The 121896-nt window shown below is 42.9% G+C and overlaps 1 protein-coding gene across 1 annotated transcript; it reads right to left on the bottom strand.

Moving 5' to 3' along the window:
• Nucleotides 1–6486: 6486 nt before the first annotated feature.
• On the bottom strand, nucleotides 6487–65904 carry LOC126474195 (mucin-2-like). Its single transcript, XM_050101658.1, has 3 exons — nucleotides 65711–65904; nucleotides 53029–53124; nucleotides 6487–8882 (listed from the first exon to the last, which is right to left on the bottom strand). The coding sequence occupies exons 1-3, from the start codon at nucleotides 65783–65785 to the stop codon at nucleotides 7407–7409; spliced, it is 1647 nt and encodes a 548-aa protein (XP_049957615.1). The 5' UTR covers nucleotides 65786–65904; the 3' UTR covers nucleotides 6487–7406.
• Between the last annotated feature and the right edge of the window lie 55992 nt (nucleotides 65905–121896).

The following is a 121896-nucleotide window of genomic DNA, read 5'->3' as shown; positions in this document are numbered from 1 at the left end:
ACCGTAGCAGCTGATGGCTCACACCATTCCTTGAGTGCTAACAACAAGCTCTTTCTTTTTCTGTGCAATTCACTTGCCTACCTATATCTCTTAAATTCTTATTGATGGATTGCTATGCTCTGATTTCAACTACTGCTGCAGTAGGTAAAGAATATATCTGTTCTTGAACTCAGTGGCGACAAAACTATCCAAGTTGCTCTCTTTTTGCCCCTTAATTATTACCTTTCCACATCCCACTTTTGTCTTACCCCCACAACTGTTTTGCAGCCAATCTCTGCCTGAAGGAATCAAATTCTCACTTATTAGACTGCAATCTTTGTCTTTTAAACATACTACACATATCGGTGGAAGGACCTAACTGGGAATTCTTTCTTCTGTCTTCACAGCAGGTGCCCCAGTGAAACAATAGTGTACAATCCTGACTGATTTTATGTGGCCTGCCACAAATTCCTCTCCTGTGCCAACCTCTTCATCTCAGTGGCACATGCAACCTACGTCCTCAATTATTTCCTGAATGTTTTTCAATCTCTGTCTTTCTCTACAGTTTTTGCCCTCCACAGCTCCCTCTAGTACCATGAAAGTGATTCCCTCGTGTCTTAATACATGTCCTGCCATCCTGTCTTTTCTCCTTATCCATATTTACCACATATTCCTTTCCTCCCCAATTCTGCGGAGAACCTCCTCATTCGTTATCTTATAAGTCCAACTTATTTTCAACATTCGTCTGTAGCGCCACATCTCAAATCCTTCAGTTCTCTTCTGTTCCGCTTTTCCCACAGTCCATGTTTCACTGCCGTACAATGCTGTACTCCAGATATACTTTCTCAGAAATTTCATCCACAAATTTAGCCCTATGTTTGATACTATTAGACTTCTCTTGGCTGGAAATGCCCTTTTTGCCATTGCTGGTCTGCATTTGATGTCCTCCTTGCTGCATCTGTCATTGGTTATTTTATTGCCTAGGTAGCAGAATTCCTTAATTTCATCCACTTCATGACCACCAATCCTGATGTTAAGTTTCTCACTGTTCGCATCTCTGTTACTTCTCATTACTTTCGTCTTTCTTCGATTTACTCTCAGTCCATATTTTGTATTCATTAAATTCTTCATTCCATTTACTAGGTCATGTAATTCTTCTTCACTTTCACTTAGGATAGCAATGTCATCAGCGAACTGTATTATTGATATCCTTTCACCTTGAATTTTAATTCGATTCTTGAAACTTTCTTTTATTTCCATCATTGCTTCTTCGATGTACAGATTGAATGTTAGGGGCAAAAGACTACATCTCTGCCTTACACCCTTTTTAATCCGAGCACTTCGTTCTTGGTGATCCACTCTTATTGTTCCCTCTTGGCTCTTGTACATATTGTATATTGCCTGTCTCTCCCTATAGCTTGCTCCTATTTTTCTCAGAATTTCAAACATCTTGCACAATTTTACATTGTTGAATGCTTTTTACAGGTCAACAACCCCTATAAACGTCTTGATTTTTCCTTAGTCTTGCTTCCATTAACAACTCCAATGCCATAATTGCCTACCTTGTGCCTTCACCTTTTCTAAAGCCAGACTGATTGTCATCTGGCACATCCTCAATTTTCTTTTCCATTCTACTGTATATTATTCTTGTCAGCAACTTTGATGCATGGGCTGTTAAGCTGATTGTGCAATAATTCTCACACTTGTCAGATCTTCCAGTCTTCGGAATTGCATGGATGATATTTTTCTGAAAGTCAGATGGTCTGTCGCCAGACTAACATACTACATGTGAATAGTCATTTTGTTGTCATTCCCCCCAATGATTCGAGAAATTTTGATGGACTGTTATCTATTGCTTTTGCTTTTTTGGCTGTAAGTCCTCCAAAGCTCTCTTAAATTCTAGTTCTAATACTGGATCCCCTATCTCTTCTAAATCGACTCCTGTTTCTTCTTCTATCACATCAGCCAAATCTTCCCCCTCATATAGGCCTTTAATGTACTCTTTCTACCTATCTGCTCTCTTCTCTGCATTTAACAGTGGAGTTCCCCTTGCACTCTTAATGTTACAACCCTTTTTTTTAATTTCACCGAAGGTTGTTTTGACTTTCCTGTATGCTGCGTCGGTCCTTCTGACGGTAATTACTTTTTCTACTTCTTCACATTTTTCATGCAGACATTTCTTCTTAGCTTCTCTGCACTTTCTATTTGTTGCATTCCTCAGCAACTTGTATTTCTGAATTCCTGAGTTTCCTGGAACATTTTTGTGCTTTCTCCTTTCATCAATCAACTGAAGTATTTCTTCTGTTACCCATTGGTTTCTTCATAGTTACCTTCCTTGTATCTAGGTTTTCCTTTCCAACTTGTGTGATGGCTCTGTTTAGAGTCATCCATTCCTCTTCAACTGTGCTGCCTACTGAGCTATTCCTTATTGCTGTATCTGTAGCCTCAGAAAACTTCAAGTATATCTCATCATTCCTCAGTACTTCTGTATCCCACTTCTTTTGGTTCTTCCTGACTAATCTCTTAAACTTCAGCATACTCTTCATCACTACTATATTGTCATCTGAGTCTATATCTGCTCCTGCATATGCCTTACAATCCAGTATCTAATTTTGAAATCTCTGTCTGACCATGATGTAATCTATCTGAAATCTTCCCAAATCACTTGGCCTTTTCCAAGTGTACCTCCTCCTCTTATGATTCTTGAACAGAGTATTCACTATTACTAACTGAAATTTATTACATAACTCAGTTAGTCTTTCTCCTCTCTCATTCCTTGTGCCAAGCCCATATTCTTCTGTAACCTTTTCTTCTAATCCTTCCCCTGCAACTGCATTCCAGTCCCCCATGACTATTGGATTTTCATCTACCTTTGTATATTGTATTACCCTTTCAATATCCTCATATACTTTCTCTATCTCTTCATCTTCAGCTTGTGACTTTGGCATGTATACCTGAACTCTCGTTGTCGGTGTTGGTTTGCTTTCGTTTCTGATAAGAACAACCCTATCACTGAACTGTTCACAGTAACACACTCTCTGCTCTACTTTTTTTATTCGTAATGAATCCTACTCCTGTTATATCATTTTCTGCTGCTGTTGATATTACCCTCACTCATCTGACCAGAAATCCTCACCTTCATTCCATTCCATTTCACTTCATTGGTGACTACTAATATCTAGATTGAAGCTTTGCATTTCCCTTTTCAGATTTTCTAGTTTCCCTACCTTGTTCAGGCTTCTGACACTCCATGCCCTGACTTGTAGAACATTATCCTTTTGTTAATTATTCAATCTTTTTCTCTCGGTCACCTCCCCCTTGGCAGTCCCCTACCGGAGATCCAAAAGGGGGACTTTCCCAAATCTTTTGCCAATGCAGAACCATCATGACACTTATTTCAGTTACGGGCCACATGTCCTGTGGATACACATTATGTATCTTTAATTCAATAGTTTCCATTGCTTTCTGCGTCCTCATGCCGTTGATCATTGTTGATTCTTCCGCCTTTAGGGGCCGTTTCCTACCCCTAGGACAAGAGAGTGCCCTGATCCTCTTTCTGCTCCTCCGCACTCTTTGAAAACGCCGTTGGCAGAATGAGGGTGACTTCTTATGCCGGAAGTCTTCAGTCACCAATGCTGATTATTAATCAAAATTTAAGCAGTGGTGGGTTTTGAACCCGGGATCGAAGACATTTTTTTGATTACTAATCAAAGACGCTACCTCGAAACCACAGTAGTATATAATCCCTACATACCAGTCCTATATTATTAACTAATCTACAACATGCAGATTATCATCCATAGTCTTATTATTACAGATAACTACACAGATATATGTCTTCCTTCATAGTAATGACCTTTAAAGTTATGTTTTTACTCACAACATTTTGCAAACTTGAATGAAAATATAAATTAATTCCAGTAGACAAACACCAGACTCTCCATTACTTTTCAATAGAAATACACACAAATCAAAACCTGAGCATGTGATTTATCTTATTCTGAACTCACATGAATAATTCAACTGGAAAAGGTCAGTTATATGAAATGGAACAGGCACCTGCACGCTTGTTTAGCGTGCAGTGTAACTGAAATGAAATATTAATGCAAAATTAAAAACTTAACTTATGGCAGTACAATATTACAGTGTATCATATTTTGGGAGAATGTACAGCTACCAAAGATTGGTTTGAAGCTGCTCTACATGCTAATCTATTCCACACAATCATATCCATCTCTGTGAAACTGCTGCAACATGCATCTACTTATTTATTTAATTCCTGTGGTCTGCCACCGCACTGCATGTTACGGATATGGGACAAAATTTGTTAACATATGTTAAAGGTAGATTATGGTATTATAATACATTGCAACAGATTGACTAAGTTAGCTTCACTGAACAGTCCATGTTTTGCACTTAAACACAGCCAGCAAGATTAGTTTTCTAGGTATTCTTTTACAGAGTAAAAACAGTGACACAGCAAACAGAATTTCACAACTTTATTAAATGAGTGTTGTCTTCAGTAGACTCTGTACATGTGGGAACCTTGTTGTACAGCTGGAGGCATATATGAAATGCTCCCTTTTGATATAGTTGAGCGTTTGCATGTAACACATACAGATTTGAGTTTATTCTAGTGTTGCGTTTGTGTATTTCACTATCTTTCTTGAGTCTGGATTCAGTTGGCACAATGTGGTTTTTTTTAAAAAAATTACAGTCTCAAGAATGTATAGACAGGACAGTGTTAGGATGTCCAGCTTCCTGAAGATGGGTCTGCAAGAGTCTCTAGGTTTGCTTTCATGAATATCACAACATATTTCATGTGGGCCTATGTGTGCGATTAGTGTGCAGTTTTATTATTTTCTATCATAGGATTTCAGCACACTCAGTGCATAGCAGTCAGTACTTATCCTGGCATTTACCTTTTCAATATGTTTATTTTGTTTCAGGTTATCTTGTACTGACAGATCCAGAATTTGAGTACAGTTTAGTAACTATTGGTTGGTTGTTTACTGTTAACAGGTGGTTGAGAGAGTTTGCACTTTATGTGGTGTAAAAGTTCATTGAATTTTTTTTTGTGTTGATGGTTAATCTATTGCTTGTAACCCAGTTGCTGAGTTGTTCTGTAGCCAACTTCGCAGCTTTCTGAACTGCCTCTGTGTTCTCCTCTTTGAATAGTGCTGTTGTGTCATGTTATGGTTTTGTGTGCATCTACATTCAGACTCAGGTTATAAAATAAATAAAATAAAATAAAATAAAATAAAATATTATGTATTATTGTATGATAGTGATTGGTTGTACTTAATATTTGCGCGACGTTTAATTATTCGGTATCAGACGCTTGACAATGGCTTTTTCGTAAATGTAATGTTATTCGTAGTTGACCGTGAAATAAGACTCAAATAATCGGACTTCGTAATTAAATCGTTACCAAAGACTGCTGCGGTAGGTGCGGACTCAAATCTAAATCTCAATATTAGAATAATTTGCCAGCCATGTCAATACGTCGTACAGAGGTGACTGTCTACTAAACATAAAAAATTACACAGTTAGTTAAATCAGATATATTCAATGAATAAGCCTACAGTTCATAATCCTACTTACTTTTATAAATATAAATTCTTTTCAGAATCGAGTGCCTAGTATGGTTGCAACTCGCAGTAATTTTCTATAACATGAAATATGGCGGTGTGCCAGACAATAAAACTAAAAAAACGTGCTTCTCGCACCACTTGAACCAGAGCTCTCTTTTCTTAATCAAACATACGAGTAACGTAATTCTGCTTTTGTTTTATCAGCGACACAGCGCTGCAGTTGTGTGCCATAGGCTTTATTTATTTGTCACTGATTATTTATTTAATTAATATCTCGCGTTTCCGAGGAAACTCACGCACGGCATGCAAATGTGCCTTTATAAGGTCATTAATATACAGGAGTAGAGGTCTCAAAACTGAGCCCTATGGTATGCCTTATTTAAGTTTTACTGCTTTGTAGAGTTTCAATTACTGAACTGAGTCATTTGTTAGTGTACATCATGCTGACTTTCTGTATGTGATTGCTTAGAAATGATGCAATCCATTCATTTGCAAGTCCTCTGATACCATAATCTTCTCTTGTTTTCAGCAATATTTTGTGATCTGCTGCATCAAAAGCTTTTGACAGATATAGAAATAGGCCTGTAGTGGGTCGTTTTGCATTTAACAGATCCTGTGTCGTATTAATGCTGTCATATACTGCTGTTTCTGTAGATTTATTGTTTCTAAACCACATCCTGTGTCATATTAATGCAGTCATATAGTGCTGTTTCTGTAGATTTATTGTTTCTAAACCTAAGTTGGGATAAACTCAGTAAAACTATTTTATCTATGAAGCCCATCAGTCTTTTGGGCATAATTTTTTCAAATTTTTACGGATGCAGGATGGACACATTCATAAGCTATTTTTCATATATATCTTTATTAACAGTAACAAAAAATTACAATATTTTATTTACATTTTAAATGGAGAACTACAATTTTTATTAAGCCATTATTAAAGTGAATGACAAAACACAACCATCTTGAATGCATTTCTTTTTGGATTTTCTGATGTCTAGACCTTTGTATGTTGTGTGCCATTCAAATCACAGCAATGTTTTTGTGTAAACTAAACAAGTTACATCATAGATTTAACACAGTGTTGTAAAGCATTTATACGGTTTTTAAGATACACAAACTGTAACATACAAAACAGACACAAAAGGTTGAGTGTGAGTGTCAAATCTTATGTTAGAGGCACTTTTCAGCCATAAAATACCCAAACTATACAGGAAAGAAAAATTAGCTTACAATATTTTAAGTAAACATTAGGACTCTGACTGTTATTACATACAGAAAAAACATAGTAAAGAGGCTAATCTGGGGTATGTTGTGCAAAATTTCTCAAAAGAATGAGTGCAGAACTAGTACTAATAATAATAAACAAACAGACATCAGTAACATTTAACTATTAATAACATAACAGTTGCTGCAGAACTTGCAACTTATTTTCAGAATTTTTTTCTCATCAACATACAGTTTTACCAGCAAAACTGGAGTCCTCACAAAGAACAATTGCCTAACTTCCTTACTATGTCGTATGTGAGGTAGTTTTTCTTTGCAGAGCTTCTCACTTGTTCTTCAGTCTTTTGTGCAGTTTACATCACAGTTTTTCCATAAAATTTTTTAAATCATCCTCGACTTAGATGGCTTGGTGTATAAACTTCAATGTCTTGAGCCACAAAGAATGTGCACATATGAACTCTTGCTTAAAATACAAGGTATTACTGCCTTTTTATGGGTAGTTTAAAAAAAATATGACATCTAATTTTCTTCACTTTTTTTCTGTTCAACAGGCCCCTGCTTCAAAATAGGACTTAAGTGTTGTTTTGTTTTTTTCCACAACAGTCTTTACCATGGTCTCCACATGTCCTTACTACTGCTACTGCTAGAAGCATTTTCTGTCATAGAGGCAGATGTTCCATCTAAATGGCTTTCTTGTGATGTTGGTGCCTGCTGAGAACTTGAACTTATTTGGTCTGTATCATTGGGAAGCTCAATTCGGAATGAAAGGTGTGGCATTTTACTTGGTGGTGGCAATGTGAGTAAAGAGGATACAGTGTTTTCACTTGGCTCTGTTGTTGGAAATGATCTCTTGCTACCTACAAGTGGCGTCTGTGACAGTGAGCTTGGAGGGAACTGCAAATACTCATCTCTTCTCAAGGAAAAATCCAGGGGATCCTTTGCACCGTAATGAAGAGGAGCTGCTTTGACTGCTGGAGATGTGGCAGACACAGAAGTGCCCTTGTCTTCTAAATTAGTAATCACAGAGAGAGGTTGATCTGTTGGTACTGAAGGAGCAATATCAGGTTTTGAAGAAGGAAATGTTACTGTGGAGATGACAGGTACTGTCTTGAACTCAACTTTGAGTTCTGCAACAGCCGAGACACCAACTGGAGTGTTTTGGTGATGTAGGGAAGATGAAGTGGAAACAGAGTGTGAGCCTGACCCATTATCACACGTGGATGAGGTCACATGCGGCTGTTGGTGTGGTTTATCTTCACCTGCCACAGACGGAGCACCCTCTGTTCCACCAAGAGGAAATAATCTAAATGCAGGAACTTTGAGCCAGGTCTCCTGTGCCCTATGGTCAGCACCTCTGACCATGGAGGCCAATGGAGGAGGTGATGGTGGTGGTGGATATGGTTCAGTAATGAGTGAATCGTCATCTGAGATGGTGGATGTAGGCGACGGTAGAGGTGAGGGGGGTGCTCGAACTGCCTGCCGTGGGTTGACAGCAGTGAATGCACTAGGATGTGACCTGTCCATTGCAGAAGAAGGAGTAGAAGACACAGCAGTGGTAACAGTTGTGGAGTTAGTGACATCTGTAGTGGTGCTGGTTGTGGTAGTGGTGGCAGCTGTAGAGGCAGAAGTAGAAGAGGCTGCAGAGTGCTGTACCTGTTGTGGTACCCCCACTGCTCCTGCAGCTGCAGTGATGGGCAGCAGACCGTGGGGCAACACGAGTGCCAGCTCGCCCGTTGGGAGTCGATGTGGCACAAGGGCTAGCCCCGCGGCAGCAGTTGTGGCTGGTGTGACCCCCACGCCCACCAGGCCGGGATTATTGTTAGGGTCGAGCTGCTGCAAGCTTGCTATACACTGTGTCAGGTGGCCAGAAAGGCGCTGGCGAACTGCAGGTTCGACACTGGATAGTCTTCCCAGATACCTGCCCACTTCACCTGCACATTCACTGAATCCGGTACGGAATTTGCTAAGCACTCCTGGATCCGTAGCCACTGCTACTGCCAGCTGCTGCCTCTGTACACTCTGTAAATGACGTACAGTCATTTCCAAGATGTCTGCCTTCTCCAGTTTCGAGTGTCGCGCAGGCTACAAACAAAAAATAAAAACAAAATTAGGCAGAGAGCCAAAAAACATACTTCACTGGTACTGCTTATTTTTGTCTATAAAAACATACTGTTAATAGTTCCTTAATTCAGCACAAGGTATCTTGAACATGGTGAATTAAAATTGCATGAACAAAATTTTGGAACCTGTTCAGGGATATTTTATGAGTATTTTGCTATAAGGTCTCTATGGTCTCCAGTGGCTCATGACAGAGTAATTGTATTTCATTTGATTTCCTACCTCCAGGTAGCTTTGTATCTGTATTCCACTGAAAATATGCACAGCAGTGTAAATATTGAAAGTCTGTGCCATATGTCTTGTTTGAAAACAAACTTGTTCCATTCACTCACAGCACTTGCTACTGACAACAACCCTCAAGCTTGCATTCTACAGCTGGGTTCTGTATTGGGCATGTTTTTTACAACATTGTTATTGGTACATTAACAGTGATACACAGGGTTACAGACAGGTTTACTAATGAACAGTTGGTGTGGCCAACATGCACTCTTGTATGGATTTATTGAATGCAATGGAAGATCAGCACAACACTACTATGCTGAGCTATCCCTGCAATGTGGCTATCACATCACAGTACTTGTGTATCTGTTTGTGGTTTGCTGCATACTCTGTTTGTACTGTAAATTTTGGTGATTGCATATTACTGTTTTTTTTTTTTCCATTGCTGTGAAGGTATTTTCATACACACAGAGGTATTGGAGTAACATATACAATAAATCATAATTAAATTATTACTATGAAACAAGCTGTGGGTCCCTGGTACCAAAAACAACCTCCAAAATATATTGTTATTATGAGTTTCATTTCATCTTGTACAGAGTGGTGTGAAGACCATTCCAAGAATTCTTCACAATTTCATACCATTATAGCAAATTTTTGTTGATCTGCTATCAATGTGTTTCAACTGAGTTAGTTGGAAGAAGCATTAAAATAACAGAACACTGGAGGGAAAAAAACTAGTTCTCTTGTCATAGAATTTAAAATTATTTTGGCCAAAGAACAGCAAGAAGGCAAGTGCAAAAGATGGGATGAAGAGAAGACACTGTTGAACTTGTAATTAATTACATAAATAACACAGATTCTTATCCAAGCATGAGGTATACCTAGTCAGGAAAACATTCCAAAGCAAGAACATTTTTTCTGTGTTGTCTAAATGATAAGGTTTTTCTCCACCTGACTGTTTTCTATTTCCTTCTGGATACACTTTCGACTTTGTAGTCATTCTCAATGATTCATTATCATCCTTTGGTTATTAGTTAAGTTTCATGTCATGATACATATTTGTTATCTGACCATACAGGGATCACCACATTAATGTCAACTGGATGATGTGTTAAAATTATTCATGGTCCTTGTGTAACACTTTTTTCACAACCTACATGATACTTTCATCTCATAGGTGCTAATAAACCATATACATTACAGTAACATTAAGATCAATAATGAATATTGTGTTTTTGTCATGTAACACAACATGAAATGCAACCAATTTCAAACTGACAATAAGGAATTACTTGACAATGGGTACAAAGTGAAAATGGTGATGGGGTACCCAGAATGAAATATGAAAAGGTCAGGTGGTGAAAGTATTGCCATTTAAACAATTTTTACACGACTGTGACACTACAAAAATTTCTCTGCTCGGTTCCATCACTATTACTAGTTGTTGCATTGAAGATGAATAAAGAGATTTCCCACAGAGTCTGTTCCTTTTGGTCCATGTATTGGGCACTAGCCATGAATGCAAATACACTCTAAGAAAGAAAAAAAAAGATGCACCACAAATGAATTATACAAATGGGGCAGAAATCATTAGATGTGATGAACATGTACAAACAAACAATTGATAACACTTTCCAGAAAATTGGATGATTCATTCAAGAGAAAAAGGCTCACAGGTTGAGCACATTTGTAATATGTTGGTCCACCTTTGGCCCTTATGTAAGCAGTTATTCATCTCGCCATTGATTGTTGGAGTTGTTGGATCTCCTCCTAATAGATATTGTGCTAATTTCTGTCCAACTGGCATGTAAGATCAAAATCCTAAACGGTTTGAGGGTCTAGCTCATAATGCTTCAAAGATTTTCAGTTGTGGAGAGAGATCGTTACCTTGCTAGCCAAGGTAGGGTTTGGCAAGCACAAAGGCAAGTTGTAGAAACTCTCGCCATGTGTGGACGGTCGTTATCCTGTTGAAATGTAAGCCTAAGATGGCTTGCCATGAAGGACAACAAATATCGTCAACATACTGCTGTGCTGTAAGGATGCCACGAATTACAACAAAAGGTGTCGTGCTACAAAATGGCATGGCAGGCACCCCATGCTGTCACTCGTGTTTATCTGGCCATAATGTGAGCGACAATCAGACTGGTATCCCACTGCTGTCCAGAGTGTCTCCAGACACGTCTTCGGCCTGTAATCTCATTGACTAGAGTAGAATTGTCTTCAGTGATGAGCCCCGCTTCGAACTGAGCCCATATGACAAGTGAACACATGTCTGCAGATCCCCCAGTGGTGGGATAACAACCTGACTGTTGCCTGCCATACAGCCCAACAACCAGGTCTGGGGTGCCATTTCATTTCATAGCAGGATCCCTTTGGTTGTCATCCGTGGCATCCTTACGACACATCAGTACGTCGACGATATTCTATTGCCCCGTTTTGTTGCCCTTCATGCAAAGCCATTAGATTCTATTGCTTTCTTTGTGCTTGCCAAATCCTACCTTGGCCTTGGGAACGTTTGGAGCAATATTTAATGCGGCAATAGGACAAAATTTGGCCCGATATCCCTCAGGAGGGTAAAACTCTTCAGCCCATGCCAAGCTGAATAAATGCTTGGGTGAGTGTCAGAGGTGGACCAGCACGTTACTGACTTATTCAATTTGTGAAGCTCTTCCCCTCGAATCAATCATAATTTTTTTCTAAAATTTTGATCATTTGTCTGTACATGTACATCACATCCAGCAATTTCCATCCTTTTCGGATGATTCTATCGTAGTGCATCTTTTTTTTTTTCTTTTTGTCTTAAGATAGTATTACGTCCGATTACTGAAACGTTCTGTGCCGGAAAAAGGGAAGATTACTCGAGGTTGGAGGAGCGCATCAGACCTTCTGAAAGACAAATGAAAGGAATATATAGAAAAACGTTCTTGTTTCACATAGTTGGAAATATTAAAATAGACTTCCCAATGCCCGCTGCTGCCGCCTTTGACTCCTTATAAACACGTAAGGCAAGCCTGTTGTTAGTATTATGGAAGTGCTGCGACGAGAGTAAATAAATAGAGACTTCCCTTTCAAATGCTCGTTACGTCAGTTCCAATAAAACAACATCCCCCTGTGCTTGGACGCATTCACGCCTCAAATAAAAATGCTTTTCTCTTTGTGGCCCCAGCAAGCAAGCACGCACTCCTCGTCGTGGCAGCTGTCCCAGCCGCCCTTTGGAGGGCTCAGTTCTCGGTGCTAACGATCACCGCGCATGAAGGGTTCCGGTTTTTAATAAGCGGCGGGGAAATGAAGGGAGCGGTTGTGCGGCTGAGGGCGCGGTCGGTCGGCCAGGTCTGCTGGCCACTCAGTTGGCCAGGCCGAGGTCGAGTTGGCCTTCCCAATCTCCCGAGTTCTCACACATGCACTGCCGGATTGTGCTTCCTAACGACACAAATTTATCGTTGATACTGTGAGGAAGTTTAAAATCAAGTTATTGTTCTTTCAATCCTGTAATCTTAGTGGTAATAACATTCTAATTATCATACAGATACCAGTCTGTAGTCCAGATAAAGTGTAAATTGAAATGGCTACGCCGCAGTACCATAGCGCACCGCTAAAGGGGTCAAAACCGGGGACAAAGAGATACATCGGCCACTACAACGAACTTATGACATCACACTTGTCGGCTTGTCCGCCACACTATGTTAACGTTTGACTCCGTGCAAGGCCCACGGGAAATCAATGTTTAATTGAAAAGGTACCCATTAATGGTCTTAATTTTGTCGTTTGCTATCGAGAACTTGCACGCATTTGAACACGCAGTCAAGAATATTACACACTTGTCAAACCGTTGCTCGGTCCCCGCCGGAGACGGCTGCTGGCACTCGTGAAACCAGCAGTGTTATGTACTGTGACATAGGCACCACGGCGTGTCTTTTTTTTTTTGGGGGGGGGGGGGGGGAGGGCGGGGGGGGGGGGGGAGCGCGACTTTGCTTTGGCTGCTCTAGCGATTCACCTAAAAGCAGCCTGTGTTCAGAATGGCTCCGACAACAGTCGACAGGTGCAATCACGAGAGGCCACCCGATAACGCTGACAGCTCGGTCACGGAACGTCCTAACTCCTTCGTCAGTGTTTGTTGGACCTGAGGAGGTTAGCTTAGCTTAAAACCTATTCCAGCAACGAGGTTAGAATCTATTTTAATATCCTTGGGCGGGATGGATGCCTCATAAACATACTGTAAGATATGCCATGCTCCTGACTTTAATAAATTAATTTTTTAGGTTATAATATTCGCCTAAAATTTCTGATATGCTTTAACCTACCTGTGGTTTCCAATAAAGCTGTGATTTCATTCCATAGATTCCGAGCTATATCACGATTAACATTGCCACCTGGCCCGATTTTGTAATATTTGTGACTTCTTTTCTATAGTTGTCCAATATCTCTATATTAATTAAGACGGGACAGCCTCAAGTTCTTGAGTTTTTGGTTTATTTCTACAGTTTCAGTTTTTTTTATCTGATCGTTTATCATCTTATTCTTGTCAGTCAGGGCTAGTATGGGAGCTAACGGGAATTACTGAGAGTTGCACTAAAGTGCTACCATTCGTTTGATGTGCCCCCACTTCTGGCTTGCCAAGGGTGGGAGCCCTAATCTTGTGTAAAATCATAATCTCTTGAACTAAACTTATGTTTCAATTGGCATCCGAAGACTGTATGTTTGTGCTGAGATCGGTTGCATTGTGAGCGAGCACGTAGTGGAGTACTGATTTGAAAAGTTCGACCGATGTCGGTCGACGGTGGAATCCACCATGTTGTGGGTGGGGTGCCACTGTGACTGTAGCCTTAGGTAAGGTGAATCGACGACTTGGATATTTTGTTGGAAGCGTTCTGGGAAAGTGCGGTGCATATGTAAAGGAAGTAACATACGAGAAGCCAGTGCGACCAATCATGGAATGCTGTTGCAGTGACTCGGAGCTCTTGTCAAGTAGGCTTGACAGTGGACGCCGAACGAATTTAGAGACGTGCTGTTGCTAAGACTGCAAAAGGTCCCATGTGTAACAGAAATGCATTGACATCTTAAATGAGAATCCTTGGGAGAAAGATGACTTAATTTTCTTGAAACCTTGGGGTTAAATTTAGAGAACGTTTATTCGAAGAAGACTGTGCGAGCATTATACTGCCACCAACGAGTATCTCGCATAGGAATCGTTAAGAAGAAGAAGATGAGAGAGGTTGGGCGTGGTCAGCATACAGACATTTTTTACCACGCTCAATAGACGTATGGAATAGGAAAGATTATTGATAATATTGATAGGATGTATCCTCCACCATGCACTGCATTGACCTGCAGAGCGTTTTATGCAAATGCGCATCACAATGTAGAGCGCAGGTACAGGGTGGAGCAAATAAAAGTGGCCCGGACGAGTGGATGTAAATGTAGGCATATAACCACACATTAACGGAGGAGGAAAAGACCTACAGCTATCTCCAACAGGATGGAGCAACTGCCCATACAGCCGACCGAACCTTGGAGCACATTTACACTATCTTCCCACCTCACAGAATTGTTAGCAGAGGTCAGTCTGGTCACAGTCCTATCTGGCCACCCTGATCACCAGGTGTGTCAGTGTGCGATTACTTTGTACGTGAGCCCTCAAGTCTAAGACGTATCGCAACGACCCTCATAGTCTTCAAGAACTGCAGCAGAATATTTCGGATGAGATTGCACCAATTCCAACAGTCTAGCTTCGACTCGCCTACAGCAACTTGCTGACCATTGCCCAAAAGTGTCAAGAGATGAATGGTGGTTACTTTCAACATCTGTTATAGTTAGGTTAGTACCGTATTTCCTTTCCCCTGCTGTTTCTTTGTACCCTGGAACTCTGTTCTCCGGGCCACTTTTATTTGCCGCACCCTTTATAACGGCACCTGGCTGAATATTTCATTGCAGGAGGAGTGTATGTTGTAAACGGTGATTACTCCGAATACTAGCTGACATTATAATATCCCCAACACTATCTGACATTGTAATGTACCGCAAGCAATGTGAAACAGTCACTTCCTCACTTTCCGGTGCCACTTACGAATGGTATGATCTCGAATCTCTAATTTTACCTTCACGGTCTTCAACCTAGATATACCATGAAGGGTCGCTCTCGAAGTTTTAAAAGTAAACTACACCGTTATGCACAACGTTTCTCCTGTAGCTTCTGCCACAGGAGTTTGGTGAGCACCCCCGTGACACTTACGGGCTCACTGAACCTAAGCGTGTTTAAGACGAATACTCCAAGTATCGGCTGAACGCGGATTCTGTGAGCTAACTCCTTAATAGGTGATCACCCTTCGTGATCCATCCAACGAATCTGTGACTGGCATCTGCCTTTCCAGCGACAGTTTTACTTTAACTCTTTACAAACAAAATTACGGGAATTTTAAAAAAAAAAAAATTTTTTTGTAGCTCTACTCCAGAAAATATTAATTTAATTAATTTGGAAAAAAAAGATTGATTGGAATACATGCAAGCTTGGAAACATCATATTAAATCGGTAATAAATCCTTATTTGACACACTATTTAACAATAATGCATGTATATCATTTCTTCATCAGCTTCTGACAAAGTGACGTTGTACTCTGCGTCAAGTTTACAAGTGACTACTAGTGTAACATTCTACATACACTTTCTTCCTGTAGATCCGTTTGGAGTACAGTAAAAGCAATCACAGAGTACAAAGGCTAACATACACACGTTACTTCATATATATGTTTGTCTCTAAATATATCCACACCATTATCATACGCTTAAAAGAAGAAGAAGAAAAAAAAAAAGCACCGCGAAGGAATTATCCGAATGGGACGGAAATCGGTAGATATTATGTAGATGTACAGACAAACAAATGATGACAAATTGGATGATTTGTTCAAGGGAAAGAGTTTCACAGATTGAGCAAGTCAATGACGCGTTAGTACACCTCTGGCCCTTATGCAAACATTTATCCAGTTTGGCAGTGATCGATACAGTTGCTGGATGTCCTGAGGGATATCGTGCCAAATTCAATCCAACTGGCGCATTGGATCGTCAAAATCACGAGCTGGCTGAGGGTCCTGCCAGACGTTCTCAATGGGGAGAGATCCAGCAATCTTGCTGGTCAAGGGAGGGTTTGGCAACCACGAAGACAAGCACTAGAAACCCTCGCCGTGTGCGGGCGGGCATTATTATGCTGAAATGTAAGCCCAGGATGGCCTGGCATGAAGGGCAATAAAACGGGGCGTAAAATATCGCGACGTGCCGTTGTGCTGTAAGGGTGCTGCGGATGATAACCATATCGGTCTAGCTATGTTTAAATGTGTGTGAAATCTTATGTGACTTAACTGCTAAGGTCATCAGTCCCTAAGCTTACACACTAATTAACCTAAATTATCCAAAGGACAAACACACATACCCATGCCCGAGGGAGAACTCGAACCTCCGCCAGGACCAGCCGCACAGTTCATGACTGCAGCGCCTCAGACCGCTCGGCTAATCCCGCGCGGCGGTCTAGCTATGAAAAGAAATGACCCCCTCCCCCATTCGCAGATCATCACTCCTGGTTGTCGAGCCGTTATGGCGGATGACAGTAAGGTCGGTATCCCACCGGTGTCTGCGGCTTCTCCAGACACGTCCACGTCTTCGGCTTGGAATCTCATTGAGTGGAGTAGCGTCATCTTCAGTAATTTGAGTCCCACTTCGAATTGATCCCCAATGACCAGGGAAGAAGTGTCTTGGAGACGCCCTGGACAGCGATGGGATACCAACCTGACTTCGCCCCCTATATGGCCCGACAACTATGAGTAATGGTCTAGGGTGCCATTTCATTTCATATCAGGACCTCTTTCATTATCATTTGTGGCACCCTTACAGCACAGCGGCACATCGACGCGACGATGATGTACGGCCCCCTTTGTTGCCCTTTACGTCAAACCAACCAGGGCTTACATTTCAGCAAGACAATGCCCGTCCACACACAGCGAGAGGTTCTACTACTAGTCTTTGTGCTTGTCAAGCCCTATCTTGGCCAGCAAGTTCGCCAGATCTCTCCCAAATTGAGAACGTGTGGAGCATTAAGCGCAGGGCCCTCTAAGCAGGTGGGGATTTTGACGATCTAACGCTCAAATTGGGCAGAATTTGGCACAATATCCTTCAGGAAGACATCCAACAACTCAGTCTGTTCCGGCGTAACGATTGACGACGGCACGAAATGAAGAACGCAAGAGCAAAGAAGGGTCTGAGACGTCAGCCAACATCCCGCTGACGAGGGCTGCACCACGACAGGAGCGCCGTCTAGCAGAAGAGAATAAAAGCGCCGCTCCTGCCAGCCTCGGCCGCACAGTATGCGTACAGTACTAGGAGAGCCCTACGACAGTAATGACGTGTGATCCATATCAATTGCTTCCATGGACCCTATATACAGCAAAGGACTTTGATTATTTGCATGTCGCCCATCGCTTGCGACACCATTGTAAATTCAAAGTTACGCTTTGTCTGTCTTCTTCATTGTAACAAAAACTGTTAATCTGATTTGCTTGAAGTGTTGAATAGCTATCGGAGAACACAGCATCCTTTAGGAACCCTATACGAAACGAGTGGACAGGACCCCACAGAGTCAAAGCCAAGCTCTGTAACTGTATGCATAAGGGCCAAGGTGGACCAACGCGTTACTGACTTGCTCAGTTTGTGAAGCTCTTGCTCTTGAATAAATCATTAAATTTTTCTGATATTATCATCATTTGTTCATATTCTACCTTAGTCAAATTTAGTTCATAATCTTTTCATAGATTTTACAAAAGCATGCGATTCAGTATTGATATCAAAATTGTACAGAATTTTTTTGGAACTTGGAATACTAAAGAAGTATGTTATAGAAGCGAGTTTGAAAAACACAAACGGTAGAGTACGCGTGGGGAAACTGGAGTCAGAAGAATTTGTAATAAAGAACGGACTTAAGCAGGGAGATGCCCTGTCTCCGCTGCTTTTTAATGTAGTCCTAGAATATATTGTACGAATGGCAGCAGATAATTCAGAGGGTGTGGAGTTAAATGGAAATATTAAGATATTAGGGTATGCAGATGATCCAAACATCATTAGCGATAGGAAAGAATCTGTTAACAGCAAATGCGAATGCGTTAATCAAGGCTAGTGAAGCTGTAGGTCTAAGGATAAGTGAAGACAAAACTAAATACCTGGTTACTACTAGAATGCCAACAGCAGTAGATCAGGAAATGTTAAAGAGTTGGAGACATGCAGTTTGAAAAAGTGAAGAAGAGATTATGGGTGGGAAATGCGTGCTACTTCCCACTGAATAGATTACTTTCATCACGGATATTGTCTAGGAATTTAAAGATTAGAATATACAAAACTATTATTCTACCAGTTATGCTGTATGGGTGTGAGACTTGGTCTCTCACTGTGCAAAATGAAAAGCCGTTTCGAGTATTTGAAAACAAAATTTTGAGGAAAATTTTCGGAGAGTGGCGAAAACAGCATAACGAAGAGGTTCACGAACTCTGTTCAAGCCCTGACATAATAAGTATCATTAAATCACGTAGGCTGCGATGAGCGGGTCACGTAGCTCGAATGGATGAGGGCAGGGCAGCGCGCAGAGTACTGGTAGGGCACTTAGAGGGAAAACGTCCTGTGGGGAGACCGAGGCGTAGATGGGAGGACAATGTGAAGGCTGATTTGAGGAGCCTAGGTATTGAAGGTGATTGGAAGGAAATAGCCCAAGACAGGGACGGATGGCGAAAATACGTTGCTACGGTAATAGACTCGAGTCCGGAATGACCAGTGAGAGTGTGTGTGTGTGTGTGTGTGTGTGTGTGTGTGTGTGTGTGTGTGTGTTCGCTTGTGCATATAAATCACATCTACTGATTTCCGACCCATATGGATTATTCCTAGTAAACAATACCCAACTTTCTAATTATTATATTTGTCAGGTATGACTCAGGTCATGCCGCTACAGTACACATATAACTGTTTGCGCTTGCTAAGACTAGTGAGGCACCGTGGCATCCAGTCTGTGCATAGCTACAGATGCGACGAACACCAAAACATAACACTTACAGTAACAGTCCAGATATTCATGTATATTTCGTAATCATTATAGAAAGGCGGTGGTTCCATATAGAAACTATAGGCTGGAAAAGGTTGAATCGCTCCTTTCGCACAATAGTGTGACACGGCAGTGAGTAACTGGAGTCTTATTCCAATTTTTGTGTGTCGCCTTAGTCCCCCTTATTGTCGTTCAAACACGGACCAGACGGCGCTGAGGCATCGCGTAACTGTAGCGGTATTGCTACGCACTCTGTCTCTCGTCAATGCAGACGAGTGTCGGGGGTCGTGTACTGTGTCCCCCCTACTACCTGACCGTCTCCCAGCGCTTCGTCGCTCGACTGTCTGCAGCAGGGCGGGCGAGCGTAATTCAAACGGTGAGGAATTCCCTCGGCGGCGCCTATTGTACGTGCACCGTTCGTGATTAGGACCCTCGAGCCGTGAGCGGAAGCGAGGGGGCTACGCGGGGTGGTTCCGCATCTGCCGCAGGAACTGGCTGGTCATCACAGTGGCCATGAGGGGGGAGTCCCTAAACCACAGGGGCGCAGCCGCTGCTAGGCGTATAGGCATGCTGCCCCTCCGTTACGCGATGCACCTTGCGCGGTGTACAGGCAGCAGCTGACAGCGGCAGCTTTCGCTGAATTCCCATGGAGCACAGGCGTCTCGTCCGGCCCGTGGGAACAAACCGACCCTCCAGCAGTCAGCTGTTGCGAGAGCCCAGGGTGTACTGTCGCGCCCCACTGCTATCATGAGGGAACAGTTGTTGCACCCGAAGTGCCATATGAAGCGGCGGCGAAGGTTCTGCTCTGCTGCAAACCTCGTCACGGTCCGCTGCGCTCGAGACACCTCTGCAGCAAACTACTAGCCAGTAAACGGACATTCAAACGGTTCAATTCGTGTACGAGCTTCCATATGCCAAGCTCATAAAACGGTTTTTTTCTTCAACAGTCTTCTGAATGGTTTGATGCGACCTGCCACCAATTCCTCTCCTGTGCCACTCTTTTCATCTCAGAGTAGCACTTGCAACCTATGCCCTCAGTCATTTGCTGGGTGTATTCTATTCTGTCTTCCTCTACAGTTTTTACCTTCTACAGCTCTCTGTAATACTATGGAAGTTATTCCGTGATGTCTTAACAGATGTCCTACCACAGTGTTCATTCTTCTTGTCATTGTTTTCCTTGTATTCCTTTCCTCGTCGATTCTGAGGAGAACCTTCTCATTTCTTACCTTATCAGTCCATCTAATTTACAACGTTCTTCTGTAGGACCACATTTCAAACGCTTCGATTCTCTTCTATTCCGGTTTTCCCACAGTCCATGTTTCTCTACCATACAATGCTGTGCTGCAAACAAACAGACGTAGAAATATCTTCCTCAAATTAAGGTCAATGTGTGATACTAGTACACTTCTCTTGGCTAGGAACGCGCTCTTTGCCCATGGTAGTCTGCTTTTTACGCCCTCCATCATGGGTAATTTGGATTCCACGTTGCCACAATTGCTTCATGTACTTTGTGAGCACGAATCCTAATATGAATTTTCTCGCTGTTCTCATTTCTTCTGCTTTTCATTACCTTTGGCTTTTTGCAGTTTACTCTCAATCCATATTTTGTACTCATTAGACTGTTCATTCCACCCAACAGATCTTGTAGGTCTTCGTATTCATTGAGGATAGCGATGTCATCACCGAATCTTAGGACTGAAGTACTTTCATCTTCAATTTAAATCCCAATCTTGAACATTTTTTTTTTTTTAATTTCCGTCATTGCTTCTTCGAAGTATAGATTGAACAGTAGGCGAGAAAGATTACGTCCTTGCCTTACACCCTTTTTAATCCGAGAACTTCGTTGCTTCCAACCTTACTGTTCCCTCTTGGTTCTTGTACATATTGTATGTTACCCGTCTCCCTCCAGACGTATTTTTCTCAGAATTTCGAACATCGTGCTCTATTTTACACTATTGAACGCTTTTTCCAGGTCGACAAATCCTATGAAAATCTTGATTTTTCTCCAGTCTTGCTTCCATTATCAACCGCAACGTCAGAACTCTCTCTTTCTCTCTCTACTGTCTTTACCTTTCCTAAAACGTAACAATACAGAAACTATCGGTTGCTGTAAACTCATACAGGGATTGCACACTGCTATGGAAATAAAAATAACTCACCAGCTCTTCCCATAGTCATTTATTTCACGCAAATAAACAAAATCATCCTAGGCCACAGTTTTCCCTGTGTTCCGCGGGAGGTGAGTAAGCGCTCCGCAAAAGACTGTAATATGGCGTTTTTTTCCAACATTTTGACGATTCTAACTATTTTATTTTATTATGATTTCCGTGTTATTAGTTATGTTTTAAAATTGGAGTAATCAATGAATAAAACAAGTTTTTCTCATATTTTATTAACCTTCAAAATAAACAAGGTGTTCCATCAAAGTGTCAAGGATTCTCTTGGTGTTCCGTCCAAAAAAATTTGGAAACTCCTGCTCTAGACAGAGACATTTTGAACGTGACTATCTGATTTTAACAAAACCAGAAGACAAGTAACGAAAATCGCGGTTCTGAGATGAATTACAGAGCCCAAACTGGATATGGGGTTGGAAAAGAATTTCTGAAATTACCTGAGATAACTTAGAAACATAAACGTCAAATCGAAAGAAAGGGCGTGCAGGAGCCTCCATGCGCTGTACGAGGTGCATTCAAGTTCTAAGGCCTCCGATTTTTTTTCTAATTAACTACTCACCCGAAATCGATGAAACTGGCGTTACTTCTCGACGTAATCGCCCTGCAGACGTACACATTTTTCACAACACTGACGCCATGATTCCATGGCAGCGGCATAGGCTTCTTTAGGAGTCTGTTTTGACCACTGGAAAATCGCTGAGGCAATAGCAGCACGGCTGGTGAATGTGCGGCCACGGAGAGTGTCTTTCATTGTTGCAAAAAGCCAAAAGTCACTAGGAGCCAGGTCAGGTGAGTAGGGAGCATGGGGAATCACTTCAAAGTTGTTATCACGAAGAAACTGTTGAGTAATGTTAGCTCGATGTGCGGGTGCGTTGGCTTGGTGAAACAGCACATGCGCAGCCCTTCCCGGGCGTTTTTGTTGCAGTGCAGGAAGGAATTTGTTCTTCAAAACATTTTTGTAGGATGCACCTTTTACCGTAGTGCCCTTTGGAACGCTATGGGTAAGGATTACGCCCTCGCTGTCCCACAACATGGACACCATCATTTTTTCAGCACTGGCGGTTACCTGAAATTTTTTTGGTGGCGGTGAATCTGTGTGCTTCCATTAAGCTGACTGGCGCTTTGTTTCTGGATTGAAAAATGGCATCCACGTCTCATTCATTGTCACAACCGACGAAAAGAAAGTTCCATTCAAGCTGTCGTTGTGCGTCAACATTGCTTGGCAACATGCCACACGGGCAGCCATGTGGTCGTCCATCAGCATTCGTGGCACCCACCTGGATGAGACTTTTCACATTTCCAGGTCGTCATGCAGGATTGTGTGCACAGAACCCACAGAAATGCCAACTCTGGAGGCGATCTGTTCAACAGTCATTCGGCGATCCCCCAAAACAATTCTCTCCACTTTCTCGGTCATGTCGTCAGACCGGCTTGTGCGAGCCCGAGGTTGTTTCGGTTTGTTGTCACACGATGTTCTGCCTTCATTAAACTGTCGCACCCACGAACGCACTTTCGACACATCCATAACTCCATCACCACATGTCTCCTTCAACTGTCGATAAATTTCAATTGGTTTCACACCACGCAAATTCAGAAAACGAATGATTGCACGCTGTTCAAGTAAGGAAAACGTCGCCATTTTAAGTATTTAAAACAGTTCTCATTCTCGCCGCTGGCGGTAAAATTCCATCTGCTGTGCGGTGCTGCCATCTCTGGGACGTATTGACAATGAACGCGGCCTCATTTTAAAACAATGCGCATGTTTCTATCTCTTTCCAGTCCGGAGGAAAAAAAAATCGGAGGCCTTAGAACTTGAATGCACCTCGTAGCAAGAAGCTAGACGTAGCGAATGTAGTATATTCTGAATCACCAGAATTGACTAGATTTAGAATAAAAAATCCTAGTTAGTTTAAAAGTTACTGAGCAGTCCAAGAAAGTTCAGAGGGAGAAAAATACTCCAGTGGCGTGGGCACGTCATGAGATCAGATTTGTGTTGCTCCAGGTAAAGAAGAAGAGCGAAGATGATATTGATCGACTGGTCGAGGCGGGCGAAGAGATAATAGAAAAACTGATTGAGTGAGTCACATTGCCTATTCTATCCTCATCAAACTGTCGCTGATGACCTCTTAAGACTTCCTTAACAAACAAACACTGCAACAACGTCTTGTATTGTATGTCGATATTACCTACAATACAACTATGACATCAGAAGAAACATCCGAAAGTATCAGCCACCTTGTTCGTACAATTCGACGAAGCTTCGGAAATAGCGGGTGGGAAGTAATGGTTATATTCAATAATGCCAAAATTGCGTTATGTGCGTAAATGTTGGAAACTGGAAACCAACTTGCACAAACAACTGGAAGCGCAAATAACTTTTAAAAGACGTTATCGTCTGACAACAAACCGAAACAACCTCGGGCTCGCACAAGCCGGTCTGACGACATGATCGAGAAAGTGGAGAGAATTGTTTTGGGGGATCGCCGAATGACTGTTGAACAGATCGCCTCCAGAGTTGGCATTTCTGTGGGTTCTGTGCACACAATCCTGCATGACGACCTGGAAATGTGAAAAGTCTCATCCAGGTGGGTGCCACGAATGCTGATGGACGACCACATGGCTGCCCGTGTGGCATGTTGCCAAGCAATGTTGACGCACAACGACAGCATGAATGGGACTTTCTTTTCGTCGGTTGTGACAATGAATGAGACGTGGATGCCATCTTTGACAGTTAAAATTACTTGGATTTCAACCTCTACGATTGCAATTTCAGTCTTTGATCAATCTCCAGTGGAACAACTTCGTGCTTCTTTGTACATATCAAAATTCAGACATATTAGACGGTGTGTTACATGCTATCGGAACACGCCTGCGAGAAAGAGGCGCGAAGATATCAGTCAAGAATATAAGGTAGTTACTTAACCTGAATGAGAAAACAACAAGCCTGAGGAACAGATGGAAGAAACACTGTGGAGTCTGAATTCCAAGACATTGCTGAGCTAAGAAAACACGGGAAAATAAAGGCTGGACGACTCAAGAAAGGACATTTGAAGTTAAGATTACAAAGTAGTACAAAAGAGTCATGGTTTGATCCTTGATGTCAATGATTTACAGCCATGTGCAATCCGATGTTCAGCAAAGTTTGCATGACACGGGAATTGACCAACTTACAACGGCTTTCGCCTCTCGCACACCACCCACTTGGAACTGGAATTTGTATAGCATCCCTCATGCGGTTGGACCTCTAACGCTGTGGCTACATATTTGTGACATGGTGATGAGAAAAGTAAATCTGCCAAAAACTTGAAAATATCAGTGTATTAATTAATCGTTATCCTAGTGTAAATAACGTAAAGAAACGAGAACTTCTCCAAAGGTATAGAAGCGCAGCCTTCTTCAGCTACCGTTTACACGCCTCATAACGACAACAGGTCAATTAGGAAATCATTCAGTCAGTCCCATGTACAGTGGTTGGGCAAATGTACTGCTTTATAAGGACTTTCTGACAGAGCAGCATGTACAATGGATGGGCACAAATGCGGCTTTATGAGGATTTTTTGACAGCCGACTGAGATGAGAGCATTACAGAAACTAAAATAGTTATCACGACGTTCACGCAGTTTACCCAACAATGGGATGGATGACGATGAAACTATTATTACCCGACGAAGGGTTGGACGACTACCTCGTTCATGAACACTGATACAGTTTAACAAGGCTCTCTGATTTCCTAAAGCCACCACTATATCTGAAGTCTAGACCAGCAGTGTTGTTGGGTGTTGGCTTCACTTGTAATCTTGAGAGGCATTAATTATGCAAATAGTACTCGAGCAGAAAAGAGGTTCGAATCTACAGTACCATCTCAGCTAATTCTAGGTGACCCGCATGTCCGGACAAAGGCAGAAGAAAGCGTCTTGGTGCTCATTCACAACGAACGAAAGTCGAACCAGAACAACGTTCGTTTGCGCTCCATTGCTTTTTTCTGCATTGACCTCAAGCGTTCCTTCTTCAGCGGTTGCGGCCCTCACCTCCCTTTAGATGTGTATTCCAAACTGCCCGTCGTTTTCCGGGAGTGATTATTCATGACTTAGTACACTTCGATAAATTAAGTGATCATTTACCTTATGTCAGATTTGGCAATCTGTGGGAAAACATCGGCTATTTTGGGTGTTTGACTATCGTGACTAAATAAGACACTAATATGAAAACAGCTGTTGTATGTGCTAAGCGGTCATAACGTTACGAAATATCTCGTATGATGTCTTTCAGAATATGAAACCCTCCCAAACGAGCTCGTGTGGCGCAATGGTTAAGACATCCAACTCCCATTCAGAAGCGAGGGTTCTAATACCAATTCGGCATTCTAGATTTAGGTTTTCAGCGATTAATCGAAACCATTTGAGGCGAGTACATTTTCGGCTGCTCCAAAAATTACAATTCTGGCTCAGCGCTTCTCCAGTTGAGCCATACCTTCCACTGTAATAACACTGACGTCGGCGATGTGTTAAACCCTAAACATTCATTCGATTCCACTGCGTAACAGATAACTTTTGTGGTGGTTTGGTGCTTGTCTACGAGATGTTATTGTTTTGTTTCACTGGCAAATACAAAAATTATGCAACATGAATAAGTTAAACTATAACGATGGTTGTAACATAAATTAAACTCGCAATTTATGTTAAATTCACGATCCACAGGCTATAACTACTATAAATGTTCACTTTGCAGCCCTTCTGAACGAAGATTAATGTCAGTGAGATACGGTGCGCCAAAAATTTTGAGAGATACGTTTCTGTACATTATCTCGTCATCGGTGGGACGCTCAACCCTAATCTTCCTTCCTTTCACACAACCTCCATCAAATCTGCCCTATACGGGATGATTCAGCTGCCCCTACCAACTTTTTTGTGCAACCCGCAATGTTATATTTGGCCTTCAAAACCCACGCACGATTTTTTCATTTTCTCTCGCTCGCTACGTGCTGACTTTTAGTACTACAGAAAAAAATGAACAGGACCTTTTTGTAGGAAACTTAATGTAGTTGAATTTTGTACAGGGATACGTTTGCATTACAGGATGCAATTATCGAGTTATTCAATAAAAAAAGAACAAAAGTGACCTTCAAACACGCCCCCACTCCCACACTCAGCCCTCACTGGCTAGAATTTCTAGTATGTATGTTGTCCATGGTACACTCTCCTACCACTATCCAAAATTAGCGACTGCACGAATTGTTTTCCACTTTCGACCTGCCTGGCCTTACTACATTACCGGCTTGGTCGAGCACATACAAACTGTAAAACGGACGTTTGTCTAAGTTTCATCTAATATTTTTGCGAGTTTTGACGGCATAAAATAAACAATTACATTATTGTATTCGTCAGCCCTTCTGACTACGAAACTACTGTGCTTGCAAGGGTTAAGTTTGGATCGAATTGTCAATGTAATTAGTTTTAGCGTAACGTTTAGAAAACTCATTTTACTTTCATTACTGTAATGGGTTCGTTATATTGATAATGTTAACGAAACAGTCCACTATTTTGGTGGCGTAATAGGTCAGTCAATAGACCAAAAAAGTCGAATATCGGGAATAATTAGTGCAGTTGAAAATTTTTGTAAAATGTTAGGAGTAAGTGCCACAAACGACATACTAGAAACTCTGACTGCTGAGGGGCGAGTGTGGAGGTGGAGATGCATTTCAAAGTCACTTATATACGTTATTCTTGATTAACTCGAAAACAGTGGCCTCCAGAGAAAACGTATCCCAGTATAAAGTTTAACTACATTACATTTCCTACAAAAAAGTTCTGTTCATTCTTTCAGTAGGGCTAAAATAAATCATGTGGCGAATAAGAGAATATGACAATCTCGTGCGTGTTTTTTGGAGGCTAGATGTAACATTGTGGGTTGCATAAAACAACGGCGGTAGAGGCAGCTGAATCAGCCCTTATACCGTGCGCCAGCCATCTGCCATATCCACACAACCGTCCGAGTCTCCCATTATCTGTGTGTTATCCCTCCATTTTTCGTTGGTTTCTGTGAAGCCACATGGACACGAAAACCAGGTTCTATCGCCTCTCAACCAATCGCCCTCCTATGGTCTAGGTACCAGAGATAATTTGCAATAGTCGTTTTATTGGTAGCATACTAGGGAACGAAATCACTCCATAAAGAAGGTAAAAAAAAGCCTCTTGCGACCCCTTCTAGAATGTTGCTCGAGTGGGTGGAACCTATACAGACTTGACAATGGATACTGAACCATACAAAGGTCAGCACGAATGGTCGGAAGTTTGTTTGATCCATGGGAGAGTGACGCGGACATTGTGAAAGAACGGGCAAACGCTTGAAGACAGACGCAAACTATTCCCTGGAAGCCTACTTAATAAGTTTCAAGAAATAACTTGAAGTTATTAATCTATCATTACACTACAACTCCTTACGTATTGCTGCCTGCGGGGATCGCGAAGGCAGCATTAATTACAGCACGCACAGAGGCGTTTACGCTACCATTCTTACAAAGCTCCGTACGTGAATGAAATGGGAAAGGTCTTAACGTCTGGTACCTTCTGCCATGCGTTTCCCTATGGTTTCCAGATCATGTATGTAGATGAAGAGGTCGGAACATTGCGTCTGACGATCGACTCGCTTAGTAATTCTGCAATTTGTCTCTGAGCTTTTCACTTCACAAAACACTTAGCGGTCGACGTCGATGTATTATCTGACGACGGATAGTGCATTGTTTAAATGTGGTTACCGACATGGAGTATTACCACTGCTGAATGAACCAAATACACTACCGGATGAAAAATGCAATATTCTCAAGGACGAGGTCATTTTGGCTATAAGTGATGTGCCAGGTAGTTCATCGTTTTAGGAGTATATGAAAAATTCAGACCAAATGAAACGCATATGTCACAGTAAAGGATGCCAAACAATCGCATCAATATAGTGTAACCTCTCCCTCTGTCTGCAGAACAAGCGTGTATTCTCGCACGCGAACGACCATAAAGATGAAGAATGGCATCCTGCGAAGATTGTTCCAAGCGTCTTGCGCCTTCTGTGGCGTTTCAGCAGTGGTCCTTGCAGGCTTGGAGGACGAGTAAATCCCCGCTTCATCATGTCCCGCAAGTGTCACAATGGCGAGAGATGTAGTGATCTTGCTGGCCAGGGCAGTTAGTTGTAGACCAAGGAGTGCACGTTGCGTTGCAGCGGCTGGGTGCGAACGTGCATTGTCGTGCTGTGAAAGCATATTTCTTGTCGAAGTAATGGCAGTTGCATGGAAGATAACAACATGTGCAAGGTAGCGAGAACTGGTTACTTTACTCTGCAGAAACATCAGATCTGACCGCAATTTGTAACTGATGCCTCTCTATTTGTGTCGTGAACGAACGCATTCCGGAATGGGCAGCTCACCAGATCTACACTGTATACGTGTATGGCCATCACTCGCGCACACACAGAACCTGCTCTCATATCACTGATGGCAATATAGCGCCATTCCACTCTCCAGTCGACTCTTCCACGACACCAGAGTAGCCAAGCTTGACGCTTTCATGGTGACAGTGGCACACGTGGTCCTAATCCTGCTCCAAGCAGGCGGTTCCCGATGTCCACGGTGACACAGCAGGCGGAACATACGCCCGGATTTCTTCCCTGGGTGAAGTTCGTTCGGCCACCGCTGCTCTCACAATGCGTCGACCTTGACGTGCGTCTAAATTACGCAGACGTCCAGAACCTGGTCTACAACTGTGGGAATGATTCTGCTAACACTGCTGATAGCTGCGACATACCACCGAAACACTGTATCCAACATGTGCCGCATCCGTCGATACGTCCACCCTGCTTCCCGCAGACCCACAGTGCAACCCCGTTCGAATGGCTGAAGTCGTTTTACAGGAGTTCGTATTCTTCTTCGGTGGGGCGTCGTTGTACCCAGGAATGAATGTTGCTAACACTGTTCTCCTCTAAACTCCGCACACTTACTGCCTGCAAAGACAAAACAGAGGCAAAACATACATGCTTCCTGAGCGCCGTCTGACCGCCGATGACCATCACAATTAAGTCGTTAACACTAGACCACCTCACCTCGATACGCACATAATCATTCATTGGTGCCACCGATGCCAAGTCCTTGAAGGTGTTGCGTTTTTTTTCGGACTAAGTATATTCACAGAATCTTTTACGCCGTGCACCACAGCTTCAATACACTATGTGATGAAAAGTATCCGGACACCTAGCTGAAAATGAGTTAAAAGTTCGTGGCACCCTCCATCGGTAATGCTGGAGTTCAATATGGTGTTGGCCCACCCTTAGCCTTGATCACAGCTTCCACTTTCGCAGGCATACATTCAATCAGGTGCTGGAAGGTTTCTTGGGTAATGGCAGACCATTCTTCACGGAGTGCTCCACTGAGGAGAGGTATCGACATAGGTCGGTCAGGCCTGGCACGAAGTCGACGTTCCAAAACATCGTAAACTTGTTCTGTGAGATTCAGATCAGGACTCTGTGCACGCCAGTCCATTACAGGGATGTTATTGTCGTCTAATCACTCCGCCACAGGCCGTGCGTTATGAACAGGTGCTCGATCGTGTCGAAAGATGCAGTCGCCATCCCCGAATTGCTCTTCAGCAGCGGGAAGCAAGAAGGTGCTTAAAACATTAATGTAGGCCTGTGCTGTGATAGTGCCACGCAAAACAACATGAGGTGCAAGCCCCCTCCATGAAAAACACGACCACACCATAACACCACCGCCTCCGTATTTTACTGTTGGCACTACACACGCTGGCAGATGACGTTCACCGGGCATTCGCCATTCCCACACCCTGCCACCTGATCTACACATTGTGTGTGATTTGTCACTCCACACAATGTTCCTCCACTGTTCAGTTGTCAAATGTTTACGTTCCTTGCACCAAGCGAGGCGTCGTTTGGCATTTACAGGCGTGATGTGTATCTTATGAGCAGCCTCTCGACCATGAAATCCTTGTTTTCTCACCTCCCGCCTAATTGTCATAGTACTTGCAGTGGATCCTGATGCAGTTTGGAATTCCATCGTGATGGTCTGGATAGATGTCTGCCTATTACACATTACGACCGTCTTCAACTGTCGGCGGTCTCTGTCAGTCAACAGACGATGTCGGCCTGTACGCTTTTGTGCTGTACGTGTCCCTTCACGTTTCCACTTCACTATTACATCGGAAACGGTGTACCTAGGGTTGTTTACGTGTGTGGAAATCTCGCGTACAGACGTATGACACAAGTGACACCCAATCACCTGACCACGTTCGAAGTCCGTGAATTCCGCGGAGCGCTCCATTCTGCTCTCTCACTAAGTCTAATGACTACTGAGATAGCTGATAAGAGTACCTGGCAGTAGGTGGCAGCACAATGCACCTAATATGAAAAACGTATGTTTTTGGGGGTGTCCGGATACTTTTGATCACACAGTGTAAATGACCTTTCTTTTTAAGTTTTCAAGTGCTGTTTATCACAGGTTTATAATTTTTTTAAAAATGGTGCTTATCTATTTAGTGTTGTGGAGGTAAGTATGCTTCGAGTATGGCAAAGCATCCAGCGCAGAACACAAACAGATATAGAACATATATTTAAAACTATGAACAGTTGGTATGCACCATTTAAAACTTCTAATGTATGTCAGATGATGACATCCTGTCGAAGCTAGTTGCAGGACAATAAATATTTTGCAGGTTTATGGTGGTTACGCATAAAATAATGTATAGTGATAGTGTCTAGGGGAAAAAAAACTGTGAGGAAGGAATTTGAAATTTAGTGACAAATTTTTCGAGATTTTAGCAGATACGAGGAATAGTACCGTTTTGTCGACTCCTCGGAACTAGTGTTGTATTACAAAAACTCTCTTGCCCAAGACGGATAAATACTGCTGAACAACCAGTTAAGGTAGGAATGGAGAAGCATATTAGTGCAAAAACTTGAAAAGGTACTGTATTTTTTATTTCTACACTCTATAAGTTACAATGTTTACCCTTAAGCTCGTGGGAGTCACACTGCCCACGGTGCTCGACAAATTTCCCATGAGGCACGCTGATCGTGCAGATCCACTAGTTTGTACTGAAGCTACATCATCTCAACGGGACCATGCTGTGCGAAGCGGATTCCTTATAAAGGGGGATTCGTTCCCTCCGCTTTTGAGACCTTTTGTGGGATCACTGGGAACAGGTTTTGTTCGTGGCAACTCACAAAACAGACCATCGCTTTTGTGCTTGCAGTCAACAGCTCCCTAGCTGGAAAATGTAGCGGTAGCAGTCAGAACCACGCCCTCGCAAAGGCTGACCTGTGACAGGCGGTTCCATGTCAGGAGTTTTTGTGCTGAGATTGTAGGTAAACTTAATAGCTCTGTATCGCTTATTCCTCGGATATTCTCGTCCTTGCAGGCAAATTAATTTTAAGAGCAAGAGAGCATTTGCATAAAGGCAGCACGCACGCTAGATTAATGAGACTTGTCTCCCGAGTTACAAACCGGATATGTACACTCGCCGCCAATACCGCTACTAGGAAATTTGCTCCTGAACTGAGAAAAGGTGACAGCATTAAAAAAAAAATAAAAACCAGGGACATCTTTCTAGGCAAACAGAAAAGAAATTGGAGTCGTGCGGTTCTTTTTACCCCGTCTGTAAATTCTGCGGGTTCTTCTACCTCTTGGGCGACAACCAGCGCTGTAATTCAAAGACAATGGTGGTAAATATAGCAACTGTTTATTGACGGTTGCGTTGCCTTCTTCGTTACACCTGATCTAACTTTCATCGAAACTGAAATTTTTAATCTTACTGCGAAATTCAACATGATCAGGACGAATACAGCGAGTGTAGTCAGCAACGGTTAACGTATTGCACTCTTCAGAAGTATCGGTTGTCGTACCACATTTCATACGGTTCCGTACCGCAAAAGATGAAAACGGAACACTTACACGATCATTTTGTTGTCCGTCTTGTCTGTCCGTCTGTTAAGACCCTTTTTTTCCCTCAGGAACGAGCAGGGTTTTCACGTTGAAATTTAAGTCAAATACTAAATTCTACGATCCTTCTGCTGCGCAAAAAAAATTAATCTCCCAAGTCAATGAAATCAAAAGATACGGCCATTTATATTACATATTTTGATATTCGGAAACTCACTCATCAAAAGGTACAGTGTAGTTCCCGTTGACCTTGATCATGAAATTTGCCAAGAGATAATCCGAAAATTGTAAATTTGTAATTGTATCACAAAAAATATTTTTGTGTCATTTGTTATCCGACTCTGTCTGTTTGTCCGTCTGTTGACGTCCCTTTACCTCAAGAACAGTAGAGATATCACGTCGAAATTTATGTCAAGTACTAAGGTCCCTGGTGTCTCTGCGGTGCAAAAAAATTTAAGTTTCTAAGCCAATGCAGTCAAAAGATATGCACTTATGTCGATGTTCGCAAAACGTATAGCTGAACTAGCAACGCACGTAATTAAGTTTGTACAGAATACTTGGAACTCGCATTTGTGCTGTTTTTTTTATGTAAATGCTACACGTACTGACATTAGCGGATTAACTATTCTAAATATTTAGAAACAAGAGGGAAACTATTTCTGGCACTGCAATTTGACAATAACATCGCACATCGCCGTTTTGTCAGTACTCATTCAGCATTCAATATGTAAAGCCATGTCCCGTCTAAGTAAACCGCTAGCCTACTATTCTCTTACGCTTCTCATCTCCTATACTTAAGTTATGGAATAGTAACACTGTGAACGAGGCTGTAAATTGTCCTTTCCAAACCTAACAAACACTGCTGCATCCGATGACTTTCTATCGATTAGTTATAATGGGACCGGGAGAGATGGCGCAATAGGCGTTGCACTGGTATTGGAGAGCAGTTCGAAATCCCCGTCCGCCTTTTCCGGCCTTCCCCCCCCCCCCTTGCATTATCCCAAAACAGCCTTTCCCCCCCCCCCCCCACCCTCGCATTATCCTAAAACAAATTCAGGCCAGTGGCAGAATAATCCTGCTTTAAACAAGGCCACGGCAATTCCTCTATTATCCTTTATCCATCAACGTCTCACGACTATAATGCTGGCAGCCGTTAATTTCCAACCTTCTTTCTTTTATCCATTATGTTACACTCATCAGGAAGCTGAGACCACGAAGACTAATAATTCTTACCGAAGCTTCACAGCTCTGTAGAACAGACGGAACTCTTCTTTAACTAACTGGGTTGCATTACCTCTGCGCTCGATCTGAAACGTTTATCGAAGTGTTATTTTGTTACTCAGCTGATAACTGCAGACGATAAATTCCAAATGTTTCAGATTCGGTCACCGGTAGAGGCTAGTATTTTTTCTGGCACTTGATGTTCTCTTTTCTTCGGGCAATACTTCGTGCGTGAAAAAAAAGTCGAATGCCAGATCTACATTTACGTGTAGACAGCACAAACCACTGTACTGTGAGGGGTAGAGGGTACTTCGTACTAATATTATCGGTTTTCCGCCCTGTTCCATTCCATACAGAGCGAGGGAGAAGGTGACTGCCTCTATGTCTCAGTACACCCATGTCTATGTTATCCTCACTATCTCTATGTAATATATATGACAGATGCAGCAATATTGTCTTCTTCGTTAACTTGTTGCCTTTCTTACAAGAATTTCCATGTAATTCCCGATCACCTCCGTCTCTAATGACCTCGTTGTCGACGGGACGTTAAACACTAACCACCACCACCCGATCACCTCTGTTACGCTTTCACATCGGCTTAGGACTGCCGTGTGTCCGGTTTTTTACGATCGTGTCCGGCCAATACATATAATTCCGGCTCATCCGGATTTTGTTAGGCTTTTTAGTGATGAAGAAGAGAACGCGCAAATAAGGCCCGTTCCTAGTTAATAATGTCAGCGCGAGGAAAAGAAGGCTATAAAGAGGAATAAGAAGATGTATCATAAAGAATACGCAAAAATACCAAACAGTGCTATTCTACAAAAAGACAACGTTGTATGACAGTAAATTTTTGATCAGTGACAAAATGCCGTGAAATTCGTGGAACAAGAAAAAGAGAAGACTACCCTGCGATAGAAAGAGTTTGTCTCGTGAAAACTGGACCTCGTATTTCAAATCATATCATTATAAGAAATTTGTTCGGAATCACTGAAATTTACATAATGGAACTTTGAAATTCCCGGACTTAATGTTAACGTCGAAATGGCGTTCTTCTTCATAACCGCCCAGTCGATGAGGGGACGGAGTCAACCGCAAATCATCACAATCACAAATATGATGTTGTTTTTGAGTAATTTAAAATTGTTCAGTCAAGAGCTCCACGAAACGAATTCCACAAAACGTTGTTGATAATGTGCGTTCGAATGAGAGATACTAATACATAACTGTATTGTTGTTATTTCCTTCTAAATCTAATACGAATGACTAAAATTACTGAATATCTTTTCGTCTTCTGTCTGAAAAGAATAGATAAGTTATTGCGTATTCTGTTTGATGAAGAACTTTTAGTTTATTTTGACATACGATTGTCACAGAAAGAGGACCGAGCAATTAAGAAGACGGAGTAGTTAGTTACTATCATAACTGACAAATTATGAAGATGTTTACTGTTTTTTATTTTTTTAGCTGAAGTACTTTTGAGGTTGATCTCGGAAGAAACTAACTGATTATTATTAAATGACTGAAAGTGCCCAGATTTGTAGTCCAGCTTATAGGGTAAAATGTCCGGCTAAATAAGACGCCAACTTTCCTGTTTTTGGACTTGGCAACCATACAAGCCTATATGGCTTACACCGACCTATTGCGAAACTCCGATCTGGTCTGACGTTTGCTGTCGTGCCCTTTTCGGTCGCACTAACATCTGGCATGTGAATTCCTTAACAGACGCACTAAAATTTGCCAGAATCTTTCGTCTTTCCTATTACTGATTTTGCATTTCCCTCTCACCTCAGTTAGCTTCTTAGTGGTACCACTAGGTGTTCAACCATTATGACGGGCTCCAGAAGTTTATTACCAACCTTGTAATAGAATACTATCGATTTTATTTTCTTCCTTCTTTATCATGGATATTGTATTGCGTTTATCCAAATTTTAAAGAGAGTTGCCATTCATGAAACGAAGCGTAAATATTGTCCACGTCTTTTTGAATTTTCTCGCTTCAGACTCTATACGACATTACAATGTAGGTCTGTTTTCCTCATTCACTGCACATGTGAACCACTTCGCAGCTAAGAGAGCGAACTTATAAAATACATCCACGGGTTCAAATAAGCATTTATGCTGATGACACCTTCGATCTATATGTTTTTGGATGATCAGAAGTGTGAAGCTTAACTGTGATCGCGAAAATGAAAGTCGGAAATTGCATCGAAACCATGATTCGGACAATTGTAAGGCCGTTCGCACACGGTGCGACTGAAAACGAACGCAACGGGCACGCGATCTAAATCGGCAACTTGTTGCCGACTAGTTGGCTACGCAGTTCCGCACATAGTGCAACTCTTAAACGAGAATCAGCAGTTGCCGTGTGCGACCGTTGAGGTGAGGGATTATCGACTGTCGCACCCGAGCACCTTTTGGTTACACTCGGCATGACGAGCACAGCTTTGAGCTCAGAGCAAGATTTGGTGTCTAATATTATCATTATTATTGTTATTACACACGAACAAAAAAACGAAGAAAATTCTGGATTTGTTCGTGCATCCAAAGAAATAGAAATTGCAGCCCGTACGTAGCAGCCAATGAGCTGTGGCAGACAGATTAGAAATTGATAGCCTTTTATATAGGACGACTAAACAGCGCTAAGTGATATGGCATAGTTGATTTCTTCTCCCACAACACATCGTTAGTTTTAAAGAACGACAACGGCTGCTAGTCACAAAAATTATTTACAATTTTTTGTAAATTTGCTTGCATTGACGTACCAGTAATTTTTTAAACAATAGATGTACACTACACAACATATGCATATGAAATTCTTTTTGCTCTTCACACCCCGTTCTTTCTGTCAAATTTGTCCAGTAGTAACTTGTATATAGTTGTATAAAATGGGATATTTTTCGACTTCCCGTGCAAAGCTAATATTCTGCATTCGTTTAATTTGAAGATGACAGAGCAGGTTGCGAAGTCCTTGAAGTTGTATAAAAAGGGATATTTTTCAACTTCCTGTGCAAAGACAATGTTCCCAACCTGCTCTTTCATCTTCAAATGAAACCAACGCACAGCTCCGTTTGAGGACACGACTGGTGAGTCACTTTGTAGTCTAGCTGTCTGTGGAGTCCTATTTAACTACAAACGAAGTTATTCGCCGCCAACCCTTCCCATCTAACGCAGACAAAGAGTTGTTTTTGAATCGTTCCATGTGTGGAGGGCCCAGTGCCAGGATTTGGATTTACTGGTCGTGGGCGCGTTTTCTTAATCCAGGAAGCCAGGTCGGGACCTCTGAGCCGGTGTAACAGGGTCTACTGTATTATGAGTCAGCCCAAACTGCATGCACGCAGGTGCGTACTCGCAAGAGGTTCGCGCGCTTACTGCGTGCACCTGTAACTGCGGCAAGGGCGGCAAATGTCACGTCACCCCCAGTGCCCGCATTTCCGACGGAAGACGTATCATGCACCTGTTGCTTCCCCTCAAGACGATCGTCGATTCAGCGTGCTATGCTCTGTCCTTGCTACCAGGTAACAAGGTACGAGAGAGGCGCGATGACTGACAGCACTTGCCCACTTCTAAGTGGTAGAACACGATGCAACGTCAGTAGCCGTCGAATTAATAAATAGATAACGATTTCCTTGTGAATCAGAACTATTTTTCCCATCTAGTACCAATAGATGTAGGGGAACATGACTTTGGGCGTCTGCGAAACTCCATTGATCTATAACTGAGGACTCGGCACGTCACCACATTCTACTTTTAAGTTTCACAAATTAAGTAGACAACAATTCATCTTTACATTCTAGCTTATCTACATAAAAAGAGCTGAAATGTCCAAAGGGGTTCGAAAATAAAGTGGAAACACTCACTCACCCTGACTTCCTGGATGCTTTTCATTGGACTTCGAGAGCTTCAATAACGTGCATGCACTCTATGAGCGTTTAACAACGCCTGACACCTTCATAGCATTCCCCGTACAAGTCTGTGGAGGTCACCCAGTGATATCCTTTCCCATTCCCTTGTGAGTTCTTACAGAGTCTGTGGTGGAACAGAATGACCAAGAAGCAGAATCTGTGTTGGAACAGAATGACCAAGAACATGTCTGTCAAGCTGGTTACTTTATTTCAATGTCCAGGCCTCCATAGTGACGCCCGCCACATGGGCCCTGGCAACATTGTGCATGAAAAGGAATTCACCACAAAATCTGTTCCCTGTACTACCTGGCAGTAAGGCGGCCATGGACAACGAGAAGATCAATATGGCTGTCAACACTGATGCCTCCCCGACCATCGCAGAACGTTAGCCGAATCTGCCCATTTGCAGGATAACATTTGACAGGTACCATTCACAACGGCGTCTCCACACACTAACACCGTTATCACCTTATGTCAGAGGAAATATGGCCTTGTCTATCGATAACACGTTTCTCCAGTGACGAAGTTGCCAGTTGACGTCGGAACGGCAGACTTGAAGGAGAGCTGCGAGATCTTGCCGTATCAAGTGGGTTACTCGAACAGGACTGCTGGGTCTTAAGGCCCTTTCTCGTAAACTGTTCCTTACAGTCTGATCGGACTCGGCGGTTCCAGTGGCCCTTCTGTGATCGCATTGCAGTGCTCTGGCGCTAACCGTACGACGCCGCAGCGTAGAAATGGCCAGATATCGGTCTTCACGTTGTGTTGTAATGCGACGGCGACGCCTTGTGTACTGACATGTTTCCAGGTAGCGTGCCCACAACATACAGATGAAGGAGAAGTATTGGTATCTGCGGTAATACGACGTAAAGTCCATCTTTCTGGGGTCAAACAGACTGCCATTGCAGCTTGCACTGCATTAAGATGTCACATTGCATATGCTTGATTGAATACAACGTCTACAAATGACAGTTACCGTCTGTGTACCTCATTAGAGAACACAGGACTCCGGTACTCACTTCTTTCTGAGGGGTCATCTTATACTGTACTGCGTAACACGCTGACAGATGGCGAATGAGTTTAGTTGTTACAACACTGAAAGCCAGTGAGCTATTCAATAAGACCACAGGTGCCGCCTGTATCAAAACAGATTTATCATAGCGGACGTTGATACACGTGTTCCCCTCGTTCTTTTTAGCAGTGTGTATAAAACAATGAAGTTGAACGTAAATTATTAATTTAAATGGTACAAAATGTTAACACTGTAAAGTTTATATATAATTACTTTCAGCGGGAGGGATGGGCCAGATGTTTTATTAGCAGATTTTCAATATTTGGCTTTAATTTAGTTACGTTTAACCTTAAATCACTTGGATTTGTGATTTCCAATCTCCAGTCTCTCTCTCACCTATTTTTAACTTTTACTTTGCAATCTAAACGGCAAAACTCATGTTCTTTTAGTAGTAGAACAGAGGAAACAAAATGTTTGGAGAATCTCACAAAAATTGGGACTGCATTGTCTTAACACCTGACGTTCCTAATGAATGAATGAATGATTCATGATTGGCGAGAGGTCTTCCTCGCCTTGTGGACTCTGTATGAAATTGATACATACTTATGTATGAAATTGACACATAGTTAAGTAGATAAAGTACGTATCCGTGACAGATTAAGTACTCTGTGAAGATATTAAGGATGTCTTTCATTGTCCCTCTTCTGCGGAAAATGCAATCAATATTTTCACTGAAAATGTGTTTCCCTCTTTGCGTAGTTAAGTAACGAATGCTGCTTGCGCCAATCATGTGTTATACACATTCAACAGGGACCCTACGTGGAAAACTTATACTTCGTCGCAGCTTTACCAAACAAGACTATGCTTATGACATTAAACAAACAGGTTTATCGCAAATTGTTACAAAGAGGAAGAGATCGTATTACATCAGTATCCTTTTTGACGACAACGGGACATCAACTATAAACAAGCTAGCATTCAGAGCGTCTGCAAATATGCACATGCTGCCTATTAATAACACTATTCCTTTTCTAATCGAGATTATTAACAAAGGGTGATCAAACATTTGATACTACATCATATTACCAAAAGTCTTCCGACACCCACTGCTGGTCACTAGAATAATATGTAGTGTGTGACTTGCACGTCCATTTGTCATTTTTACGATATATAATATTCAGGGAACACTGTCAGAGTTTTGAAGGCAAAAGTAGTTTCCATTCATTCTGAATCGCGGTGAACTCTTACTACGGTGTTTTTGGGAGAATGGCTTTGACATTTAACCAGCGCTATGGCCCAGCTGAAAGATGCTGGATGGTGTCATATTTAAGCTGCTAGAAGATTTTCATGCGGGTGCAAAAGCAAAATGTTCGATTCCTAATTCCTGCCGCAACTTGACGAGCATGTTATTGCCTGCAATTATTGTCGTAAGGAGTTACGTTCACTTTTATCGTCTACCTAAACTGGAGGCACTACCCCTAACCAGGAAAACCAACTCAGACCATCACACCACCTCAACAGAACTTTTCAGAATTCGTAACGGCACACGTATGTGAATACCATTCGCCCAGTCCACGTTCAAGTACGGTGACTCAGCACTGCATCAAACGTTCCATCGTTCCACAGACCAATGTTGACATTGTTTACATCGCTTTATGTGATTCCTTTCATGTGTTCAGCAAAGAATGCTTTGGGTTTCGGCAGTATCTGTCTAGTATATTACATAAGCGTATCAGAGTGTTGTTGGGAATAGTACTTTCCTGACGCTTCCATGTAGGCCTAACTAATCTCCCTGACGGATTGTTCGATTTTGTGCACTACAACAATCATTTTCTGTTCGAAGTAACTTGGTTGTGTGTGTTGACTTATTCTGCCAGAATACACGTGTATACTGTTGTATCGTGCATGCGCTTATTTGTCTCCCGATGTAGCTGGGCCCACGTGAAATACGGCCCCCGCGAAGAACTTGTGACGTCACACTAGTCGTCCACCATACTTCGCGAACGCTAGACTCCGTGCGGGACCCACGGAAAATCAGTATGTTAATAAAAAGGTACCCTCTAAAAGTTTTAACTTCTCGTGTGCTATTGACAGCTTGCATGCGTTTAAATGCGCAGTCAAGAATTACTCGTCTGAAAGTTACTCGTTCGCTGCCTGAGACGGTTGTTGGGACTTGTTAAGATATGAAGTGCCGTTGCGTACGTGCCGCGGCCTGTCTTTCCGAAGGTATCGGTCTTTCTCGTGGGCCTCGCGATTTATAGCGTGATGTCACGCACGGTGAATGCAGTACGGTATCCGTAGCCTGACTCACTCTGGGCCCTCTCCACGGCAGGTAGTTACGTGCCGGAATGGTATTTCCGTCGGCCGGTACCCAAACGCTACAGCGGGCGCGATGTGACTTGGTGACGAAGACACTGGTCTCGCATTCAGGCGGTCTGGGATTCAAATCACCGTCCGTCCAGCGAGACTTAATCTTCGCAGTTAAAGACAAATGTGGGGATTGATACTGTTGGACAGGACTCGGTCGATTTCCCTCTCCATTCTTGTCAAATCCAAGCTTGTCTTCTCTCTCTAAGGACCTCGCCGGCGACTGAATGTTAAACCCTAATCAAATTCGATACTTCGTCCGTACACAGAAACGACAGACTCACGAAAATGATTCACTGAATCGAATTAAGGATGAGATACGCAGTTGGGTGAATCGTGTTCGAAATGGACGCATTAATTTATTTAGTGGACGTACGATACTACCAGTAACTTGTCAGAAGCTTCTTTTTTGAATACTGAAAATAAAGTAACATGCCTTTTCCGACTTATAACACTTTTAATAAGTTTTATAACTTCTTATGTTAAATCGACAATATTTTCGTCATTGTATTTGTTTGTAGTTGGTTACATGACGATATGGGATTCTGCTTTAGCCCTGTTTACTGTCCACCCCTTTTCCTAGCTCGCTCGGTTTTTGGTGGTTTTTCTCTACGTTGGTGATAGCGTTAAGACTTCATACGTCAATATGAGAGTCAGGGAAACAAAACCACAGGGAAACAGTACCACACAAAACTGAAGTAGTTTCAAGAAAACTTACAGTTTTTTTCACAAGCAGTAGCTGCCCAAAAAATGATTTTTGGGTTAGTTCCTAGCCCCAAAGAGATTTTCCGTTTCCCCTTTACGTTTGGGGTAACGTTTAGTGCAGATGTCATGACGTGTGTCCATAAAACAATGCCACCTTTTCTGAACGCTGATGACTGACTCAACGTGGTACGTGCTAAAAACATCTCCAATCGACAACACGACGCAACGCTTGGCTGCAGTCTCAGCGGTGGGAATCCGATGCTGCATGCTGCAGCGGGACTGGTAGTATTGCCATGACACCTCGTGAACAAACTGTAAAACAATGAATCACTATCAAACATGATAAAGTTGGTCACGACAGCTGATGAGATTCCTTTTTGTGGACAGAAGCACACGTTTTTGAATAAACCATAAATTTAAAAGAATGGTGTTTTAAAACCAATACTAAAAATGTATTCAAACTCCTTGAGGACCATGTCCAACCCTACATGCAGAAGTAACAAAATGAAAGATTGCTGCCTGGATGAAATGAGATATACAAGAGATCGTCTTTCCACACGTCAAACTGCCAAAATTCTGTCAACCATTCCTTCAAAAGTGTTGCCTAATTTGCCAACCGAACTTTTACCGGGTGTCACTGGAAAAATGACGAGAGTAAGTGCCCCGTCCGGCCATCCAGCTTTAGGTTTTCAGAGACTTTCCTAAATCGCTCCAGGAAAATGCAGGGACTGCTCCTTTCAAAAGGGCAAGGCCGATTTTCTTCTCCATCCTTTCGTGATCAGAGCTCGTGCTGTGTCTCTAATGGCAGCGCTGTCGACGGGACGTTCCACTCTAATCTTCCTTGCTTCATTTTTTTCGAGTAAGCTCGGCGTTAGAGGGGTGGTTCAAATGGTTCTGATCACTATGGGACTTAACATTTGAGGTCATCAGCACCCTAGAACTTAGAATTATTTAAACCTAACTAACCTAAGGACATCACACACATCCATTCCCATTCGAACCTGCAACCGTAGCAGTCATGCGGTTCCGAACTGAAGCGCCTAGAACCGCTCGGCCACCGCGGCCGGCTAGAGGGGTGAATGCTGACTTAATTCATATCACCTGTCCTCTGAATAATTCACCGAATAAGCCCGTACAAATTAATAACGTCTACATATTCAACGATTATAAGACGACTCGCGTCACAGCACTGAAGAAACTTTTTATTTTAAACTAGATGTACCTGGCCACACTTTGCTGTGGCTCTGTTTGCTTAAATGGAAATGAAAGGAAAGAGAAATCACATGTTTCTAATATGGATGGGAATTAGATATACGTCCTTATTTCCTTCTCTCTCCTGTCTCTGTCCACCTCCAAATGCCTCTGTCTCTGTCCATGTTCTCCTACACCCCCCTCTCTGTCGATCAACTCCTCTCCCTTCCTCTGTAGATCTCCTCCTGTCCCCTATCTCAGTTCCTCTCCTCATTCCCGTTTTCTGTGTACATTTCCTCCCATCCCTCTATTCATCTCCTCTTCCACCCCTCTCTCTGACCTTGAGTCTTGTTTATTGTTATTACAAATTCATATTCTATAGTAATGTTCTAATCATAAACGAATTACCCATAAATACAACTTTCCTGTTTGCTAACAACGTTTCTCCACTGTGTATTTTATATACCACTTGAGTAATCGAGTGCAACATTGTGTCAAAATTTCAAAGCAATCAACGAGGAACTTTCGGAGATTTGAGATTTTTGAAGAAACGAACATCGACGTTTATAGATGTTCCCAATCGCAAACTTCCGAAAGAATTGTACTGATAGCTTTCAAATTTTGACACAACACTGCACTGGAATACGCTTGTTTTACGTACCTCTATTTTTTAAATATATGTAATATATTTGTTGTTGTTGTTGTTGTTGTTGTTGTGGTCTTCAGTCCTGAGACTGGTTTGATGTAGCTCTCCATGCTACTCTATCCTGTGCAAGCTTCTTCATCTCCCAGTACCTACTGCAACCTACATCCTTCTGAATCTGCTTAGTGTATTCATCTCTTGGTCTCCCCCTACGATTTTTACCCTCCACACTGCCCTCCAATACTAAATTGGTGATCCCTTGATGCCTCAGAACATGTCCTACCAACCGATCCATTCTTCTGGTCAAGTTGTGCCACAAACTTCTCTTCTCCCCAATTCTATTCAACACTTCCTTATTAGTTATGTGATCTACCCATCTAATCTTCAGCATTCTTCTGTAGCACCACATTTCAAAAGCTTCTATTCTCTTCTTGTCCAAACTATTTACCGTCCATGTTTCACATCCATACATGGCTACACTCCATACAAATACTTTCAGAAATGACTTCCTGACACTTAAATCTATACTCGATGTTAACAAATTTCTCTTCTTCAGAAACGCTTTCCTTGCCATTGCCAGTCTACATTTTATATCCTCTCTACTTCGACCATCATCAGTTATTTTGCTCCCCAAATAGCAAAACTCCTTTACTACTTTAAGTGTCTCATTTCCTAATCTAATACCCTCAACATCACCCGACTTAATTCGACTACATTCCATTATCCTCGTTTTGCTTTTGTCGATGTTCATCTTATATCCTCCCTTCAAGACACCATCCATTCCGTTCAACTGCTCTTGCAAGTCCTTTGCTGTCTCTGACAGAATTACAATGTCATCGGCAAACCTCAAAGTTTTTATTTCTTCTCCATGGATTTTAATACCTACTCCGAACTTTTCTTTTGTTTCCTTTACGGCTTGCTCAATATACACATTGAATAACATCGGGGAGAGGCTACAACCCTGTCTCACTCCCTTCCCAACCACTGTCAAAAGCTTTCTCTAAGTCTACAAATGCTAGAAACGTAGGTTTGCCTTTCCTTAATCTAGCTTCTAAGATAAGTCGTAGGGTCAGTATTGCCTCACGTGTTCCAGTATTTCTACGGAATCCAAACTGATCTTCCCCGAGGTCGGCTTCTACTAGTTTTTCCATTCGTCTGTAAAGAATTCGTGTTAGTATTTTGCTGCTGTGGCTTATTAAACTGATTGTTCGGTAATTTTCACATCTGTCAACACCTGCTTTCTTTGGGATTGGAATTATTATATTCTTCTTGAAGTCTGAGGGTATTTCGCCTATTTCATACATCTTGCTCACCAGATGGTAGAGTTTTGTCAGGACTGGCTCTCCCAAGGCCGTCAGTAGTTCCAATGGAATGTTGTCTACTCCGGGGGCCTTGTTTCGACTCAGGTCTTTCAGTGCTCTGTCAAACTCTTCACGCAGTATCGTATCTCCCATTTCATCTTCATCTACATCCTGTTCCATTTCCATAATATTATCCTCAAATACATCGCTCTTGTATAGACCCTCTATGTACTCCTTCCATCTTTCTGCTTTCCCTTCTTTGCTTAGAACTGGGTTTCCATCTGAGCCCTTGATGTTCATACAAGTGGTTCTCTTATCTCCAAAGGTTTCTTTAATTTTCCTGTAGGCAGTATCTATCTTACCCCTAGTGAGATAAGCCTCTACATCCTTACATTTGTCCTCTAGCCATCCCTGCTTAGCCATTTTGCACTTCCTGTCGATCTCATTTTTGAGACGTTTGTATTCCTTTTTGCCTGCTTCATTTACTGCATTTTTATATTTTCTCCTTTCATCAATTAAATTCAATATTTCTTCTGTTACCCAAGGATTTCTACTAGCCCTCGTCTTTTTACCTACTTGATCCTCTGCTGCCTTCACTACTTCATCCCTCAAAGCTACCGATTCTTCTTCCACTGTATTTCTTTCCCCCATTCCTGTCAATTGTTCCCTTATGCTCTCCCTGAAACTCTGTACAACCTCTGGTTCTTTCAGTTTATTCAGGTCCCATCTCCTTAAATTCCCACCTTTTTGCAGTTTCTTGAGTTTTAATCTACAGTTCATAACCAATAGATTGTGGTCAGAGTCCACATCTGCCCCTGGAAATGTCTTACAATTTAAAACCTGGTTCCTAAATCTCTGTCTTACCATTATATAATCTATCTGATACCTTTTAGTATTTTTTGCAGATGTATTATAGAGAAACGTTACAACAAAAAATTCGAAAAGTTTTATCTCTACTTGAAAACACACCTGTATGAGAATGCGACGTTGTGTCAAAAGTTCAAAGCAATCGGTAAAGAACTTTCGGAGATACAGGATTTTGAGCAAACGAAATTTACATTTTTATTTATATAGATACAGATGTTTGTTACGCGGGTCTCTGTGCTGCAGCTTACATAGAATGCGCGTAAATACAGCCGTGTTTCAATACGTGGCTCCTAGACGAAAAGCTACCAGTTCAGTCTTCTTAGGTTGGCATCCTCACCGCAGACATGGGTTAATTTTAATACGCTTGCACGCACTGGAGGAGCAAGTAATAAGAGAGGGCCGAGAGCCGGTATCAGGGAATGGGTGTGGGTCTGGAGCGAACAGAGTAGCTGCCAGTGGTGGGGAGGTCCAGGGCAGCGTGGGAACGGCGCAACAGATGTCGTGGCGCAGCACAGGCGGCGTGTGTGTGCATGGGAACTTCCTCCAGGCCGGGGCACCTTACTGGAAGAGGGTGGTGGGGGGGGGGGGGGGCGAGGAGGCACCGTCGCTGCGGAAGTGGAAGTAGCTTCCGCGCTGCAGATGCTGCGCCGGGAACCCACCAAAGGGTTCACATTGTGCTCGCCGGACAAAGAGCGACACCCAACCTGACCCCTACTCCGTAAGAGTGACTAAAAATCGAAGTGTATCTGGCACCCGGCTGAAATCAGGTAGCGCTCACGTGACGTCCCTCGCCCGCTACTCTAGAGACGCCATATTGGGTTCATCATATTTCGATTGCTCCCGTATCATAACTTGCGTGTTATGACTGTACGCCGTTTCAAGGCAAAGCCGCAATGGAGATTTGTCTCTATAGGTGCTATTTGTTATAATTAAATGCCACTGAATATCACTTCGTTTGTAAATGTCCTAAGAAACTTGACTGTGAATAAATATTAAGTTCTATGCTGTCGCTGTGGTTAGAGACGTGACGTTGGGAAGTCGAAAGTAGTAGCTTCTCAGCTAAGTACATAATAATATTCTACTTTTCATCTTAGCGTTTGTAACACATTCTGGGAGTTTCTTATTCACGTCACAGAAGTATGTTCTGCAATATTCGATGTTATTTGCGGTGATGGAAAAAATAAATTGAGTAATGAAATTTCGGGAATACAGTTGTCTAGATAACGCGTTTAAGTGATTAACATTGCAAGATCACTGGTATGCGCGAGATAAGCAACTGCAAATGTGAAATGCTGGTACGTTAAAAACGGTGTAACCGCCAGAATGTTGAATGCAAGCATGTAAACGTGCATGCACTGTGTTGTACAGGTGCTGGATGTCAGTTTGTGGGATGGAGTTCCACGCTTGTTGCACTTGGTCAGTCAATACAAGTATGGTTAATGCTGCTTGTGGATGATTCTGGAGTTGTCCGATGATGTCCCATATGTGCTCGACTGGAAACAGATCTGGTGATCGAGTAAGTCAAAGCACCATGCCGACACTGTGTAGAGCATGTTCGGCCTCAAAAGCGGTACGGGGGAGGGGGGGGGGGGGGTAACCTGTTGGATAACATCCTCGGGAATGCTGTTCATGAGTGCCAGCACAACAGTTAAAATCACTAGACTGACGTACAAATTTGCAGTCAGCATGCATGGGGTGACCACCAGAGGCCTCGTGCTGTCTTACGAAATCACACCCCAGACCATGACTCCAGGTGTAGACTTTTTAATGTAGAACACAAGGAAGTGTCACTATTCATAGTAAATTCACTTTCTATACCGTTGTACTCTAACTGCATCAGTTTTGACAAATTCAAGCACTCTTCAAATAGCTGCAATTGTCACGTATCCTCTCTCTAGCTTTATCACCCTTGTCCATCATGGATTACAGACAGTATCATTCTCTGTATATAGGCATTAAAAGCTGAAGGAATGAGCTATCACGAAGCCTAGCTCTAACGCTTTCAAAGCGAGAGTGACGACTTGTCCGACAGTTGGAGCGCCGAGCTGATCAATCGAGAAATAAAATAAGAAAATTGTGATTATCTGAGGATGACTTGGGCTAGTAGAAACCAGTAATGTTGTTGCGGTCCTCTGCCTGAAGACTGATTTGTTGCAATTATCCACACTTGTGCAAGTTGCTCTACCTCTGCCCAAGTCCTACAACCTATGGGTATAGCTGCCATCAGCTGCAAGGTTGGTTTCAACACTAATGCTGTGCTTTACTAGGCGATGTCCTATTGACGGAGGTATGCCGTTGTGATCCTCCTACCCTCAAACTGATCTACCCAGCAAGTTATAGCGGGACTATTAACCACCGTGCAACTCAGTATTTTTCATATAAACAAACATTGCCAAAGGCACAAAATGTGACAGATAAAAATGGGAAGAGTGACGAGGAATTGAGCTACAGGACTTTACCACTGAGGTACCAACTCCTGTTAGAACGTGCTTACCGTATTTAAGTCTTGATTCCTCCCTGTATAATTTTTACTCTTCACTGTTCCCTGAATTACCAAATTTATTATTATTTGAAGCCTCTGAGTGTGTCCTATTAATTCATCCCGTATTTCAGTCACTTCTCCTCACTTCGATTTAGTACTTCTAGTTAAACGATACGACATTTGGAGACTATTTATAAGTATAAAATAAAATTAATATCCCATAGACCTTGTGTGATTCACCTTCAGAGAACTATATCAGCATCTATATGTAATAAAATAGAACACCTGCAGCCGTTATTTCGATGTTATTTATTATACAGCTACGGGTTTCGGTGATTCAGTACACCATCTTCACTCCTTAACTGACGCTCAAGATGGTGTATTGAATCACCAAAACATCGATAGGACGGCTGCAGGTGTTCCATTTTATTACATTAAGTTAACGGCCGAAGTTCTTCAAACATTCAATCAGAAGGATGGAAATACAGTATCTACTTCTATATGCGATAAGCAACCTTCCTACGTCAGGTGGAGGGTATACTTTGGCTATTGGCTACCACTATCACCCCCCCACCCCTCCCTCCTCCCTCACCTATTCCTTGGCTTCCGTATCAAAACGAGCTTCTCTGCTTCTTCCTCTCATGAACAATTTGCGAGATATCGTATGTGTGAGGCAGGGATATGGGGAGTGATTTGTAGCCTGCCTCTTCCTGGAATGTACGCTGCTGGAATTTTACAATAATGACACAATAGTGCCACTCTTATAGAATCTCCCAATGGAGTTTCTTTTTAAACGAAGTCACTTTAAACGAACTCCTGACAAAACTCGCCGCTTGTCTTTGAATTTATGCCCCTTCCATTAATACCACCTGTAAAGGTCCCAACTTGATAAGAAATTCTCGATAAATGGTCGAACGAGGATTCTGGAAGGTACTGATTTTGTAGACGAATTAGTTGATTTCCTTGCGATTGTTGCGAAGTGAATAATGAACTACACACATCAAAAAACGTTTTGCATCATCCCGGTTCCCAGAACTTCTGAAGATAGGCGTTGACTGTGGATATAGTATCACAGACAAAGTCCCTTTGACTGTTCAGAGATGTCACTAAACCCGCCCAAAGACGTAAAAAACAATGCATGAGCAGCGCCTATTAGACAGAGAGGATCCGACAGCCGATCAGTTCCGGTCATTCCACCAGGAAGGATGTACACACCTCGCGTTGTCTGTAGTTCAACCATGCCCAGACGGTTAATACTGCGGTTCCATCGCATCCGTATTGTTACTTTGTGCTATGAAGGCTCTCAACAAGGGAAGTGTCCAGTCATCTCGGAGTGAAGCAAAGCGATGTTGTTCGGACATGGAGGAGATACAGAGAGACAGGAACCGTCGTTGATATGCCTCACTCAGGCCGCCCAAGGGCTACTACTGCAGTGGATGACCGCTACCTACGGATTATGGCTCGGAGGAATCCTGACAGCAATGCCATCATGTTGAATAATGTTCTTCGTGCAGCCACAGGACGTCGTGTTACGACTCAAACTGTGCGCAATAAGCTGCATGATGCGCAACTTCACTTCCGAAGTCGATGGCGAGGTCCAACTTTGCAACCACGACACCATGCAGCGCGGTGCAGATAGGCCCAACAACATGACGAATGGAACGCTCAGGATTGGCACTACGTTCTCTTCACCGATGAGTGTCGCATATGGCTTGAATCAGACAATCGTCGGAGACGTGTTTAGAGGCAACCTGGTCAGGCTGACCGCCTTAGACACACTGTCCAGCTAGTGCAACAAGGTGGAGGTTTCCTGATGTTTTAGGGTGACATTATGTGTGGCTGAGGTACGCCGCTGGTTGTAATGGAAGGCGCCGAATTGGCTGTGCGATATGTGAATGCCGTCCTCCGGCCGATTGTGCAACCATATCGGCAGCATACTGGCGAGGCATTCGTCTTCATGGAGGACAATTCGCCCCCCCTCCCCCCTTCACATCATGTGAATGTCTTCCTTCAGGATAACGACATCGCTCGACTAGAGTGGTCAGCATGTCCTCCAGACATGAGCCCTATCGAACATGCCTGGGATAGATTGGAAAGGGCTGTTTATGGACGACGTGACCCACCAACCACTCTAAGGAATCTACGCCGAATAGCCGACAATCTGGACCAACAGTGCCTTAATGAACTTGTGGATAGTATGCCACGACGAATACAGGCATGCATCAATGCAAGAGGACGTGCTACTGGGTATTAGAGGTACCGGTGTGTACAGCAACCTGCACCACAACTTCAGAAAGTCTCGCTGTATAGTTGTACAACATGCAATGTGTGGTTTTCACGAGCAAGAAAAAGGGCGGAAGTGATGTTTATGTTGATCTTTATTCCAATATTCTGTACAGGTTCCGGGACTCTCGGAATCGAGGTGATGCAAAACTATTTTTGATGTGTGTAATTTATAATATATTTCGGGAACTACCTACGACTCGGAGAAGGCATTTTCATGGGATATTTACGCATATGTGATGTATATGTCTCAATTCTACTGTCATAGATGCTAGGTTCAAAGTATGTGTAGGGTGAGTGGACTATGTGACGAAGCTGCCATTGCTGTTCGTTTCACAAGCTGTAACCCCCACCACAGTGTGTCATGGTTTAATGCTAGTATCTCAAATAAATGAGTAAAAATTTATTGGAATTTTTTTGAGTCATCAGTCTTCTGGCTGATTTGATGCGACCCACCACGAATTCCTCCCCTGCCTCAAGCTCTTCATCTCAGAGTAGTACTTGCAACCTACATCCTCTATTATTTTCTGGATGTATTCCACAAGATGAAATTATTTTAACATCTGATGATTTTGTTCCGTTAAAAAAGGCATCTTGACTTCTATCTGCTAGGAAGTCCTGACTCTAGTCACCAATCTGATCGGATATTAGGGAACCTCGTATTTCACTCACTAAGTCACAGTGTGGACCTGTTTCTCCACTCATGTTCAGAAAAAAAACCGGAATACGTTGAACGACTAGAGATAGGCCTTTATATCCACGCGATATGTACATCAGTACGTTCTGCAGTAATGTTGTCGCTGTAAACCGAAGGTAATAGATCCGTGTGACTTGGGCAGGATGCCTCGCAAACGTATATGCGAACCATAGCATCAAATCACTGAGTTTTTCATTCGTATGAGAAAATGTGATGCATCTATCCGGGAAATTGCAGCTCGTATAGGACGAAGTGTTTCGGCAGTGCAATGGGTGTGTGCAGAATAGTTCACAGAAGGCCGTATAAGATGATGAGATGGGTCAGGTCACACAACCTACGACACCCCCCCCCCCTTTCCCCGAGAAGTTCGACACCTCATCCGAATGACACTGCTCGACAATTTGCGTCCTCCTCGCCTCTGGCGCAACGGTGGAACGCATCGTACACTATCAAGGGTGACAGTTCGTCGCCGTATGGGTTATGTATGTGTCGTCCACTTCTCTGTCTACCTTTGACGAACGTGCAGAAGCATGCTAGGCGGCAATGGTGCATAACGACGACACTGGACAGGAATGACATCAGGTAGTGTTTTCGGATGACACCAGGTTCTGTTTAAAATGATGGCCACATTTTGGTTCGCTGCAGACAGGGGGAGCGACATCACAGTGACTGCATTCGCACTCGATGTACAGCGCCAACTCAAGGCCTTATGGTGTGGGGTGCTGTTGGGTGCAACCACAAATCACAGTTGGTGTGTGTCCAGGACACTTTAATCAGTGTGACCTACGTAATGATCCTGCGACCTGTAGCCATACCATTTCTGTTGCTGCATGAACACATGCCTTCACGGTGTCTAGCCCGCCAGTTCACCATATCTGCCGCCAATCGAAAATGTATGGGATGTGGTGAAACGACGTGTGTAGCACTATGACCTAATGCCAACCACCACAGATGAATTTTGGAACCAGGTGAAAGCAGCATGGATGGATAAACCACACGACGCCATTCGCAGCTTATGCGCGTCCATGCATGGAACAAGTTATCATGGCCCATGGCGTATCCTCTGCCTACTAGGCAACAGGACCTATGCTGAAGCGAGGTGTACATTTTCTGTGAATATGGAAATCCTACCTCTAGTCGTTCGAAGTAATGTTTTTTTTTCTTTTTTTTTCCCCGGAACATGTGTGTACCTTCTGAGAAGTCAATCTCAGCACCTTTACCAACTGCCTTCTGGAACTCCTGTCTTAGTCGATCGTCTCAATATCAATACACTGCGACCACCGTTAAGTGTACATCTCTAGTATCTTACAAACTGTTTGACAAATCGATAAAGCTTACATCATTGATAGCCTACTAGGAGATGTAAGTATTTTGCAGCACCGTTTGTAAATCAAACGACTTACTTTTTGAACAGTATTCCATAGTTCTTGAAATGAATAGTATAATTACATGAGGCTTTTTACTGTCTGCAGTTAAAACAACACGTGGTTAATTTGAACATGTCCTTCCACTGACCTATGAATTTCGTCACCTAAGTCATTTATGGGGCACCAATAGTTCGAAGTGTACTTATAGCCAAGGTAATATTTGGTATTTTTAGATATCCAGAGCTACACCAAAAAACAACAAAAATACTTTGACAGACGACCGAGAGCTATTGTTAGCGATCCCGCGATGTTTATGGAGCAGTGGGTTCTATTTGGTAATTTTCTTTGAATGCAAACTCTCAAATCGTGAACGTAGTACGGCAAATGATTCAGATAATAGGCTGTACCATCATCAATGGATTTCGATTAATCTCGAAATGTCCTTGGAAACTCTGATGATTAAATTTTCTACGCCAAATTTGCAGACAGATGATAAGGTAGTGGTACTTCCAACGAGTCTGCATTTATATTCACAGCACTATAAACGTCGAATTCTTACGCAATAACAAATTAGTTCTAAAAACTGTAGATAATTTTTTAAATAGTCACCACCAGGCTAACTTTGGTCTGCACAGTAGCGACGTGTGACATAACTGATATATAATTTATGAGTACTCACGTCTTTCTTCATGGCGTCGAGGATGAGAGTCTTCAGTTCGTTGAGGCAGTGGTTTATCCGCGCTCTCCGACGTTTCTCCATGATTGGCTTATTGCTCTGAAACAAAACAAGAGGATGCATTCGTTTATGATTAAACTATTCGAGACTGAAGTGCGCCCTCCCCCTTAGTGTAAGGGATACAAAAAAAGACACGTTTCCGGAACCAGATATTTGCGAACATTTACGCCCTCTTCTATGTTACCGATAACCTTTTAGAATTTTTAAGTACCAGATACTTGTTGTTGTTGTTGTGATCTTCAGTCCTGGGACTGGTTTGATGCAGCTCTCCATGCTACTCCATCCTGTGCAAGCTTCTTCATCTCCCAGTACTTACTGCAACCTACATCCTTCTGAATCTTCTTAATGTATTCATCTCTTGGTCTCCCTCTACGATTTTTACCATCCACACTGCCCTCCAATAATAAATTGGTGATCCCTTGATGCCTCAGAACATGTCCTACCAACCGATCCCTTCTTCTGGTCAAGTTGTGCCACAAACTTCTCTTCTCCCCAATTCTATTCAACACTTCCTCATTAGTTATGTGATCTACCCATCTAATCTTCAGCATTCTTCTGTAGCACCACATTTCAAAAGCTTCTATTCTCTTCTTGTCCAAACTATTTATCGTCCATGTTTCACTTCCATACATGGCTACACTCCATACAAATACTTTCAGAAATGACTTCCTGACACTTAAATCTATACTCGATGTTAACAAATTTCTCTTCGTCAGAAACGCTTTCCTTGCCATTGCCAGTCGACATTTTATATCGTCTCTACTTTGACCATCATCAGTTATTTTGCTCCCCAAATAGCAAAACTCCTTTACTACTTTAAGTGTCTCATTTCCTAATCTAATTCCCTCAGCATCACCCGACTTAATTCGACTACATTCCATTATCCTTGTTTTGCTTTATTTGATGTCCATCTTATATCTTGTAGTAGTCCAAAAAATAAATTCAAAGGCTTGATGATTTTAACGTTATCATGACGATAGTAACGTGGGATCTAATATGGCAATCTACTTCAGCAATTGGATACATATGTGTAGGAATTCTCAAAATATCAAGGCATTGTTTCTAGTGCTGTTGATTTGTGAACTGTTTGAAAGGAGTGAAATGGATAAGATCCCTGAGACCAGCAAAATAAAGCTTACCCTATCAATATAAGAAGGATTATTTTAAAATGATGCAGTCACCTAGAAGGAAAATTTTAAAATTTCGAAGAACCAATTAACTGAACGGACTAGGAATTTTTGCATGTGTTTCAAGGTTTTCAATTGATACAATCTAAAAAGCAAGAAAGACAGAAGAAATAAAGCTGCAAAGTAATTAGATCCTATGTGAAATGACATCAGCACTGACAACATTACTATTACATCTGGTAGCGAGATCGTCCACCTTGCAACAAAGTGTCAAATTGGAAAATACCATGATTGCTAAGGAAGACATCTGCCATGAAGACATACAAGTGTTCAACAATATTATCTACGTAAAGTAAGCATTATTGGTGCTTTCTGTAGCAAATATGTATTGTATAGACTGTATTCTGTGATGTTATCGGAAAATCGATAAATCAGACTAGGTACTTACTTTCCAGTGTATCTTTTTCCTGCGCCCACTGAAAGTCCTAACACGTAACGCATGGAATCGTTAGCTCGATAACGGCATTTGTTCTGGTAATCTGGAGCGAGGCCCGATTTGCAGCAATTTACAGTGAACGATGTGTACTGAACCACTTGTGTATTCTGCGGACTGCACTCTGCTGTCAGTTGGATTATCGGCTGCCAGCTATCCTATTTTAGGGATTGCCAAAAAAGAAAAAAGACGGTTTTCGATATCCTTGTACGTATGATAAAATAAACATCTTAGTTTTGAGTCTTATTTACACTGCACCTCATCATTATATATGATACAATAATAATCATGTGTCCCGGAGATCAGGCTTTAAAAATACTCTTCTCTTCAGAATATATACTGTTATGATACCACTTGCGGCAATGTGTCCTCCGTGATCAAAGTTACAAAATACTTTGGCTCTTCGAAGTATGCAGGGGCGATTACAAAAGACGACTATAATATTTCTCAGCTTAATGTCTACTTCTTAATGTCTTAATGCCTCAGGTTAATGTCTACTTCTTAATGTCTTAATGCCTCAGCTTAATGTCTACTTCTGTTCTGCGCTTATTGCTTGTGACAGTGTGCAATCCTTTTACTGTAAACTTAAAGAAAACTTAATTTTTGTAATAGAATAAATTAAACGTAACTGCAAACCTGAAGATTTCCAGCGAGCTATAGCCATCACTGCTTACCATCTGTGAATCTTCAAACTGGAGTAAGGGTGCTTTTACAAAAGCGGGAACTGGATATCGTCTGAGGAGAAACACGCATATTTAAACAAATACACTGTCTGATCGGAAGTATCTGGATACCTATTAGTGTACATTAATGTGGGGTGTGTTCACCCTTCGGCTTTACAGTCTGAATTCTCCTGAGGGGACTTTCAGTGAGGTGTTCGAATGTCTGTGGAAGAATGAGAGCCAGTGCTTCCTCAAGAGCTGAAACCAGAGAAGGCAGTGATGTTGGACGTTGGGATTTGGAGCGAAGTCGAGGTTCTAACTCATTCCAAATGTGATCTGAAAGATGTTCCATTGGGTTCAAGTCCATACTATGGACAGGCCACTCCATCTCAGGAATGTTTTTGTCCACAAACTATTGTTCCACAGATACTGCTATAAGGCAGAGTGCACTGTGAAGCTGGCACAAACAGTTGCAGACTCTCAACTGTTCCGCTACTGTATGTACGCAGTGCACAATGCTGTAAAAATTGTTCATGTCCCGTAGCATCTAGCATTTTCTTATGCGCAATAAGAGAACCGCACTGTAACCATTAGAAACAACCCATACTGTAACACCACCTCCGCTATACTTCACTGCCGAGACGGCATGTCACGGCAGGTAAGGTTCTCCAGGCGTTCGTCAAACCATTCAATTGGATTGCCACAGAGTATAGCGCGATTCATCACTCATCCACCGCCCAATGGCGTCGCTCTTAAGCTACCGTAAGTGTCGCTCAGCATTCACTACAGAAATGTGTGACTTTTGAGAAGCTGCTCGACCATCGTACCCCAATCTTTAGAACGCCCAGCGCACAGGCATCGTGTTGGCTGGACTGGTGGAAGCACTTTGGAACTCAAAACTGATTTCTTCCCGCGGATTTCTTGCGATTTTTTACAACCACCCTCCACAATGCTCGACGATCCCTGTTCGTCAATACATGAAGCTCCCTGGTCTTGATTTAGCTGCACGTCTTCATTCGCATCCTCTTGGAAGTCACGTCACCAACAGTCGACGTGGGCAGTTTTAGAATGGTTGGATTGCCCCTGATGGGATTTGTTACTCAGGCGACATCCAGCGACTAGTCCATGTTCGGTGACATCCACTGGACAGGTCCGTGTTCGATGTCCTCCTGGCCGACCTATTGTGCTGGTAACTACTTCCCTACTGACAACGCACCGTTACCCGCCTCCTTTTATACTGGGATCCACCTCTCGTGACATCTAGTGCTCAATTCCGCATTACGTAGAGGTGTCCCACAACTTTTGATCTGATAGTGTATTCTTAACAATGTGTTTGTTAATGAGCCGCAATTCGATTCCGAATGCCGTTTAGTTTATAGGGCTGCATCGAGATGGAATGATCACGATCATTTAGAGTGCACTACACCAGAAGCGCTTAGGACTTCACAATCTAAACGGCATGTCGTGAAAGCGTCTGAATGTTATGAACTGAAAACCCAGATGTGTATTTTCTGTATTAGTTGCTTAATCTGCTCGCCTAGTTATCGTTACGTATAGCAATTAGAGGTATTGCTAATTTCACTATTGTTGTGAGCCTAGTTTGATTTTTGCTTTTCAACTGCGCTTGTGGAGCGCTCGTTACATTATTATCTATTTAAGACGAAGCAATGACTGATAGTTACGTGAGGATTCTACTCTTTTATACTGTTGTTTTGTGATTATTGCACTGGATTTAGACACTTGTTACGCAAAGTCGATTCTACAATCTATTCACATTCGTTTAGTGTTCTTTTATTGAGGTTGTGCTTGATTATACATAAAATTACAATTTTTGTCTATGAGTAACTGAAATTTCGTGTATAATCCGACTTGAGCACACTAATTTGAATCTGATCTAATGACCGGTACAAGTAGACAGCTTGTGAGTTACAGTACAAAAACAATGCTGTTACACTGTAATATGCACTGCTATAATGTACTTTTAGAAAATTTTGCTATGTGGAGAGGTGCATCTGAAGATTGGGCTGGCAGTCCCAAAATCGATTACGCAATAACAAATTTAAAAATCACCATCAGCAATCAGCGGCTTAAGTACAATTACAAATCCAAAATTATTGTTTATATACGATGTAACTATGCAGTTCAGCTATGAGATTCATTCGTAAGCTGCACATGGACTTTGCTCGCATATTAAGCAGAAAACATATTGCAATTAAATTCTCAATTCTCATATTTCACACGAGCAGTTCCATGTTCACATTTTCATTTCTGCAATAAGTGTACCAGACTGCTATTCACTACATGCCTGCACATAAGCAGGTGCATGCTTCTTTTTCCTTTCCACCCGCTGTCTTAAAACATAGTTTCTCAAATGCCAGCAGCAAATAAAACTCGGCCGGGTTGAGTGGAGGTATCGAAGAGGCTTCGGTGAAATCCCTTGCGGACTAATCGTAACCTACTGAATGTATTACACAAACGCTGTCACATTTCTGTGGGAAGGTTGGCCGAGTACACAGGCCGAGGTACTATCCTATTGGTACTACTCACTGCTGATTCAAAATATCGAAACTACTGCAGTAACGTTTTATGACGCATGAGTGAATGTTAATGTCGAATCGTTTGGAAGCTCTTTTTGAGAGACTGTGTATCCAAAACGAAACTTGCTGGCAGTATAGTTTTACTCCTTTTAATATCTGATTTAATTCTCGATTTTTGATACCGGTCTTATCCTTTAACCTCACTCCCGTTGCTACCCCTCTCCCCTGTCCGTCCAAACACACACAGTTACAATGATGAATTATGTGACGGCAGGTATGAGTTGCTATCGGAACTGACATGTTATGTAAGCTGGTTAAAGCAGATATATATTTTCAAAGAACCACTCTGGGGTTACTTTACTTTTTAGGTGTATTCTTGCGGTCTTCGACGAGCGTCTTCGATTACAATCACCAGGTTTTTCTTTGATTGTATTCGCTTGACGAGAGTAGGTTCAGAGAGAACTGAATAATTTTTTTGTGTACTTGAACGAAACTTCGTATAGGCTAGCAGCTTCGATCACATAAATAAATTATCTTCTGGTTCATAAAAAGATCATACAAATGTATTTAACATAGGTAATAATATGACGTCAATAATATCGTCTGTGCTGTTCTTAATAATCATACCTACCGACAGATGCTTTATGATTTAATATTAGCGGATACGATTACGAAAGACAACTCAAATTACATTTTATTACTGAGGTCATAGTATTACCTACGATAAGTACATTGACTTACCAGAATCTCTGCAGACGTCGTATCCACCATGTTCATCATGGTCCTTATACATAGTGCTTTCACTGCTGGTGACATCAGAACAGATCAGAGATAAAAGTAAGGTGGAACTCTCAGTGTGCACTGGTTTAATTCCACTGTGTTACTTCTTTCGTGTCAGCAAATGAGGCAGTTGAAAAACACAAGACCTTCAGTAGAGAAAAACCGACTTTTGTTTTGTTATCATCATTTCCCGTTTTTTCGACGTTATTCCGTGTTTATGAACCTATTGTACTTTTAGCAACCTCATGATAAATTTCTTACTTCACAAGGGAAGTTTTTGATTTAGTCGTACGGCTCTCGACCTGTTGCAGTGCGTTCTATCGGACACCACTTAGCGCGTTGCGTGTCAAGTACCTTTCAAGTGCAACTGTCTAGTGTAAAAAGCTGTCGTGAGTGAGTGTGTAGTATAATGTTTGTATTTTTGTTGATAATGACGGGACGCGTTGTAATATAGCTTGCTGCGAGGGCCACCTGTATATGACGCAGTAGAGATGTCATTACTATGGTTGTGGAATTTGTGATAACTGTTAAAACAAGGGCAGCTAAGAAAATGGCCAAGTAATTTTTTTTTTTTGCAATGCGCGGTAAACAAATTTCACCTAAAGAGTTTCGTTGATGATTTCTTTGTGATTTTTCATAACGACCTGTCTCAAAAAACAATGATTCGAATCGCTTCGTTCAAATTCTTGCTAATAAATCACCTTGTAAAGACCTTGTTTACAGCTGGTTTTCTGAACTATGTTGTGATTCGTGCTTCCGTCATGGATGAAATTCGTGAGTATCTGCCTCAATCGGTTGTTTTCCCAAAAATATGATCTACGCTACAAGACTGCCTCTCTGTCACAGTGAGACGGAGGCATCCTTATTAGGCATATCGAAGACTGCGGTACATTCCAGTCTGCACGGACATTTAACTATCAATACGATGTTTTCTTCATAGATTCCGCACACAATTTGACAGTCTCACGTCAAAAAATTCGACCGAGGATGTGGAACCCGCATATAGGGTTACCAGGTCCAAAAATAGAAAAGCTCAACTCGACGCTATATTTAGCCAGATATTTTGCCTTAAAGCAGGATTATCTACTTTAAATAGAAATAAAGTTAACCGAATATTTCCAATCGTTTATCAAAAATCAGTAACCGTCAGTTTTTTTTGCGGGATTAACCTTAAATGTGCTCAAACTAAAAAAAATCGGTAAAATGTCATATAATTTGGCAATTATGATGGCAACTAAGTGCTCGGTCTTCTCAAATTGCTCAGTGTTCTTCGTAAGATAATCGTATGTGAAAATAACTAAGTTCTTCAGTAAACAAAACAATTATCTAATCTTATCGGACAAAAAACTTTGGTCATTTCAATTAGACTTATAAAGAAATAACAGTAATATGTTGGGCGGGTTGGCATCGGCAGAGACGCACAGTCTGCTTTGCCTCGCTCGCACTGCGAATAGTGTGGTTTCAGCATTGTGTGTTGGACTTGTCCAGTCTACGAAGAAAAACGTGGGGTATAGACATAAGAATAGCATTGGTTGCTACATCTGTATATCCTTGTGGTATATTTTATTTCTCCATATACTTATTCCTCGAAATTACGTCATGAGCTTAGAAAAGGCCTTAATTATGTGTCAACGCTAAAAAACCTAACAAGCGCCGAACACGCTGGACGTTTTTATATTTGGTCGGACACGACCGTAAAACGCCAAACCAGGTACCGTTAAAGCAGGATTTCTGGCAACCCTACCCGTATACAGCATCGTAACAGAAGAAACTTGGATATATTCGATCCAGCCGGAACAAAATAGCTGTCTACTGTCTGGGTGTACCAAGAGGAATCGAAACTGACAAAAGGGGTTCGTATGCGAGACTATCGCGACTATTGCCCTAGGGCAGGAACAGTCCCTTTCTTAACGACTGGCCATTTTTGTGCCTCTGTTCGCAGTAAAATTTTCTAACCGCCCACCGGCTCCACAATAACGGTGATTTGTGAAGCCGGGAAGTTGTTGTTGTTGTTGTGGTCTTCAGTCCTGAGACTGGTTTGATGCAGCTCTCCATGCAGCAGGGAAGTAGCTTTACAAAATTTATAGTGCAGAGTTGCAATAAGCTTGTGACAATTTATGTCAAAAGCTTATGAAAACCTAATAAAAATGTTTCTAAAACCTCTACCGCTTACTGCTCACCACGAAAAATTGGAACACCCACTAATCAGCGGTAGGGACCAGGGTTAGCTACTGCGCTGTGGAGGATCGAGCAACAGTTAATGAATGAATGGTACACTGCAAATTGTTTGTAACAAGTCGTCCATTAAATCAGGAAAAACAGCCGATAAATCCGCATCACTGTTCATGATAATTCCACCTGTCACTGATAATGTCAAACAATTTATTATTTGACAGAGAAAAACGTCGAATTAATGTCTCACAGCACGTATTCACTTGATATATCGCCTTTGAATTTAAAGAAAAAATGCGTGAGACAGCCGTTCAAGGAGCTATATAATACCTAGCCACAAAACCGTATTTATAAGGTCGTAACAAAGTGGAAAGAATGTTTCCGGAATTCCTTCTAAAGCAAGCAAAATTGTATAAATTATGAAGGAGAGTATTTTGAGATAGACAGTATACGGACACCCCAATGCAATGCAAAGGTACCACTAGTTTTCACGAGAGGCGGACCCGCCAGTATAAAAGGGGGAGTCCTGTGTTTCCAATAAGACGCAACAACAGCAGAATAGGTCGCAGGAGAGCTCCTTGACTTCAGACTCCACCCTGTGGAAATCCGATGGAAGGGTTTGGGTTTGTCAAGGCCTTGAGGAACATTGCTTGCACTCATTTGTAGTGCTCCGGGATCACGAGGTGGTGTTACAGTGCAGGTGTGTGTTTCGTAGGTAGGGTGTGGTCTCCTTATTACGCTTAAGAAAGACCTGAACGTGAAATGATACGAATACATTTTACAGCATCGTGTACTGCCTACAGTAGCGGAACATTTCACAGACGATGTCTGTATTAGCATAACAATGCACCCTGTCACGAGACAACATCTATGGGGGCAATAACATTCCTGAAATGGTCTGGCCCTCCCTGAGTCGGGTCCTGACCCCCAACGAAACACCTTTGGAATGAGTCAGCACAGCGACTTCGTTCCAGACCTCAGTGTCCATCTCATTACCTTCTCTGGTTCCCGCTCTTGAGGAAAAACGGGCTGCCATTTCTCCACAGACATTCTGCCACTTCATTGAAAGTGCCCCCAGCAGGTTTCAAGTTATCATAAAGGTGAAGGATGTGTACGCTCCATATACATGTGATCTGATACTGTACAATCATACGAATCTTACCAAACTTCTTTTTTCTCTTTCATTGGTTCTGTAGGAACGTAAGATGCCCAGTTACTCATGTAACACTATGTGAGCCGCCGAGCTTAAAATACCTACTGGCAGACGGATCACCACCAATATTGTCACATGCCTTCATTCATGAGACACTGTGGAGGGGTGGGGGGGATGATGCAGTTTAACCCAGTACCTCATTACGGCACCATCCCTTGTCAACCAGATACTGGCTACTAAAATTTCTTCCACAGCCAGGATTCGACTAACTATGTTGGAGTGGAGCGCCACCAAACACATGTGGGCTTGCAATGTCGGCTGCAGAGGCGCTGCCAGCTGAGAAAGAGAGGACTGTAGATGCTACCTCAGCCACACACCCTCATGAAGTGCCGAGTTACACTGTCTACAGGGAGAGATATAACAATTAATTGTTTAAATGTGAGAAATAAAAATAAATAGGCCAATGTCGTCATCTAACCACCTACAGTTGATGGGGTCTAACAGCAGAAATGCTTCAATATTATAAACAGTAAAGCAATTACGCTGTGGCTGGAGTTCCTCTCTATCCTGATGTTTCCATCAGTGTTTCGAATAAGCCTCTCCTTTGTTGGAGAGCAGAATTCTTTTTAGTATTTTATAGTGTCACGTACCAATATGCAGGATGTCCTAATTTATCTTGACCACCCAAATAACGTTTTGTCCAGAAGAAAAATAAAACAATGTATCAAGCAAGTATTTTCTACCTACCAGGAGAACATTAAAGAGCATGATAGCCTTTCTTGTATCTCCGTTTGTTACGAAAATATGAACAGCACTCCTTTTTTAAATAGTACCGTACATTTTTTATTAGGTAACCTCAACGCCTGATCGAAAACGTATCACGGTGTATCAGTCATGTAAATTTAACGTCAATAAAAACGTTATACAAAACTGACTTTGATTCCTGTATTAGTACATGTTCCAGATAGCTGTGGTACGTCAACAACAACAAAAGGAAAATGTACATTTCTACTCACACAAACCTTCAACTGAAAACGGCTGACTGAAAGGCCAGTGTGCGTTTACCAATGTATTAACTTAATAACATTCTGAATGGAAATAAAGTGACAACGTTAGGAATATAATACTGCATATGGGGTAAACACCAGAAAATAGCATTATCGTCAGTAGACATATGGCGACAGGTGCCCATTGGTTATAAAGTTTACTGAAAAAGTGCGAATGGAAGGATGTGTGAATGTTGCACCCATGCATACGTCAGTTACAGAGAAACTATTCTCAGAGGACTAGGCTGCTTAATTGACAACAAGGGGTTTGACAAAGTAATAGGACGTCAGCCACAAAACAGTCTCTGAAGCGATGTCGTTATATTGTGGTCATTAAGTTGCATCCCATCTTATCAGACCCAGTCTAAATCATTTAAAATACCAGGTTGTAGGCGTGTAGGGCCTCTTTCTTCGGCTATTAACGGCCAATGCCAAGCTTTACTTTTTATTAACTGTATGAAATGGAAATTGATTTCTAGAGCTGCCAACATTCACGCGTTCCTTAACATTCTGAATTCCAAAGATATGTAAACAGCAGAAACGGTTAGGAAGCAAGTTAACAATATGATACAAAAGTACTCTTAAGGCTATGGTTTCCAGATTCAGTGGTGGTCCACACGGAAGCATTTCATCCCTACTAAAACAGTTTCTCTCCTTTTAGTAGCCTACTTTTTTTGAGTACATTTGTTGACTGTAATTGCATCTTTCTATATGAGGGAAAACGAACATCCAACAGAGATATCATAAACCATTTATGATAGAGAATATAAACTCGCGATTTATGGTGGAAAAATGAAAATAGAAATCTTACCAATATAAAAACGGATTTGACGAAAAAGTTAATTTCAACGCGCAAAGCCCTTTAGCTTCACTGTACCTATGTTATATGGTATTTGTTTCATAGCGGTCGTCAAAGGCAGTTCCGCGACCAGATACACGAGGGCGACATGATGTTGAATGGGCGCTGTTATCTTCACTGCAGGCAACTTCAGTGTGTTTCGTATGAAAGTCAATGTGACTGGCATATCGCTTTTGCAGGCACCAATAAATACCGAGCTCTCGGAAACTGAGCTACTTTCTAAAGTAGCTCATCAATTGACAGCTTTGCGGGCTGTGACTTAGCCACCTGGGCGGGCAGAGATGATACGCCAATGCGGGGCCGACAAACTGCAACGCTTATAGACAAGACATCCCTTTCTTAACTTTTCCTCTTTGACACATGCCTGGCAGTGAACGTCAGTGTCTCGTCACACACTAGTTATAAACAGAGGAATGGGCTGTCTCCTTGCAGACGAATCACTCGAATATTCATAACTAATATTTGTCCACATTTGATGGTTATTGTTGGCCAGATACAGTATTTCATTAAAATGATGTCTAATGGGCTCTTAACATCAATATTGTTGCACTGAACAATAACAAAATGGTATAGAAACAAAACAGCTATGCCAGAAAACGGAAACGTCGAAATTTTCTCGTCACTTGTAATTCTGTCAAACCCAAATAAAAGCCAGCCATCAGAATCTAATATTGAAGAAGGTATCTCAAATCGATCATTGTCTTCTGAGTTTATCGTGGGATGTTTCCAAATTTAATGTTCACCATCAGATCATCGTATCCGATAGCTTGTTTCTGCCGACGTAATACACCTACTGCTCAACATGAATGGAACGATGACTACGATAAAAAGTCGTGACAGAGTGCACAAATATAAAAAAGGTATTGACTAGTTACAGTCTGACCATCACTTGAATGTGCTAGTAGTCAATTTGTAAAGAAATATGTCGAAACGTAATACACAGTCGAATATGTGCAGAAATATTCAAAGATCGCTTAAATGTGTAACCCACAGCTAAGCTACTCCGCACTAGTTTTACCATGTTTTGAAACATATTGGTCAAAAATTACATTTATTGATAACTAGAGCAACAGCGACTGTAAATGAATTGGAGAAAGGTAATTTCTATATGGACAATGAAAGAAAAATCGATTGTTTACAGTAAGACGATCACCATTCCTACTGAGTACTATACAAAGCGTGTTTTATGCTGTACGATATTTTACTGTTAGAAACAAATAACAACAAAAAAAAATAATTAACGATATGTGCATTATAAAAGATGAAGTAACATTCCATCCATTTGTCATGGACACATATGTTTGTTTACCTGCTTCAACCAATAGTCAGTGGAGGAGGTTATATAAATTATGATTACCAGGATAAGCTGTTGCTTTAATAAAAATTCTTACTTGGCTCTTAGATTCGATTACACAGACTATCATCATGTAAAAAAAGAACCAATTCACTTAGTGTGTAAGGCATATTGTGATATATAAGCAACGAGTAGAAAATTATTTTGTAATTGAATGGGAGAAAGGATACGAACGTGCAAAAAGTCATCTGATGCCAACAATGTATTCCGAACGCAATGTATGGCTCTATCGAGCTGTCAGTTAAGAATTACATCACTTGGAAATGAAGTATATCTACACTGATATAAATTTTTGAGGTTGTAGGATTTCTGAATGAATGAGATGGAGGAAGCCGACTAGAGACGAGTCCGACTAGAGACGAATCCGAAACGAAAGTCAACGATCAGTACGAGCTGTGGTATGCAGATGACACACGTTTGTAAACAATGTGCTGCTGCTTACCCTGCGCTGCTCAGCCCTGGACAAGCCATGCTGCTGCTGGCGGTGAGCCTCGTACTCGTCCTCACTGATGGGCATCGTGGCTACTGTGCGCCTCCAGAGCACGCCGCACGGTACAACAATCGGCGGAGCTGTTGGTGGGCGCGCGACCTTGCTGCTGCCGCTGCCGCTACTGCTGAAGGAGTGCCCGCGGGCCAGCGACTGGCCGCCGCTCGTGCCGGTGATGTCTTTCTGCTGCGCTGTGGCAGCCCGGCCCCCTCCCGCCCCCCGTGTTTCTGTGGCCGCCGGGAGGGGCGGGGCGGGGGCTGAATTACCCGCGGGCTGCCGGCTATCAGCTGGGCTGACCGTGGGAACTCAGCACAGTGTCGGCGCGCAGGGCTGTCCGTGGCGCGCGCCCGCCGCCGTGGGAACGGCGCGCCAGGGGCGTCCAAGCGCCGGAGCTGGGCCACACGGCGGCGGAAGGAGCGGCGTGGGAAGTGCAGCCGGGCAGCTGTCCGCCCAGGCCGAAGGAGCAGCGCAGGAGGCAGGACTGCACCAGCTGCGCCCGAGGCCGCGACCTCTCCCGTGTTTACCCACACGCTGGGCGAGAAACGCCAGCCTTGCGGAGATTTTCGCATCCGGGAATACTCGAGTTCACTCACTGCGCGCACAGACCAACATTCAACATTGATCACAGCTGACTTTTTTCAATTGTGATGGTTGGCCATGTTTGAATACGAGTGCTGTTTTTTTATTTTTATTTTTTTACAACGTTGTTCCAACGCAGAGAATATGTAATGTATGTTTAATCCCGTAGAGTTTCGGCCTCACGGCCATTTTCAAATATCCCAAAATATAGATTAGATTCTTACAATAAAACACTTGATTTCTGATTTCCAGGAGTCACTCAATAAACAACAGATGATTCTTTTTTAAAAAATGTTCAAATGGGTGTGAAATCTTATGGGACTTAACTGCTAAGGTCATCAGTCCCTAAGCTTACACACTACTTAACCTAAATTATCCTAAGGACAAACACACACACCCATGCCCGAGGGAGGACTCGAACCTCCGCCAGGATCATTCTTTTTTATATAAAAAAATCTTTATTTATAATACATTATAATTATACAAATATAACCCACCGCCTTAACGATTAGTGGGTCCTAAGTGATAAAATGTTGCCATTTGCAGCTAATTACATTTAACTTGTAAACTACAGATAGTATAGACAGTACAGGTTAATGGGCAAACTTAACGATTTATGTTCAGCTATATGGAGATAGGTCGAGTCATAAACCCAAATCCTTGCTTTGAAATTGACCAACATTCTAAATTCAGAAAAGTTCTCCAGTTTAATTGGATCACGTTGCAACAGTAAAAATATCATAACAATGGATATAAATGACAGAATAGCCTCAGGGTCAAGATGTTTGTACTCACTAAGCAACCCACTCAAAAGTAAAGCTTTATCAATCACCATAAAGATGAAGATAAACAACACTATTATCTGCCCCATAGTACTATACGGTTCAGAAAGCTGGACGCTTACAAAGAATGAAAGAGAAGTGCCGGTCGTAGTGGCCGTGCGGTTCTAGGCACTGCAGTCTGGAACCGAGCGACCGCTACGGTCTCAGGTTCGAATCCTGCCGCAGGCATGGATGTGTGTGATGTCCTTAGGTTAGTTAGGTTTAATTAGTTCTAAGTTCTAGGAGACTGATGACCTCAGAAGTTAAGTCGAATAGTACTCAGAGCCATTTGAATCATTTGAAAGAGAAAAACTGAATGTTTTCGAAAGAAAAGTAATGAGAAAAATCTGGGAACCTGTGTTGGAGAATGGCGCATGGAGATTTCGAAAGAACAATGAAATTTATCAGTTAATGAAGCAACCCACTATCATCCAGAAATTAAAAAGTAGGAGACTGCAATGGGCTGGAGATGTGGCCAGAATGGAAAACAACAGAATCACCAAGAAAGCATTTGAAGGAACTCTCCAGGCAACAAGACCATTGGGCCGACTCCGTACAAGGTGGAAAGGAGACAGAGAAGGACATCGCAGCATGAGGAATTTCCGCAGGGTGGAGAGAGGCTGCGAGAGATATAAGGCGGCGGAAGCAGATCGTTGATGCAGCGCGTGGTCTACAGGGCCTGTGATCGCTGAGAAGATAGATAGATAGAAGACAGATATACACACTACTACCTGCTTGTAAGTGATCTTAAATGCTTGCAGCGCTACAGGTGTGTCAGTGTGGATATAAAGCTACTGCAAGGCCTTGCTCATCGAGCAAGATGATTTGTTGTATTCTCACCTTTCATAACGTGCCTTTAAACATCGACACAGGTAACAGAAGAGTAACGGAATGTAGTCGACTTAAATCAATGACGCAGATTAGGAAATGAGACACGACAAACTGTAGAAAAGTACACTCCTGGAAATTGAAATAAGAACACCGTGAATTCATTGTCCCAGGAAGGGGAAACTTTATTGACACATTCCTGGGGTCAGATACATCACATGATCACACTGACAGAACCACAGGCACATAGACACAGGCAACAGAGCATGCACAATGTCGGCACTAGTACAGTGTATATCCACCTTTCGCAGCAATGCAGGCTGCTATTCTCCCATGGAGACGATCGTAGAGATGCTGGATGTAGTCCTGTGGAACGGCTTGCCATGCCATTTCCACCTGGCGCCTCAGTTGGACCAGCGTTCGTGCTGGACGTGCAGACCGCGTGAGACGACGCTTCATCCAGTCCCAAACATGCTCAATGGGGGACAGATCCGGAGATCTTGCTGGCCAGGGTAGTTGACTTACACCTTCTAGAGCACGCTGGGTGGCACGGGATACATGCGGACGTGCATTGTCCTGTTGGAACAGCAAGTTCCCTTGCCGGTCTAGGAATGGTAGAACTATGGGATCGATGACGGTTTGGATGTACCGTGCACTATTCAGTGTCCCCTCGACGATCACCAGTGGTGTACGGCCAGTGTAGGAGATCGCTCCCCACACCATGATGCCGGGTGTTGGCCCTGTGTGCCTCGGTCGTATGCAGTCCTGATTGTGGCGCTCACCTGCACGGCGCCAAACATGCATACGACCATCATTGGCACCAAGGCAGAAGCGACTCTCATCGCTGAAGACGACACGTCTCCATTCGTCCCTCCATTCATGCCTGTCGCGACACCACTGGAGGCGGGCTGCACGATGTTGGGGCGTGAGCGGAAGACGGCCTAACGGTGTGCGGGACCGTAGCCCAGCTTCATGGAGACGGTTGCGAATGGTCCTCGCCGATACCCCAGGAGCAACAGTGTCCCTAATTTGCTGGGAAGTGGCGGTGCGGTCCCCTACGGCACTGCGTAGGATCCTACGGTCTTGGCGTGCATCCGTGCGTCGCTGCGGTCCGGTCCCAGGTCGACGGGCACGTGCACCTTCCGCCGACCACTGGCGACAACATCGATGTACTGTGGAGACCTCACGCCCCACGTGTTGAGCAATTCGGCGGTACGTCCACCCGGCCTCCCGCATGCCCACTATACGCCCTCGCTCAAAGTCCGTCAACTGCACATACGGTTCACGTCCACGCTGTCGCGGCATGCTACCAGTGTTAAAGACTGCGATGGAGCTCCGTATGCCACGGCAAACTGGCTGACACTGACGGCGGCGGTGCACAAATGCTGCGCAGCTAGCGCCATTCGACGACCAACACCGCGGTTCCTGGTGTGTCCGCTGTGCCGTGCGTGTGATCATTGCTTGTACAGCCCTCTCGCAGTGTCCGGAGCAAGTATGGTGGGTCTGACACACCGGTGTCAATGTGTTCTTTTTTCCATTTCCAGGAGTGTATTTTCTTTCGAAAACAATAAACGCGATCGGCGAAGCCGACGGGATATAAAATGCAAATTCGCAATAGCAAACATTTCTGAGAACATCTAACATCTGTTTACCCCTCTACAGCTTCGGCCTCCAAACCATTTTCAAATATCCCGAAATAAACAGTGTGTCCCTCCTAAGAGTCGTCAGGCACATTTTCTCTTTTTCATTGTGTAGCTGCTGTCAGCCCAAACGAATTCTGCTCATCACAACTTTGATGCTGCGCCCAGTATCGACGGAAAGCGTCGGTTTGTTTTCCATTACAATCAAAATGATTTTTTAAAGAGGAATTTTACGTGCCCATTCGTTAGAGCGCTCCCAAATTAGCCTAGTCCGATATTCGTTTTATCGACACGTACTAACAGCGACAGTAAAACTCCAAGAATATTCAGGACTCCAGTAGCGACTTAGTAGCGCTACATGGATGGTGGTAGTAGCAGTCGATGCGGGCCAGGGCAATGCAGTCGCTCCTGGAATACTGGTTACTCTTCGAGTTTTACTGTGCGTGCTAATACATACCGACAGAACAAATATAGTGTTAGAGTAATCTCTTACCGCTCTATCGAATGGGCGTGTAAAATTGTGTTTTAAAATGATTTTGTCTGTAAAGAGAAACAAACCGATGCTTTCTGTTGACGCTGGACGTTGCATGAAAGCCGTGACCAGCTAACTCCAGATGTACAGTGCAAAAACGAAACTGCCGAAACACTACAGATATTTTGTCTGACGACTCAGGATTTATAGAAGAAAAATCCGCTTCAGTTGCAAGTAGTTTTCTTAATTTACTCTACGGCCGGTTTCGAAGCTTAAAGCTTCATCTTCGGGTGTCACCACACAATTCTGGGAACAAACGTGTGGCGGTCGCGACAGTCAGTCGTGGTGGGTCCCATCCACGTCAAACAAACGCGCCGGAGTGTAGGACTAGCAACCTAAGTCCTCGCCTGGACAGCACATAATTTCCGCGTCGTGCTGTCCAGGCAGATGCTGTGCGAGCTGAACCTACACTCCCGTGCATTTGTTTGACGTGGGTGAGACCAATCTAAGCTTTTTTACACGACTGGGATTATTTTTCCAAGCGTTTCTATCCGTATAAATGCGTTTGTTTGTCATTTTAAACCACTCACATTTTGTTTCGTATAAAACACAAACGAAATGGCAAGTTAACCAGATGCGAGACAAGCACGTACTTCCAAACTGTTTACTATAAACGGATCATGTTACACAGAGAAAGCTTATTGAGAACAGTATTTTTAGCTGATACTAGCGCTCTCTTTGATACTGCCCGAACTCCACAGGAACCCTGTTCCGTCAGTAACTTGGCTCTGAGTGCTATGGGACTTAACATCTGAAGTCATCAGTCTCCTAGAACTTAGAACTACTTAAACCTAACTAAACTAAGGACATCACACACATCCATGCCGGGGACAGGATTCGAACCTGCGACCGTAGCGGTCGCGCGGTTCCAAACTGAAGCGCCTAGAACCGCACGGCCACACCGGTCGGTAACTGTTACGGTATTATATCGTTTGCATTCAATCGTTCAGATGCACCGGACACCCGCGCAGTAAGTCATCGTGACTAACTGGCCCGATCGCTAAACATTTATATTCCCATAATTACGTGGTGACACTTGAAGATGAAGCTGAAAGCTCCGAATGGTTCAAATGGTTCAAATGGCTCTGAGCACTATGGGACTTAACATCTGGGGTCATCAGTTCCTTAGAACTTAGAACTACTTAAACCTAACTAACCTGAGGACATCACACACATCCATGCCCGAGGCAGGATTCGAACCTGCGACCGTTGCAGCAGCGCGGTTGTAGACTAAGCGCCTAGAACCGCTCGGCCACACCGGAAAGCTCCGAACCCGGTCGTGGAAAAATTTAAGCAAATTACTGCCAACTGAGGTGGATTTTGATTCTATAAATATGTTCCTCAGTTGTGGATGTTCAACGGATAAAAAATTTTATCTCAGGAGAGACACCCAGTATGTCAGATTCTTGCGTAGGACACAGTGCATTTTTCACAATAATATAATATGTTGTGTGTGTGGGTGTTTTGCAGCCATGACTCAATAAACTGATGCTTCTGTAATATTCTTAGCGTTCATCACCTGCACTTGAAGAATGGCAAAAGTTAAACAAGGGCAAGGGAATGTAGCCCATTGAAATGAATTAGTTTAGGAAATGAGATACTAAAGTAGTAGATGAGTTTTTTTCTTTCAGTAGCAAAATGACATGATGGGTGAAGACGACAGGATATAAAATACGGAAACGCAATAGCAAGTAAAACATTTCTGAGAAAAAGAAATTTAACATCGAATGTAAATTTAAGTATCAGGAAGTATTTTCTGAAGATATTCGCCTGGAGTGTAGCCTTATACGAAAGGGAAACGTGGACGATAAATAAATTGTTCAGACAAGAAGAGAATACCTGTAGAAGCTTCCGAACCGGTAGTGATGCAAAAAGATGCTGATCCATACGTGGGTAAATCGAATGACTAATGAGAAGCCGGCCGCGGTGGTCTAGCGGTTCAGGCGCTCAGTCCGGAACCGCGCGACTGCTACGGTCGCAGGTTCGAATCCTGCCTCGGGCATGGATGTGTGTGATGTCCTTAGGTTAGTTAGGTTTAAGTAGTTCTAAGTTCTAGGGGACTGATGACCACAGATGTTAAGTCCCATAGTGGTTCAAAAAATGGTTCAAATGGCTCTGAGCACTATGGGACTTAACATCTGTGGTCATCAGTCCCCTAGAACTTAGAACTACTTAAACCTAACTAACCTAAGGACATCACACACCCATGCCCGAGGCAGGATTCGAACCTGCGACCGTAGCAGTCGCGCGGTTCCGGACTGAGCGCCTAGAACCGCATGACCACCGCGGCTCAGAGCCATTTGAACCATTTGGACTAATGAGAAGCACTGGAAGTAATTGTGGAGGAAAGAAATTTACAGCAGAACTTGACTGAAAGACATCGTCGAAATGTGATGACGGGAAATGTGAGGGTAAAAATTACAGTGCGAGACCAGGTCTTAACTGCAGTTGGCAGATGCAAACGGACGTAGGTTGTAATAGTTATGCACAGGTGAAGACGGATAGAACAGAATAGCTTGCAGAGTTACATGAACTAGTCTTTGGACTCAAGATCACAATAACAACAACTAGTTTTCGTAGGACAACATTGTTCCATAAGAGACGGAATATGTAACATCTCGTTATCCATGTTGAGTTTTGGCCTCTAAGCCATTTTAAAACCTATTAAAATACAATTAAGTAAAGTTAATTGTTCAGTTTATGTTCTTGCAATGGCACTTGGTGTGTTTTTCACTATTATACATTGACGGAAAAAAATCACAGCACCAAAAAATAGTTAATGCAAAGTAATGAAACTTCTGGAATACATTTGTGTAGATTACTTATATAAGTAATTAACATTGCAGCCAGAAGATAAGCCATTGCAAATGTCAAATGCTGGTACATTAATAATCGGTATAACTGCCAGAATGTTGAATGCAAACACTCAAACGTACGAAATCGCAACCCAGACAATAACTCCGGAGTCCAATGTGTCTAGCATGCAGGCAGGTCGGCTGAGGGCCCTCAACTGGCCTGCTTCTAAACAGCACACGGCCATCGCTGGCACCGAGGCAGAACCAGCTTCCACCAGGAAAAACTACAGACCTCCAATGAGCTCTAGCATGACTCCACCGAAGTCGCAAATGGCGGTGGTTAGGGGTCAGCAGAATGCACGCTGCACGGCGTCTGGCTCGGAGCTGTCCTTGAAGTAACCGACCTGTAACAGTTCGTTGTGTCACTGTGGTGCCAACAGCTGCTCAAATTGCTGATGCAGACGCGGTGAATGCGCCAGAGCCTTACGCCGAACACGATGGTATTCCCTCTCGATAGTGCCACCTGGCCGTCCGGAGCTCCCCCCCCCCCTTTTCTTTCTTTCTTTTTTTTTTTTTTTGCCGAAAATTCTCGTGACTGCCGCTGCCAGCATTGTTCCTGCAGTATCGTAGAATGAACATTCTCGTAGCTGTATGACACGACCTCGTTCAAACTGAGTGAGGTGTTGGTAACGGCGTCTTTGTCGCGTTAAAGGCGTTCTTGACTAATGTCCAGTCTCAAAGGTAATTAAAGTTCACCACCATTACAGTGTATATTTGAAGCAAACCTGATTTGCACCCTCTTAGAGGCCCTACTAGCGCCGCTGTTATGCGACTGGCCCGAAATTTGAATAATTATGTTTCAGATGTAGAAAAAAGCCTATCAACTTTCGTTTATGTTGCACAGTTCCTTCTTGGTGTTGCGATTTCCTTTTTTTCGACAGTTTATATTGTGATGAAACTTATTGACCCAAACTATGTATGTAGTTGTTTGTTCTCGTATAACTGCATTGCTAACTGCGTAAGACGTCAACGTTTGTGATATGCATTTTAGGATGTTTAAAATAGCTTCATGACATAAACTGTATGGCAACGAGGAATCAAGAGATTTTCAGTTGTTTGTACAACAAAATGTCCTTCAAAAATTTTGTGCTTTCTTTACCTTCTAGACCGATAAAGCACGTGCAATCAACAGAAAGAATTAACTATTTTCAGTTCTACTGTCAATCAACTTTGATTATGTTGATGTTAAAATGTGACGCCTTCTGATTGAACTGTATTCGTCACCAGGCATAAGTCACACAGAATTATTCTTGAACTAAAGCTTATTACACGTTATTGGGGTACATATAGATGTATGTCTTGAGGAGATTAGAAATTCCACGTTTGCTAATTATAGTACCAGGTCTATAGCTTCACTTCGCAAACCACTTTGCGTTGTGGGGCGGAACATACTTTTGGCATCACTATCATTTCACCCTTACCTATTCCATTTCGAATTCTGCGTTGACTGTCGGTGAGACTCAACATTTTCCGCTTATGGTTAGTTTGTGTGTAGTACATGAGAGGAAGTAATGTGTTACCCGACTCTTCTTCCTTATTCTTCTACGAACGTATTGTGTCGGAATGTCAGCACTAAACACTTTTGTGATGGTTCTGTTTTGGTGTCTGCCAATGGACGTTGATGAGCATCATAGTTAAGCTCTCGCACTTAATAAAGGAACTATTTCTTCCTGGCATCCACAATGCAATCTGCCTGTGTGGATGGTAGGGAGGTAGTAGGGACTATTGTACACTGGGAGTGTGTTCTGCCTTGAGGTTACTCTACCAAGGAACACATGATGTTTTCTGGTCGGTTTTCAATCTAGTGACCGATTTTAGAATCACATAAATGAATAGACATTAGAGACTGCCATAGGGACTTTCCACTTTTTTCTACTGTTTTTGTTGTTGTGAGACATGGGTTGGTTTACGAAGCATTTGTAAATATTTTGGGTTCAACATATTTAAGTGCTATACAATAAATTAAAGCTATTTGGTAAATATTGTTCAGTTACACAATTTGCATTGGAATCTTATAGCAAGTAAAATGGTATACATCTTTAAAACTAGTTATGTAGCGTGTGGGCGATTGCACGCCATCTTTTACCTTGAAACGGAAGAACGTCTTTTACGGTGGAACATGCGATATTTGCAAATAAACTGAGTTTCTTTAATCACTTAACAACTTCACCTCTCTTGAAAAAGAAAATCTGTGTTATTTTTCAGTGGCTACTACTTCAAAATAGACTTGTAACTGGTTTCTAATGATACTTCTACTTAATTTTTTGTCAATTACTGATTATTAATGTGTAGTAGAGCGTTAATGTGAAAGTTAGACTACTCTTACTCTGCCAACAGCTAGGCCAAACTCCCATACATCAAACCTGGCAAGTGCCCGCGAAAGGCAAAGGTCCCGAGTTCGAGTCTCGGTCGGGCACACAGTTTTAATCTGCCAGGAAGTTTCACTTTTTCACGTTTTGAAAATCTTAATTTTGCTGAGTAGTTTTTGTTATATTAGAAAATGTCTACAGCATACAAAAAGTGAATGTCATCATTTAAGCATGGAATAAGAAAATATATTAAACTTCTATTACAGGGCTGGCTGGAGGCCAAAGTACGGAAAGTCTTCCAAGCTACAACACTCAACACTCTCTCCTGTTGCTGTTGACGTTTCATGTACGTAGGTGCTCGTGCTACAAGATCACAAATGAACATTCGTACTTCCGATTTCTTGTGGTCGGACTGATAGGGGATGTCACGCGTGTGTAAGGAAAGATACTGCGACTAGTCCCAGGAGAGAGATTGTGACAGTCACATGAAGAAAACGCCTCACATCTAACGACAATTGATTTATAAAATTTCAGAAAACATATTTCATGGCAAAAATAGGAATGTTCTTCACCCCTCGAGCTCAAATAAGATTAAGAAAATGATAGCTCGCACAGTTGCATACAAGCAGTCTTTCTTATCGGGCTCCAACCCTGGATGGAATCACAGGGATTCTCTGTATGTAGTACATTGAAGTGTACCCTCAACAGTGAATGGCAGAAGTAGAGGTTGGTCGAGCGTCATCACTTTGGATTCACGCACACAGTCTGACAAGATTGCATTTTGGGAGGAAAAATGTAGCTTACATTGATTGGTACATGGGTCCATTTTGTTGGTTCAGCTTTAGTTTAAGGTTAATTTACCAATTCAGTAAGTCATACAGCTCAGAATTATTATTTATTATGACAGGAGAATATACTACCAACTATTTGCAACAAATACACTCTAAGATAAAAAAAAAAAAAAAAAAAAAAACGCATCACGAAGGAGATATGCGAACTGTCCACAAACTGATAGCCACAAACCTCTGTGAGATATGGGCGGAAAATGCAAAGCTGTAAACTTTGGCGGCCGATGGATGAATGTGTGACGCTACAGCGCAGATGGCAAGGATAGTAAACAGTAGACATGTCCATAGCAGAGCGTGAAGTCTTTGCGAATTTCATTCCGTGTACTCAGTTGGACAGTAACAATGCCTCGCAGACAGGCGTGTGAACAATATAGCAGGTATCAGCAATTGAAAGAGGATGTATACTTGGTCTCATAGAATCCGGAAGAAATAGGCGAATCGCTCGATATTGGAATAGGATCGGTGCCACTAATCGATGATGTTAGCAGGAACTTGAGCATGGCCGAACAGAGAGTCAAGAAGGAAGCAGTAGACCTAGACAGACGACGCGAGAGCTACGCAATCGTCAAAGAAGCACTCAGAGCTCCGGATTCCTCATTATCACTGACATCACGTGCACCTGGTGCTTCAGTGACCACCTGGACCATTAATAGCTCGCTTACTGAAAGGTGCCTGAGCTTACGGCGCCCATTGCACTTACTACCATTGACAAGCTCGTCTGCAGTGGTGTCTGGCACATTCGCCCTGGAATCACATTGACGGGAGTAGAACTGTCTTCAGTGTTTAGTACCACTTATAACTGAGCCCTGATGACATCGAAGAAGTGTCTGGAGATGCCCCAGACACCGGTGGGATACCAACTTGACGTCGTCTGCCATACAAACCGACAACCATGAGTGAAAGTCTGGGGTGCCATTTCTTTTCAAAGCAGGTCCTGTTTCGTTATCATCCGGGGCACCCTTACAGCAACGATGTTCTGTGGCTCGCTATGTTGACATTTCATGCTTGGCAAACCATATCTTGGCCAGCAAGTTCGCCGGATCCCTCCTCACCTGAGGGCATTAGGAGACAAGACAAGGAGACATACGAGGTGCGGCTAGAAAAAAACCGGACTGATGCTGGAAAAAACATTTATTTACAATTATATACAATTTCATGTTATCTCCTTCAATGTACTCTCCTCCTCGGTCTCTAGACCGCTCCATACGAATTTTCCACTGTTCATAGCAATGCTGCAGATCATTTTCGGTAAGTCCATACATTACTTCCGTCCCTTTTTCTTTTACTGCTTCAACAGTCTCAAATCTAGTTCCTTTCAAAGCTGACTTGACTTTAGGGAAAAGAAAAAAGTCACAGGGGGCCAAATCAGGTGAGTAGGGTGGATGATCTAAGATGGGAATGTTGTGTTTTGCCAAAAACGTCTTCACTGACAACGCACTGTGAGCTGGGGCATTGTCTTGGTGAAGGATCCATGACTTTTTTCTCCACAAATCGTTCCGTTTTCTCCGTACTCGCTCACGTAGGGTAGCCAGGACGCTAATGTAGTAATGCTGATTCACTGTTTGTCCCTCTGGTACCCAATCAATGGGCACAATCCCTTTGATGTCAAAAAAAACAAAAAAAAAATCATCATTGCTTTGAATTTCGATTTTGACATTCGTGCTTTTTTTTGTCGTGGAGAACCAGGAGTTTTCCAATGCATCGATTGGCGTTTAGTTTCGGGGTCGTAAGAAAAAAACCACGATTCATCGCAAGTAATAACATTTTGTAAGAAGGTGGGATCACTTTCAATGTTTTCCAGGATGTCAGAACCAACCATTCTTCGGCGTTCCTTCTGTGCAATTGTGAGACACTTTGGAACCATTTTTGAACACACTTTGTTCATGTTGAAACTTTCGTGAAGAATCTGCCTAACACTTTCCTTGTCAACTCCTGTTAACTCAGACACTGCTCTGATTGTTAAACGGCGATCTTGTCGAACAAGTTTACCGATTTTTTCAATGTTTGCATCAGTTTTTGCTGACAATGGTCTGCCAGTGCGAGTGTCATCACTGGTGTCTTCGCGGCCATCTTTAAATCGTTTAAACCACTCAAACACTTGTGTTCGCGATAAACAATCATCGCCGTACACTTGTTGTAACATTACAAACGTTTCACTTGCAGATTTTCCTAGTTTGAAACAAAATTTGATGTTAACACACTGTTCTTTCTGTACACTCAACATTTTCCGACGCACAGACAAAACGTCAACTACTTAAAACAGACGCCACGGGCAGACTGAGTGCAGGCGGCAGATGAAACTCGAGCAGTAGGCGGAGCGAGAGTCACGTGACAGGCCACGCGACTTTCAGCCTTATTGCATTCGTTTTATTGTTTCACCAGTACTAGTCTGGTTTTTTTCTAGCCACACCTCGTATCTACTACGAATTTAACATTATTTGAAAAGGTAACATGAATGGGAGAAATATAAATAATATAATTCTGTCTTCATGAATTATTTAAAAACTGTGATAAAAAGTGGACGACAGCATAATTAAAAACACTTTAAGAACACTAAGCACTGTACACAACAGAAGATACACTGACCATTAAAAATAGAGCACCCTGCATTTTCGTTAAAACTGGGAAAGGACCTGCCGTGGTATGGCAGACTGCAGATGAAAATAAGGACGGGTACGGTAGGAGATAGTAGAGTGTCGGTGATGAGGACTGAGGATTGGTAAGAGGTGGTGAAAGGACAGGGGTGGCTATGGGGGACAAGGAGAGAGGGATAACTGGGATCTATAAATTGGAGAGGAAGAGGGGATATGGAGGGCAACAGGGAAGGGAAAAAGGAGGAGGTGTTGGTAGGGGGAGAGGAGATTGACCTTGGGGGGAGGATGTGGATAGGGTAGGGGAGTATTCAGAGTTGGTAAGATGGGCTTATGTCAGGGTGGAGTTTGTGGTCTGGGAGAGGGAGGCAGCTGAAATTTATCTGGGAGAGGATGTGGAGGGTGTGCAGGTGAAGCGTTGCTGGGATGTGTAGGTAGAGGTGCGGCAGCACACAAGGATTGCAAAGGAGAGAGGACACAATAGGACTGCTGGATGCAAATGGCTCTGAGCACTATGGTACTTAACATCTGAGGTCATCAGTCCCCTAGAACTTAGAAGTACTTAAACCTAACTAACCTAAGGACATCACACACATCCATGCCCAAGGCAGGATTCGAACCTGCGACTGTAGCGGCCACGCGGTTCCAGACTGAAGCGCCTAGAACCGCACGGCCACACCGGCTGGCAGGACTGCTGGAGTCGAGTTTACAGATGATGTAGGTTATTCAGAGGTGTTCAATTCAGAGGTGTTAATTGTGATTGAGGAGAAGTGGAAATTTGATTAATTGGTAAATGATCCTTGTGCAGGAAGGTAAGCAGATTTAAAAAGCAAGGCAGAGAGCATTGCGTTCAAGGATTTGGAAGGATTTATAAAACTTAGGAGGCACGGATATGAGGCTACATAGCTTTATTAGGGAGATGGGTGGAGATAATATCTAACGAGGTCTGCTGCAGGAAGGCTGTGGCATGGGGATTATCATCGGCTTGCTGGAAGGTTAGGAGGGTGGCTTCCAGTCTGGGTATGTATGGGTTCCCAGTAGGCACTCCAGTTGGCACAGGTGAAGTCGAGGACAACTTTCAGATGGAGATTGGGATGGAATGAATGTGAATGGAGTAGTGTGTAGGATATGGTTGGGAGGACACATAGATGGTCACTTCCAATTGGATCAAGGACTTCTGCAGTGAGGAAAATGCTAGGACAACATCGAGGTTGGTGTTGCTTGCAGGACAGCTGTGCTGTGGAATGGGAACAATGTCACCTTGGAGGGATTTGGTAAACTGACACCACTGCCAGAGTTTTGCAGGGAATCTGCTATGGATGTTACAGTCAGCAGCAACAATATAGGTGGACAAGGTATGGTCAATGTGGTTGAGGAAATCATAGAAGATGGAACTGTTAGGTCAGATGTAGAAGGCACCAGAGGTAACAGTGATGGTTTTGAAGAAGAGGCTAAGGATAAGATATTTGGTGAGATTGTTGAGTAAGGGTTGTTGCTGAGTAGGATGTTCCTGTAATGGCCAATTACTGCTCCACATTTAGCCAGGGGGAGAGAGTTATTAGTGTGATGGAGGATATAGGGAGAGATACAGATGGTGTGGTGTGGTTGGAGGAATGTTTCATTGAGGATGAAGGTATTGATGTCGTGTTGGAACAGGGTATGCTTAAAAAGGAGCTTCTTGGTAGGTAGGGAGAGGTTATTGCTATATAGGACGTTGTAGTTCTGTCGCCCTATGATGAGAAGCCTTCGCTAAAAGGTGTGGATATTTTGGAAGATGATGGTAAGGAAATGGATGATGTCCTCAGCCATAGGTGGTGGGGGGTGGGTGGAAGGTGTTGTTGGGATGGGTGGGATGGTCAGCAGGACAGAGTGGCACAGTTAATCCAGGTTTGATGTATGGGAGTTTGGCCTAGCTGTTGGCAGAGTAAGTATCATGAGCATATTTGCAAGTGTTGCAAGTGGAAGGGGGAACCTAGGTTGGGATGTTGCTTAAGGAAGTGCAGTTGCTTACAGTGGAGGCAGGTGGGAGGATTCTTACAATCAGCTGTAAGGTGGTCGTTGGATAGCAGGCATTTTTGGCATCTCTAGGAGTCGGTGTGGATGGGGGGAGGGGGGGGGGGTATTTGGAGTGTTTGAACTTGTGATGGAAGCTGAAGATGAGGTGATCAATGGTGGGAGCATACACTGTGAATATTCATGTGGAACGTGGGACCAGAGTCAATGTAGATATTGTGAGCAGTGTGCACTTCTATGGAAGGATTGGAATTGAGATCTGTGACCACCCCATCTGCCGTGATCTTGGGGCCAAGCTCTATTAGCAAGGCAGTGGGGTTGGGTGGATAGTGAGGAGGCTGGGGTTGTCTGGGCAAGTTGGTGTTGGTGAAGGGAGTGAGAGTGGCATGAAGACCAAAGGTAACACAGGGGAGTTTGAGGAAGTTGATCTGTGTGTAAATTTGGACTGGCTGATTTGATGAGGACCAAGTCTTTGTGGGGGATGGTTTGTGGGAGACATGCTTTCGAATTTTGAGGGTGAGGAATTTGCCGATTAGGAACTGAGGGTCAGGGTGGGATAGGAGGAAGGTGTGGACAGCTGGGGGAAGATGCAGGAGATGGAGCAATGTCCATGTATTCCGTAGTGTCTGGGTTATGTTTGAAGCTTTTTGGTGGTAGTTCTGGCTGTGGTGTCTGCATGGGGTTGTTTCAGGTTTTTTTGATGACTATGGCATGGAGAGGGGATTGAGGAATTGTTTTTTTTGTGTGGTTTTAGAGCGCACAACTACAGTGGTCATTAGCGCCCACTGAGGAATTGGAGAGGGTGGGATTTGCCACTAGGCACGTCCTTCCAATGGACTGGAGTCCATTCAGCTGCTAGTAGATGATGTTATGGCATCTGGTGTAGCGACGGTGATGCAGCGAGATGTAACTCGTCCAGGTGTCGCAGGGGCACTGGTGAGTGTGAGAAAGGCTGGGCTTGGAGGATACGTAAATGAAAAAGAAGAGGTTGGGGAAGGTGTTGCGGCGCTGGGTGGCCGATATGACCGTGGACGGGGAAGAAACTGTGCGGTTAGGGGGTGGACATATGGTGCTGGACGGGAGGAAGCGCTCCATGTACTGATGATGGGAGCAACAACAAAGAACGAAACTTGTCTACTTGTCTAGCTTGAAGGGGGAAACCAGATGGCGCTATGGTTGGCTCCCTAGATGGCGCTGCCATAAGTCAAACGGATATCGACTGCGTTTTTTAAAATAGGAACCCCCATTTTTATTACATATTCGTGTAGTACGTAAGGAAATATGAATGTTTTAGTTGGACCACTTTTTTCGCTTTATGATAGATAACGCTGTAATAGTCACAAACGTGTAAGTACGTGGCATCACGTAACATTCCGCCAGTGCAGACGGTATTTGCTTCGTGATACATTATCCGTGTTAAAATGGACCGTTTACCAATTGCGGAATAAGTCGATATCGTGTTGATGTGTGGCTATTGTGATCAAAATGCCCAACGGGCGTGTGCTATGTATGCTGCTAGGTATCCTGGACGACATCATCCACGTGTCCGGACCGTTCGCCGGCTAGTTACGTTATTTAAGGAAACAGGAAGTGTTCAGCCACCTGTAAAACGCCAACCACGACCTGCAACAAATGATGATGCCAAAGTTGGTGTTTCAGCTGCTGTCGCGGCTAATCCGCACATCAGTAGCAGACAAACTGCGCGAGAATCGGAAATCTCAAAAACGTCGGTGTTGAGAATGCTACATCAACATCGATTGCACCCGTACCATATTTCTATGCACCAGGAACTGCATGGCCACGACTTTGAACGTCGTGTACAGTTCTGCCACTGGCACAAGAGAAATTACGGGACGATGACAGATTTTTTGCACGCGTTCTATTTAGCGACGAAGCGTCATTCACTAATAGCGATAACGTAAACCGGCATAATATGCACTATTGGGCAACGGAAAATCCACGATGGCCGCAACAAGTGGAACATCAGCGACCTTGGCGGATTAATGTATGGTGCGGCATTGTGGGAGGATGGATAATTGGCCCCCATTTTATCGATGGCAATCTAAATGGTGCAATGTATGCTGATTTCCTACGTAATGTTCTACCGATGTTACTACAAGATGTTTCACTGCATGACAGAATGGCGATGTACTTCCAACATGATGGATGTCCGGCACGTAGCTCGTGTGCGGTTGAAGCGGTATTGAATAGCATATTTCATGACAGGTGGATTGGTCGTCGAAGCACTATACCATGCACGTTCACCGGATCTGACGTCCCCAGATTTCTTTCTGTGGGGAAAGTTGAAGGATATTTGCTATCGTGATACACCGACAACGCCTGACAACATGTGTCAGCGCATTGTCAATGCATGTGCGAACATTACGGAAGACGAAGTACTCGCTGTTCAGAGGAATGTCGTTACACGTATTGCAAAATGCATTGAGGCTGACGGACATCATTTTGAGCATTTATGCATTAATGTTGTATTTACAGGTAATCACGCTGTAACAGCATGCGTTCTCAGAAATGATAAGTTCACAAAGGTACATGTATCACATTGGAACAACCGAAATGAAATGTTCAAACGTACCTACGTTCTGCATTTTAATTTAAATAACCTACCCGAAATGTTCAAACGTACCTACGTTCAGCATTTTAATTTAAATAACCTACCCGTTACCAACTGTTCGTCTAAAATTGTGATCCATATGTTTGTGACTATTGCAGCGCCATCTTTCAGAAAGCTAAAAAAGTGATCCAACTAAAACATTCGTATTTCTTTACGTACTACACGAATATGTAATAAAAAATGGGGATTCCTGTTTAAAAAAACGCAGTTGGTATCCGTTTGACCTATGGCAGCGCCTTCTAGCGGGCCAACCATTATAGCGCCATCTGTTTTCCCCCTTCAAGCTAGAAAAGTTTTGTTCTTTGTAGTTTTTTTCGTTTGATGCGTATTTCGTGAGATATTTGGCCCGGTCATGATCAATATACACAGAAGACAGTCTCGACGATACAAGTAAACTATGTAGTTTAACAGACACAGGCGTAAGGCAAAGGGGAGTGGCCCCTTCCAATCTATGCAAAACGAGCGTAGCGACTTCTAGTCGGTTGCTGCTGAGGTTAGACTTTTCCGTTTTAGCCTGATGTCTGTATAGGCTGAACGTCATATTTGCCCTGAACTTCTGGGTATTTAGCACGCGATCGAGGTATTATTATTTGTTTCTTTTTATGAACGAGTCTCGCCCAAAAAGTAAAGCACCACATTTTTTATTCAGCGGATAATAATGATGCGAATGCTAAATGTTAGGCATGAATTCCTTAAAGCTTTCTGAGAGTGTATGCATAATTTCTATTTCCTCTGACAGATAACGTAGCTGCGGCAATTTTTGAAAATGACGTCTGTAAGCGATATACGTTAAAGCAGCGTGTGTTCATTGAAAATCTCACAGCGGAGAAAGATGTTGTGGGGAATATTCACAAACGTTTGTGTGAAGTCTATGGAGCAGCTGCAGTCGGCAGGACTACAGTTGGTCGCTAGGCGTAGAGGGTGGGACCATCAGAAGGTGGCTCTGTAGAGCTCCACGATATTCAGCCAGAGCGTAGACGATCCACGGCTGTCACACCGGGCGTGTTGCAGCGTACTTTTTACTATGACTCACAATGCCCGTTTATAGGTTGCTGCGTTCCGCGTACTACCTCCTGCGGTGATGTGGCCGCTCCAAACGGGGGTCGTCGCCCAGTGCGTACCTGCGAGCGACCCTGGCATTTAGCGAAAGAGTAGTCATACCATTCGTTTGCGATACTACCCATGTGACCCTCACATTCCCACAGTTAGCCAGCAGACTCACCTTACAAAAAAATTACACATTTCTTTAACCACGATATAGTAATGAAATGAAGAAGCACTAATTATATTTAATATCAATGGTATTTGTTTCTGTTAAAAGCATACTTCCACTATTCGCTTTTAATTTGAATTAATTTGGTAGCCTAATTTCGACAGTGCGTTACTAACCACGTTACGGCGGAAGTTGTTCTGTAATAAATGATTGGCACACAGAATACCTTACAGAGGCTTAAAACGAGACAAATGTATAAACTGCTCACATAGTAGCTGATATGAGGTACTACGAAATAGGCGCTGCAGTCATGGACTGTGCGGCTGGTCCCGACGGAGGTTCGAGTCCTCCCTCGGGCATGGGTGTGTGTGTTTGTCCTTAGGATAATTTAGGTTAAGTAGTGTGTAAGCTTAGGGACCGGTGACCTTAGCAGTTAAGTCCCATAAGATTTCACACACATTTTTACTACGAAATGTTTTGCATAGTGTGGCGCCTTGACAAGCGCTGATATTTTTCTAGAGGTGTATAATCATGCAGCCTCGTATCCATTACTGCTCATATGATCATACATAAGAAGCAACTTTGGCTGTAACACGTCTGTTATCGATTATATTCACTACGAAAACTGTAATATCTAGTGTTCTTGAAACATGTGGAGAAACATATCTGCATTGAGTCTGTGGTTTAGTAAGCCTACAGAGAAAGTGTATATAAAGCTCAGTAATTAATTATTTTAGAAACATTTGTGCTCTCTAAGGTGTAGCTGGTATGAATAAAACTATAACAGATGAAGGGTGCCCATAGATCATTCATATTCTGTATAACACAAAGGGTCATAGGCTTCCTATGAAAACAAAAAGCGTTCATGTTAGTTAAAATAACAGCTTGTTAACTAGTCTTTTAGCGTAAAATAGTTCGTTAACACTAAAGTTAAAACCAGGCGGCAGTTCTGTTCTTGAATAGTCATTCTACTAATACAAGTTAGTGTGTGCTGTTATGTTCGTGTCCAGCTTACCGGACAGATTTATCATCCAAGTAAAGTTTCAGATAATGCTGAGAGATAGATTTATATTCATTCTTATGAAATATGGATCCTACCATGATTAAGTGAAACGATTATTAGGTAACTCATTATTCATACAGATAAGTTGAAATCAGACTAACTCTAAAATAGAGACACGTGTTAGATGTAAGCATGTATCCAAAAACAGTCCCATACAGTTACAGTTAATCTGTACGCACGTAGACTTGCATGGATAATGTTATAATATATAATATTATATAATAATATATGCCTCTGTTTTTGTATCAGTTGCCTATCAGTATGCATGTGTGCATCGTGTTTATGGTTTATGGAGTTGCGATAGGAAATCTCGTGTGGCTGTGAATTTTGTATGTAGTTTTAGCGGTACATTTTCTACATCTACATCTACATCCATACTCCGCAAGCCACCTGACGGTGTGTGGCGGAGGGTACCCTGAGTACCTCTATCGATTCTCCCTTCTATTCCAGTCTCGTATTGTTCGTGGAAAGGATTGTCTGTATGCTTCTGTGTGGGCTCTAATCTCTCTGATTTTATCCTCATGGTCTCTTCGCGAGATATACGTAGGAGGGAGCAATATACTGCTGGACTCTTCGGTGAAGGTATGTTCTCGAAACTTTAACAAAAGCCCGTACCGAGCTACTGAGCGTCTCTCCTGTAGAGTCTTCCACTGGAGTTTATCTATCATCTCCGTAACGCTTTCGCGATTACTAAATGATCCTGTAACGAAGCGCGCTGCTCTCCGTTGGATCTCTATCTCTTCTATCAACCCTATCTGGTACGGATCCCACACCGCTGAGCAGTATTCAAGCAGTGGGCGAACGAATGTACTGTAACCTACTTCCTTTGTTTTCGGATTGCATTTCCTTAGGATTCTTCCAATGAATCTCAGTCTGGCATCTGCTTTACCGACGATCAACTTTATATGATCATTCCATTTTAAATCACTCCTATTGCGTACTCCCAGATAATTTATGGAATTAACTGCTTCCAGTTGCTGACCTGCTATTTTGTAGCTAAATGATAAGGGATCTATCTTTCTATGTATTCGCAGCACATTACACTTGTCTACATTGAGATTCAATTGCCATTCCCTGCACCATGCGTCAATTCGCTGCAGATCCTCCTGCATTTCAGTACAATTTTCCATTGTTACAACCTCTCGATACACCACAGCATCATCTGCAAAAAGCCTCAGTGAACTTCCGATGTCATCCGCCAGGTCATTTATGTATATTGTGAACAGCAACGGTCCCATGACACTCCCCTGTGGCACACCTGAAATCACACTTACTTCGGAAGACTTCTCTCCATTGAGAATGACATGCTGCGTTCTGTTATCTAGGAACTCCTCAATCCAATTACACAATTGGTCTGATAGTCCATATGCTCTTACTTTGTTCATTAAACGACTGTGGGGAACTGTATCGAACGCCTTGCGGAAGTCAAGAAACACGGCATCTACCTGGGAACCCGTGTCTATGGCCCTCTGAGTATCGTGGACGAATAGCGCGAGCTGGGTTTCACACGACCGTCTTTTTCGAAACCCATGCTGATTCCTACAGAGTAGATTTCTAGTCTCCAGAAAAGTCATTATACTCGAACATAATACGTGTTCCAAAATTCTACAACTGATCGACGTTAGAGATATAGGTCTATAGTTCTGCACATCTGTTCGACATCCCTTCTTGAAAACGGGGATGACCTCCGCCCTTTTCCAATCCTTTGGAACACTACGCTCTTCTAGAGACCTACGGTACACCGCTGCAAGAAGGGGGGCAAGTTCCTTCGCGTACTCTGTGTAAAATAGAACTGGTATCCCATAAGGTCCAGCGGCCTTCCCTCTTATGAGCGATTTTAATTGTTTCTCTATCCCTCTGTCGTCTATTTCGATATCTACCATTTTGTCATCTGTGCGGCAATCTAGAGAAGGAACTAGAGTGCAGTCTTCCTCTGTGAAACAGCTTTGGAAAAAGACATTTAGTATTTCGGCCTTTAGTCTGTCATCCTCTGTTTCTGTACCATTTTGGTCACAGAGTGTCTGGACATTTTGTTCTGATCCACCTACCGCTTTGACATAAGACCAGAATTTCTTAGGATTTTCTGCCAAGTCAGTACACAGAACTTTACTTTCGAATTCATTGAACGCCTCTCGCATAGCCCTCCTCACACTACATTTCGCTTCGCGTAATTTTTGTTTGTCTGCAAGGCTTTGGCTATGTTTGTGTTTGCTATGAAGTTCCCTTTGCTTCCGCAGCAGTTTTCTAACTCGGTTGTTGTACCACTGTGGCTCTTTTCCATCTCTTACGATCTTGCTTGGCACATACTCATCTAACGCATATTGTACGATGGTTTTGAACTTTGTCCACTGATCCTCAACACTATCTGTACTTGAGACAAAACTTTTGTGTTGAGCCGTCAGGTACTCTGTAATCTGCTTTTTGTCACTTTTGCTAAACAGAAAAATCTTCCTACCTTTTTTAATATTTCTATTTACGGCTGAAATCATCGATGCCGTAACCGCTTTATGATCGCTGATTCCCTGTTCTGCGTTAACTGTTTCAAATAGCTCGGGTCTGTTTGTCACCAGAAGGTCACGAGCTAGGTGTTACGCTATACAAGCAGGTAAAATGGGACTAGAAAATTATTGAGCACATACCAATTTCCAAATGTTTGCATCTTTTTAACTTCTTCTCCAGGCAGCTGCCTTGACTGTAGAGGTAATAATCTTTGAGCCACGACACTATTTCCTACAGTACCTCCTCCCAGTAAGTTTGCGCATGAGCTTCTTGTGTGTAGCGGCTTACATAATCAGTGACAGGTTCAGGTAGACAGCTTTGTGTCCAATGTAATGGTACTGGCGCATAGTAATAGGATTTCAAGAGAATCACCAAAAATATTACTTTAAACTTACATGAAACAAAACATTAAAAATGTAAAGAATACCATTTATAATGCAGAGATGAGAAACTATCTCAGGATTTTGCACTTGCGGGCGTCGGAAACCATCCAAAGCAACTCCCCGGATGATATGTGTATTGGACAAATAGTCACAATTCCCATGAGCATATCTCAGCATTATTGAACCCCATCTTATTACTTCAAAATATGACGAGCTAGGTGTTACGCTATACAAGCAGGTAAAATGGGACTAGAAAATAATTGAGCACATACCATTTTCCAAATGTTTGCATCTTTTTAACTTCTTCTCCAGGCAGCTGCCTTGATTGTAGAGGTAATAATCATTGAGCCACGACACTATTTCCTACAGTACCTCCTCCCAGTAAGTTTGCGCATGAGCTTTTATGAGACCATGACAAAATTTAACGAACACGGTTTTGCGAGAATGTTGCCTTTCTTCCATGGAACACATATAAGTTCCTACGACAGACACACAGGTTACACGTTGTAACACGCAAGTGTGATTACGAATCTCTGATTGCTACAAAGTTTTCTACTATGGTCGCACAGTCTTCTACAAAAACAGTTTCTGGAAAGTTTCCTGATAAGGTTTTGCGGGAATTACGTTGAATTTCTTCAATGAAACCCTCTTAAGTTCCTACAAAACACACACAGATTGCTTGTCACAATATGCTTGTGTAATTACAAATTTCTGATGGCTACAGTGGTGGTAGGATTACGGAACTTAAAGGACAGAAGTTATCATACAATTCTGACAAGAGGAAAGACTCTTAACGGAATGGAAGGAATCTGTGTTAAGCATCTGATCCGAACTGGTACCTCATCGCCTGTGAATGTAAAAAAATTCTAATATTATTACAGCAGGAAAATCAGTCTGCATCTGTGCATAAAAAAGAGGTGAGTTTGATGCCGTATGACTGCTAGTTGTTGTATTTCGTCTTTTGTGGCGACTGCTATTGACCGTACAGTGTTGAAATAAAGTGTAGACATAACTGCCATCCTCTTTATAACAAGGCAAGGCAACTCGCAGAATGGTGCGGCAGTGTGTGCAGCAGGTCAGGCGACTGCCTGTGGTCAATCCTCCGTCTCGTAGCTCCGTCAAGCAGACTGCACGTTGGCTTGCAAAGACTAATTATTCCTATATGTTTCTCACACTCCACACACGCCATTGTATGACCTAAAAAAGGAGTCGAACTTAAACTCATCGTTAACGACGAATCAGAAAACTGAATCTTTTTAGTCACATTTTTTTTTGGCGACAAACATACGTAATAATAGTAAGGCGTGACCGTAGATGAAGAAGATAAGCAGTTTGATGTATACTTAATTTTTTCAAAAAATTAGTAAATCTTCTAATTGTTTTGATCATAGTAATACATGACTTTAGGATTGATTACATATTTTGGTTGCCGAACAGTTAGCTTCAGATCAGTCAACCTAGAAAATCTGGGTATATGTATGCTGTAGGTTAGAATGCCATAGTCTGTTAATGTATGTCGAAACATGCTCGCTAATGAGCCATATTTTCAATAGTTTGTTACACTATCGAAAAGTGATAGAGTACAATACTGAACGGTTCTTATTTTAAAAATGTATCTGAACACAAAGTTGAGATATTCTTATTACGAGTTGTAACATGTCAGTGATAAAAATGTGATATAAAATATGTATTTGTTGGTCAAAGTATGTTTGTCACCGAGTGAAGCCACCAGAACACTTAACAACTCTTAGAGCCGGCCGGATTGGCCGTGCCGTTCTAGGCGCTTCAGTCCGGAGCCGAGCGACCGCTACGGTCGCAGGTTCGAATCCTGCCTCGGGCATGGATGTGTGTGATGTCCTTAGGTTAGTTAGGTTTAACTGGTTCTAAGTTCTAGGGTACTGATGACCTCAGAAGTTAAGTCGCATAGTGCTCAGAGCCATTTGAACCATTTGAACAACTCTTAGTATTGGGTTCTTTGCATACGAAAGCAAGAAACGGGGGTCCTGAGTTCAGAGCTGGCGTTGCTCGAGAGACAGAAGGGGACTGAAGATGGGCCCGGCACTGACGCAGCCTGGGCGCTGGAAACGCATGGCAGCACCCGTAGCGAGCGGCACACTGTGCAGGTCAGCCTACCCTCGCAGCTTGCTTTGCCCACTGTGACCTGCAACGTATTGCGCGACCCAGGTGCTCAGCTGCAGTGCGTGTGTGTGAGTAAAGAAAACATCTTTGCTTTGGCGATAATTAAATATCGCTCTGATATTCTGACGAGGAGCGGACAGGCAGCAGCTTAATATGCCGCTCGACAGCTTACAGAAGAGTTAAAAAGCATAATGAGAAGATAACAAACAAAAGAACACAGGCGATAAAACAGTGGCTTTTCAAAAACTGTAAAATGGCGGAAAGCTGTGAAGTTAAAATATAAAAACACGGGGTTGACGATGCGAATGAAGGCACACAGTAAGTAGACACGCACAATTTAAAAACAGGGTGACAGTCTGGTTTCTGTGTTAAAAAATATATCGGCTCAACCACTTGCTTATAGTGTAAAACACTAAGAATCTTAGTGTTTTACACTATAAACAGGTGATTGAGCCGACATATTTTTTAACATTGAAATTGACAACCACGACCTCTGATCCAGTATGGATAAAATCAAAGTCTGGTTTCTGTTCACAGCACTTAAAAAAGGGGATGCAAAACACTGTACACTCACGTCAACACTGCACTATAGAGCAGACATGAAGGTGACACACCACATCCTAAGGCAGAAGGGGGGAGGGGGAGGACCCGGACAGATGAGGGAAAAAGAAGGGGGGGAGGGAGGAGAGGAAAAAGCAAAAAAGGGGGGAGCTGACGGAGGGACAGGACACATAAAAGGGGGGAGGGGGGAGGGCGGACGCGAGAAGGAGTGGGGAAGGCAGAGGAGGGGAAAACATAAGGACTCAGGGGAGAGAATGGAGTCTAAGGGAGGGTAGGCAGGGAAAAACAGGATGAAATGGAAGGGGGGAAGAGAGAGTTGAATGAGAGAGACTTTAGATATTGCATAGCACCGGAGGAAGCTGTCTACGTAATTTGGTAAGGTACTTGAGGATAGGAGGTGTTAGGCGTTCTTCATTGGTCTTTACATCATTCATTGTCATTGGTGGATAAAGAGGTGCTTGATTGGTGTTTACATTATTTCTTGCCATTGGTGGAAACGGGCGAATTAGCGACGGGCGGCAGCTGTGACGTAGCGCTGTTTACTTGTTACCAAGTGCGGGCAGCGGCGTGCCAGCGCTCTGTGTACGTACGACCACCGCGGGCACCCGCGCGCCTGTCTGAGTTGCTTTGCGAGCGCTGTCCCCCAGTACCGTTGTCACTGCTAGCAGCCAGGACGCCGGAAGCCTGTACCCGTCCTCTCCGTTCACACTGTTGAGCGTTTGGCTATATCTACCACCTCTCTCACCTTCCTCCTCAATGTAAATGGCTGTTTCGCCAGTACGCGGACTTCACGGAATCTCTTTATCGCACTCACCCTAGTGTTCCGCCACTGCTGACCTGGTGCGTTGTCCCATACGGATATATCTTTCATGCTGTGCAAATTTTGTGTGCTGATCGGCCGTCCCGTCTCGCCTGCATACACGAGTCCACATTCGCAACCGACTTCGTAGACTCCTGCGGTGTTAGCTTCGTCAAAAGGATATTTCGTTGAGCCTAGGTCATCTTATATTTTGTTATTATTCCGAAAGATTGGCTTGATGCCGGCTCGGCGGAGAATTTCGCCCACACGTTCAGTTACCCCTTGTAAATATAGTAATAGGGCTATGTTCAGTGCTTCCTTCTGCTCTTCTCTATTGACTTCATCCTTTATCGTCATAGTTTTGTCTATCATATTCTTGTCATTACCATTGGCTCCGAAAATGTATCTGAGGTATCGTAGTTCCACCTTCAGTTGTTTGTCATCTCTGATCCTGTGGGCCCTCCTGGTTAAAGTGTGAAGGGCGGACTTCTGCGTAGAATGATGGTGGGAAGAGGCGTGGAGGTACCTGCTCGTGGTGGTGGCTTTTCTGTACAGTCTGCGACCAAGTTTACCATCAGGCTTCCAGTAAACTTCCACGTCGAGGTAAGACACCATCCCATTCTTTTCTATAGCATAGTAAATTGTATTTTACTATGCTACTGATTAAAATGATAAAACGGAGCCAGCAATGGAGGCGTATTGGTGCGGACTGGAGAGCTGTTTCTTCAAACGCTTCCATGAAATTCTCTGCTACAATAGGCGAGAGAAGGGAGTCCATACATACATCGTCCGTCTATTCATGAAATTCCTCTTTCCACCTGAAATCAAAAGGATGGGGTGCTGCTTCTTCTCGATGTAGACGATTACCAAAAGCCACACAGTATACAGGGAAGTCACCAGCACGGGAAGGTACGAACACCTGAAGGTGAATTACGAAACCTCAGATCCATTTTTGGAACCAATGGTTATGGTAATAATACGATAGATGAAACTATGACGATGAAGGATAAAGTCAATAGGGAAGAGCAGAAGGAAGCACAGAACATAGCCCTATTACTATATGTACAAGGGGTCACTGAACGTGTGGGCAAAATTCTCCGCCGAGCCGGCATCAAGCCAATCTTTCGGAGTAATAACAAAATATAAGATGTACTAGGCTCAACGAAATATGCTGTTGACAAGCTAGTACCACAGGAGTCTATGAAATCGGTTGCGAATGTGGACTGGTGTATGCAGGCGAGACGGGACAGCCGATCAGCACACAATTTGCAGAGCATGAAAGCTGTATCCGTCTGGGACAACGCGCCAGGTCAGCGGTGGCGAATCACCAGGGTGAGTGCGATAAAGAGATTCCGTGAAGCCCACGTACTGGCGATGTGGTGTCACCGCCAGACACCACACTTGCTAGGTGGTAGCCTTTAAATCGGCCACGGTCCGTTAGTATACGTCGGACCCGCGTGTCGCCACTATCAGTGATTGTAGACCGAGCGCCGCCACACGGCAGGTCTAGTCTAGAGAGACTCCCTAGCATTCGCCCCAGTTGTACAGCCGACTTTGCTAGCGATGGTTCACTGTCTACATACGCTCTCATTTGCAGAGACGACAGTTTAGCATAGCCTTCAGCTACGTCATATGCCACGACCTAGCAGGGCGCCATATTCAGTTACTATGTATCCTGAACAGATAATATTGTGAATCATGTACCGTCAAGAGCGACATTCATCATCAATGGATTTAAGTTAAGTATGAAACTAGTTACGTCCGCTTTCTGAATTCTAATTCATTGTCATGTTCCAGACCTCACGTCAGTATAGTTCTTCTCTCCTCACGCCAGCCTGCGTGAGCTAAAACGCGTGCATTTCGGCCTCCTCTAGTAACACGGTGTGGGCTCATCTGCTAACACAAAAGGCGAAACAACCGTTTACATTGAGGAGGGAGATTAGAGAGGTGATAGAAATAGCCAGTCGACCCGTCACCGTGAACAGAGAGGACGGGTACAGGCTTCCAGCGCCCTGGCTGCCAGCAGTGACAACGGTACGGGAGGACAACTCACACAGGCGCGCGGGTCTACGTATACAGGGCGCTGGCACGCCGCAGCCCGCACCTAGCAACAAGTAAACAGCGCCACGTCACAGCTACCCCCCGTCTCTAATTCGCCTGTTTCCACCAAAGGCAAAAGTAATGTAAACACCAATCAAGCAGCTCTTTATCCACCAAAGACAATGAATAATATAAAAACCAATAGAGAACGTCTAACACCCGTTGTCTTATCCCCAAGAACCCTATCAAATTACGTAAACAGCCTCCTCTGCTACTGTATAAGATCTAAAGCCTCTCTTATTCAACAGTTAAGCTCAGTACAAAGCCCTGAGGAAGGCTGTTTGCAATAGCGGCCGAAACGTCGGACTATTTTATGTATTGACAAAGTGGTCAACAGCCCAGAAGAATTTTATTGACAGTGACAACGGCCGCGGAAGCCTACGCTTACAAGAGTGTCTCCTTTAAAAAATGAATCCACCTCCACAGCATAATTGTTACGCAGTTAGCGTGTACTTTGTTTTAAAAATGAACCCACACTGTGTAATGGTTACGTGGCAATAATGAAATTTGTTTAAAAAATGGATCCAAGATCTCCACCTTGAATTATTATATCGCAAAAGTGTACTTTCTTTAAAGAATGTCTCTGACACTTAGAAGTGGGGTACATCCACCCTCTTGTCTCTCCTTGTTCAAGGAACTGGTCTGTAATAATGAAAAATCGTCCTGTTTCATCCCACAGGTGTTCTAACAACCCCTCGCTATAGTATCATGGTACACATGTGTGCCAGGACACGTGCGGTAGCGTTCTCGCTTCCCACGCCCGGGTTCCCGGGTTCGATTCCCGGCGGGGTCAGGGATTTTCTCTGCCTCGTGATGACTGGGTGTTGTGTGCTGTCCTTAGGTTAGTTAGGTTCAAGTAGTTCTAAGTTCTAGGGGACTGATGACCATAGATGTTAAGTCCCATAGTGCTCAGAGCCATTTGAACAATTTTTGTGCCAGGACATGTGTCATCTTGACACTGAATGTAGGGAGAAAATCTGTCAGGGCACAAGAACTAGTTCTATCAGCATGATCCGCTGTCTTGGCTGGGTGGACTTATCTGACAGTTCACAGAGGTAGCCATCTTGACCTGTGAAGTCACAGAGGATGCCATGTTAGACTGTCATCTCGACTAAAAAGTTATTCTAATTAAGTCAGCAATAAGAATCCTGTTATAGCAGTGTAATAAATTATAGTATCCTAATTGGGAATCAAATTAGCCTAGTTAAGTCAACAATAGGGATAGTGGTGACAAGAGGTTAGAAACCAAATATCTTATCTGAGGTGATATGGCAGCAAGCAGGCTGTGCTGAAAGCTCCCAGCGCAATAGGATAACTAATCTTGATTTCCCTACCAAATGTTCAAATGTGTATGAAATCTCATGGCACTTAACTGCTAAGGTCATCAGTCCCTAAGCTTACACACTACTTAACATAAATTATCCTAAGGACAAACACATACACCCATGCCCGAGGGAGGGCTCGAACCTCCGCCGGGACCAGCCGCACAGTCCATGACTGCAGCGCCTGAGACCGCTCGGCTAGTCCCGCGCGGCATTTCCCTACCAACAGGTTAAGTTCCTAGAGGGAAGGGAGGAGAAAGAGGGCGTGGGGGAAGGGGGAGATGAAAAGGAGTCGTAGATCATTGCTAAAGGTAACGTAGACCTGGCAACAATGTTGACTGCACTGAAACTGTCAAAACTTTTCTACTGACGCGCTGAAGACGTTCACTGCTATTCTTATAATCAAATGCTATAGAGTTCTTTCTCTTCGTTACAGGCATTATCTTACGATTTTTCACACTGTCACCGAATGGAAATTTTGTCCAAGTCATTGCCATCTTCCAACGACAACACCCTCCTGTACACAACACCACCATCAGCAAGTAATCTCATAGTGCTGCTGACTGCACCTGACAACTCGTTTATGTGTACTGAGAACATTAGCGGTCCTTCTATGCTTCCTTGGGGGCACGTCTGAAGATAATTCCGTTTCTGTAAAGAAATTGCCATCCACTGTAACATACTGGGTTCTGTTAAATATTCACCAAGACAGTCACACTTTTACTAAGTACTCCTTAGTCGACGATGTGGTACTATGTCGAAAGCCTCTAGCAGCCTTGTATTTTACAAATTGTAGGGTACTAAATAATTTGTACAGAAATCGGTTTCTAGAGTTCTCGTTATAAAGTATGAGGACACAGGAAAATTTTCTCTGCCTGATTGTCAAACTTTTCGAGGTAGTATCGTTCTAGGTTATTGCATTGTGTCGAAGGTTCTTCCGACGATTGGACTCCATATCCGAAGTATGACGCTGGAGGGTCTTCAAAAATTCTCATCTAAGAATGCCCTATATTCTCCTTACTGAATCGTAAACGATTTCCAGTCCGAAATCTCTCTAGATGTGTGAGCTGTCGGCAGTCAGTGTGAAGCCTAGTGAATGAGCTAGAAGTACCAACAATTCGTTCTTTGAATCCTAGTGCCAAAACATCTTCATGGGCTGAACGTCTGGTAGTGTGGACAGTTTTTCTAAGTAAATTAACAGAGGTTCTAGATAAAATCTCAACTACAATGCACAGATATCACAGATGAAAACAGTATCACCTTCATAAACATTGTTTACAGTTTCGGCATGTCCCTGTTGGTCAATAGCCCAACAGTGGTAGGTGTAAAAGTAGAAGCAATAACTGACCACGTGCCATAAATAGGGATAGGGAAAAATGCGATGTAGCTGTATAACAATGATATCAGGCATAAAAATAACCCCTACGCTGCAGGCATACAAAAAACTTTGTCAACTGCCAAAACTCAAGATTTTTCAAGAAATGTAGTAAACCAATGGTGGAACGAAATGTACAGTGGAACGAATAAAACTGCAAAGTTTTATAAGCTTTCAAAATTATTTAATCTGAACTTTGAAAACTCATTTGCAGAGGTAGCCATAATAGCAGGTGTTAGAAAGTCTCCTCATATCCCAAAGCATCTCAACCCTTTTTTTAGGAAAGAAAGTCATAATGAGCCAGAATTTTACAGGGACAGACAAATAGAAGCGTACATGAATTTCCCGGGTCTACGTATGTGTGTGTGTGTGTATATTATTTGCACTCGTTTCAAGAGTTACAGAAAAATTGCCACAAAAAATTACCGAATGGAGATTTAACGTCTGTAAACAACTATGATCTAAGTCCAATGATGTTATTACCAACCGAGCGTGAAGTCAGTAAAACTGTACTAAAACTAAATAATAAACAGTCAGCAGGCCTAGATGAAGTACCATTCTTTTTACTGAAACAATAGACACAGAGCACACAATTTCCTTCAACGAGAGTAATACCTGAGTCATTCATACAAACATAATGCAGAATACATATAAAACTAAAGGTACATTTCCCTATTGCCATCATTCTAAAATATAATACAACATGTTATAAAAGAAATGAATTACTAGAATAAATACAACTTTCTAAGTGACCTCAGTTCGTGTTTCGAAGTGACCGAAGTACTTAATTTACCATACTAGAATTTTAAAAAGTGATACTTGACGCTCTTGACAAGAATGAGTGTATCATAGGAATAATCTTTGATCTGTCTAAGGCTTTTTATGTTGTTACCTACAAGATTCTATTAAGTAAAGTAGACTCATTAATAATAAGAGTTTTGGGAAATGACTAGTTCCGATAATTCCCAGCGGGTATGCTACACAGAATGGGACAAACCTCAAATAAGTCTAAACTTTTAGTGAATCACTTATCAGAACCGAAATACATTCCTATACGAGTCCCTCATGGTCACACATGCGGGCTAATACTGTTCCTGATTTACATCAGTAGCTTTCGCAATAATGACCGTCAAGAAAAAACTTCTCTTTGCTGGTAGCATCAACATTATAGCCACAGAAAAGCCAAAGGAATTCCTTGCAGAGAAAGCAAAAGCAAACCATCATGGATGTTTGCAGTTGATCAATACGCAATGATGTTATATTGAATATAAAAAAAGCAAATGCAATGAATTTCAGAGTTAAAATATTACTGTTAAATTAAATATAGATGTTGCCTCAATTGACTGCATAACAAACACAAAAATTCTAGGAATGATGACTGATGCTCGGCTGAAATGATGTGAACACACAAAGATACTAGCAAACAAAACGCCATCTGCAAGCTATGGCCTCAAAATCCAGCCTTCAATGTTTAACAGTCAGTGTCATCTGTTACATACTGTTCACAGTTACACTCAGTTCTCAGCTATAGAACTCTTTTCAGGGGATCAAATGCACAAAATATGAATACTGTTTTGAAACTGCTTAAAAGAGTCATTAGAATAAAACCGATTATAAAGATCTGTTCAAAACAAGGGGTGTTATAACAAAACATTGTGAATATACCTACCAATCAGTTATGCTAATCAAAAATAATATTGATACCACTTTAGCTGTCCGCCTCCCCTCCCCATGAACCATGGATCTTACCGTTAGTGGGGAGGCTTGCGTGCCTCGGCGATACGGATAGCCGTACCATAGGTGCAACCACAACGGAGGGGTGTCTGTTGAGAGGCTCCGGAGGAGGAGAAACAGACTTCTCAGTAGTTGCAGTCTGGATGATTGACCGACTTCGCCTTGTAACATCACCCAAAATGGCCTGGCTGTGCTGGTTCTGCGAACGGCTGATAGTGAGGGGAAGCTGCAGCCGTAATTTCTCCCGAGGGTATGCAGCTCTATTGTTTGATTAAATGACGATGGCATTCTCTCGGGTATAATATTCCGGAGATAAAATAGTCCCCCGTTCGGATCTCCGGGCGGGGATTACTCAGGACAACGTCGTTTTCAGGAGGAACAAAACTGGCGCTCTACGGATCGGAGCACGGAATGTCAGGTTCCTTAATCGGCCAGGTATGTTAGAAAATTTAAGAAGGGCAATAGACACGTTAAAGTTAGATATAATGGGAATAAGTGAAGTTCGGTGGCAGGAGCAACAGGACTTCTGGTCAGGTGAATACACGACTATGAATACAAAATCAAGTAGGGGTAGTGCAGGAGTAGGGTTAATAATGAATAAAAAAAATAGGAACGCTGATAAGCTACTATGAACAGCATAGTGAACACAGCATTGCAGCGAAGATAGACACGAAGCACACACGAAGCCCATACCCACCACAGTAGTACAAGTTTATATGCCAACTAGCTCCGTAGATGAAGAGATTGAAGTAATGTCTGATTAGATAGAAGAAATTATTCAGATGGTTAAGGGAGACGAAAATTTGATAGTCGTGGGGGGCTGGAATTCGACAGTAGGAAAAGGAAGACAAGTAGAAGGTGCATTCGGACTGGGGGAAAGGAATAGAAGAAGAAGTCGTCTGGTAGAATTTTGCACAGAGCATAAGTTAATCATTGTTAATACTTGGTTTAAGAATCATGAAAGAAGGTTGTATATGTGGGAGAGATCGGGAGACACCAGAAGATTATATAATGGTTACATAATGGTAAGACAGAGATTTCGGAACTAGGGTTTAAACTGTAAGACATTTCCTGGAGCAGATGTGGACTCTGACCACAATTTATTGGTTATGAACTCCAAATTAAAACTGAAAGAACTAGGAAAAGCTAGGAATTTAAGGATATGGGACCTGGATAAACTAAATGAACCAGAGGTTTTAGGGAGTTAGAGGGATCGTTAGGGAACAACTGACAGCAAGTGGAGAAAGGAATTCAGCAGAAGAAGAATGGATAGCTTAGAGAGATGAAGGCAGCACAGGATCAAGTAGGTAAAAACACGAGGACTAGCAGAAATCCTTGGCTAACACAAGAGATACTGAATTTAACTGACGAAAGGAGAAAATATAAAAGCGCAGTAAATGAAGCAGGCGAAAGAGGATACAAATGTCTGAAAAATGAGATCGACAGGAAGTGCAGTTTGGCTAAGCAGGAATGGCCAGAAGACAAATGTAAGGATGTGGAACCATTTATCACTAGGGATAAGATAGATGGCGCCTACAGGAGAATTAAAGAGACCTTCAGAGGAAAGATAATCACCTGTATGAATACGAAGAGGTCAAATGGAAAATCAGTCCTAAGCAAAGAAAGGAAAGCAGAAATATGGGAGGAGTATATAGAGAGTCTGTACAAGGGAGATGTACTTCACGGCAATATTATGGAAATGGAAGAGAACGTAGTTGAAGATGAGATGGGAGATAGGATACTGCGTGAAGAATTTGACAGAGTACTGAAAGACCCAAATCGAAAAAAGGCCCCAGGAGTAGATAACATTTCATTAAAACTACTGATAGCCTTAGGAGAGCCAGCCATGATAAAAATCTTCCATCTGGTAAGCAAGATGCATGAGACAGTCGAGATACACTCGAAGTTCAAGTAGAATATAATAATTGCATTTCCAAAGAAAGCGGGTGGTGACAGGTGTGAAAATTACCAAACTATCAGTTTAATAAGCCATGTTTACAAAATACTATCACGAGTTCTTTACAGGAAAATGGAAAAACTGATAGAAGCCGACCTCCGTGAAGATCGGTTTGGATTCCGTAGAAATGAAGGAACACGCGAGGCAATACTGACCTTACGACTTCTCATAGATGAGAGGTTAAGGAAAGGCAAACCTACTTTATAGCATTTGTAGACTTAGAGAAAGCTTTTGACAATATTTCCAGGAATGCTCTCTTTCAAATTCTAGAGGTGGTTGGGGTACAATACGAAATAAAAACGTTGATGTTTGCCGATGACTTTGTAATTTTTTCAGAGACAGCAAAGGACTTGAAAGAGCACTTGAACGGAATGGACACTGTCATGAAAGGACGATATAAGCTGATCAACAAATACAAAACGAGGATAATGGAATGTATTCATTTAAAATGTGTTGATGCTGAGAGAATTAGATTAGGAAGTGAGATACTTAAAGTGATAAGTGAGTTTTGCTATTTAGGCAGCAAAATAACTAATGATGGTCGATGTAGAAAGGATATAAAATGTAGACTGGCAATAAAAAATCGTTTTTGAAGAAGAGAAATTTGTTAACATCGAGTATAGATTTCAGTGTCATGAAGTCTTTTCTGAAGATATTTGTATGAAGTGTGGCCATGTATGGTAGTGAAACATCGACGAGAAACAGTTTAGATAAGAAGAGAATAGAATCTTTTGAAATGTGGTACTACAGAAGAATGCTGAAGATTAGGCGGATAGATCACATAGCTGATAAGGAGATACTGAATAGAATTGGGGAGAAGAGAAATCTGTGGCACAACGTGACTAGAAGAAGGGATCGTTTGGTAGGACACGTTCTGAGCATCAAGGGATCACCAATTTAGTACTGGAGGGAAGCGTGGGGGCAAAAATCGTAGAGGGAGACCAAGAGATGACTACGGCAAGCAGATTCAGAGGAATGTAGGTTGCAATAGTTACTCTGAGATGAAGAGGCTTGCACGGGATGGAGTAGCACGGAGAGCTGCATCAAAACATTCTTTGGACTGAAGACCACAACAACAACAACAACAACAACAACAACTACTACTACTACTACTGTACAGATAACTCTGTCCATGACAGTGGAACAAATCAAGATATAACACATGTTTACCAAAAAAGATTTAATATGAAACTCAAAACAACAGTGTTTTCTAAGTAATAAAATTTTACAATAAGTTACCTAAGGATATTAAACAGATTACTCAAACAATCTTAATCAAAAAGGTAGTTAAAAAGTACTCGCTGTACAGGACATTCCATACAGTGAAGGATTACTTATATAACAAAGAGTAGTGGTTCGGCAAAAAATGTAATGCAAGCAGTTAACAGTGAAACGCCTTTATCATTTCCAGCATATTTTGGCACTACATTTTTTTCTGTTTTGGAAAATTTCACACTAAAGTTCTACAATGAATAATACCAACATTTCTGCCTCTTGCGACCGCTATGGACGCAGGTTCGAATCCTGCCTCGGGCATGGATGTGTGTGATGTCCTTAGGTTAGTTAGGTTTAAGTAGTTCTAAGTTCTAAGGGATTGGTGAACTCAGATGTTAAGTCCCATAGTGCTCAGAGCCATGTGAACCATTTTTCTGCCTCTTTCTGAGCTCAATGTCTCATTCATTATGAAGATATAAGGACCCAATTTTCCAAACAAATGGATAGTCACAATACACAAAATAGAAGTCAGAACATCGTCATGTTTTTGTAGCTAGTCGACTGCATGTGTGTGTGTGTGTGTGTGTGTGTGTGTGTGTGTGTGTAGTGACTGATACTGAGAAGTGAAGGAATTGTGTACAACCACTTCTTTACTTTACTAAATAACTTCCTTGAAAGAATGTATAAACAAAACAGTGTTGTAAATTAGGGATCAAACAAACGAGGCCTTGTATCCAAAAGGATGGAGGCTCTAACCTCCATCCAATTATTCTGATTTCAGACGAATGGCAGGATGGTCCCTACATTATGGTCACTCATCATTGTCAAACTACGCCTATGTGTACGAATAATGTTTCTTTGTTTCAAAACAGTAATACCATGGCATGTCCGATATCCTTGTAAAAGTGATCCACAGGTGAATAACAATACTACTACTATTCAAGGGCACCCATACCTATAGGCAAGAGGAGACGAGGTTCCGCTCCCCCCCCCCCCCCCCCCCCCTCGTTCTCAGGAAAAGGAAAAGATACAGTTTATTCAGATGTCTTTTCTTTCAAGAAAACGATTTAGAAGTCAGTATTACACACGTTTTTAACATGGTTGGAACTGAAATTTTTTTGTGGTTACTTACTTAAAAGTCGCCATTCGTCTCCCAAAATATTAAAAATACACCATACTCCCAGGTCTGCCTCCACCCCTGCAAACTATCGTAAGGACACCCTTACTACTACTACTACCACCACCGCCGCCACCACCACCACCACCAACAACAACAACAACAATACTACTTTAAAAAGCCGAGTAAAGAGAACTGTTCCATATATCACATTGGCAATTGATTTATACTGTTGGACAAACAAGAAGTACCAATGTAAGAGACAAAAACTCCGTCTCTGAGCTAGACCGAAAGCGTCTTAACTTTCTCCTCATAGTCGTACGTGATTAGTGTAAGCTTCTTCGTGGGAATGTCGCAACTATGAGTTGGCAACGCAGCAGCTGTCGGAGAGACACCTATTCACGGCCAAGGTCACAAAGAAATAAACTTATACTGGATGACGCGCCGATACTGCGCAATCCAGTGATAGTAGACAGCTGGCACTCCAAGGTTGTTCAAGGACTCGCACTGGCATTTCCGAGAGATATTCCTGGGAGCTGCCGCATAAAGCTTTCAACTGGTCGTCTTGGATAACTGTTACCGCAGCCACATTGTTCAACACTTAATGATTCTCGTCTCCGACTCTTGTACCTAGGTTTTTGCTTTTTGTTTCCAACAGGTTCTCTGCGGAATTGCTGATCCTGCCTTCCACTACACAATGTGTTGGACCACGCCTTTCTGTAGTCACGAAAAAAAACCAGAACTTTAAATACAGTTTACCCGCACGTTATTTCAGCGGAGAAACCGAAAAGAGATGCATTAGCTTGTCATCGGTACCCCGCTCGCTACGAATATTTAACGTTAGATTTCCACTCTCCGTCTCATTGACGTCATTGAATATAACCTCTGGCTTTGACGGCGAAGTAGACTACAACCGCAAGTTATTAGGCTTTCTGTGACCGTATGTGAGGCATAGTCTATGCCTTCTGTATGCCTGCTGTCTAAAGTGGTAGAACTGGTGTCCAACGATAGATACCTCAAAGGAAGAAGCTAAGTATATCAGTACCGAACGATTTAATTTGATTCATTTGATACGGACAATTTTAGATATTATGTTCACCAGAGAGTGATACTATATTAAAAGAAGATAAATAACATCCGTCGATTTTTTTCCATGGCAGTCAAAAAATTGACTGCTTGTGCGACATGTATGGCTAATAGCATTAATCCTTCTTAATGCCGTGGTGGTCAATGACCTAATCCTCATTTCTCTCTGTCTGTCTCTATCTCTCTCTTAGTCTTCTGACTGGTGACTGGCTTGATGCGGCCCGCCACGAATTCCTCTCCTGTGCCAACCTTTTCATCTCAGAGTAGCACCTGCAACGCAACCTACCTCCTCTATTACTTTTTGATGTATTCAAATATCTGTCTTGCCTTGCGCCCTTTTTACCTCTACACCCCCTCTAGTGCCTTGGAAGTTATTCCCTGATTCATTTCTTACCATATCAGTCTCCATAATATTCAACATTCGTCTGTAGCACCACATATCAAATGCTACCATTCCCTTCTTTTCGTTTTGCCACAGTCCACGTTTCACTACCTTACAATGCTGTGTTCCGAATGTATATTCTCAGAAATTTCTTCCTCAAATTAAGGCTTATGTTCGATACTGACAGACTTCTCCTGGCCAGGAATGCCTTTTTGGCCAGTGCTTTTTCTGTCCTCCTTGGTCCGTCCGTTGTGGGTTATTTTGCTGCCCAGGCAGAATAATTCCTTCGTGATCCCCAACTCTCATGTCGAGTTTCTCGCTGTTCCCATTTCTCCTATTTCTCATTATTTTTGTCTTTCTTCGATTCGCTCTTAATCCATATTCTGTACTAATTATAATGTTCATTCCATTCAACAGATCCTGTAAATCTGCTTGTCTTTCACTGAGGATATCAACGTCATCAGCGAATCTTATCATCGAAATCCTTTCACCTTGAATGTTATTCCTACTCTTGAACCTTTCTTTTATTTCCGACATTACTTCTCGATGCGTAGGTTGACGGTATGGACGAAAGACTACATTCCTAACGCCATTTTTAACTTCTGTCTTACGATGGAATTATTTCCCCATGTGTTTATTACGTTTCTCGTCAGTGTAGCGTTGCATGAGAAACTGAGCAGGTATCTTAAGCGAATGTCTGTAAAAAGAGGAAAAAGTCTTGTCTACGACGGGGTCAGCACAGATAGAGCACAATATCACACCTGAGAAGGATATGGACTGTGTTCTTTTCAGGAACCATCCTCATATTGCCTTACACAGTTTTGGAAAAAAACCTAGGACAGCCGAAAACCTGATAGCTGGCCGGGGATGTGAACTGCTGTCTGGTATTGATGCCTACCTTGTGTTGAAGACTGCATCAACTGGTTCGATATGAAAAAGAAGGATTTATACTAAAGTTTCTGGCAAAGAGTAGTTTACTGGTATCGAACATAGCCGTTAATTTGAGGAAGAAATTTACGAGAATGTACGTTTCGAGTACAGCGCCGTATGGTAACGAATCATGGGGAATGGCAAAACCAGAAGAGAAGAGAATCGAAGCGTTTGAGATGTGGAGCTACAGAAGAATGTTGAAAATTAGGTGGACTGATAAGATACGGAATGAGGAGGTTCTCCTTAGAATCGGCGAGGAAAGGAATGTATGGAAAACACAGGGGAAAAGATGGGACAGGATAGTAGGCCAAGTGTTACGACATAAGGGAAGGAAAATGGTCATTTGCATTTTTGTTAACGCAACTCGCCATTTTCTTTCTTTGTTACCTGCCTCTTGTGAGATAAAGGTTTACGACCAGGGTCGCTTACGATGGTGCTTTTAACTACATGCTGTCGTAGTCTTTTTGGTCTATAACACGAATACATGTCATTGTGTGACTATACCTAATGCCTAGGAACTGCTGAGAGTGGAAGGCAAAAATTTCTCGTATCGGTAGAGTCGTTAAGGCATTTCCAGCTGGAAGGCCGCAGGGGTTGTGTATCACGGAATGGTTTAGTATGGAAATTCCGAGAGAGTACGTTCCGGGAACAGTCGGACAACATATTACTTCCCCCTGAACGACTTGCGAAGTCACCACAACGAGAAAATTCGAGATATTAGACCTAATACAGTTTATCGGCAATAGTTCTTCCCACGCGCCATTCGCGAATGGAACAATGAGAGCGAGGAGGGAGAGAGGGAGGGGGACAGATAGTGGTACCCTTTGCCACGCACCATAAGATGGCTTGCGGAGTATTGATGTTGATGTATGTGCATGTTCCGCCACCTTGTGGGAAGGGTATTCTTCCTCCTAGTAGAATGACCCCTCTCCTTGTGTTGTGAGAGACGTTTGTCTTACATATACCTTTTAAGTGTCCGTGACAGTAATGGATATGTGTATACGCTGGTGTCATGTTTGTATTGCATGACGACGGAAGACAGAGGTTGAAACACAGTGCCGGCACACATCCTTCTTCACTCGAATAGCACAAAAGGGACTATTGAGCTCAACGCCCCCTTCTGACGGACTGATGGCATTCAACAGTAACAGTGTCACTTCAGTGAACAGATACTGCGGACGAGATTTGGATTTTAGTGAGAACAATGGTGCAATGTCTGATGATCAGGAACGCAAGGCCACCGAATTTCGTCTTCTTGCCACTCAAACAAATACTGGCGGTGAAAATTTCTTAAATCACCGGTATTCGAAGCTATAACCTCCGCGTAGAGTGCCACCTACATCTACATTTACATCTATACTCCGCAAGGCTCCTTAAGGAGTGTGGCTGAGGGTTCTTTGTGTACGGTGTCTCTTCCCTTTTTCCTATTCCACTCGTGTATGGTTCGTGGAGAGAACGAGTGCTCGTAAGCTTCTGTGTGGCTTCGAATCTCTCTAATTTTTTCTTCATGCCCTTTTCGCGAGGTATATCTAGGAAGTAGCAATATATTGGTTGACTTTTCTAGGAATGTACTGTCTCGCAACCTTAAAAGTAGATCACAACGTGATACAGAATGCCTCTCTTGCAGCGTCTGCCGGTGTAGTTGGATGAGCATCTCCGTGATTCTTTGTGCTTGCTACATGAACCTGCAACGAAACGTGGTGCTCTTCTCTGTTTCTTCTATGCCTCCTACCTGTTGTGAACCCCACAGTGACGAGCAGTCGTTCATTCCTCTATGAGCCCTATCAGGTACGGTCCCCATAGTGATGAGGAATATTCAAGTACTGGACGAACGAGCGCTTTGTAAGCTACTTCCTCCGTTGGTCATCTACATTTCCTGGGGATTCTTCGAAAGAATCTCAGTGTGGCATCTGTCTTACTCGCGGTTAATTTTTTTATGGTCGTTCTACTTCAAATCGCTTCGTACGCATGTTGTTGTTGTTGTCTTCAGTCCTGAGACTGGTTTGATGCAGCTCTCCATGCTACTCTATCCTGTGCAAGCTTCTTCATCTCCCAGTACTTACTGCAACCTACATCCTTCTGAATCTGCTTAGTGTATTCATCTCTCGGTCTCCCTTTACAATTTTTACCCTCCACGCTGCCCTCCAATGCTAAATTTGTGATCCCTTGATGCCTCAGAACATGCCCTACCAACCGGTCCCTTCTTCTTGTCAAGTTGTGCCACAAATTTATCTTCTCCCCAATTCTGTTCAATACCTCCTCATTAGTTATGTGATCTACCCATCTAATCTTCAGCATTCTTCTGTAGCACCACATTTCGAAAGCTTCTATTCTCTTCTTGTCCAAACTATTTATCGTCCATGTTTCACTTCCATACATGGCTACACTCCGTACAAAAACTTTCAGAAACGACTTCCTGACAAATCTATACTCGATGTTAACAAATTTCTCTTCTTCAGAAACGCTTTCCTTGCCATTGCCAGTCTACATTTTATATCCTCTCTACTTCGACCATCATCAGTTATTTTGCTCCCCAAATAGCAAAACTCCTTTACTACTTTAAGTGTCTCATTTCCTAATCTAATTCCGTCAGCATCACCCGACTTAATTCGACTACATTCCATTATCCTTGTTTTGCTTTTGTTGATGTTCATCTTATATCCTCCTTTCAAGACACTGTCCATTCCGTTCAGCTGCTCTTCCAAGTCCTTTGCTGTCTCTGACAGAATTACAATGTCATCGGCGAACCTCAACGTTTTTATTTCTTCTCCATGGATTTTAATTTCTACTCCGAATATTTCTTTTGTTTCCTTTACTCATACTCCCAGATTTTTATGAAAGTAACTGCTTTCAGTGATTGTTCTGCAATTTTGTTATCATACAGTAAAGTCTCTTTCTATCTATTTAGTGTCAGTACGTTACAGCTGTTTATGTTGCCACCCCCTCACCAAGTGTCGATCCTCGGCAGGTCTTCCTGCATTCGCTACAATATTATAGCGCCACGTCTTGCCTTTATATAACAGCAACATCCGCGAAAAGCTTTACGGCAATTCTGACCTTGGCTGCGTAGGCAGATGGTCTTACAGTGGAAGGTTCTATGTTACGGTAAACTGCACTCTCTGTTCTTCGCAGTAGCATTCTACGTCAATGAAATTTGGTTTTCACACTTGATACGCAATTGTGGAAGATCTGTTAAAAGATACAAGATACAATTGTCATGAACTCTTCATTGTACTCAAAACGTATTCCAGCAGCCCAGATTAAATCGACTCCACATGTTTTTCTGACAGCCACTAGTATTCACCCATTGCTTTGACTGCCATTGCTTTCTGGTGCGAAATGGTGGACCCTCGTGTCATACACGGTAATTGGATTCTCTTTAAAACGGGGCAAACATTACTGAACTGTGTCATGTTTCCAATGGAGATATCTTAACAAAATGTTTTATTTGTCACTACTGGCCAATTTTCACCACATGCTCAACGCTAAATGTAAAATAAACATAGCAAAATATATACAAATATATAACAATATGAACAAGGGTAATTACGCACATACAATGTCATAACCCACATTTCGTTCATTTGGTTTATTTAATTTTTGTTTATCGTATTTTTTTGTATGGAGCCGCTTACGGATGACTTTTGCTGATGTCGCAGCAATTTTTTGTGCAAGTTTTGTGTAAACAGAGTAGATGCATTTAATATAGGCATAAGTGATTATATATAGGCTTCCCTGATACAAAAATAAGTGTTCTTAGTAAGACAACAGAATTTACGAGTAGAACAGATACTTTTTATACATGCATAACTGATAAATTACACACGGTAAAAATTTCAGTGAACTTAGTAAGACAATAGAGGTAGATATTATATCATAACTACTACAAATATGCAGAGATTTCAATGTATTTAATATTAACACTTACTCAAAGAGTGTAAAACCTTATCAATCAAGGATGATTCAACTTTCTCTTTAAATAAGTTACCTTTGTTAGTTCGGCAGTTGTTTGTACCTTACCTGGTCGTTAATGCATTAACTATGTTCTGCTGTTTTTAGTTTAGATATTTGTATGTAGTAGCAATCTATCTTTCCTGTATTATAGACATGCATATCAGAGCGTTTGGTTGATTTGCTTTGATGAGTCACAAAAAATGTAATTAATTTGTGCATAGACTGAGAAGTATTTATAGCGTACAAAGATTTCCCTGCAGGAGTCTCTATTGATTGGTCTTTTCTGTGCATTTAATATTCTGTTCGTATGCATGTCAGCAGCATAGACCCTTATCTCTGTCCCGTAATTAATCACTGCAAAAAATTTCCCGTGAAAAATTTTTAATGTGTGATCGGAGACTTCTTTTGATTTTTTTTTTTGAGTCATCAGGCTTATGACTAATTTGATGCGGCTCGCCACGAATTCCTTTATTGTGCCAACCTCTTCATCTCAGAGTAGCAGTTGCAACCTATTTCTTCAATTATTTACTGGATGCATTCCAATTACGTCTTCCTCTACAGCTTTTACCCTTTGCAGTTCCCTCAAAGCTAGAATGAAATTTTCACTCTGCAGCGGAGTGTGTGCTGATATGAAACTTCCTGGCAGATTAAAACTGTGTGCCCGACCGAGACTCGAACTCGGGACCTTTGCCTTTCACGGGCAAGTGCTCTACCATCTTTTTTTTTTATTTTTATTTTTTTATGACCTAATGAACCGCTGCAGGAGCAGGACGACGGGTAGGGCAGGGGTCGACACCCGAAGCCTGGCCATCCCGCCGCCACGCCCAAGCAACGTGTTCGAGTTCGAGGATCGAAGGATCAGGAAGAGGATGGAGTGGGTTTGTCGATGTTGTTCTTTTTATTTATTTATTTATTTAATTTTTATAACATTTTTTTTTGTATTATAGATTTATTTTTGCTTCATTACAAAGAAAGATCCTACAACTGCCGTAGCCGAGCGTCCGAGTCGTCTTCTCGTCTGTTGGGAGGGGTTCCCCCCTATTCCGTCCGTAGATGATCAATATGCTCCAGGATTCTTCTTCATTTTCAGCGTCTCATACCCGGAACGCCCCAGTGAGCAGGAGGATCCGCAAATAATGAACCTAAATAATTTGCGAAACGAGTTCTGTACTTCGGGTGGCGGCTGAAAGCTGCATGTGTCGTCATCAATAGGGACCAAAAGTCGAGTGTGCCTTTGGGAGCATCGCAAAATATGTAGTAAACGGCCATGCCTTTTAGCCAGTTAACGGCGTTCGTTCTGGTTGATGGAAAGTATACGACGTCGGGGCGCAATACGTCATCAGGGGAGATAGACTCCGGCAATCGCCGCAAGAGTAATGCCAGCATGCGCTGCGTCAGTAGCCAGCACTCGCTGGTCGCGGCACACGTCAGACGGTGTGCATCCGAGTCAGCGACTGAGCATGTCGGACACAAGGGGTCGTCCGTCAGATGTATAGAATGTAACCTCTGACGAGTAGCGAACTTCCCATTCACAACTACGTACCACAATGAACGCACCGTCGTAGGTAGAAAAGGCGTGTGTACCGCTCGCCACACCGTGTTCCAGGCAACTTCAGGGTGTCTGTGGGTGACCGTATTTACAGGTTGCCGCTGCTGATAGAGGCGATAATAGTCTTTTGTGCTGGGCTTCCGTGTCGTCGGAAGTTCTGAACGTAAGTAGCTGAAGTCAATAAAGAAGTCTCTGATGTGGGTGAGTGCCGGTGAAATGTGTCCTACAGAAACCGGGGGATGCAGAGAGTGTGGTGCCACTTCCGCTATCAGGGTGCCCGTCAGAGTGGCGTGGGCAGAGGTCCACGTGCGACGCATAGTGTTGAGATAAAGCGATCGCGCACGGTTATATACGTGAATTAAACCGATACCGCCCGCCCGCTGCGGCAGTGTCAGGGTGGCGTATCGGACTTTAAAAACCAGACCGGTGCTTACGAAATGTCCATATGCTGCTTGAAATCTGTCGGCCATCGTAGCTGTCAAGGGAAGGATATGCGCAAAATAGTTCAGTTTTGAGACAAGATAGGTGTTGACATAACGTGTTCTGAGGAGCATATCCAAGCGACGCAGTTTGTTGTCCTGCAACAGAGCACGTGTCTGGTGTAGGAGCCGGCGGTACGTAGCCGCCGCCGTGCGGCGGACATTGCTATAGAATGGCACTCCTAAACACTTGAGTACGGACACCTTGTCAAAGGGCACCGCCGTTGTGTGGGAAATCCCCCCTCCGATATCCATGTATTTTGTCTTCTTCACGTTGATGACGCTCCCAGCGACCGCCCCGTACTGGCGTAGCCACTGTAGCGCCATATGCATTTCATCCTCTGATCTGGCCAGGAACACCACGTCATCGGCGAATGCACCACAACAAAAGGTCACGTCCCGCAAGGAGATACCAGTTAATCGCTGCCGTAGACCATGTAAAGCTGGTTCAAGTGCTGCAGCAAATAATATGCCCGACAGGGGGCACCCTTGTCGCACTGACCGTCCAACAACAATGTGACCAGACTGATAACCGTTGATCATCATGCGGGAGCGCGCTCCGTGGACCAGTCGAAGGACCACCTGTGCAGACTCCGGAGAGAGGCCCATGCGATGCAAAACTGCGCGTAAGAAGCCGTGATCGACGCGGTCGAATGCGTGGTCAAAATCTACGGCGACAAGGGCGCCTCGTATTTTGCAGGCCGCCGTCAAAGCAATTACGTCGCGGTATGCTCCTAACGCCGTATGAATGTTGCTGACACCACCTAAACATGTCTGATCGGTGTGGATGGCTTTCCCGATAGCGGTGTGGAGACGCGCGCGGAGGATACGGGCGAAGATCTTGTAGTCGTTGTTGAGGAGTGTGAGTGGGCGAAAATCCTGCCACCTACAACCACCATTCGGTTTCGGAACTGGGATCAGAATGCCTTCTGTGAATTCTGTGGGGACAGTGAAATCAGGGCGGATCAGGTATTGAAACATTTGGAGCCACTTGTCACCCATAAGGTGGTAAAAAGTGCGGTAGAATTCCAGGGGTAAACCGTCCGGTCCAGGCGACTTGTTCGGTGCTCCACGTGCCAAGGCCGATGTCAGCTCATCGGGTGTAATGGGCAACAGCAGACTGTCATCGGTTGCCACGTCTCGAGGGGCGGGAAAATCGTGCAACAGCTCGTCATAATCACGTACATTTCGCGGATCTTCCATGTACAAGGTCCCATAGTGTCTGGCGAACGTGTGCGCGATGTCCGTTTGTGTCACTGCGCGCCCGCCGTCCTCCGTGTTTACCGCCGTAATGAGCTGACGTTTGCGGTGGCGCCTCTCGCGCACAATGTGATACACTGACGCTGTTTCGTTGGGGATACAGTCTTGCACTCGCGCACGGATGCGGACACCGTCTAGCTGCTCTGTCCTGATGCGAAGTAGACGAGCTTTGATGCGTTGTACGGACATCTGACGTTCGGGAGACGGCGGTTGCGTCGCCAGCTCACGTAACGCTGTATAGTAAAATTCCGATGTTGCCCTTTGCCAGTTCGATCTGTCACGCCCGTAGGCCATCAAGGTCTTTCGGAGGGCAGGTTTGACACATCCCAGCCACCACAGCAACGTGGAAGCATACATAGGCAGGCGCCTGATACATCGACGCCACGTGTCAGTGACTGCTCGCCGACACGCTTCCTCGCGAAGGAGTGAGACGTTCAGCGTCCACGGGCCCCTGCTGCGTCTTGTGAGTTGTCGGGGCAAGGTGACAGTGCAGATGTACGCGAGATGGTCCGTGAAGGCCGTCGGCCAGAGTTCTGCATCACGGGTTGCTGTGCGGAGGGCACGCGAGACGTATATCCGGTCCAGACGACTGGCAGAATGGCTGGTAAAGTGCGTATATCCACTCTGGGTCCCATGATGCAAGAGCCATGTGTCGTGGAGCGCGAGGTCACGTATCAATGCTTGTAGAGCCGGGCATGGGACGTAATGCGGTATCTGGTCCTCGGGCCGCAGAACACTGTTAAAATCGCCGCCCACTATGTAATGGTCCATATTTCCTTGCAAAAGTGGGGCCAACTCCTCCGAATAGAAGACATGCCTGTCACCACTGTGCGAATTACCGGAGGGAGCGTAGACGTTAATGAGGCGCACTGCGCCAAGTGTGAGTGCGCTGCCTCGTCCGTTCGGCAAGTACGTCGCGTCCGTCGCGTCTATGCCATCTCGGAGAAGGATGGCCGTTCCTCCTGCGCCATCACCTACGGGTAGGCTGTACGTGGTGTAGCCATATAGGTCTAAACACAGCTCGGGACGGACCTCCTGGAGAAGGACAATGTCCAAGTCTGCCGCTCTGATCATGTCGTGTAACATGCGGGTCTTGACAGTGGAGTGGACACCATTTACGTTGACTGTTCCCACACGGTATGACTGAGACATATCAAGTGGCGGAGGCAGTGTGCCAGTGCAATCCCACAGTGATTTCACACACCACACACCACACAGCCATCCACCTGCATGCTGTGCATTACTGTGCCGTAGGAGTCCCTGACTGGCAGAGCCCTCCGGGCTCATTGTCAGCCATGGGCTCTGGTGAAGATATCGATGTTTGCTGTGCGTCATCTGCCTCCATATCGTCTGCCCAATCACCAAGAGACGATTGTGATGTCATTGGGGCCTGGACGCTTTCACAGGAGCCCACATTTTGGGAGTCGACGCAGTGCGCCTCGTTTTCTGGGCCACCAGATTTAGGAGAGTGTTCCTTGTCTTCAGGCACCTTCTGGTGAATGATGCCACTGGAGTCCGTTGCAATTGTGGGCGAGTCAACGAAGTCGATGTCTTCCGCCGGCTTCACATTCCTGTCCTGTTCGTCAGCTGACAATCGCCTCTTCTTGTGTCGCTTGGGTGATTTTTGCTTTCGGGTCCGAGATTCGACATCCACTGGAGGGCGGGGCTCGACACAGTCTCGGTCGCTAGGAACCCCTGTGTCTGATCCCGACAGTGACGGTGGCTGGGTGCCCACGACGCTGCGGTGGGCGGAGGCTGTAGGAACCTCTGCACCGTTGGGCTGCGGCGTCGTCGACGGCGCTGACTCTCCAACGGAGCTGGCAGCGGCTTGAGGAGGTAGCAGATTTTGATCATCCATCACATCATGTCGTGCCGCCTCCACATATGTGAGCGGGAGAGAGGTCATAGTGGATCGTTGGGGAAGTTCATTGCGGGGCACCTGAACGAGGCGGCGCTGCAGACACTCAGTTCTAACGTGGCCCTCCTGGCCGCAGCCCGAGCAGGTCCTCGGTTGTCCATCATATATAACAATTGCGCGGCAGCCACCCACGAAAACATACGATGGAACGTGCTTCTTAAGTTCTATGCGCACTTGTCGTACCCCGTTAAGGACAGGGTACGTTTCGAATGTGTTCCATTTCTCCTCTGTGTGGCTCAGAACTGTGCCGTATGGCCGCAGCGCATCAACGACTAGGTTGGCAGGAACTTCGAACGGTAGTTCAAAGATGCGCACGGTACGCACCCCCAGACCAGCATGGTCAACTCCTACCACGCTCACGTTACCGTCTGCGTGACAGAAGCGAAAGCCGTTTGCAGATCGTTGGAGTAATCTGTCGCAGGCCGCTTCGTCAATCAGTTTGAGGTACACCGTGCTGGTTACAATAGACAGATGAATTCCTATCAGTTCTTGTGGTTCGATGTGCATGATGTCTCGTAGAAACCGTTCAATTTCATGGGCCTTCGGTCTCGTGTACGATGCGTTGAACGTTAGTTTGATTGTAGCTTTTCGATATGAGAACGCCATGTCGGGTCGGTACAGGTACTATACGGCAAGACAACGACGCGACCGCGCGCTAGCGGGTAAACAACAACACCTGCGGAGCACTGCCCGGCGCGCCGAGCCCGTCCGCACGGTAACACGGCTGAAAGCCGACTGCCCATCTGAGCTACCGAAGCACGACTCACGCCCGGTACTCACAGCTTTACTTCTGCCAGTGTCTCGTCTCCTACCTTCCAAACTTTACAGAAGCTCTTCTGCGAACCATGCAGAACTAGCACTCCTGAAAGAAAGGATATAGCGGAGACATGGCTTAGCCACAGCCTGGGTGATGTTTCCAGAATGAGATTTTCACTCTGCAGCGGAGTGTGCTCTGATATGAAACTTCCTGGCAGATTAAAACTGTGTGCCCGACCGAGACTCGAACTCGGGACCTTTGCCTTTCGCGGGCAAGTGCTCTACCATCTGAGCTACCGAAGCACGACTCACGCCCGGTACTCACAGCTTTACTTCTGCCAGTATCTCGTCTCCTACCTTCCAAACTTTACAGAAGCTCTTCTGCGAACCATGCAGAACTAGCACTCCTGAAAGAAAGGATATAGCGGAGACATGGCTTAGCCACAGCCTGGGGGATGTTTCCAGAATGAGATTTTCACTCTGCAGCGGAGTGTGCGCTGATATGGTTCGCAGAAGAGCTTCTGTAAAGTTTGGAAGGTAGGAGACGAGATACTGGCAGAAGTAAAGCTGTGAGTACCGGGCGTGAGTCGTGCTTCGGTAGTTCAGATGGTAGAGCACTTGCCCGCGAAAGGCAAAGTCTCGTTCGGGCACACAGTTTTAATCTGCCAGGAAGTTTCATAACAGCGCACACTCCGCTGCAGAGTGAAAATCTCATTCTGGAAACATCCCCCAGGCTGTGGCTAAGCCATGTCTCCACTATATCCTTTCTTTCAGGAGTGCTAGTTCTGCATATATATATATATATATATATATATATATATATATATATATATGCTGTTTTGTTTTCATCATCGCAGACAGTTTCAGCAAAAAACAGGAACTCTGTATTTATGGCTTATCGTCTTGACATTAAAATACTACTAAGGAATCTGAATCTTCCGAAACTTTATAATCCTACTCATCTGCAGATTAAAACTACGCGAAATACCTTCAGTGAAGCTACTGTCCTCACACATCCAGCTGTAGGTGTCTCATACCCCGTATACCAATGATTCCAACCGACTTATTTATTCCAGAATGAGATTTTCACTCTTCAGCGGAGTGTGCGCTGATATGAAACTTCCTGGTAGAGCACTTGCCCGCGAAAGGCAAAGGTCCCGAGTTCGAGTCTCGGTCGGGCACACAGTTTTAATCTGCTAGGAAGTTTCGACTTAATTATTTGTTTTAAACAACTTCGATTCCCAATCGTTTCGTTGGCTATAACAATAAACAAGGCTGAAGGTCAGAGAGAAGAAGGAAGAAGAAATGAGCAGATAGGGAAGAGGCGAAATGGACTTAGAGAGGGTGAAGGAAGAGATGGACAAAGATAGGGGGAGGTGAACAGTGGGGAAGGAGAGGGAAATAAACGGAGAGGGTGGATGAGGTGATGGACAGAGAGAGAGGGAAAAGGATATCAGGAATATAACCAATTCCTTCATATACTCAGCAACTACGAAGCTTTGCAGAGTTCGCTAGCGTATTTATAAAGCAGAGTATTAAAATGACTCAGTTGTTGTTTTTGTTCCGTCGAATAGGGATTTGCTTTGCTCTTTTCCTCCAAGAACCAGAATTAAGAACCTAGAGATATTCCACAGCCTCCTACATGTCGCTGCCGTAGGGACCGTGAAGACAAATACACTAATTACAGCACATACAGAAGCGTTTAACCACTCATTCTTCTCGCACTCCATACGTGATTGGAATGGTCAGAAATCCTAAGATGTGGTGCAAGGCTAAGTATCCTCTCTTTCATTCATTCACGTGCATCGTTCCGTACATCACATCAAAGAGGAAAACCCTCAGTCATTTGAAACGAGTCAAAGTATACATTAACATAAGACAAAGACACCACAGAAACTTAATTTGTGTATTATATTAACCGGAAACTACCAATTTCGATTCAGAACGATTCAGGGTATTTAAGGGAAAACCATGAAAACGAAAAAGGAAAATTGGGGATTTGGAAAAGTTTCATTGCAAACAAATACATATTACACTCAATAATAGGATTTAAATCAATTAATGAAAGACTTTCCACACTAACACTGAAATCATCAAAGTTCAAACGATTTTAAATACAAATGCACCAACAAATGAGAAAAAGAGAACACAAAAAAGAGCAAACAGAAAATTGTTGACACATTCCATCGAAAAACACTGTATTACTACTTGGAGACTTTAATGAACACATCGTCAAAGAAGGGCAGATCAATAGTGGAAAAATTCCCTGCACATAAAAGAAGCAACGCCAACGGAAAAAGGCTCTTCAGTGTATGCAGGCAGCGTAACGTAGTACTAAATTCTACATTATTCAAGAAATTTCATAGAAAACAAACTACATGGGTATCACCAAATCCGAATTGTGGTTAAAAAAAACTATCACATTGCTACAAGTAGACATCCTGCCTAGTGTAGAAGTTGCCAAGAGCGCCGCTTAAGACTCAGGCTACTATGCATCTATCATTAAATTCAAGGTTAGATCAATTGAAACGTCTCTGTGGAGTCGTTTCATAAGACGCTTGTCTCACTGGATTCTGTAGATCCTATTCTGTCCACCGCCTGATTGCGGTTTAATTTATTAACTCTTCCAGAAAGACTGAGCAAACAAACTAAGGCTTATTAAATGATATTATGTTTCATTTTTTGTGTTCCATAGGAAATCATGACCTGTATTTATTACGTTTTTCCCTTCACCCTACCCAATGTGTGCGTGAATGTAGGAGTGTTTTTACGAGTGGTTTCGTGTTTCTTTTGTGCGGGACGCTGGGTTGGTTGTCGTCTGCTAGGAGCAGGTGATGTTTGCTTCTCGTTTGGAGGGCAGCACAGTATGGCCAACTTAGGATCCCAGTACCTGGACAGAGAGGTTTACCCCTTTTAGTCGGAGGTTGGTTCGTCTGATAGCTTGGTGGCGGAAGCCTACCACTCTGGTAGCTTCCGTTGCACCGGTAGTTAGGCGAAGCTCGGTGGAGAAAGGACGCTCTGCAGCTAGCAGTTGGTGAGTACAGTTCGTAGCTCCTACAGATGGTTTCTGCTGATAGGAAGTAGGTCGAATCAGAACTTCCCTATGTTAAATTCATGGTATATTTAAGTACTTCAGCTTAAGTGAAGCTTGTGTAGCTATGTATTTTCGGAATGTGGCATAATTATTTTGTTAAAAATCGACGATGATGGTGGTTGAAATTAAAAGTGTGGAAGTTGCTTCGTTCCTTTCGGACAGTCGTGGGTATGTAGATGGACTAATTGAATTATTGTTTTCCTTTTTAATTGCGTGATTCTATAGTTTTTTGCGAATTATTTAGTCAAATTTTTTTGTTCAGGCACTAGTCATGTGTATTCATAGGATGTGCATCAAATTCAGTAATGAAATAAATGTGCTACGTAAAAGATAAACTCTGCGTCCTTTATCTTTCTCATTGATGCCAGTTTTCAAATTAATTTTCTATTCCCTGATTTTTTATATACGACATACAATGCTGTTCATCTTGTTAGTTTCTTTAAAAAAATTGCATTCTTATAATTAAATAAACTGTAGAATATCTGCAGTCTAGTTCAAATAACTACACAAATGCGATCCACCAAAGATTGAAAGCCACCAATAATAGATGAAATCAGAGGTATCATAAAACAACTTAAAAATAACAAAACAGGTACAATAACTGCTGAATTATGAAAACACTCTAGCGACAACATTATTCTAGGTCTAACAAAAATCATTAATCAAATTTGGACTACAAACAGCTTACCATTAGAATGGACATCGGCATTAATACATAAAAAAGGAAAAAAAACGATCCTCACAATTATAGAGAGATCTACCTCTTGACAGTAATAAATGAGATGTTTTCCATGGAACTTTCAAAGAGAGCTGAAGGAATACTCGACCCACGACTAGGAGCGTATCAAACAAGATCTAGGAACGGAAGGTCTTGCGCAGAGCAGATACTAAATCTAAAAAACATGACATAAATGAGGAAAACCAGAAACTTAAAATACCGGATAACTTTTGTAGATTTTCAAAAGGCATATGACTCAGTTGGTAGAAATGCACTAATTAGCATTATGAAGAAATGTGGACTCGACAATAAAACATTAGGAATAATTAAAAGAATTTTAACAAACACAACATTAAAAGTAAAATTTACGGGTGAACTTTCAAAACCTTTTGCAGTAAAATCAGGAGTAAGACATGGAGACGATTTATCTCCCCTACTCTTTAACTGCGCTTTAGAGAAGATTGTGAGGAATGGAGAAAATGCACAAGTACTGGGGGTGTTAAACTAGGAAGAAACCCAAGTAAAATCACCATAGATATCTAGCTTTTGCAGATGACATGCCATTAATTACTGACTCACTGAATAGCGCCAAATAACAAATCGCAGAGCTACAGAAAAAAGCAGACAAAACAATCCTAAAATATCATTTGAAAAAACCCATTTCATGACAGATGTCAATGATGTCCTTCCAAATCTTAAAGTTCATAACAAAACAGTATCTAAAACAAACTGTTTTAAATACCTAGGAGACTGAATAACAAGCAACACAAAGAAAAAAATAGCCATAGAAAATACACTACATAAAATGGAAAGGGCATACCAAATAACGAATAACATACATAAAAAGAAACTTCGTCGTGGAACACAAAACTAAGACACTATTAAACAGCGGAAACTGCGGTAAGGCCAGAATCACTGTATATAGCAGAAGAATTTAAACTAACAAGAATGAGGATCGTGAAAAACTGGGAAAAACTGAAAAAAGAATTCTAAGGAAAATACCTGGACCTAGAAGTAAGAGCAGTGTTGAGTACAAATTAAGATCAAACAGAGGGCTCTGTCTGAAAAGAGAAAAGATAAATGATGTAATGAGGAAAAGAGACTACAGTTTTATGGTCACTTATAGAAAACGGATAGTAATAGACTAACCAAACAGATCTTCAACTTACTAAACAGCTACAAATCCAAACTAATCGAAATTGAGAAAGTTATAAAAAAACATAGGAATTAGAATGGGCATAATAGATACAAAAATACTTTTTAGAGAAGCAAAACAAAAGGCAGGATTGCAGGAAAGAAAGAAGTCTGTAGATGGAAGAAAAAGGACACTCTCGAAGAATGAAGGAAGTCTGGGAGCAACGAAAATTAAATACAAAGAAGCCATACCAAAACTGATTTTTCGTATCCTTCAAAAGAGTTATTCGAGTACATAAATAAATAAATAAATACATAAATAAGGAAACCACCACTTACACTGATTAGTACTATTCGCACTTACGCCATCTAAATTTAATCCAGTAAATTAGTAAGGAATTTTCTATTTCGAAAATACCTGCTGCTTCCTGTGTTTTACTATACAGAACTGTTTATCTGCTACTAGTAGCTGAAAATTTACTTGATTACAGCCGGCCGCGGTGGTCTCGCGGTTCTAGGCGCGCAGTCCGGAACCGCGCGACTGCTACGGTCGCAGGTTCGAATCCTGCCTCGGGCATGGATGTGTGTGATGTCCTTAGGTTAGTTTGGTTTAAGTAGTTCTCAGTTCTAGGGGCCTGATGACCACAGCTGTTAAGTCCCATAGTGCTCAGAGCCATTTGAACCATTTTTTTTACTTGATTACAGTGGTATTTGTCAATGAAAACCTATTTTAATATCTATGAATATTACCGTACTATCAGTTTATAAGTAATAATCTCAAAACGTTGTTATGAGTTGTTTATAGAAGAATGGAAAAACTAATAGCAGTCGGCCTCGGGGAAGATCAGAGGAATTTACGAACGCGTGAGGCAACACTAAGCCTAAGGCTTGTATTAAACATTATAAGAGATAAGGAAAGGTAAAACTTATGTTTATAGCACTTGTACATTTAGAGGAAGCTGCTAAAAATCTTGACTGGAATATAATCTTTGGAATCCAGCAGGGATAAAAATACAGTGTGCGAAATGTTATTTACAACTTGTACAGAACTTGTGTAGTTATAAGAGTCGAAGGACTTGAAAGGAGGTTAGTAGTTGCGAAGGCAACGAGACCGAATTGTAGGCTATCCCCGATGTTATGTGGTCTATACGTTGAGCAAGAAGTAAAGAAAGTGAAGGAGAAGTTTGGAGGGGGAACTAAGGTTCAGGGAAGTAAATAAAAACTTTGGCGTTTGCTGATAACACTAATTCTGTCAGAGATAGCAAAGAACTTGGAAGAGTAGTTGAATGGAATGGGTAGTGTCTTGAGAAGAGGTTGTAGAATGAACACCAACAAAAGTAAAACAAGGGGAGTGAAATGTAGTCAAATTAAATGAGGCTATGTTGAAGAAATTAGACAAGAAATCAGGTACCAAAAGCAGCAGACAAGTTTTTCTCTTTGGGTAGCAAAAGAAATGATGATGCCCGAACTGGGATAAGATGTTAAATGTAGACTGGCTATAGCAAGAGTGTAGCCTTGCAGGGAGCTGAAATATGAACGACAAGAAGGTCAGACTAGAAGACAACAGAAATTTTTGAAATGTGACGCTACAGAAAAGTGCTGAAGATTAGATGAGTAGGCCTAATAATTAATGACGAGGTGCTGAATCGAAATGGGGCAAAAATAAATTTATGGGACAACTTGACGAAAAGAAGAGATCAGTTGACAGTATACATCCTGAGGTCTCAAGCAACCGTCGGTTTGTTAATGGAGGGAA

This window comes from Schistocerca serialis, chromosome 4, assembly GCF_023864345.2.
Source record: "Schistocerca serialis cubense isolate TAMUIC-IGC-003099 chromosome 4, iqSchSeri2.2, whole genome shotgun sequence".
NCBI classification, from domain to species: domain Eukaryota; kingdom Metazoa; phylum Arthropoda; class Insecta; order Orthoptera; family Acrididae; genus Schistocerca; species Schistocerca serialis.
The sequence above is the reverse complement of the archived record's forward strand: the minus strand, read 5'-3'. Positions and strand labels throughout refer to the sequence as shown.

What these genes read in the sequence shown, in the direction of transcription:
- LOC126474195 (XM_050101658.1), bottom strand. Translation starts at nt 65,785, where the DNA reads ATGCCCATCAGTGAGGACGAGTACGAGGCTCACCGCCAGCAGCAGCAT. An exon ending in CCAGGGCTGAGCAGCGCAGG is followed by an intron (nt 53,125 to 65,710) that starts GTAAGCAGCAGC and finishes GTTTTGTTTCAG; the next exon opens with AGCAATAAGCCAATCATGGA. An exon ending in TCGACGCCATGAAGAAAGAC is followed by an intron (nt 8,883 to 53,028) that starts GTGAGTACTCAT and finishes TTTTGTTTGTAG; the next exon opens with CCTGCGCGACACTCGAAACT.